Below are 144,179 nucleotides of genomic sequence, written 5' to 3'. Positions count from 1 at the left end.
CTAAAATGTCCTGTTGTGCCTCTCCTGCTCCAAGTCGGCCCGTTTTACGTCCTGCCCCTCCTACAACGTAAGCGAAACTGAATCATTTGTGTTTTAGTTTTATGTGTTAAATGACTAGAAAAACTGAGTGTAAATTATTCTCCTTGGCAGTTAGCCAACTGTTGTTCCTTTATAAAATTTAAAACTGTTGAACGTAGTGAACATATTGAAAGGCAATCTTATCTTTAATCCGTGTGTATCCGATTATGAGAATAGTGAAAATTTTATTTCTACCTATGGATGTACTATCATTCAAACTTTTGCTCTATTCAGGGTACTTAGTATTTATCATTCCTGTACATTTGCCGTTAGTGAAAGACTTTTAAGTTTTATTTCGTCAAGTAAATATTATTTCCTTGTCTGAATCAAAGGGGACTGTATAACGACATATCAGTATTTTTTCTTGTTTTTCCTGGGCTACTAAAATTACTTTTACCAAGTATAATTATTATATTCTGAGTCGCTGAATGCATAGTTTTCCAAAATCTGGAGGAGGGGTTATAAATTACAACGTCTTTGTGAAGTAGTGTTTGTCATTTGTCTATCTTTGTTCTTTTATCACTTGCTTCGTTTGCTTTCCTCCTTCTAAATGTATTGGGAAATAAGTACCTATTTTACACCAGTAATGACTTTCGTTTTATTATTTCTTAACATTAATGTCTGTTTTATGTCATTAACAGATTACCAATTGTAAATACGGCAATAACCGGCCTAGGAGTAGTTTATGTAGCCGCCATTGCGACCATCTCACCGAGATGAACACGAATTATAATAACTGTTTAGAACCTGCACTTTATTTAATTAAAAGGTCGGACTGCCCAGTGCGAATTATAGTATCGCACTTGCTATGTTTCAAATTTTCACGGTCGCGAAAATACGAAGCCAGGCCAGTTGAGGACACCCAGTAATTGTCCATTGAAACAAATTAAATGAAAAATATTCTTGATCCACAAATGGAACGAAGTCAATCCACAATTGTGGATTACTTGGCACACAGCCGTCTTGCTATAGGAAAATAAAAAAAAAATACATTTTCCCTGTGTTCCCAGCTTCAGTAGTGGTACCCCACGTACGACGACAGTGTGCTATTATAAAGGAGTCAAAGACAATTTTGTGTAACATTTTTAATGACGCCATGTGTACGCGAATGATACATTGTGATTCGTTTTTGGACAGGTGTTTAGGGAAGGGAATGGATTACGGAATAGTAAATACAAGGAGCTGCTGTTTACGCCTTCATGACGAACAATTTTATAAGAAAGGCGATTAAGGTTGTTAATGCCCAACGACATTTGCTTGCAATATTTTTTATTTCGCTCTGGACAAGAAGTTGCCAGAGGTCGCCAAAATGAATGGTACACCGTGTATATAACGAACCGTATGTGCACGCTGTATTTATTTCACACATGAAGTCGTCGTTGTACGAAATTCCGGTAGAAACAGAAGAGGTGCAGTTCTGTAGGGCCCCACCTACTTACCTCATCGTACAACAGAATACAGCACGGATATCTAAGAAAAGGTGTAAAATTTTTGTTCACAGTTGTAATACGTGCAATGAGGCTGACCGTAACTTTCAACAGTTATGTTGTTGTTGCTATGAGTAGTAAGACGTTTATGTCAATAAACAAGAAAGAACCAATTCAGACCATAAGGCAGCCTCAAAGCACTCTTCTTATGATTCTCATAAATCCGCTTGATTTTAACTCTTGTTCCTTTAGGACGGATTATATTTGCAGTTCTGTTCCCCACGGCCAGACCGGAGACTTGGCTGAAGGCGATAATCATCACTAAAGTGTAAAATATCTTGTTATGCTGTAGAAGCATTCTACCTGGTGCTACTACCTCGTCGCCGTTTTCGGGAACTACTGGTGATGAAGCATCGTTATTGGCAAACTCTCTCCAATTGCAGAGTAGTGAGGTTGCAGTCCGAAAGTTTTCATCTAAGAAATAACAGTTTTTAAACCTAGGTAAGTGTTCATATTTAACTGAGGTAATAATTCCAACTACCGTGAACCCAACTGTAGTAAGTACATATTCAATATTATATTTGCTTTTATTGCAGAATACTTCGTAAGTGTGTATGAATGATCCAAAAATATCAGTAGCTGTAGGGGTAATAGCGGTAACTAATATGAGGCAATGCTGGTCAGTTTCTTTCCCGATTAGCATTACCACACCTTAACACATCATATCTGTCTGTGTTTCACATGTTTACAAATCGCGTTAGAACAGCTGATTAAACTGTGTGGACCTGGGAACAATTACAGCCGGATATGAGAACTGTTAATAAATCATCTCTTATTAGCAACTAAGGAGGACTTCAAAATACTAACGGTTGCGTTTCAAAGGTAATGTGGTCTTCTCTTAAAATGTAAGACCTATTTCACGCTCGCCGATATTCTACATCAATATTCGTACTTCGCAAGCCAAGACACGGTACAAGGGGGACAGTATCTAGATTGATCAGCCAGGATATTATGACTACCGACCTACTATCGACATAAACCCGTCCGGGAGATAACTAAAGTGGTTCAAATGGCTCTGAGCACTATGGGACTTAACTTCTAAGGTCATCAGTCCCCTAGAACTTAGAACTACTTAAACCTAACTAACCTAAGGACATCACACACACACATCCCCGAGGCAGGATTCGAACCTGCGATCGTAGCGGTCGCGCGATTCCAGACTGTAGCGCCTAGAACCGCTCGGCCACCCCGGCTTCCGGGGCGATAACTGCGTCGCCTAGAGAGGAATGACTACTAGTCAGACATATGCAAGATGCACGTAATCAGTGATTATGCTGTCCTCGCGTAGAATGGGAAACGCACGCGATCTATACGAGTTTGACCGAGGGAAGATTGTGATGGCCCAGAGGCTCGGCACGAGCATTTTGGAAACTACACGACCTGTCGGGTGTTCGAGGAGTGCTGTGGTGAGTGTATTCACCGCGTGAAGAAACGAATGTGAATCCACTTCCAGACGTCGTGGGGTTGGGCGGTCACTCCTTATTACAGACGTCGAACGTCGTAGGCTGGGCAGACTGGTAAAACTGGACAGGCGGCACACTGTGACGGATCTAACATCAGAATTTAATGCTGGGCAGAGTACAAGAGTGTTTGAAACGCCGTGCACCGAACACTCCTAACGCTGGGTTTCTGCAGCCGATGCCCCACGCATGTGCGAATGTTGAAACACTACGTCGCCAACTACGGCTCCAATGGGCACGTGACTATCGGCACTGTACGTTGGCGCCGTGGCAGAGCGTTGCATACTCTGAGGAATCCCGATACCTTCTTCACTATGCCGACGGGAGTGTGCGAATCTGTCGTCTTCCCGGGGAACAGCTTCTTGACACCTGTACTGTGGGGCGGAGACAAGCTGGCGGCGTCTTCATTATGCTCTGGGGAGCACTTACATGGGCATCTACGGGTCCAGTGTAGCTCGAGCAAAGCCCCTTCAGGGCCAAAGAGTATCGTACACTGGTTGCAGACCACGTACACAAGGCGCAAGGTCTAGGTCATCCTGTCACGGTTCGCGCGGCTCCTCCCGTCGGAGGTTTAGTCCTCTCTCGGGCATGGGTGTGTATGTTGTCTTTAGCGTAAATTAGTTTAAGTTAGAGTAAGTAGTGTGTAAGCTTAGGGACTGATGGCCTCAGCAGTTTGGTCTCATAAGATCTTACCACTACGTACACCCCTTCGTGACGATCACGTTTCCAGACGGCAAGGGCAGTTTTCAACAAGATAATGCACCACATCACAAGGCCAAGAGTGTGATGGATTGATTCGAGGAACACAGTGTCGAGTTCCAGTTGATGTGCTGGCTTCCAAACCTGCCAGATTGGAACCTGATCGAACACATCTGGGATGTGATTGAACGTGGCGTCAGAGCTCATCGCCCCCCTCCCCGGAATTTACGGGAATTAGGTCACTTGCGTGTGCAGATATAGTGCCAACTCCCTCCAGCGGCCTACCAAGGCCTTATTGTTTCCATACCACGACTCTTCGCCGCTGCTATGCGTACCGGCTGTTAGGTAGGTGGTCATAATATTTTGGCTGGTCAGTGCATACAAGCGTTGATTTCTTATACCTTGTCTTCGTTGTCCCTATGGGAGATGGCAGCAGACAATAGGACCGTTTTGTAGTCAGTCGCAGATATATCGGTTCTAAAACTTTCTCAATAGAGTTTCGCTAAAAGAACGCTGTCTTCCCTCCAGGGATTCCCAGCTGAGTTCACGCAGCATATCCATAATAGTCACGGGTTGATCGAACATACCGGTAAAAGATCAAACAACCATGAGATCTACTCTTTCAGTCCTGAAACATTAACAATGACCTCCAAATTGCCATTGATGATTCTACCAACATCTCATGTAGGCTTAATAATGCAATACCAATAGTAGTATTCTCACCATTGTTTGATTGCAGCAGAGTGTCAAGATCTAATCATCAGTTCGATCTGTTCACAACTACATCAATGAAGGAATAACTTAAAATAATAAAATAGAAAGCCGGCCAGAATGGCCGAGCGGTTCTAGGCGCTTGAGTCTGGGACCGCACGACCGCTACGGTCGCAGGTTCGAATTCTGCCTCGGGCATGGATGTGAGTGATGTCCGTAGGTTAGTTAGGCTTAAGTAGTTCTAAGTTCTAGGGAACTGATGACCTTAGAAGTTAAGTCCCATAGTGCTCAGAGCCATTTGAACCAATAAAATAGAAGAGGAAAAGAATAAAAAATAAACCAAGTGGAAGAAGTAAATCGAGCGTAAAATAGATGAACCTAAAATCAAAATTTAGAAGAGGTGTTAAGTGAACTTACCTTGAAGAATCAGTCTGGCTCAGATTCTGATTTTTGTGCGGGAGAAATGCCGTGTCGAACCAGGCGTATCTGACAGTGACGATTCAGAAGAAAATGGGGCAGTTTGTTTTTACTTTGAAGAGTTGGAATATGCGCAGAAATCTTATTTTGGCGCATGTTTTGCGGAATGTGGGCCCACCCAGTATATAGCCGATTTGACAGTGCTTGATGGTTACAGATGTGACTCATGCGATAGGACACAAAGAAATTATATCATAAATGCGCTCTTTCGGCTGAGGTCCACGTCAACGAAACTCTGTTGGGCGTAGTCGCAATGTCGTTGGTTTAATAGCACCATGACACAGTCACATGCACAGAAGAATTTCATTAAAATTAAATCTGATAGAAACCTTTTTCCTTACATAAAACTTGATGATTTAGTAATAATGATATTCTAGCCTACCATGTAAAATAAATAAAGTATGTTCATGGCATTAGCTAAGTAATGTAATGAACATGACGTTGAATGCTACTGAATGCCATTGCCCCAAGATGTGGCTTATGCTAGTCTACGCTCCACATTTATCAATTCTTTTTTACTGGTCTAATTAACAAGAAATATTTGAAAGTTCTGCTGTAACAACACGATTGCCGGCATTTGTGGCCGAGCGGTTCTAGGCGCTACGGTCGTAGGTTCGAATCCTGCCTCGGACATGGATGTGCGTGATGTCCTTAGGTTTAAGTAGTTAGATGTTAGGTTTAAGTAGTTCTACGTTCTAGGAGACTGATGATCTCACATGTTAATTCCCATAGTGCTCAGAGCCATAACAACACGATTCTTTACGTAAATGAAGTGGGATCATCAAAATATCTTTCCATTTATAAGAATGATATCGATGTTTCAGAAGTGACCACCACATCCGAGTCTTCCCTACTAACAGTTATTTTAATGAGAATGTTTCCTCTGACGTCACTGTCAATATCGCTTTGCGAATTTGTGTGACGTTCAGTGTTAACATCAAACTAATAAAAACTTTTGAAGAAATTAATAATTGCCTCTTACACATTTTTAGTACGGCACAACAGTTCCAAAGGTCAGTGTTGCTGCTTTGGGGAAGGGAACAGAAAGTTTAAACTAATGAATCCCTTCCCTTTTCAACAGACCGATGTTTCGAATGCTGCGAGATGATCTATCACAGAATTGTGGACTACTTGCTGTGTAAGGGAGGAATTAGTCAAAAATAAATAAAGATACAAAGGGCGTTCAAAAAGTTTTGCACAGTCGTCTCTAATTTTATTATTTTTTGCAGGAGGAGAATGAAATTTTTTGCGAACGTACTTGGAACATTTAGCTATGCATTGAACCTACTCAATGTAGCCTCCATCAGCTGTGACGCATCTGGCCCAAAGTTCTTTACATGGTGTAAATGCCCTTTGGTAAAATTCTGGGGATTGGCTTTTACGCCATCGCTTGACACAGGAAATAAGGTCTTTCTCTCTATCAAATGTTTTACCGCACAGGTGGGCCTTCAGACGACCAAAGAGGGGAAATCAGACGGAGCCAAGTCCGGACTGTAGGGAGGACGAGGAACAATTTTCTAACCAATTTTCCTGATTTTCTCCTGCGTCATAAGGACTGTATGTGGTTTGGCATTGCCATGGTGTAGTCTGATGAGCTGATCCTGAAGCTGTGTGGTCTGCGGGTCTTGATAGCACGTCGCAGCTTGTCCAATGACAAGCAGTAACGGTCCCGGTTAATTGTGGAGCCCGGTTCCAAAAAGTCAATGAAAATGACACCAAACTGATACCAGAAGGAAGAGGCCATGACCGTTTGGTCTGCTGTTTGTGGAAGTTTTGGTTTCTTCTTCCGAGGAGAACCCGGATGACGCCACTCCATGGATTGGGTTTTGCTCTCAGCTTCGGACAAAGACAACTATGTTTCGTCCTGAGTAATGACGCCGTCAAAACACTGTTTCCACTTTTCATTAAAGGTCTTCCTGAGACACTCGCACACATTCTTCCTCATCGTTTTCATCTCTCTTGTCAATAGTCGAGGCACCCAACGTGTACAGATTTTTCTGTACCCTAGTGACTGTACCAGTGATACCACGCTACCGAATGACAAACGAGTCATTTCAGCAAGCTGTCGTGTCGTCACACATCTGTCATTTTGGATGATTTGATCAATGGTCTCCTTATTCACATCACTCATTGCCGTCGACGGTCTACCGCATCGTGGGTTGTCCAGTAGAGAGAAATCACCTTCTTTAAACCACAAGAACCACCACTGGATACTGCTGCGATCCTCTGTGTCCTCCCCCATAAAGAGGGAGGAACTTCCTGTGAATCGGCGTGGCAGAGTCATCGCCGGTCTGCAAGAGGAACTCCGTCACCGAGCGTCGTCGCAACTTGACATCTACTTCAGGGTCCATTATGGCTCACCTGTCTATAAAGGAAAATTCTTTTATATACCAACTTATAACTAAATGTTCCAAGTATGTTCACAAAAAATTTCATGCTCCTCCTGCAAAAAATAAAAAACTTAGAGACGACTGTGCAACACTTTTTGAACGTCCTTTGTATAAGCCAGTTATTGCATGAAATCATTAAGTTAAACCAAGGTTAATGAAACTGAAATGACCGATTGGGAGTTGCATTCCCCTACCTCGTGTCAGATTTCGAAGGCCCTCGTCCAGGTGTTACCGTTGTGAGAAGCATAAGAAAAGTATCGCTCCATTATACTATCGGAAAAGACAATGTCGTGCTAACGTGCGAACAATGGTTGTGCACCCCGAGAATTGGCAAAATAGAACGTCACTGTGTGAAACGAAGCTTTGTTTCATTCCTACGTCCCAAACGCTCGGATTGATAGTAGAGTGCTGGTAAGGCTGTAGCATTCAGTGCGGTTTTATTCTGATTTTATATCTTATTTATGGACAATTATAAAAATTTTGCAGCAGACGTCTATCAGAACATTAAATGGAGAAAACCGTGATGGGCGATGTACGTTTTTTCACACTCTGTAATACTATGTGTGCCTCACTGGTTTTCTTTTTTAACTAATTTGTGCCTGATTTTATTCTGAGAAGCTCAGTAATGTTTGTGAATCTGTAAACGTAAATTTGATTCAAAAAGTACTTGAAGTGAAGTGATGTGAAGCTGGACAGCAACAAACTCTTTAGCGCGCATTCCCCGCAACAATGATGTTAACACTGAACGTCACACAGCTTCGCAAAGCGATATTGACAGTGACGTCAGAGGAAACATTCACATTAATTGTGAATCTTTGAGTATGGGCTCTAAACAGAAGGACAATTGATTTATTAAAAAAAAAAAAAAAAAGGAGAACTGTTAATGTGTAACTTGTGGGAAGAGGACGTGTTGCTAGGCCGTCGCTCAGAACGTATTGTTAACGTTTAATGTAAATTGATATTTTAGTGATAAAACCGAGCAAAATATGTGTAAGAGTTGCCAAAAATTTATGTATACAAATTTTCTGAAAGTGAAGAATAGAAATATCTTGTTTTTGGAAAAGGAGGTGTACTTCATTGTCGTCACCGTCTATCAATCGACAGAATTGTAAGTGTACAAAGTTCACTAAAATACAGGAAAAGAAATGCATTCTCTATAGTTTTCATTCAATAAGCAACAACCTCTCATAATTTATTAATTACAGTGAATGGACTATGTTCTTGTACAATAGTATGGTGCTGAACTCCACTGACCAATTTTGATGTAGCAGGACGTGTAGTTTGAAGGAAGTTTGTGAGTGAAGCAATCTCCTTTTCTCACGAAAAGCAGATTCCTGTTTTATCTTATTTACTTGCAACAGTGGCCCCTTAGGTATGAGAAGCTACGAAAACTTGGGCTCAAAGCTATCCGCAATACGGCCAATTAACTAAAAGAGTCGTATTTTAATCCTTAAAGAACAATAACTTCCTCCAAATTATAATACGTCGCCATCTGGTGCAGAAGCTGATCATTCAAGGAGGCAGCAACCAAAATGCAGGTACCAGTTACGACTTAAAGTAAAAATCTCTCTCTCTCCAAACACATACAGGGTGTTACAAAACGGTACGGCCAAACTTTCAGGAATCACTCCTCACACACAAAGAAAGAAAATATGTTATTTGGACATGTGTCCGGAAACGCTTACTTTCCATGTTAGAGTTCATTTTATTACTTCTCTTCAAATCACATTAATCATGGAATGCAAACACACAGCAACAGAACGTACCGGTGTGACTTCAAACACTTTGTTACAGGAAATGTTCAAAATGTCCTCCGTTAGCGAGGATACATGCATCCACCCTCCGTCGCATGGAATCCCTAATGCGCTGATGCTGCCCTAGAGAGTGGCGTATTGTATCAAAGCCGTCCACAATACGAGCACGAAGAGTCTCTACATTTGGTACCGGGGTTGCGTAGACAGGAGCTTTCAAATGCCCCCATAAATGAAAGTCAAAAGGGTTGAGGTCAGGAGAGCGTGGAGGCCATGGAATTGGTCCGCCTCTACCAATCCATCGGTCACCGAATCTGTTGTTGAGAAACGTACGAACACTTCGACTGAAATGTGCAGGAGCTCCATCGTGCATGAACCAAATGTTGTGTCGTACTTGTAAAGACACATGTTGTAGCAGCACAGGTAGAGTATCCCGTATGAAATCTTGGCGACGGCTCGAGGAAGTACAGTACATACTGACGAAACTAAAATGAGCTCTAACATGGAAATTAAGCGTTTCCGGACACATGTCCACATAACATCTTTTCTTTATTTGTGTGTGAGGAATGTTTCCTGAAAGTGTGGCCGTACCTTTTTGCAACACTCTGTATATAAATATTCATATTATTAAGATAAAAGTCATTTTATAATCTTATGAAATAGCTGTTGGGGCTAGCAATGCTGTCACAGCTTCTGCTAAAGATGTACCCTCGTCCCTTTATACGAGGGACGTTTCATAGTGATTTACACGTTACTTTTTTCCCATCATTCATGGTGCGCCATTTGACCCGCCATTACAGTTGCAAGTATGTAGTACACTGGCCTAGAAGCGTAACCCCTGCACAGAACACCCAGCTTTGAAACTACTCTCATTACGTGAACAATCAAGGACTGCGCTGGACAACGTAGTTCCTGTGGAAGGAGGGTGTAAACTCAGATCTTAAAACAATTGTTTTTCTTCTGAATGGTATTTAGTTCCCTATTTACTTTATCATTCTAAAATATCTCGTTTGTACGACGCTTGTGTCACATAATCAGTATAGCAGTGTGGAGTAGTCCGAAGTTGTCGGCTTCACTGTTCAATGTTGATCGCAGAGAAGGGCTTCAACAATGCGTAAAATCCCGAAGCGGCTGGAGCCGTTGCTTAGCATTCTTTCGGTGGAAGCTGTCGATAACGTCTTTTGTTCATCCGTAATCGTGTGCTCTGTAATAGCGGGGAAATTGAATAGTGTGCTATATTTTGTGAGTACTTAGTTTACACTACAAGAAAGGAACGATTGCGAAGTTCTTGAGGGACCTACCTACTTATCGACAGCTCGAGCTCTGGAAGAGAGAACGTCATCGCCTGAGGTATGAACTGGTGATTTTAGTCACACCGTTGTGAATTAACTAGGTAATTATAGTTAGCTTAAAGTGGGCGTTTTTATTTAAATACGCACGTAGAGGGGAAGTAATACAGATTCAGGCTTTGTGGTGGACATTAGGGTCGAGGGGAATTGGCGATACAAAACGTCAACTTTGACAATGTCGTAATGGTAATGACTGCCATGACGTCAGTCACTGGCACGTAGTTTTGACTGCATTTCTTTGTAGCGTTATTTGTTGACATATTTTCGATGGTTACGGTGAAAATAGTACATTTAATCTCTTCTGTGTATGAAAAAAAGAATTACTGTCGGGAGCTAACAATATTTCGTCAGTCTATCAGTTTTTGTTTCGTTTACGACAGATATAGTTTTTAATTGGCAGAGTTTGTCGTGTACCCTCTATAACTTTAATGATTTTTTAAAATAAATAGAGAAAAAGTTCTTTTTGTGGTAACTGTTTCGATTCACTATTGATACAAACATATTATTGTAACTGCGCGACACAGTTTCCACATAGTTCAAGTAGGTTTTTAGACATCAGTCTCGGTCTCCTTACAATACATGTTTTATATTTAGCGCTTACTGTTTATCGGCTTTCCCTCTACAGCTGATGTGATTTTTTTCGATACTACTTTTTAATTCCGATAAATTAACGTTCTTTATGTGACAACCTTTTCGGTTTACTACTAATATTTACGTATACTTGTATAGCTAAAGCGTATAGTTCGGTACTAGCTTCGACTTATTTACGATGAATGGCTTTTTTTTTTTGTTCGTACAATGTATCGAGGTATGCATACAGCTGTAGAGCTGTTTTATGTTATTCGATTTGGTTGCATTCTGAAAAATAGTTAAAGTTGATTTTGCGATAATCAGTTTCCGCTTGTCTTACGTAGCTGCAATGTACGACGGGTAAAAGCGCGATTAGGGTGTCGGCGGCTTTGTCCTGCGTGTTGAAGTCGGTAGCTCTATGCGCTGCAAATGATTTAAACGAGATGGCGGAACCACTGAGCAAATGTCGATAAATGTCGTCGTGATGTGGATTGTATGATATTTCTTGGCGGCATAATAGAATACATAGTGCGGAATGTTGTACTGTAAAACGGAATATTCGGTATAATTAGAATGAAATGAAAACCCTTAGCTGCTTACAGGCGTTGACATACGTCAACGGAGACAGATGAAAATGTGTGCCCCGACGGGGACTCGAATCTGGGATCTCCTGTTTACATGTCAGACGCTCTATCCGTCTTTTTTTTTTCCTTATTGCATTTCGTTCGTTGTGTTTGGTCGTTGCGGACGTCATATGGCATCTGTTCCAGTTCGTTGTTGATCCTTTCACTCAGTTTTTTTATTACAGAGGCCAACCAGCTCTCTGACCGAACACGCTGAGCTACCGTGCCGGCAGACTTAGGCTAAATTTACACTGCCCGTGATGCGATGCGATGCGATGCCGAGCCGAGCGGAGCGATGAAGCGCTGAAATTGCGTGACAATGGGCAGGCTTGGTTTAACAGTGACAACAGAGCGGTGCCCGTTTAGACTGCAGGCTGGGCCGAGCGATGCGATGCGGTGCGATGCGATGACTCCGCTGTAGTCGCAACCGAGTTTGCGTTTCGTGCGAGTATTTGGAGCGATTGCTTGTTTGCGCTTGCGTCTGAAGTAATTGCTTGCTTGCAATGGACATCGAAAGACTAATTAACAGTGTGCGTGAACGCTCCGTGTTGTGGGAGCAGAAAGATAAATATTACCACAATAGGGATTTTGTTCGTCAAGCATGGAATGAAATAGCTGAAGATTGTGGAACAAACAGTAAGTACAAAAAAGTAAAATAAATAGCTACAAGACTCCAAGAAATAAGTAACACAAACAACTTCGTTTATTTTCTAATTTTAATTGTGTATAGATACTATTACAGTATTTTGATAATAAAATGACGTTCACAATAGTTACAGTATTTGATAATTTCGACATGAAATATATTTGCGTTAATGACTGTTGACATAGTTTTTGAAGGCCTCTCTGACACTCCTCGCTCTTCTTGAAGCACTACTGTTTGCTCTGTCATTTTGGAATTTCACGTCTATATTTTCAGGCGAGGTACTGAAGAATAAATGGAAGAACCTACGTGACAGTTTTCGCTCTGAACTCAAAAAAACTCGTGCTGAACGTTCAGGAGACGAAGGTGGCATGCCGCATTTCCAATCCAATTGGCCGTGGTACGAGCTTATGACCTTCCTGACTGACATAATGACGCCACGTAAGACCAAGACTAATGTTCATCACAGTAAAAGAACAGCATCGCAACACGACGACGCACACGACGACGTACCATTTTCACCAGCTCTTACAGAGAGAGTGTTTCACCTGATGAAACCAACCAAGCCAGGTCTTCAAGAGTGTCTGTAAGTTCAGAGGGTAGTGTTTCGATGCCTCCTCCCTCACCCACCCTACACACAAACCAAAACAAGAGATCCAAGAAATCGACAAACTCTGAGTTGCTAAATATAGAGAAGCAAAAGTTGAAGCTAATTGAGCAACAAATGTCGAAATCAGAAACGCAAGATGACAGCTATCATTTTGTAGTGAGTTTGCTGCCAGCGATGCGAAAACTATCACCAGCAGCTCAGTTGAGAGCCAGGATAAAATTCAGCAAGTTCTTTTGAAAGAATTGGAACAATCAACCACTTCCACTACACATTCGTTGATGTCACCCTATGAACCAGAAAATCCAGTTGAAATCTTAATTGCCGGAAATCCGCAGAATATAATAGTCATTTCTGAAATTGAACCTGATGACATTGTTATTTCAAGCCACCAAGATTCTGAAAACTTTGATACTTAAGTGAGTGAACTGTGATGTATTTTACTTCTCATTGTCAACTATGTCAAAATTTATTAAAAGAAAGTTTGAATCTATCACAATTTGTAAATTTTTAATAATAAAATGATTGCTGTAAACTTAATATTGTGCTTACCTAATGGTGATCATAACTTTTTCAGGGGTAATAGCCATTCTGAAATTTGTGTTTTGCTTCTGTAATCTATTTGAAACAGATGACACTGTATAATAAAATGTCTCTGTACTCATCCTGAAGTAATTTATCCTCAGCATGTCTCAGGTCACTGTACAAATGATGAAATTCTCCTAAAGCCCTCCTCTCCTTGTTGATTTCATGCACCCATTCACGACTGCATTGAATTCTCAGAGCACTGTTTTCTAATAAAAAAGAATTTACTGGGTGGAGGAAACACGACATCGTGCCGAGACTGCTCAATTGCTGGCTAGATCGCGCGCGCGGTGTATCGTGTGCAATGTGAACGCTCTATCGTATTGCATCGCTTCGGCCATTATGCTTCGCATCGCGTCGCATCGCATCGCAGGCAGTGTAAACGTACACTTATCTCTGGCACGCCTCCCGCGAGACCCACATTCTCGGCCGAAAGAACAGATTCCATCTTCGTACATATTCTGTATAATTTGAACTGTGCCGTTAGATTCCTGAGTAATCGTAACATCGGAAATCCGGACATTTCGAAAATACGCCACAAAGTTTTCGAAATGATCACTGTGCTTTGCTACAGATGAGACCGTCACCACAGCCAGTTTTCTTACAGTCACATTTGTTTCTCCGCCAACTCATAAACAAACGATAATACTGGAATACGTAACAATATTCCTAGAAATTCCAAGAAACATACGGTACAAGAAATACGTTATAGAATACGAAAACCAGTAACCAATTTTATAATCCGTAATACTCAGATCAATAATCGTCAATCTCACGCTGTACATGCCGAAAACAGTAACCGATTCGTATCTCCTCGCGAAACAAGTCATTAGATTCAGCGATTCTCATTGGCTACTGCATGCTATCATCAGTTTGGCTACGACCAACAGAAAAGAATTGCCAGTAGCAGCACACAGGAATAGAGCAGCTGATACCGCAAGTGTGCTTTAACCGTATTTTCCGATACCAGTTATGATTTGTTTGCGAAAAGTAATTTTTTAGCGTGTACTGTGTGTCATGATGCCCACTGCAGTTGATCCATATTCACTAAGTCACTGGTCAATACCGATGGCTAGTATAGCGAGTTCCTCTTTATCCGACCTTTGAGGGAGATCGGAACGCGTAGTTCGATAAGCGGAGTATCAATTAAAGTAACCGTTTAGATTCACAATCCTAGTCAAGGTTTCAAATTTTCATGCAGTTGGACAAATCGGTTACGTGATTTGCTGACTTGCATCTTGAATATGTGACAGGCACGTGTACCGGATTCAGAGTGTCTCCTGCCACTCGAATACAGCTACGGTCTGTGATCTCGACAGCATGGTGAACCGTAATTTTGGCCATCCGTGGCGGACGGGCCGGTTTACAATCTGCAGCCAGATGTGCAGAACCGCGTCGATCAGATGTGGCGCCGGAGCTGAAACGTCGCTGTACGAATGTGACGTGTCGTTGCATCGCTAGCCTGTAAATCGCTTCGGGACACAACAACGTAGTTTGTGAATTCCTAAGGGACCAAACTGCTAAGGTCATCGGTCCCTAGACTTACACACTTCTTTAACTTATGCTAAGAAAAACAGACACAGCCATGCCCGAGGAAGGACTCGAACCTCCACCGGGAGGGGCCGCGCAGTCCGTGACATGGCGCCTAAAACCGCGCGGCTAGCAACGTAGTCAGGAAGTTTTCTCAATTCTCTCAGTGTTCGGCATCTTCCCACTGCTAACTGTATTTGTTATGACCTACGCGAAACCGTTCCACGTACATGGAAGTGGCGAGTGCAGGTGGTAGGAACGTCATGTTCGTCTTGTTGACTGGTATGAGAGGAAGAAATGAAATGATGAAGCGAACACCGCTGTGCTGCTTCCAGTTGTTGAATCGAATGTGTTCACTGTGGTAATTTTTGCTCATTTTCCGATTGCTTTCGTGACGTCCCCAAAGCTTGCCAAAGATAAGTAATGGATTATAAGATAAGAAAATTTTTTAAGAAGTCTTATGTTTCTATTAAAAAAACTGTTATGAACTTTTTCCAGTGAGACCGATCATTAGTTAAAAAAAATAACGTAGAAATGTGAAATAGTTTTACACTGCCGCATGTGGTCGGCCTGTTTGTAACGAGCTGTAGGCATGTATCACACGGCATGGCTCTGTGAGTTGTTCGCTTCTGACATCATGCTACGTGTGTCTGCCATGATCTGAAATCGTACAGACTGTGCGTGTGTTATTCTACAGTTCTCAATGAGCTGTCTTGCCAGCAAAAAAGTTGTCATTACTAAATAGTGTGGCTACCTGTGTCTACTATGGTATAGCAGGAGAAAGTCATGGTACTACCATAAACTGATTTTAGTTAACAATGCTTTACTGACGATTAGTTTTGATAAAAAGCACTTTTCTTAAGTCAACGTAAAAATACATTGCAATTAAAAAACGTCTTCTTACGATATTTTAAGGCATAATACATCATACAGAGTTAGCAGTTGTCCTGGTAAGTAGATTTCTCGTAGAGTTCGCACATTAATGTCAGTAAATTTGTTACAGGGAACCTGAAAAATGATGGCTGATATTCAAAAGTTGTCTGCTTAGAGTCTGTGTGCTACATATTATATTCCGACCTTCTGCTGTTGCTTTGTGCCTTCACGGCAAACATTACCCGCTGAAATACTTACGATTCGTCAACGAATACCATACACAGAGCACAATTAAGAGTCGGCTTCCAGCAACACCCAGCCGACCATACAGATTTAGGTTTCCCCAAATAGCTTAAGGGAAAAATCCAGGGTGAAGCTCTTGTAAATGAAAAAGCCGAGATTATTCCCCATCTTTCCCTCAGTACCAACATGCATTCCTTCTATAACGACTAAGTCGTAATCTTCTGGCGCCCCAGCTTCGACAGCAGCACGATGGGTATGTTGTTCAGTTTTGTGAAGTGGTCAAATTACTAACGTGTTGACAGTCGCATATTATAGCAAAAGGGTGATCGATGATCTCATTGACGATGCAGAAATCAGGATTACACACTGCTCAAAAGAATTAGCGGACCACCTACATCGACGTCCGCTATGTTTAATCTATTTTTATATTAGCTGTACCTGTGGTGTTATTGGATAGCCTGAGATCTCTGATTTCAATGTACACTACTGGCCATTAAAATTGCTACACCAAGAAGAAATGCAGATGATAAATGGGTATTCACTGGACAAATATATTAAAAAAATGGCTCTGTGCACTATGGGACTCAACTGCTGTGGTCATAAGTCCCCTAGAACTTAGAACTACTTAAACCTAACTAACCTAGGGACATCACACACATCCATGACCGAGGCAGGATTCGAACCTGCGACCGTAGCGGTCGTGCGGTTCCAGACTGTAGCGCCTTTAACCGCTCGGCCACTCCGGCCGGCGACAAATATATTGTACTAGAACTGATATGTGATTACATTTTCACGCAATTTGCGTGCATAGATTCTGAGAAATAAGTACCCAGGACAACCACCTCTGGCCATAATAACGACCTTGATACGCCTGGGCACTGAGTCAAACAGAGCTTGGATGGCGTGTAAAGGTACAGCTGCCCATGCAGCTTCATCACGATACCACAGTTCATCAAGAGTAGTGACTGGCGTATTGTGACGAGCCAGTTGCTCGGCCACCATTGACCAGACGTTTTCAATTGGTGAGAGATCTGGAGAATGTGCTGGCCAGGGTAGCAGTCGAACAATTTCTGTATCCAGAGAGGTCCGTACAGGACCTGCGACCTGCGGTCGTGCATTATCCTGTTGAAATATAGGGTTTCGCAGGGATGGAATGAAGGATAGAGCCACGGGTCGTAACAAATCTGAAATGTAACGTCCAATGTTCAAAGTGCCGTCAATGCGAACAAGAGGTGACCGAGACGTGTAACCAATAGCACCCCACACCATCACGCCAGGTGATACGCCAGTATGGCGATGACGAATACACGCTTCCAATGTGCGTTCACCGCGATGTCGCCAAACACGAATCCGACCATCATGATGCTGTAAACAGAACCTGGATTCATCCGAAAAAATAACGTTTCGCCATTCGTGCACCCAGGTTCGCCGTTGAGTGCGTTATCGCACCCGCCTCTGTTTGTGATGCAACCACAAGGATAACCACAGCCATGGTCTCCGAGTTGATAGTCCACGCTGCTGCAAACGTCGTCGAACTGTTTGTACAGATGGTTGTTGTCTTGCAAACGTCCCCATCTCTAGACTCAGGGATCGAGACGTGGCGGCATGATCCGTTAGGGCCATGCGGATAAGATGCCTGTCATCTCGACTGCTAGTGATACGAGGCCGTTGGGATCCAGCACGGCGTTCCGTATTACCCTCCTGAACCCAGCGATTCCATATTCCGCTAACACCCGTTGGATCTCGACCGACGCGAGCAGCAATGTCGCGATACGATAAGCCGCAGTCGCGATAGGCTACAATCCGACCTTCATCGAAGTCGGAAACGTGATGGTACGCATTTGTCCTCCTTACACGAGGCATCACAACAACGTTTCACCAGGCAACGCCGGTCACCTGCGTTTGTGTGTGAGAAATCGGTTGGAAACTTTCCTCATGTCAGCACGTTGTAGGTGTCGCCACCGGCGTTAACCTTGTGTGAATGCTCTGAAGAGCTAATTATTTGCATATCACATCATCTTCTTCCTGTCGGTTAAATTTCGCGTCTGTAGCACGTCATCTTCGTGGTGTAGCAATTTTAATGGCCAGTAGTGTATGTATCTGTTGGCTGTGTTATGCATTACAGTATCAGTTGACCCCTCAGAAGGAAGTGAGTATTAGTGTCCCAGTGTTCTGTAGTGAGGTACATAGACGGCAGTTAGTATCTGAGGACATTGTATTCAACTGAGCACATGCAGTGAGACGTCTTAATGCAGTGCAAATGGAAAGGGCAGTCTGTTTGATCCAACAGGGGCGGACTTTTCGTCGTCTTGCTGCAGACAGCAATATCTCGCCATATGTCGTCCATAGGTTGTTGACACGCTACACGGAGACAGATCAATACACAAGGAGAGTTGGGCGAGGCCGTCGACGCATTATAACCCCACCTGAAGACCTATAGGGTTGTCTATCTGAAGTTTCGGATGAGATTATCTCGAAAACTAAACATGGGTTAAAAATAGTGGGTAAGACAAGTTCGTAAGCTCAAAGGGGGACATCCCCCTTGGGTGGGGCGGGGTGCAACCTTTAAATCTTATATGGAAAAACCAATTTTTTTATTGTAGATACGGATTCTCCTTAAAAAAGTAATTAAGTGTTGTCTGAAACATTGTTTTAAACCATTGACAGAATTATCAGAGAAAGACGCATCAAATCGATAAAAAATGTGCACCAATTCTTTCGTTACATCAAATTAAGCTATTTTTGTACAAACTGTACTGTATCCTACTTTTAGCGTTACCCAGGAACAACGACATGGACGTAGTAGAATGATGTTCCCATGGGGTGCTTCATTGGTGTGAGTCCCCATGCCTCTCACACGTTGGGGTGCTTCATTAGTGTGAGTCCCCTTGCCTCTCACAATTTGTGGTGCTTAATTAATAAAATTAGCCACTAAGAAATTGTTCAAAATTATCCACATTTGCTTCAATGCGTAAAGTCAATCGTCTGCGAAAGTTGTCCACAGTCTTGAACAGCACTTCCCGTGGTGTGGCTGCACACGCTCTTCGAAAGCGTTTCTCCATATCGCTTCTGGTTGTGGGGTGTCTTTCATAAACAATATTTTTTAAATAACCCCACTAGAAAAAATCAGGAGATGTTAGGTCTGGTGAACGTGGAGGCCACTGAATTGGTCAGCCGCGTCCTATCCACCGACCAGAGTACCGCAAATTTAAAACTTTCCGCACATTTTTAGCATAATGGGGAGCTGCTCTCTCCTGTTGGAACCACATTCATTACCTAGTTTCTAAATCAACATCTTCCATTAGCCTTAACAAATCATCGCGGATAAGTTGTAAATAAGATCCTCCAGTAACATTTCGGTCAAAAAAAAAACAAAAACAAAAAAAGAACTGTCCTATTAAGTAACCGCTTAAAATTCCACACCAGACCATTAACGACCATTTGTGGTGATTGTCAACGGGTCTGTGCCAATGTGAATTGACAGGGAACCAATAATGACAATCATGACGGTTTAATTCGCCATTGTTTTTGAACGTGGCATCATCGGTGAACATAACGTATCTGAAAAAATCATTGTCACCTCATATCATTTCCAAGGCCCATTGGCAGAAATGCACGCCTATTTGCATATCTTTCGGCGTTAATGCCTGTGTCAGTGTGGTATGATCCGCATGATATTTATGTGCCTTCAAAATCCTCAAAACAGTTGATTTCGGTATTCCAGTTTGTCTCTGAATCGCACGATTACTAATTTGGGGATCCAGTTGAACACAGGCGAGAACGGTAGGGGTAGAGCGTCATTTTCATTGTATTCGCGATAACGAGGTGGACGGTGGATGTATCGATTTCGAGCTCGTTGAGTGGAATTTCGAATAATGTTTACGCTTGGGTGTCGTCTGTCTGGGTAACAACTGCGCAGCTGCAGCGTAGTTGTTATGGTATTCACCTAAAATTAACATCATATCAACAATCTCTGTAGGAGGACAGTGAGCCATGTTTCGCTAAAGAATAATTTACTTTCGTCAGTTGATGTTTATGGTTCACAATCTGAAAGTGAAGTGACGTCTTATCGTACTGCACCGACCTTTATACTGAGCCATAGTTCGCGGTTTGGCCACAGTACCGCCACAGTCGGGTCAGTAATGTAATTTTGAAGAGTTCCCTAACGTGATTTTAATAACATTCCGCCTCCCTCCATTAAAAACTATGGCGAGTCGGTTACATTTTGTAAAAAAAAAAGCTTGATGTGGCGTACCGACAGAATTGGTGCACATTTTGTATCAATTTGATGCGTCTTTCTCGGATCAATCGCAGTTCTTCCCCAATTTTAATTTTTCTCCATTTCAACGCCATCTGTCAATGGTTTAAAAAAATGTTACACAAAACTTGATTACTTTTTTTATGGAGAATCAGAATCTGCAATAAAAAATGGGTGTTTCCATTTGAGATTTAAAAATTGCCCCCTGCCCCACCCACTCACATGTAGAATCATTTGATGTCCGCCTTTGAGCTTACGAACTTGTCTTACCCACTATTTTTACCCGATGTATAGTTTCCGAGATAAACTCATCCGAATCTTCAGATGGACCACTCTGTATATCTGGCCGTCCCTGCATTGCGGCGTCGTATGGATATCGCCAGAGCACTGTAAGACGGTCTCAGAAGGGCTACTGGAGCCGTTGTGTCCGATCAGACTGTTAGCAACAAGCTACGACACAGTACATGACGACCCAAATGTTTTGTTCAAGTACCGCGCTTGATACGACATCTCGCAGCTCGCCTTCAGTTCCAGCCGTTCCCATGTCAACTGGCAACTTCTTGACTGGCGGAAACTGTTATTTACAAACGAGGCCGTATCCCCTCCGACGCAAGGTGATGGCCTCGTTCGTGCGTGGAGACGCCGTTGTAAGGGCTACTTGCCAAATGTTATCCAGGAAATCTTTTCAATTTTCTGTGTTGGTGCGGGCAGGCATCATTGTTGACATCCGTACGCATCTTGTCATTGTCGCCTTACCGCCAGCCAGTGATCCTGTTGGACAAAGCAGTGGCTTCTGCATACGATGGTGGTCCTGAATTCCTTACCGTTCACATAATGGGAGGTCCCAGTGTCGGGCATCACCAGGGATGTCTTGCGAAGCCTGGATATTGAAGTTATGGAAACTTAAGCTCCATAGATCATGTGTCGACATGCTTGGCAGATGTGTTCGTGGTCGCGCTGTTCCAGCACAGACAGTCCAAGAACTCCCAGGAATTCTGAAGGGCTCTCATTGAAGAATGAGATCAGATACCACAGGATGACTTTCGTAGGCTTTACGTTGCACGCTACGTAGGTGTCAGGCAGTGATAAACACTCATGGAGGGCATACGCGTAATTGAAGCTCTCAAAGTCCATTGAACAGCACCCAGTACGACGGGATGAATGACTGTTTCCACTTTGTTTTCGACACCTGTAGGACATTTCAATTCTTGTTATGTAAATGAACAAGGATATAATGAAGATTTAGTGTTCAGTTAATTTGTGAAAAATAAGGGAATAATTTTGTAACAGAGGCGTGTCACTACTACCAGTCACCTACAAGGTCCTCTAAAAGATACTGCTGAGTAGAACTGAAGGAATCCTAGATAGACAACTTGGAGAATACCAGGGTGGGTTCTAGAAAGGCCGCTCCCGTGCCGAACAAATTTTTAATTTCAAATCAGTAATCCGACACAGAAAGCTGAATGGCAAAAATATAGTGGTTTCTTTCACTGACTTAAACAAAGTCTTTGACTCGGTGGGTAGAGAGACCCTAGATAGGATCATTAGACTATTTGGGGTCAAATACAAGCTGGCAAACATTATCAGAGAAAACTTAACAGGCACATCTTCCAAAGTGAAGTTTATGGGAGAACTGTCCCATCCATTTGAAATCAAGACATGTGTATTATCACCAATACTATTTATCTGTGTCCTGGAGAAGCATGTGCGAATTTGGAATTCCGAGCTTGAAAATCAAGGGATTAGCCCGATCTGTCTAGGAAGAAAATCGGGAGGAATCAAAGTGAGCTGCTTGGCTATTGCTGATGATTCTGTAAGACTTTCAGAGAACTTAGGAGAAGCGGCCATACAGATCAACGTATTGGAAAGTATCGCTGGCAAGACAGGACTTAGGGGCCGGCCGGTGAGGCCGTGCGGTTCTAGGCGCTTCAGTCTGGAACCGCGTGACCACTACGGTCGCAGGTTCGAATCCTGCCTCGGGCATGGATGTGTGTGATGTCCTTAGGTTAGTCAGGTTTAAGTAGTTCTAAGTTCTAGGGGACTGATGACCACAGATGTTAAGTCCCATAGTGCTCAGAGCCTTTTGAACCATTTGAACAGGACTTAGGATCTTGAAAGAGAAGACCCAATTCACGACAAGTGTCAAACATGATCACAATTCCTTGAAGGAGAGATTGGACAGATTGAGAGGGTAAAAAGATTCAAGTACCCGGTGAAACTATACCAAACAACTGACTGAAAAAAGGTGCTGTGGGGGACCAGGTCTCAAAAATGGACAGAGCTTACGAATTAACTTTACACCAAAAAGTGCATGTCTTGGAATGCCAAAATAAAGCACTACATTGATGTGGTAAAAACAGAGTGCCTGTATGTCAGCGAATGCCTCTCACTGAATTACAAGTTGGAAAAGCTGGAGATACTAAAAAGAAGAATATTACGGAAAATCACTGGGCCAACCCAGGTTGAAACTGGCTGGAAACTTCGGAGCAATAGTGAAATCTACAAAAAGGTGGAGAAAATCTCGGAGACCTTGAAAAAGAGGAGGTTATCAGAATGAACAAAACCAGAATAACCAAAAGGTTATTCGACTACCTGTGGAAAAAGAAGACAACAACGACATGGATTAAGGAAGCTCGTAAAGTTCTGCAAATGTTCAGATGTTAAATATGGATACATTTCGGACCAAGATTCAAAATTTGGAAGGATTTCAAGTCTAAAGAACTGAGAAGAGTGGAAGAGCCTCGACGGATAAACAGAAACAACAGCACAGGGTCCATATGAAGGAGTAATGGAGAATGCAGCAGGATTTTAGAACATATATTGTGTTCGAACATTATGTATTACCTCGAAGGAAACGGTCTAGTGACACACAATCAACATGGGTTTAGAAAACACCGTTGTGAAACACAATTAGCTCTTTATTCACATGAAGTGCTGAGTGCTATTGACAAGGGATTTCAGATCGATTCCGTATTCCTGGATTTCCGGAAGGCTTTTGACACTGTACCACACAAGCGGATCGTAGTGAAATTGCGTGCTTATGGAATATCGTCTCAGTTATGTGACTGGATTTGCGATTTCCTGTCAGAGAGGTCACAGTTCGTAGTAATTGACGGAAAGTCATCGAGTAAAACAGAAGTGATTTCAGGCGTTCCCCAAGGTAGTGTCACAGGCCCTTTGCTGTTCCTTATCTATATAAACGATTTGGGAGACAATCTGAGCAGCCGTCTTCGGTTTTTTGCGGATGATGCTGTCGTTTATCGACTAATAAAGTCATCAGAAGATCAAAACAAACTGCAAAACCATTTTAAAAAAATATCTGGATCGTGCGAAAACTGTCAGTAGACCATAAATAATGAAAAGTGTGAGGTCATCCACATGAGTGCTAAAAGGAACTCATTAAACTTCGGTTACACGATAAATCAGTCTAATCTAAAAGCCGTAAATTCAACTAAATACCTAGGTATTACAATTACGAACAACTTAAATTGGAAAGAACACATAGAAAATGTTGTGGGGGAAGGCTAACCAAAGGCTGCGTTTTATTATCAGGACACTTAGAAAATGTAACAGACCAATTAAAGAGAGTGCCTACACTAAGCTTGTCCCTCCTCTTTTAGAATACTGCTGCGTGGTGTGGGATCCTTATCAGATAGGACTGACGGAGCACTTCGAAAAAGTTCAAAGAAAGGCAGCACGTTTTGTATTATCGCGAAATATGCAAGAGAGTCTCACAGGAATGATACAGGAATTAGGATGGACATCATTAAAAGAAAGGTGTTTTTCGTTGCGACGGAATCTTCTCACGAAATTCCAATCACCAGCTTTCTCCTCCGAATGCGAAAATATTTTGATGACACCGAACTACATAGGGCGGAACGATCGCCACGATAAAATAAGGAAAATCAGAACTCGTACGGAAAGATATAGGTGTTCCTTCTTTCCGCGCGCTGTACGAGATTGGAATAATAGAGAATTGTGAAGGTGGTTCGATGAACCCTCTGCCAGGCACTTGAATGTGATTTGCAGAGTATCCATGTAGATGTAGATGAAAGAGAAAACTTTAGACAAAGAAGAAATGAAATTGTAGTGTGATCCTAAGTGGTCAATTTGCAAATAAAAAAAAATCATTTTGTAACACACCCACTCCTCAATTCTTTCTCTGGAGTACGCAGACACCCAAAATCATGGTCCTCTAATTATTTTGAGCAGTGGTGATGTACACATTGATATACGCAGTTTAGTCGCATAAAATAAATATTTGAAACATGCCTCACTGAAATTGTGAACCTCTTTCCATCTGGCCGTAAGTTCAGTACCAACGTTCAAAGTGACTGCACGTTTTCGTTACTCATTATTATCTTCGAAAATAATTAGATGTATTACAATGTACGTTAGAATTCAACAAGGCCAATCGCAAAATGGATGCAGGTTTGTTTTAAGGAAGAAGAAGGGTCATAACTGCAATTCTAAATTTTTAAAAGTTTTATTTGTCTGCAATTTTGTTTTATTTCCTCTTTTCGAGGCGGAGGTGAATACCGCTTTTCGATAGGAGTATGAAAGACCTTGAGTGGAAATCCAACTTCGATGGTGTGTGCTCTACAGTTCGTAAGTTGTACTTTGACAAGATGTACACCAGTCCGACTTTGGTCTGCAGCAGCCCCAGCCTCATACCTGAAACACAAAGGTACAGAGGTGAAACGAACAGGCAGTGTCTTGGCAAACGTCCTATTACAACTGAAATATCAATATAATATGGTGGAACATGATATTACAAGATATGTGCGTCAAATGCCATGGTTTAACGATGGAACTGAAAACATAGTACACAACGAAAGCAACAACAACAAAAACCGCAGGTTTTCATACACGTGGTTTGCAAGTATTAGAATGTACTTTGGCGATATGGAATGCAATAATGAAAGCTGAATATCAAGGGTTCGACATAGAAAGACAGTAGAAACACCACAAAGAAGACCTTGTGAGTGATATTGACACTCGTAAATGCAATAGGTGCTGGCGAGTGTGGGCTGTAACTATCGTATGGCAGCGAAACTTGGTCGGTTTTCTAATGCGTTAATGCCGAACCGATTTGCGCTGAAAAAAAATTAGTGGACGTGGGGAAAGCACAATGTTGATTTTATTTACTATCCGCCGCTTACGCAATTTGTTCAGTGCGAGTATCTAAGATGTCGACGAGATGCAGCATCCCTAAAACGGGAGTGATCAACAGTTGCTCGCAGCATTTCCGGTGGAATGCTATCCATTGTTCCTGAATACTTGCCAACAGATCACGTAGAGATCGAACGTGGTTCTGGTAAACAAGTTCCATGAGATATTTCCAAAGCGAACATCGCATGGGTTCAGATCAGGTGTCATATAGTCCATGCTTCTGGAAAGCCTCTGGAGATAATACGTTCGCGGAAGGCTGCGTTAAGTAGATCTTTCACTGGCTGAAGGCGTGAGGTATTTCCCCATGTTGCGTGAAAACAGTGGTTTCCACAGAGTTGCGCTCTTCCAAAGAATGAAGAATGAGATCTCTGTAACATGTAGACGTCGTGGTACATCTGGCAGACCCTCTGGGTTATTCTCTTCCAAGGAAAACGAGTAGGGAATTAAGGTGCTTGTGGATCCACATCGAAAAGTCACATATGGCGAGTGCAATGGCTCTTCGTGCTCCAAAACACTGTTTAACAGCACCCCAAATTAGGCACTTCTGTATAGCTAATGTGCCCTGAAGTGTACAATGTTCCTCATTACTCCACAGAATATTGTCCGGCCACATGTCAACATCTTCGATCTGTGCCAGAAACCAAAGAGCAAACTCTGAACGTTGCAGGGAATCATAATGTTTCACTTGCTCCACCGTCTGGATCTTCTATGGGTATGACTGTAAAACAGACCGCAAAACTTTGCGTACTGTTGACCATGGGAGGGACGAATCTCGTGCCACTGCCCGCAGTACCAGTGCACCTGATGCATGGTCAGTTACAGCAACGGAAACCTCGTTAATAATTCCCACCCCGATGGGTCGCCTTCATTTTACTGGTGTCCACAACTCGTGGTCTAGTGGCTAGCGTTGCTGCGTCTGGACCACGGGGTCACGGGTTCGATTACTGGCCGGGTTGGTGATTTTTTTCTGCCCGAGGACTGGGTGTTTGTGTTGTCCTCATCGTTTCATCATCATTCAGCAAAAGTGACGTGACGAGACTGTGGGAAGGTTGGGAATTTGTACGGGCGCTGATAACCGCGCAGTTGAGTGCCCAACAAACCATATATCATCATTTTACTGGTGCCACACCAAGCTCACCGTTGTTTTCAGATTTCATAGATTTCGTTAACATCATCTTCAAACCATTTAATGATATCAGGCCTGTCTTCAGACCTTTCAGATAGCGATACTCTCTCAGTGAAGCCCTGTAACTGCTGCCGTTTACATAAAATATTTTCATTTACAAGGAACGGCTTCTCTTCTCGAGAGCCGTATTGTTGACTCATGACGTGGCTTGCTAAATAATAGCGTGGATGTCATATCGTGATACAAATATTGCATAGTGCCAGATTTACACCTGGTGGCCACAGTTGGAACCAATTTTTTTACAGTATAAATCGGTTCCGCATTAACGCATTAGCGTATGTGCCCCTGTTTCGCTGCCATACAAAAATTACAGGCTACACTGGAGCTCCGTGAGTACCAGCACTTTAATTATAGCCACCCTGCAGCATTCGTTGGTCTCTCATAACCTCATACTCTATGCTACGTTGAACTTGAAAGTTGGCTGTTACTTCACAGCTTTTGCATTTGTGTCTACTTCATCAATATTTCAATTACTTCGCGTACTAGTCGTTGCAGACTCTCTGGAAAAGATGCTATTCTGTATCTAGCATCAATAACGAACGGCTTGGTTCGCTATAGATTGTCGATTGTCTTTGCAGTGTACGGGAAGTGTAGCTTAGGTTTACAGACGAGCGAGCCAATCAGATCGCTACTTGTCGCGCCAGAAACGCTGGAGCTCGACCTGGAGTGGGCATTCTTGTCTGCCGTGGTGTAGTGAAAGAACTTTTTGCTGAACGTGTAGTTCGTGCTTAGCTAAATTCATGGTTCGCATCACAAATTTGGTGTAACTTTCATGTGTTGGACGTCTGTCTGCACGTGTCTTTGTGAGGCAAACGAAGATCTGAGGAAGATTAAAGCATAGGGTGGTCGATAGGTAAAAAGTAAATGGGCGGATAAACAAAGATTTAAAGCAAGTAATGCGAAATGGGAGAGAGGACAAATCTGTGAGGCTGCGTTACCTCCATCTCAGATGCAGCTCGCAGTTTTCACATGCAAAGGGTTGCATATAACAGATCAAACAGTTAGAGAATTACAAGAGAAAAAATCGTTACGTCTTTCATTTGAGCATGGCTTTGTTCATTCTCGAATTATGATTGATTTTTGATGGTGTGAAAGTTGATGGTGTAACCACAACCCGAACATATTGACACCGTAGCGATATCAAGAGGGGGGGGGGGGGGGGGGGGGGAACAACCATGTTATAGCGAAGGATTTAAACGCCACCCAACAGACCACCTATTACACTCAGTGTTGATGTGGAACCCCTCTGAAAATTCCGTGAAAACTGCTCTCTCGCAGGCAGACTATGAGCTGCACGATGTAAAATGGCTACGGATTAAGGAACATTAATCGACAGCCGCAAGTACGCTGGCAGACGGCAGCTAAGCAAGCAAGCCAAGCAAATTATCGATGTTATTTTCCGAGTAGTGCTAGGCGAGTCTTCTGGACAGCCAGAATAGGGACTGATAGTTAGGGAAAGTAGTAAATCAGGGCCTCGCTTACGTCGGCCAGCCCCCGCTTACCGAGGCAAAGGCACAGAATCAGGGCTAGAGATAGAACCCGCGAGTAGAATTTTGAACACAAGACAGAAAGGCCACGCAAAAACCCAACATGTCGAAGTAAACTGAAAGGCCAAGACAGAAACGGAAGCAAGACAAACAAACGGACACGGAACCACCAAACCTCATGACTCAACAGCCGGAAAATCACACGAACGAAAACACCGAAGACCAATACCAACACTCGCTCGCAAATGATACCACAGGGGAACCATACCAGCACACAAACCAAATTGCGGAAGAGCCGCACCAGCCCCCTCTTACTGAGGAAACGCTGGACCCCAGTCAACCCCTCATCAGCGTAATTATAAAAGGCAATGAACACGACGGTTACTTCACAAAAGTAAAATCGAGAAGGAAAAGTCATACGAGTGACACCTCGTCGGGTGAGAAAGAACCGCCAATCACCCATGCCCAGAAATACGCAGTGAGACTGACAAACCTTGAGAAAGAGGAAACTACAAAGTCTCTGTACACAAAACTAAAGCAAGTCTATCTCGGAGCGGAAATCTTGGACATCTAACTTAACAGAAACGGAAGCGCTGTCCTAGTAAGCCGAAATCCAAATCTCGAAGAACTCACAATCAAAAAGCTCAAAACACACTGTAGGCCCGAAATGAGAATACAGTCAATCAAGCTCTCCGAAATAAACCAAGAATCAACAAGACCAAAGTCTTTCTCACCAAGCCTAAGTGTCGTAACCACTAAAGTTGACTTCGATGTGACAGAAGGCGACGTAGAAGAGGCGCTCAGAGAAATAAATCTCAAATTCGAAAGAGTGGTCAGAATCCGTTCCAGGGCGACAGGAAACGCAATCGCAAAAATGCGAGTGATCACCCGTGACCAGGCAACGGTGGATTCGCTTCTAGCAAACAACCTCAAAATGCACTGCAAGGTCCACGAGGTAGAGACATCAAATCTCCCCCCTCTCCAACCAGCGCAATGCGCCAAGTGCCACAGTTATGAACACCTAACCAGCAACTGCAAAAAACCACCTGTCTGCAGCTGCACCGCAAAAGACTCCACACCCAAATGTCAAGGCTGCGGAGGAGAACACCTTGCAAACGACGTTAGATGTCCGCTGAGACCAAAGGAACCTGCATCATTTGAAACCACCGCCCCAGTCCGCTGCATCAACACCCCAGCTGAAAAAGAGGCAAATTCCGACGACGAGAAATACGTACAGATTAACGACCTCCTTAGAGCTGTCGCCACTGCTCTCATCAACATACTACCTGAGCGAAAGGGCAAAGTTGAAACAGCCATAAACGACATAGCCAAGAAATTCTTCAACAGAAAAATTGCAGTCACACAAAGCTGGAGCTCTTTGCACATACATATAAGTGACATGCCAACAGAATATCATTCCTCAATCGCGCCACCAAAGTTAACGCCCCAAAGACACGCCCAGTCGCAACCTCGTGAAACGACTCTGAAGATACCCCCTGCGCAATCAGACGAAAGTGCAGCACCGGCAGTCGCCCAAACAGGCGGAAAACAGTAGAAAAGCAACACAGTCCCCCCCCCCCCCCAAAAAAAAAAGACCCCACAGTTTCACCAGGGACAAATGGCTACCAAGGATGGAGAAGACACTACCGAAGGCTCCGTCATTGCCTTCGTTAACTCAAATGGGATAGGAACAAAAAAGAACCTCAATGAACACCTAATTGAAAGTGAAAACATCAGTCTGCTAGGAGTAGCAGAAACGAAGGCAACTGACATCCCAATAGACATCAAAAACTTCACCTGCCACAGGTTTGACAACCCGCAAACTGGAAGACACAGGAATGGAGGAGTAGCTGTTCTACACAACAAAGATTTCCCAGCCACTCGGATAGATATCCCAGAGACATTTGAAAACATACAGGCTGTTATACTCAGAATCCAAACAAAAAAATGGTTCAAATGGCTCTGAGCACTATGGGACTCAACTGCTGAGGTCATTAGTCCCCTAGAACTAGTTAAACCTAACTAACCTAAGGACATCACAAACATCCATGCCCGAGGCAGGATTCGAACCTGCGACCGTAGCGGTCATGCGGTACCAGACTGCAGCGTCTTTAACCGCACGGCCACTTCGGCCGGCCAGAACCCAAACAAAAACCAGAAAAACGGTCTATATAACAACAATGTACACCCCACCAAAAGCAAACATCAGAGAAGATTTCATCAGATACCTCGCAAGCCTAGGCACAAATATTATCATGGGCGATTTTAACGCACGTTCAACCATGTTCGGGGATACAGATACCAACATAAATGGCAGAACATTGGAAAAACTCTTTGAAACAAGTAACATCAAAAGAGTGGGCAATAGGCAACCAACCTTTATTAATCACAGAGGATCCTCCATCCCTGACCATATTCTTTTCACTACCTCAATTGAAAAACAAATAACCACCCATTGGGTTGGAAACAGTATAACAAGCGACCATCTTCCTATTCTAATAAGAACAACCTTATTCAATGCCACAAAGATTCACACAGACACAAAAATAATTTACGACATCAAAAACATGGACGTCAAAAAATACCAGCAAAGCCTAGAAACAAACATACCAGGAACTGAACCCATTATCACAGCAGATGAACTAAACGAATGTAACAAAATCGTAATAGCCGCAATAACACAAGCGGAAAGAGACACTGCACCTACAAAAAGGATTAAACCAGGCCTCGGCAGAATCCCAGAACATATACTAGCCACCATCAAATTAAAGAGAAGAACATACAGACAAATGAAACGAACTCAAGGAGACGAACATAGAATAGAATGGAACAGGCTTAACAATCTAGTCAAGAGGCAGCTGGCGGAAATCAGAGCCCAAAAATGGGAAAGAACGTGTCAATTCTTAGACGATAAACAATCAACAAGATTCTGGAACACCTTCAAACGAATTACTGGCGCTAAAACAAGAAACGACCCACCACTTGAAAACGAAGGAAATATAATCACAGACAGTCAGGAAAAAGCGGAAATTTTCAGAAAAGTCCTTATGGACACACATCAAATACCAGAAGACCCACTCTTCAACTTCTCTCACAAAAATGAAGTCGACAAACAAATAGAAAACATAATAGCGGCCCCAGAGGTACTCGATAAAGAACAGACCTCACTCCTTCAAGAAATAACAGACGAAGAAATAGAACTAGCGTTAAATAAAGGCAAAAACTCCGCCCCGGCCTGGACGGGATAACCAGACAACACTTAAGACTGGCACCAAAGAAAGCACTAGCCACATCACTCCACTGTCTTTTCAATGCTGCACTAAATCTTAGACAAATTCCGACACAATGGAAAACAGCAAAAATAATTATGATCCCTAAACCGGGGTAACCAGTCAACAAACCGACATCCTACAGGCCAATCACCTTATTACCCGTAATAGGAAAATGCTTCGAAAGCATCCTAGAAAACCGCCTACAACACCATACGGAGAAACAAAATATAATACCGAACATTCAAGCTGGCTTTAGGAAACAACACTCTACGATAGATCCAATCCTGAGGCTAGTCAACCATGTAACAAAAGCCATCAATAGATTAGACTGTGCATCAGCCCTCTATCTTGACATCGAAAGGGCATTCGATAGAGTGTGGCATAATGGCCTATTCCACAAGCTAATAGACTTTGGCGTACCCAGACAACTAGTCCAGCTTATCAAGACCATCCTAAACAATAGACTATCAGCAGTTTCAGTAGAAGGCAAATTTTCAAATACTTTCTCACCAGAAGCCGGTGTACCACAGGGGGCCATACTATCACCGCTGCTATACAGCATATACACAGCAGACATACCTCGCCCTAACCATTGGAATGAAGGCCTTGCACTATATGCTGATGACACAGTATATTGGTGTCACGAGAGAACAACGGAAGAACTGCAACTCACAAACACCACATACCTAAAAAGGCTAGAAGAATGGCTCAGCCAATGGCTAATTAAACCAAATGCCCTTAAAAGCCAGCTGGTGGTTTTCAGACACCGAAATTACACTCAAAACCGGCAACAAAAACCAGAAGATGTCAGACTACAGTTATGGGGACAAGAAATAAATGCAACAAAAAACGCAAACATTATGGACTCCACCCTCTCATGGAAACCACACATTGATAAGGTGATTACAAAAGCCAGGAGGAGAGAAGGACTGCTTAAGTTGATCAAAGGCAGATTAAACGGAGCCCCAAACGACACACTAGTATATACATATAAATCACTCATCAGACCAGTACTAGAATACTCAGGACCAGTATGGATAGCAAACGCATACCAAACCGATAGGATACTAGGTACAGAGAGGCGCATCCTAAGACTAGCCACAAGATCTGGCACCTATACAAGAAACAGTGAAGCCTATGACACAGCAAAAATCACAACGCTAAAAAGTCGACTTATCAAACTGGCAAGCAAGATTGGCCTGAACAGACTGCACTCCAGCACATTGATAACTGAGCTGCTACAAGAAAACATCATCACTTTCGACTTCCCCAAATATCAATATAAATATCCGACATACACCATAATACAATGCATTAGACACACACAAGAAGATTTTGACGAACTTAACTTACAGACAGGACCAGAAAATAATATTGGACACTTACTAGAATAAGACTAAATTAGAATTAAAGACGAGATCAAGAAGACAATCTAAACTGGAACCAACAATCCCAGGTGAAGTTTTAGAGGGGTTTCCCTTACCTGTAAGGCAAATGCCGGGATTATAAAACCACCTCCTCAGAGAGACAGAAAGAAAGAGCATATATAAAGCATATATAACATAAGGAAGTATGAATCAAATGAATCGATCATCATCTTGTCCCAAATTACAAATAAATATCCCACGGCTGAAAAGAGCAAAGCTCTAACACCAGCCCGCTCTCTCTGTGGTCACATTCAGAGGACTGGTCGTAATTGCGCATGCCGATGCAACGATTTGAAACGCTGTATGTTAGAGGTTATGGGATCTTGATGCTTTTGCTCGTTCTTCAGCACATGCGCTGGTTAAAGTCCATAAGCAGTGGCTAAAGCGGATAGCAACAACGCTACAAGGCGCTGGACAACACGTCGAGCATATCATGTAGCCCCTTTATGTTACCACCAGCATCTGCCTCGCTCTGTGCAGAGCGCTACGGAACACGAGAATAAATAAAGATATGCTCTAGAGATGGGCAAACTGAAACACGTAACTGTTTCGAAGCAAATGAAACAGTACAATGTAATGTTTCGATACGATGTTTCGAAACAGTGAAACAGTTTGTGTTTTCTAATCTAATAAACCTACACATTTTATCATCTTGAATGTCTACTCTATAAGTATGTCCATATAAACACAAATGAAATGTTCAAATGGCTCTGAGCACTATGGGACTTAACTTCTGTGGTCATCAGTCCCCTAGAACTTAGAACTACTTAAACCTAACTAACCTAAGGGCATCACACACATCCATGCCCGAGGCAGGATTCGAACCTGCGACCGTAGCAGTCGCGCGGTTCCGGACTGAGCGCCTTAACCGCGAGACCACCGCGGCCGGCTAAACACAAATGAGGTGCGAGAGCACTGATCATGTTGCAGGAAGTATGAAACTATCACTTAGGCGTCTTTCCGGCAGCAAATGCGCTGCTTTCGTGTCGTGTGACTTTCATACTTTTCAATTGGCTGAGGACAGCCATAGCTGAAGACAGAAGAACCACCACGAACGGAACTGGAGGTGGGAGCAAACTGCAGAAACAACGGATGTGCTACTGGGATTCCCACATTCCGTTAGTATGGGTAATATACCCATCCTGCTAATTTCCATGCACACAAAGGGAATCGTGGATAATAGGCACAGTCACTATAGACTCACAAATAACTCGAATCAACAACAAAATATAACAGAAAAAAATTTTGTCTTGCAAGGTGTTTCGAACCGTTACTATAAATTCACCATGCTTCCCAGCCCTTCCCGTTCACCATTACACTATCAGTGATATGTCAAACAGATTGCTTGCAATTATACCTACATTAAATTTATGTATATGTCTAATAACTGTCACTCTACGCCTTTTGTTATTCAAAATGTTGTAGGCTTACTTGCGTTTCTTAATATGATTACTGTACATGAACAGAGAAGCGTATGTTATAAAAAAAGTGTAATTTAACTGAATGATTTTCACATATTTATTATTTTGAATCTGAATAGTATGCGTTGTTTTATTGTTTGGTTAGTGTTTATAAAGCAGATGTTACGCCATTTCGGAATAGGACAGTCAGCTAGAAACGAAGCTTTATTATCGGATATCTTAAGCTTCATGCTATTGCTTGTCAAAAAGATTTCGACACTCTTGAAAGTGTTTCATGAAGTGGTGTGTTGTGTTTCAGTGCCTGTGCCGAGCCCGAATCTCGTCCGACACAGAGCGGAATGAAACATCACTGTTTCGATACAATTAGTCCGTTCCAAGCACAGATGGAATGAAACAGCCTTATTTTGAAACAACGATACAGTTTCTGTATCGAAACATAGAAACAGTTGCCAAGTCTAATATGCTCAAAAGAAAGCACCGCTATTTTTCTCTTGTAATTCCCTATCTTTTTGCAACTGGATGGCTATAATTATAATTAAAGTGCAGCTACTCACGGAGGTCCAGTGTGGGCTGGAATTATCGTATGGCAGCGTAATTTTGTAGATACGGTAATGCGCTACTGCTGCGTTACGCTGGAAAATAAATTACTTCTAGTTGTGGCCAGCAGGTGCAAAACTTGGGCTGTACATCGTTTGTATGGCGGTATGACGTCCACACTGTCATTTGACAAGACACAAAGTGAGTGAACAGTATGGCTATAGAGGAGAGAGACGGTGCACTGTTAGTGAAACTGTGTTGTGTGCATGGAGAGAGTATCCCCAACTGAAACGTCTGAGAAGAGACCCGATGTCATTAAATTGTTTACAGGAGATGATAATGAAATTCGAAAACCCGGGTGGGCTTGGTGCGTTACCTGGAAGAGGAAGACGTCCTGTTCCGGTGGAAGTTATCTACAAGGTTGCTGTTGCTGTAAACGACCATGCAGCAAGTGCCCTGGGTAGAGTGCAGCGGCTCTGCAGTGTCACGAGAATTGTCCATCCCATAGTCAACAGTACGGAAAGTTTTACGCTCTGTTCTACACTGGCAGCCATACTAGATCCAGTTCGACGAACGTCTTGTCTCCAGAGATTTTCCAGATGGATCGCCTGTAAGATCACCTGGTCTGAATCGACGTGAGTTTTGGCTCTGGGGATATCTGAAAGAACGCGTTTACTAGCTGCACGTTTGATCTCTACCTGATATGAAGGCCTGTAACCAGGGACACGTTGCTCAAATTTTATCGAAACTGCTGCGAGCAACTGTTGATCACGTCGTTTTACAATATTCATTCTGAACAAATTATCTTAATGGCGGTTAATAATAAAATCAACATTATGCCTTCCTCACTTGTTTGACCTTTTCTGCCCACGTCCCGTTCCTAATCCATTAATACGGAAACATTTCTATACGCCTTTCCTTTACTCACTGCGCTAGAATTCCGCCTGGTGGCCAAAACTGGAACTATTATTTTCCAGCGTGAATTGGTTCCACATTAACACATCAGAAAATTTAGCAAGTTTCGGTGCCGTACGATAATTACAGCCCACGGTACACCTGCGTCAGTAGCTGCACATAATTATAACCACCCAGTATATCACATGATAGCTTGTCCGTTTAATTACGAATCTCATCCAATATGGCGGCTTCCAAAATGGACGCCATGTAGTTAATATATCCCCACAGGATCTCTCCTCCCTCTTCCCCCACCCATCTTATGCTACTCGATTTTAAATCTCTGTTTATAAGTGTGCGTCAGCGCCTGCTGAACACCCTCTAGACTGGCACAGCTGAAAAACACTTTCGTCAATATAAGAGCTTTTACTGATATCAGATATTCACGTAGAACTGAGGAAGAGGTCCGTGTAATTGTATCTGGTGCACAGTATTTTGTCAAAGTAAAATGCTGAGCATCTGAAGTCCAGAGAAGACTAAACGGAAAGTATCTGAAATGTGCTGCTATCGAATAGACTGAAAAATTAAGTGCACCCACGAAACACGAAATTAAGTACTAGGAGGAATATTCGGGAATAGAAGTCTATGGTAGACATTTACCAGAGGACGGAACATATGTTATAGCCTACAGAAATAGTTAAGTTGGCACTTGAAAGAGCAGTAGAGAGGAAAAGTTGTGGGGGCAAGCCAAGACGAGAGGTTATACATCGTGCTGGATGCAATAGCTAAGCAGAGAAACAAAAATACTAGCACAAGACTGTAAATGTTAGAACACAGCGTCAAAACAGTCTAAATGAAGAATGATGACTTAAAAATCATTAAAAAAATTTAAAAACTGAAATACGCAATATAATGTTCCTCAATGCTCCTTTTGTATTTCGTTGTGAACTGGCATTTGGGTTTCTAAACCATGATCAGAAAACTTGAGACTGAGCAGACAGTCCATACAACATTAGAGAAAATTTCTACTTGGACAAACCTTGTTATTTCCAAAGACATGCAACTTTTTACTACCGTTCACCTATACAACAAATGCAAATTACAGTTCTTCAATTCTATAGGTGTACAAACCAAGAAATAATCTGCAATGATGTATTGAAAATTTTAGACTGTGAAAATACACTCACGTATCAACTTTTTGTGCTCGGAATGCTGTTGTCCACATCCCGTTCAATAGCAGAGATAAAATTTCACCGTTACAACGTTGTGGGGCTTACAGGATTTTCTGCAGGTTGTGTGCCAGTTATATGTGGGTCAGCCAGGTATGGTTATAACACTATCCTGACTTAACATGAAATGAGGTGGAGATGGGGAAAGAAAGATTCAACATTTGCCGAGCATGCCCTGATTCAATGTCATTTTTATGATATTGAATGTGATATCGCCCATGGAGCAAATAAAGGCGGAAGGCTGACGATAATTAAAACTCTAGCTATCAATAAACACCAATCATAGAATCCTGACTTAATCCTGCGTGATCAAATACAGTTCCACTATTCACCATTGCTACGGTTGAAGCTGCCACTTAACATTTTCCCCACCATTAGATAATATATTTGTTGTAAACAGTGTAGACATTCCCCACTCCGCACACTGCATTGACTCCTTCCTCACCTCCCCCTCCCCCCACCACTCTCTCTCTTCGCTTGTTCATCACTTTTATCAGTAGTTTTCTTCACCTAACATTGTAGTCCGCATCGGCACTCACTTGCTCACTTTGTGTATTCTTTTAGCCTTATATTCTTACGTTTTTAATCTTTGAGTGTAATCTATGTTATATTTCTTCATACCTTCTTCGTTTCTGTTGCAGTATCCTTAATGACAGTTTACCATTTTTTGTATCGGTGAGAGACCTTAAGAAATATCTGAACAACTAGGCTGGCACAAGATATTTACGTCAGTCAATCAATGGGTTTAGGGATTTACACTTACATCTTCAGTTCCTAAAATTACAGAATATTTCTTTCTTCATGCCCTTATAACATTGAAGCGTTATAATTTGTGTTTTTCGTATAGAAATGTAGTCGTGAAATGGTTACAGATCTTTCGAAAGAACAAGCTTTGCGCAAATAGTGGCTGTCCCTGATGTTGTGTGGACTGCCTGTTCAGTCTTCAGTATTCTGCTAATCCCCTGGAAGGCTGAAAGCCGGTTCACAACGCAATATAAAATAAACATTTTGCAACATCAGTAGTGTGTATTCCAATTTTTAATGTGTTTATGTTCCTTCTAAGTGTGAACGGATACATTTCATAATTAGAAAAAGAAACATAATTCATGATTAACCTGTGTCTGCGTTTGAGTTATTTATACTGACGAGCCAAAGAAACTGGTTCACCTGCCTAATATCGTGTAGCGCCCCTGCGTGCACGCAGAAGTGCTGCAACACGTGGCATGGTCTCGACTAATGCCTCAATTAGTGCTGGAGAAAATTGACATAATAAATCGTGCAGGGCTGTCCATAAATCAGTGACAGTACGAGGGGATGGAATCTCTTCTGAACAGCACATTGCAAGGCATCCCAGATATGCCCAATAATGTTCATGTCTTGGGAGTTAGGTGGCCAGCGGAAGTTGTTAAACGCAGAAGAGTGTTCCTGGAGCCACTCTGTAGCAATTCCGTATGTGTGGGGTGTCGCATTGCCCTGCTGGAATTGCCCAAGTCCGTCGGAATGCACAATGGACATGAATGAATGCAGGAGATCAGGCAGGATGCTTACGTACGTGTCACCAGACAAAGTTGTGTCTAGACGTGTCAGGGGTCCCATATCACTCGAACTGCACAGGCCCCACTCCATGCTTGAACAGGAACATTCTCCTGCCGACATGCAGGGACTATGGATTCTTGAGTTGTCATGAGTTGTCTCCATACACTTCGTCGTACATCAGCTCGATACAATTTGAAACGAGACTCGTCCGATCAGACAACATGTTTCCAGCCATCAATAGTCCAATGTCGGTGTTGACGTGCTCAGTCGAGGCGTAAAGCTATGTGTCGTGCAGTCATCAAGGGTACGTGAGTGGGCCTTCGGCTCTGATAGCTCTTATCGATGATGTTTCGTTGAATAGTTCGCACACTAACACTTGTTGATGTCCCAGCATTAAAATTTGCTGCAATTTGTGGAAAGGTTGCCCTTCTGTCACATTGAACGATTCTCTTCAGTCGTCGTTTGTCCCGTTCTTGCAGCATCTTTATCCGCCCACACCGATGTAGGGGATTTGATGTTTTACCGGGTTCCTGATATTCACGGTACACTCTTGGAATGGTCGTACGGGAAAATCCCCAATTCATCCCTACCTCGGAGGTGCTGTGTTCCATCGCTCGCGCTCCGACCACGTTCAAAGTCACTTAAATCTGGATGACCTGCCATTGTAGCAGCAGTAACCGATCTAACAACCGTGCCAGACACTTGTTGTCTTACACTTTGCGATCAAAAGTATCCGGACACCTGACTGAAACTCTCTTACAAGTTCGGTAATGCTGGAATTCAATATGGTGTTGGCCCACCCTTAGCCTTGATGGCAGCTTTCACTCTCGCAGGCATACGTTCAATCAGGTGTTGGAACGTTTCTTGGGGAATGGCAGCCCATTCTTCACGGAGTGCTGCACTGAGGAGAGGTATCGATGTCGGTCGGTGAGGCCTGGCACGACGTCAGCGTTCCAAAACATCCCAAAGGCGTTTTATAGGATTCAGATCAGGACTCCGTGCAAGCCAATCCATTACAGGGATGTTATTGTCGTGTAACCACTCTGCCACAGGCCGTGCATTATGAACAGGTGCACAATCGTGTTGAAAGTTGCAATCGCTATCGCCGAATTACTCTTCAACAGTGGGAAGCAAGAAGGTGCTTAAAACATCAACGTAGGCCTGCGCTGTCATAGTGCCGCCCAAAACAACAAGGGGTGCAAGCCTCTTCCATGAAAAACACGACCACACCATCCACCACTGCTTCCGAATTTTACTGTTGGCACTACAAACGCTGGCAGATGACGTTGACCGGGCATTCACCATACCCACACCCTGCCATCGGATCGCCACATTGTGTACCGTGATTTGTCACTCCACACAATGTTTTTTCACTGTTCCGTAGTTCAATGTTTGTGCTCCTTACACCAAGCGAAGCGTCGTTTGGTTATTTACCGGCATGATGTGTGGCTTACGAGCAACCGCTCGATCATGAAATCTAAATTTTCTGCACTCCCGCCTAACTGTTGTAATACTTGCAGTGGATCCTGATGCAGTTTGGAATTGCTCTGTGATGGTCTGGATAGATGTCTGCCTGTTACCCTTTCCAACTGTCGGCGGTCTCTGTCAGTGAACAGACGAGGTCGGCCTGTACTATTTTGTGCTGTACGTGTCCCTTCACGTTTCCACTTCATTATCACATCGGAAACAGTGGACCTAGGGATATTTAGGAGTGTGGAAGTCTCGATTATAGACGTATGACACGAGTGATACCCACCTGACCACGTTCGCAGTCCGTGAGTTCTGCGGTGGGCCCCATTCTGCTCTCACCCGATGTCTAATGACTACTGAGGTCGCTGATAGGGAGTACCTGGCAGTAGGTGGCAGCACAAAGCACTTAATATGAAAAACGTATGTTTTTGGGGGTGTCCGGATACTTTTGATTACATAGTGTATATAGGCGTTGCCGACCACAGCGCCGTATTCTGCCTGTTTACTTATCTCTGTATTTGAATACGCATGCCTACACCAGTTTCTTTGGCCCTTCGATGGTTATTGTCACCATTCTGCTGTGGGAAGAGATTGACGTAGTCCATGTTATATTAGGTCCTGAAAGGAAAATATAAGGGTTGTGGAGATCAACGTGTCAGTGAAGAACTGTACAGCTGAACAGAGAGTACTCACCTATGCATATGCGCGGTCCCTCTCCAAACGGCAGGTAGACATAGGGGTGCCTGCGGGCCTTCTCCTCCTCGGTGAACCTCTCGGGGTCGAAGCGCTCGGGGTCCGGGAAGTACTCGGGGTCCCGGTGCAGCCCCAGCGTCGACACCAGCACGGTGGAGCCCTTCTCCAGGACGAGATCGCTGCCCGGCACCTGGTAGTCCTTGTTGCACTCCCGGTTCAAGAAAGCCAGTGGCGGGTACTTTCTCAGTGTTTCTGAAAGTGAATGAAACATCAGTTAACTTTGTCGGCTAAGAATCACGGCTGACAAACATGGTAACAAAATACGCGAAATTCTCAAATCAGTCGAATACAAGTTACAACGCCATAAAGAAAGCAGCAAGATCCAGGCTCTAGCGTATACGAGCGCAACCAGGAAGCAACGAAAAGTAGCATTGGAATTGTGTTCGTACAGTGGCGGATAATTTTAATGACGCCTTCACTTATTACTAAGTGCTGTTTCCTCTCTCCATTGGCGCATGTGACAGTTACACTGGTAGCTGAAACATTATGACAACTGCCCGCCGCGACACCTGGTTGCGTTGCGGGCACGTGGCATGGTAGCAAAAGTACGTAAGCACAGCAGACACGGGTTCATCGTCGCAAAGATATGGGCTTTAAATGGGGAAATCAAATGACTTAAGCGACTTTTACAAAGGGCAGATTATTATTACGGAGAGCCTGTGAACGAGCATCTCGAAAACGTCGAAGCTGGTCGAATGTTCACGTGCTACTGTCGTAAGCACCTATGGAAAGAGACAAAATGGCAGTGAAGTTACCACTAGGCGCTAAATCGTTGGAAGTCTATGACTCTTCACAGAACGTGGTGTTCGGGTAAAAATGGTTCAAATAGCTCTAAGCACTATGGGACTTAACATCTGAGGTCCTCAGTCCCCTAGACATAGAACTACTTAAACCTAAGAAACCTAAGAGTATCACACACATCCATGCCCGAGGCAGGATTCGAACCCCCGACCGTAGCAGCAGCGCGGTTCCGAACTGAAGAGCCGGCCGGTGTGGCCGTGCGGTTCTAAGCGCTTCAGTTTGGAACCGCGTGACCGCTACGGTCGCAGGTTCTTATCCTGCCTCGGGCATGGATGTGTGTGATACTCTTAGGTTTCTTAGGTTTAAGTAGTTCTATGTCTAGGGGACTGAGGACCTCAGATGTTAAGTCCCATAGTGCTTAGAGCCATTTGAACCATTTTGAACCGGGCTGAAGCGTCTAGAACCACTCGGCCACAGCAGCAGGCGGGGTTCGGATACTCGTCATCTCTGTAAAGTAGGATATATGGCGATGTGTGCGATCTCTGCCGAAAGAGCACAATGCTGGTGCACGCACAGGTGTTTCGGAGCACGCCGTTCATCATACACTGTTGTACACGGAGCTTCGCAGCAGACCACGCCTACGTGTTCACATATTGACCCAACGAAGTCGTCAGTTACGATGGTAGTGGGCACAGGACCATCGGAATTCGACCGTCGATCAATGGAAACGTGTCGGATCTTCAGGTGAATAACATTTTTGCTACACTAGGTCGCTAGTTGTCTCCACAAACACCACCATCGACGTGGCTCGAAATGTGCAGCGCAGAACCGGCGCAGGTTGGTGGAGCAGTATTACGCGATGGGAGACATTTCCCTGCGCTTGCACGGGACCTGTGGAGTAATCGAAGACACGCTGACAGCTGCTAACCGCCTGCATCCCTTCATGCTTGATGTCTTCCCCGACGGCGATATCGTCTTTCAGCAGTATGATTGTCGTTGTCTAGGAGCCAGAACCGTGTTACTATGGTTTGATGAGCTCCTGTTGATGTCTCGGCGACCAAATTCGCCTGGTTTAAATCCTGTGGAACTCAAGTGGGTCGCTATCGGGCGCCATCACCGGGTACGCAAATCAGTGGCGCGTTATTTACACGAAGTGTATGATTTATGCGTAGACATCTAATGATATATACCTCCACAAACTTCAAACTTACCAACAAACTGTCGGATCCCTGGTACGCAGGATCAGTGATGCATTTCGTTCCAAAGACGGACAAACAAGCTATTAAGAAAGTGCATTTTGACCTTATCAGTATTTAATGATGATTGATCAAGCTGCAAAGTCATTCATTGGAGACCACTAAGGCTTCTTTTAATAGGCAATGAACAAATATTTTGGGATAATTTCCTTACGTTGCTTGGATAACTACCTATCATTACTTTAAACAATTCAAATATGAACGGTTCTAGAAAAATAGCCAAATATAATCCAACAAAGGTTATTCGTACACGTGACTGGAAAGCAGAAGCTGTTCCTTTCCAACCTATGGCAAGTTGTGTGTACGCGTCATGCATGATAAACACTGTAATATGTAATGGGTGGAAACTATTTTATCATAATATTCGGCTCAGAACCGTAGTTTGTCTTCTAATAAATGTGGTGTTCAGTTGAAAAACTCGATTTTTTTGAAAAGCCCATTTTCATTTAATATGAGAAAATCACACTAATTGGGGGATAATGAAAGCATGGTGGATTAGGAACAGACAATGAAGTGACTGACATAACGAAAAACAGCAGCCCACCGGCACCTGCACAGGTGGGCAGCCTCTAGTGTTGACTCCATGAAAATTACGATACCGGGCTCCCCACGGGGCTGTCAACTACTGTGCATTTAAACTGAGGCCTACCCTGTGGCCGAGCTGAGGCCAAGGAAGGCCCTCTGTCAGTGGGAGGCCGGCGATTTCTCGTGTTCGGATGAGTGCTTTCAGAAGACAACAATCTTACGGATTCCTAAAGAAACATGGCTTGCAGAAAATATAAGAGCTTAGCATTGGGCACTGTTTTTTACTCTCAGAGGACTTCTGATGCGAGGCTAGTTACTGGCCGAAAACACGCGACTGGAAAAAAAAATGTTTTTGATGTCACAGAGGCGAATCAGAAAGAGCAGCTTTTGGGAAGAAGAAGGGTGAATCGAAAAGTCATTGGTATTTTATCGCAGCGCGTTTTTCTTGGCCTCGTTATTGTGCATGAAGGAAGCTCGCCATTGGCCGTAAGAGTGTTCATACTTTGCGATTGCCGGCCATGTCCTGTTTGAAAGGAAGGAATAGCAGGCTGTACGGTTCAGCTAGAAGTCTTGAAGTTTTCTGAGAGACGGGATGTGTGCGCATTTTGTAGTGTTCGTTCGGAGTCAAAGCCGTTCCCATTTGGCGCGCATAGTGGCGGACTAGCGGGGTCCAGGGTCCGTGCTGACGTGAGCTGGACCCTCGTCCTGTACTGCAGAGCAACATGCAGTGTGCTTCAAGCGGACCGACACGTTATTAAGCTGGTGGTCGGATGTTTTGGCAATAACTGCATAAAGTACTTGCATCGCTCGAAAAGAACCAGAAGCTTGAAATGAGCTATTAGGGACAAAATAATAGACTAACATAATCAACAATGAATAAGCCTAGATGAAATGGCTTTAGGAAGATGAGGAACGCAGCCGAAGGAAACTGTTTGGGCAGCCTCTAATCCCGACTGCTACTTGTCCTGCACAAGACAACCAGCACATCACGTATGCTATACAGGGTGGTACAAAAAGGTACGGCCAAACTTTCAGGAAACATTCCTGACACACAAGGAAAGAAAATATGTTATGTGGACATGTGTCCGGAAACGCTTGCTTTCCATGTTAGAGCTCATTTTATTACTTCTCTTCAAATCACATTAATCATGGAATGGAAACACACAGCAACAGAACGTACCAGCGTGACTTCAAACACTTTGTTACAGGAAATGTTCAAAATGTCCTCCGTTAGCGAGGATACATGCATCCACCCTCCGTCGCATGGAATCCCTGGTCCGCTGATGCAGCCCTGGAGAATGGCGTATTGTATCACAGCCGTCCACAATACGAGCACGAAGAGTCTCTACATTTGATACCGGGGTTGCGTAGACAAGAGCTTTCAAATGCCCCCATAAATGAAAGTCAAGAGGGTTGAGGTCACGAGAGCGTGGAGGCCATGGGATTGGTCCGCCTCTACCAATCCATCGGTCACCGAATCTGTTGTTGAGAAGCGTACGAACACTTCGACTGAAATGTGCAGGAGCTCCATCGTGCATGAACCACATGTTGTGTCGTACTTGTAAAGGCACATGTTCTAGCAGCACAGGTAGAGTATCCCGTATGAAATCATGATAACGTGCTCGATTGAGCGTAGGTGGAAGAGCATGTGGCCTAATCAAGACATCACCAAAATGCCTGCCCAAACGTTCACAGAAAATCTGTGTTGATGACGTGATTGCATAACTGCGTGCGGATTCTCGTCAGCCCACACATGTTGATTGTGAAAATTTACAATTTGATCACGTTGGAATGAAGCCTCATCCGTAAAGAGAACATTTGCACTGAAATGAGGATTGACACATTGTTGGATGAACCATTCGCAGAAGTGTACCCGTGGAGCTGCTGATAGTACCTGCACACGCTGTACATGGTACGGAAACAACTGGTTCTCCCGTAGCACTCTCCATACAGGGACGTGGTCAACGTTACCTTGTACAGCAGCAACTTCTCTGACGCTGACATTAGGGTTATCGTCAACTGCACGAAGATTTGCCTCGTCCATTGCAGGTGTCCTCGTCGTTCTAGGTCTTCCCCAGTCACGAGTCATAGGCTGGAATATTCCGTGCTCCCTGAGACGCCGATCAGTTGCTTCGAACGTCTTCCTGTCGGGACACCTTCGTTCTGGAAATCTGTCTCGATACAAACGTACCCCGCCACGGCTATTGCCCCGTGCTAATCCATACATCAAATGGGCATCTGCCAACTCCGCATTTGTAAACATTGCACTGACTGCAAAACCACGTTGGTGATGAACACTAACTTGTTGACGCTACGTACTGATGTGCTTGATTCTAGTACTGTAGAGCAATGAGTCGCATGTCAACACAAGCACAGAAGTCAACATTACCTTCCTTCAATTGGGCCAACTGGCGGTGAATCGAGGAAGTACAGTACATACTGACGAAACTAAAATGAGCTCTAACATGGAAATTAAGCGTTTCCGGACACATGTCCACATAACATCTTTTCTTTATTTGTGTGTGAGGAATGTTTCCTGAAAGTTTGGCCGTACCTTTTTGTAACACCCTGTACAATCCGAGATGTCTCTTCTTCATGCAGCCCCACGAAGCAAAGTGTAATGGCCGGCGAGTTATGGTAGGGACTTCTTCGAAACTGACCACTGGTTTATTGGACAGTACACGCTCCTGACAAGTTGCCCATTGAACATGTCTGGAATGTCGTATCCCTGAATACCGACCACTGTTCCCGAGACGCCCTGTATAACTAACTTTTCAAAATTGTTATAAACTTCAGTGTTTTCGTGAAGTGTAACGTGTTTCCCTATGGGCTACAGGTGTACAGTTTGTGGTACTGGTTTTTATCCAGGTACGGACTGAAAACAGCAAAGTGAATGAAATAAACACGACATTCTGCAGACGAGGTGGAGCAACGGTTATGTCGTTCTAGCAACACGGGACAGATGTGGATCCGGAAATAGGTGAAGTTGTTCCCATTGACTCTGGTTATCTACTGTTTTACATCTATTGCTTCGAGGGCTCATAACTGCGCTGTCGTCTGCCCTGATTTAAACAACAACGACAACAACAACAATAACAACAGTTTGCAGAACTTACCTGACACAACTTTATCGAGGTATGTCATCTTAGCAATCGATTCGTAAGTGATGTCCCCTTCCTCTTTGAGCACTGAGTCTATTTCTTCTTGCAGTTTGTTCTGCAGGCTGATATTGTGAGCCAACTCAAAGAGAGTGAAACTTATTGTCGACGAAGAAGTTTCGAATCCAGCTGCGAAGAAGATGAACGCCTGTGCCGCCACTTCGTCCATTGTCAGTTCTGTAAGCAACATGGAAACACGGTAAGCAGACCAGAGCAAAGTGGCTCAATAAAATATCATCTCAGGAACAACACGTAAGCAAAATATGAAAAACTACGAAAGGGTACCATTTCATAACAGGACTAGCAACTCTTATCATAATGATATACTATCTCTTCATATAGACGCTTTTCTAAATAAAACATTTGCTGGGTTTTCGACTACTTCCAACTCTGCACCATTAATATGCAGTTATACTGCTAATCCAACCTTCCTACCATCTTCTATCCATTGCTTGGCTGGTGCGTCTCACATGTTATTGATAACTGATTTAAAGTTATTACTATTTGAATTCCGTACTCGTCAGTTAATAAAATACACGGCTCGTTCCGTAAGTAATGCGACGAAATTCATAAAAAAATAATTTATTGAATATATTCGGCCGCGCGGGATTAGCCATGCCGTCTAAGGCGCTGCAGTCATGGACTGTGCGGCTGATCCCGGCGTAGATTCGAGTCCTCCCTCGGGCATGGGTGTGTGTGTTTGTCGTTAGGATAATTTAGGTTAAGTAGTGTGTAAGCTTAGGGACTGATGACCTTAGCAGTTAAGTCCCATAAGCTATCACACACATTTGAAAATTTTTTTTAATATATTCGTACAAATAATCAAAAATTATCAAAATAAAATCCTCTTGCGACGATACACTTCTGGAGGCGGTGTTTCCATGCCTGGAAGGCATCCTGGAATGCCTTTTCCGGAATGTCCTTTAGAGCTGATGTAACATGTGCCTGGATGCTTTCAATCGTGTCCCAATGTTTTCCTTTCATGACTCCTTTTAACCGAGGAAACAAAAAAACGTCAGCGGTAGCCAGGTCAGGACTGTAGGTAGGCTGGGGAACCAATGGGGTCTTGGTCCTGGCCAGGAAGTCGTTCACAATGAAGGCGCTGTGCCTTGGGGCGTTGTCGTGGCGAACTTTCCTCGTGTCCTTGATGTCGCTTCGGCAGCGCGAGACCCTCCTTTTCAGTATTTTGAGTTACTTCCAAGTAGAAAGCTGAGTTCACTGTAGTCCCGGTAGGTACGAATTCATGGTGGACAAAGCCTCTGACGTCAAAGAAGACAATGAGCATGGTTATGATCCTGGACTTGCTCATGCGTGCCTTCTTGGGATGGGGCGACGATGAGGCGTGCCACCCTGAACTCTGCCTTTTTGTCTCAGGGTCGTACTCAAAAATCCACGACTCATCACCAGTGATAACTGAGTTTAAATAATGAGGATCATTTTCACACGTTTCCAACACTTCTCGGCACCAAAGCACTCGCATAGGCTTGTGTTCGGCGATCAACGCTTTTGGGGCGAGTTCGGCACACACCTTTCTCATATTCAAATCTTCAGTCACAATGCGGAAAACGGTTGTTTTTGACATGTTTAGAGTTTTTGCTATCAATTGAAGGCTCAGCCATCCGTCAGAGTTCAAACAATCGCGCGCACGCGTCACGTTTTCGTCGACTCGTGCGGTTGGTGGCCGTCCACTGCGAGGTTTGTCGGTGATCTCCTCTCGGCTCTCCATGAACGACTTGTGCCACCGGAAAACTTGTGATTTGGACAAGCAATCAGTCTCAAAAGTATGCTGCAGTAATGAAAACGCTTCGGTGGCGGACTTCCCAAGTTTAACACAAAATTTGATAGCGTACCATTGCTCTACAGAATTATCCATTGTGCCGTGTTACATAAACTCAAAACGGGGTTGACGGAAACGCACATGCTGACTCTGTGGCAGCTCGCAGCCGAATGAGACAAAGAGCGTTTTGAAGCTGATACCCCCCTCCACTTTGCCCTGCCGGTTACTACACGCTGTGGTGTACCGATGTGTCAGAAAAAATTGGTCGCATTACTTATGGAACGCACTCTGTATTTAATCAGTGATTGCCAGAAATGAACCATCTACTTTTGTACTAATTCCTTCTCTTTCCTAATGGTTTTTGCGTGTAACATTCCCTGTAGTTTAGCTGGGTACGTGATGAGCTAGGTTGCGCATAGAAGCCCAGGCCAGTGAGTTGGTGTCCGGCAGAACCCCTCTGGGAATTGTGGATCGCGTTTCGGAGGAAAGAGGGAGGGTATGAGGTGAAGTGATCACCTCTGGCAGGTGGTGCACGATGGACCAGCCATAGACACCAGGGAATCACGTCTTGCAGTTTTATGTGTAATGCGGCCTGCGCAGTATGGGGTCCAGGTCCACATTCGTATAAAACAGGGTGACGAACACCTGCACTCAAGCATAATCTTTGTTTCCAACATACACTCATGAACCAAAACATAATGACCACAGCCTACCGCGAGGTTTAATGCCTCCTGGAAGTGTTGCGAGAACGTGATGCAGTAAGGAAAGAGTGTAAGCGGAAGATAGGCGACCGGGCAGTCATTATAGCGAAGATACGGGCCGCAAATGCGGAAATCCACTCATATTAACGGTTTCAACAAAGGGCACATTGTTGTGGCCGAGCGACAGGAAACAAGAATCTCTGAAACGGCGGATCTAGTCGCCTTTTGGCGTACTACTGTCGTGAGAACCTATGGAAAGCGGATCAATGTTGGTGAAATATCCAGTGGGCCGTATGGTATTGGACGACCACATCTCAGCACAAAACGTACGAGGTCGGAGAATCGCCCAGTATGTAATCCGGGATAGGCAGCGACATGTGACAGATCTGAGGAAAGAGTACAACGATGGTGCAAGCACAAGCGTTTCGGAGCACACTGTTCAAGGGCCATTGTTGAACATGGAACTCCACATCACCGGATCCCTGCGTGTTCCTGCGCTGACTCAACTGGTGTTGATAAGCGTTGTTCATGAAGTTAGGTAGGAATTGTAATATCTAGGGAACATAAATAGTGTTATGTGTGAAATATGTTACAAGCAGTTAGTGGCTATTACTTACTATAGCACAGTGTAGCTGTATTAGGAAACAGGTGGGGTAATCATGTGTGTGTCCACAGCTGCTGTACATTTCCTAAAACGAAGAATTTACCTGCATCGGCGGCTCCTTTAATTTCGAAGTAAACACTTTATTTCGTTATTATCAAATAACTGTTTTCAAACTCTTGGGCATTATCACGCTTCATGGGAAGAAGCATTGTTTCCAGAATGAATTTTCACTCTACAACGCAGTTAACGCTAATATGAAACTTCCTGGCAGACTAAATCTGTGTATCAGGCTGGCAACTGGAACCTGGGACCTTTACCTTTTGTGGGAGAATGTTCTATCGTCTGCGATACCCAGACAGAATTCACGAACTCCCATCACAGATTTACTTCCGTCATTTCTCCGGAATCTTCTTTCATGCAGCAGTGCTGGTACCTCAAGGTATGCAGGAAAATGTATTTGGAATTTGGGAGGTCAGAAAGAGCTACTGGCGGTAGCAGTTCTGAGTAGGGGGTAAGGGGGGGGGGAGGTAAGGATGTTAGGGTGGTCGTGACTCTCGCGTGCTTAACTCGGACGGTAGATCAGTCTGCCACAAAAAAAGAAAAAGGTTTTTGGTTCGTGTCTCAGTCTGGGATTCAGTTTTAATCTGCAAGAAAGTTACAAGTCAGCACATACTTCGCAGCAAAGTGGAAATTGATTCTAGATTAACGCCTAGCAGTGACTGAGCCATTTCTCGGCAGTATCCTTTTTTCCAGGAGTGCTAGTCCTGCTAGATGTGAAGGAGAACTTGTGTGGAGTTAGGATGGTAGAGGACCCACACAGCGGTGTGTGAGGAAGCAACATACGATGGAGCGGTTAGTAACAGTTCCGCACAACCACTGCACATACGGTCACAGCTGTCTCAGATATGAAGTTCACATGTTAGCCGGAAAATAAGCAGCCAATATGCCTGTTTTGTCACCAGATCAGCAAACATAGCACAATAAGATGTACTAGTGTAACTATTGAACTGGAAACACACACGGCATGATGAAATTGACACAGGTCCTCCTTCTTTTTAAGACACTGATGACGCGTGTGTGTTTCCGGTTCAGTAGATTAGTGAGGAAAGGCATAGCATTCCATCTCAAATAGGATTGTGCTTAGTTATGCATGTTTGTGCTGAAATCGATCTCCGAGTTTTAACTATAATTATTAATAATATTGTTAAGTGTGTGCACATTTTCTGATATAACTGAAAACTCACTGCTGACGTCTGCGGTGCCATTCAGTTCACCATCGTCCCCCTTGTCAACGTCAACGTATCCTTTGTTTTTCAGCTGAATGAGAAGTTCCAAAAAGTCTTTTCTGCTTACGTTTTTCTCCTCTCTATAATTTACCGTCTCCCGAACCATCCGTCTGAAATAGTGACTAATAGCTGCCGCTCCACCTTTGAACCTACAAGAGAAAAATAATTATTGATTAAAATAGTGATGATTTTGAAGACAGATTCACCTTTTGCAAGGCGAAACTATGGATGAAGCTATTTAGCTATTCTGTCTTAAGCTGAAATAATATATTACGTGACACAAAAACAAAAGCAATTAGTCAAATTTTGTACATTGTCTGCCGAAGAGTGAAAGACCCAGAGGACATCACACGTCTATGAAACATCGGTCTTGTACTCACCATCGGTGTGGAGGTCAGTTATTAGAATTGCAATTCTCTGTGACATGTAGAACGGCCATCGGACTGAATTAGTGTGGTTTGTGTTTAGTGTTGCTACCAGACCCTGCAGAGTATACGGAGGGCGTGAGCAGCGTCAGGTACTGAGTGATCATGGTGCAGGACACGGAGGTGCCACGTGGTCGTTCGAGACGGCGTAATCGGCATGTGAAAGACTTTGAAAGTGGACTCATTGTTATTTATTTATTTATTGTTCCGTGGGACCCAATTAAGGAGAAGTCTCCAAGGTCATGGAACGAGTCAATACATGAAATTATAACACGATAGTAGAAACAGATAAAATGAAATACAAGTAACGTATTCAGGCGACAATTCGTAAGTTTAAATAAAGAAAATCAACAATGTAACACTGGAATTTGCTTAATTTTTCAGCTCTTCCAGGAGCTCCTCGACAGAATAGAAGGAGTGAGCCATGAGGAAACTCTTCAGGTTAGACTTAAAAGCGTTTGGGCTACTGCTAAGATTTTTGAGTTCTTGCGGTAGCTTATTGAAAATGGATGCAGCAGAATAGTGCACTCCTTTCTGCACAAGAGTCAAGGAAGTGGATTCCACATGCAGATTTGATTTCTGCCTAGTATTAACCGAGTGAAAGCTGCTAACTCTTGGGAATAAGCTAATACTGCTAACAACAAACGACATTAGAGAAAATATATACTGTGAGGGCAATGTCAGAATTCCCAGACTATTGAATAGGGGTCGACAAGAGGTTCTCGAACTTACACCACATATAGCTCGAACAGCCCGTTTTTTAGCCAAAAACACCCTTTTTGAATCAGAAGAATTACCCTAAAAAATAATACCATATGACATAAGCGTATGAAAATATGAGATGTAGACTACTTTTCGTGTTGAACTGTCACTTATTTCAGATACTGTTCTAATGGTAAATAAAGCAGCATTTAGTTTCTGAACAAGATCCTGAACATGGGCTTTCCACAACAGCTTACTACCTATCCGAACGCCTAGGAACTTGAACAGTCCCGTCTCGCTTATAATATGCCCATTCTGTCTGATCAAAATATCAGTTCTTGTTGAATGTGAGTTAGAAACTGTAAAAACTGAGTCTTACTGTGATTTAGCATCAAATTATTCTCCACAAGCCACGAACTTATTTCATGAACTACGTTAGTTGATAATGTTTCAATATTACACACAAGATCCTTCGCTACCAAGCTGGTGTCATCAGCAAACAGAAGTATTTTTTAATCACCTGTAATACTAGAAGGCATATCATTTATATAAATAAGAAAGAGCAGTGGCCCCAGCACTGACCCTTGGGGAACGCCCCACTTAACAGTGCTCCATTGGGACTGAACATCACTGCCACTCTCAATATTGCGGAGAATTACTTTCTGCTTTCTGTTCTTAAAGAGGCGAACCTATTGTAAGCTACTCCCCTTACTCCATAATGGTCCAACTTCTGCAGTAATATCTTGTGGTCAACACAGTCAAAAGCCTTCGTTAAATGAAAGAAAACACCTAGCGTTCGCAACCTTTTATTTAATCCATCCAAAACCTCACAGAGAAAAGAGAATATAGCATTTTCAGTTGTTAAACCATTTCTAAAATCAAACTGTACATTTGACAGCAAATTATTTGAATTTAAGTGCTCCAGTAACCTTGTATATACAACCTTCTCGATAACTTTAGCAAACACTGATGGCATAGAAATAGGTCTATAATTGTCAACATTATCCCTGTCTCCCTTTTTATAAAGTGGCTTCACTACCGAGTACTTTAATCGTGGGTTTCCGTTTGGCTGGTCTATCGAATCGTGCAGTATCCATATTTGTGGTACATTCCAGTGTGATAGTGGCCTGATGTTCGACTGCATGCTAAAGCGAGACCAATCGTACTCCTCATCAAGTTTCTAATGGACCACGTCTCACCACCACAATGGAGGACCGCTGTATTGTGCACCTAAACAACGTAATCCTTCGCATCTGCGCCTGCCACCTGAGAACAAGTAAAGGACTGCCAGCGACATTCTTTGCCATCCCGTACCGTTTGTTGCAGACCAGCAGCATACGGCCCAGGGAATTACGGTTCTACGCATAGGCTGCCGTTAACACTATCGGGTGCGTTAGGAGTGGTGCCGTGATAGGGAAATGTGGACGGCTGGTGGATGACGTCGAACTGTGTTCAGCGATGAATCTTCGTTCTGCTCTGCTGTGGATGACCATTGCCGGCGAATATGGTGACGAGAGGTCTCATAGTTCCAACAATTTCGAGAGACACAGCGTTGTTTACTCTGGCGTCGTGGTGTGGGCAGCCATCGGCTATGGTATCAGGACACGGCTTGTAGTGACCGTGGGACTTTTGACGGCACAACAGTACGTCACAGACGTTCTCCGTCCTCGCGTGTTAACTCTAATACGACAGTAACCCGCTGGCATTTTTCAACAAGGCAATGCTCGTCAATACATGGCGTGAGTCTCTGCGAACTATCAGCAAGGTGCTGAGGCACTCTTGTAGCAAGCAAGATCCCCAGATTTTTCCCCTATATAACTTACGTGGAACCAGATCGGACGTTAAATGACAAGTAGTTCACTTTGAGAAGATTTATCAGCCCACGGTTTGTAAACATTGCTTCATCTGTAAACAACTTCTTGCATCGAAGCTCCGCATTTCCTTGCGGTTTTTGTGAATTCCATTTGGAGAATAATAATTTTGAATGTCACTGCTATTGAACCGTTGATGGAGCAATATGTGGAAAGGGTGAAATGCGTTGAGGTCTAGTATGGCAAAACATTCCTTTTCTTGATGCCACTCTCACTTTTAAGTTGCCTCTTAGTGACATATACGAGGGTAATCCCAAAAGTAAGGTCTCCTATTTTTTATGAGTACACAGACCCGTTTATTTCTACAATGGTTTACATTAGTTTATACCTTGAACATTTAGCTATTATTAGACATAGTCACCATTTCTGTCGATGCATTTTTGTAGCTGCTGTGGCAGTTTTTGTATGCCCATGTCATACCAGCTCGCCATAATATAATTGTTGTCTGGTACAGACTATCGACATACGCAAAGATGCACACTCTTTCACAGAGTTTCACACACAAGTTGCCTCGTAATTGTGACTTACTTAGTTTCGCAATCGAATAAAGATCTTTCACACAAATATGTCGAACGAAATATTGTAGAAGTTTTGCATCCTTATTATGCAGACATGGAAACTCTATCTGACCAAAGCAATGTAGACGCTGGTTTGATGTAAAATAATTGCCACTAGAACAGGAACTACCTTGCAGGTCAATCAGTTATGCACATGCACAGGTCGCATTAAACTGAAAGGGCAAACGGTGTCAATTCAGAAAGAAGTTACCTTGCAGTGTTTTACTGTGGGCAGTGTGCAGTCAAGTCCACTTAAAATGCGAAGTGTGCACACCATTCCGGATGTTCTAATTTTCGTTCCTGCACTCCTTTTTCCTTCATCAATTCAACAACACCGAGTCTTAAATCGAAAAATCGTTCCAGGTATTCCCCTTGAACTAACCGACATACTCTACAGTAATAGTCCATAATCGTGATTGACTTCCATTGAAAATTGTTGCATCTGACAATGGAATAAATGGTGCGGCCTCAGGAGTTTTACTCTTCGTACCGCCAATTTCTTCAAGTGCTCCTTGCCTGCAAAATTATCACAAAGTACTTCTTGATGTACAGAACAGTGAATCCCGCCTGTCGGTAGTTGTAATTTTTAGCTTTGTCATTGTCATCTAAGTATTGAAATTCTCTCTGCATGGTACTGAAGTGTCGTTTTATAGGAAATAAGCAGTACCCATCGGTTACGCGAACTGAGAATGCTCACGCCTCTCTACTGTCAGTCCCATTAATTATAAAGCATTGTGATGATGGATCGCTAGATTACCTCTTTTTACACAAACAGCCCACTGGACTTGTGAACATTCTTATACCAGAAAGAAATAGCGAAGGATAAACAAAGCTGACAAAACGATTCTGCCGAACTCACAGAGTTGCACCGACCGAAAAGTGCTGCACCGCAATGCTAAGTGAAAAGCAGCGCTGCTTCGGGTACTTCCGAAAAGGACCGAGCAAAACCGAGTGACAGGCCGGACCTTGGCATACCCGCAGCCCGCACAAACTGCACGCGTGAAGTTTAGCATGCCGTGTCTGGCCCTGATTTAAACCAAGACTCACAATACTCAGATCATCTGAACACTGTAACTTTCAGCCACTCTCTGACAGCTGTTACATTCAACTTTCTACAACTCGTCCTGACTAAGCACACACACACACACACACACACACACACACACACACAGAAACAGAGATATGAAGAGAGCATAAATCATCAGACGTTAGTTTCCGGCATGTACACTACTGGCCATTAAAATTGCTACACCACGAAGATGACGTGCTACAGACGCGAAATTTAACCGACAGGAAGAGGATGCTGTGATATGCAAATGATGAGCTTTTCAAAGCATTCACACAAGGTTGGCGCCGGTGGCGACACCTAAAACGTGCTGACATGAGGAAAGTTTCCAACTGATTTCTCATACACAAACAGTAGTTGACTGGCGTTGCCTGGTGAAACGTTCTTGTGATACCTCGTGTAAGTAGGAGAAATGCGTACCATCACGTTTCCGACTTTGATAAAGGTCGGATTGTAGCCTATCGCGATTGCGGTTTATCGTATCACGACATTGCTCCTCGCGTTGGTCAAGATCCAATGTCTGTTAGCAGAATATGGAATTGGTGGGTTCAGGAGGGTAATACGGAACGGCGTGTTGGATCCCAACGGCCTCGTATCACTTAGAGTCGAGATGACAGGCATCTTATCCGCATGACGGCTGTAACGGATCGAGCAGCCACGTCTTGATCCCTGAGCCAACAGATGGGGACGTTTGCAAGACAACAACCATCTGCACGAACAGATCGACGACGTTTGCAGTAGCATGGACTATCAGCTCGGAGACCGTGGCTGCGGTTACCCTTGACGCTGCGTCACATACAGGAGCGCCTGCGATGGTGTACTCAACGACGAATCTGGGTGCACGAGTGGCAAAACGTAATTTTTTCGGATGAATCGAGGTTCTGTTTACAGCATCGTGATGGTCGCATCCGTGTTTGGCGGCATCGCGGTGAACGCACATTGGAAGCATGTATGCGTCATCGCCATACTGGCGTATCACCCGGCGCGATGATATGGGGTGCTATTGGTTACACGTCTCGGTCACCTCTTGTTCGCATTGGCGGCACTTTGAACAGTGGACGTTACATTTCAGATGTATTACGACCCGTGGCTCTACCCTTCATTCGATCCCTGTGGAACTCTACATTTCAGCAGGATAATGCACGACCGCATGTTGCAGGTTCTGTACGGGCCTTCCTGGATACAGAAAATGTTCGACTGCTGCCATGGCCAGCACATTCTGCAGATCTCTCACCAAGTGAAAACGTCTGGTCAATGGTAGCCAAGCAACTGGCTCGTCATAATACGCCAGTCACTACTCTTGATGAACTGTGGTATCGTGTTGAAGCTGCATGGGCAGCTGTACCTGTACACACCATCTAAGCTCTGTTTGACTCAATGCCCAGGCGTATCAAGGCCGTTATTACGGCCAGAGGGGGTTGTTCTGGGTACTGATTTCTCAGGATCTATGCACCCAAATTGCGTGAAAATGTAATCACATGTCAGTTCTAGTATAATAAATTTGTCCAATGAACACCCGATTATCATGTGGATTTCTTCTTGGTGTAGCAATTTTAATGGCCAGTAGTGTACTTTAAATCACACTTGCCAGTAAAATATCTGCAGCTAGTGACAAGAATAATAGTGCTGCACAACAGTTAGCGCAAGGAACATGGAAATTGTGAAGAAAAAATTTCGTAACGTGTAAACGTGTTTATGTTTCATATCTAAAGCTATAGAGCGACCTCCAGCATGTCTCCAGATGAAAGGACACGCAGATGACAGCAAAAAACGCGAATGACTGTAAGGGATGACTCATTTACGTAAAAAAATAAGCCGTGAACTATCTATACTACACAAATATCGCACACGAATACAAAACTGTGTCATTCTAGATGCTTAAAAGTGAAGGCGAAATGCATCTGGAACAAATAAAATAGACTGGAGCAAGAAACAGGCGTTTTTTATGTGCAGAACGAATATTTATGAGCTATCTGCGGATGATGGCCTGGAAAACAAACTTGTCATTGAAATCAGAAGTGGATTTGGAAGAAGGAAGTCGGCTTCAGAATGAGATTCTCACTCTGCACCGGAGTGTGCGCTGATATGAAACTTCCTGGCAGATTAAAACTGTGTGCCGGACCGAGACTCGAACTCGGGACCTTTGCCTTTCGCGGGCAAGTGCTCCACCAACTGAACTACCCAAGCACGACTCACGCCCCGCCCTCACAGCTTTACTTCCGCCAGTACCTCGTCTCCTACCTTCCTAACTTTACAGAAGCTCTCCTGCGAACCTTGCAAAACTAGCACTCCTGAAAGAAAGGATATTGCGGAGACTTGGCCTAGCCACAGCGTGGGGATGTTTCCAGAATGAGATTTTCACTCTGCAGCGGAGTGTGCGCTGATATGAAACTTCCTGGCAGATTAAAACTGTCTGCCGGATCGAGACTCGAACTCGGGACCTTTGCCTTTCGCGGGCAAGTGCAAGACGTCTTGTCTGTGAAACACCAGGCAACGGGCGGGTCTACACGATATTCAATCACTGATGATCCCCCAAGGGAACCGACAGGCTATATAGGAAATGTGATCGCGGACATGCATTAGTGCAGCGCCGGCCACGGCGTGCCAAACTTCACGCGTGAAGCGTGTGCGGGCTGCGGGTTCAGCGAGGCTCGGCCTGTCACTCGGATTTGCTCGGTCGCTCTAGGAAGTATCCGGAACATCGCGGACATTTCATTTAGCACTGCGGTGCGGCATTTTGCGGTCAGCACAACGCTCTGATTTCGGCAGAAATGTGGTGTCGACGCTGTTTACCCTTCGCTATTTCTTGGTGGTTTAAGGGCGCACTCAGGTCAAGTGGCTGTTTGTGCAAAAACAGCTAGTCTAGCGGTCCATCATGACAATCCTTTAAAAATGAATGGAAATGACAGAAGAGAGGGATGAGCATTCTCAGTTTTTATGGACAATGGGTACTGTATATTTGCTATGAAACGAAATACAGAAAGAATTAGTTGGTGATGAAAGGGCTATCTATTACAACGGTCGACAGATGAGATTCGTCGTTCTGTTCATGAAGAAGGACTTTGTGCTAAATTTGCAGGCATGGAGCACTTGAAGAAATTAGTGGTAGTAAAATTCCTGAAGTGGCACTCATTATTCCATTGTCAGATGCAACAGCTTTCAATGGAAATTAATGAAGGCTGTGGAGACTTCATATGTTACTATAGAGTATGTTAGTTAAGTCAAGGGGCATGCCTGAAACGATTTTTCGATTTAAAACTCGCTATTGGTGTACTTATGAAGGAAAAAAAGATCGCAGAAACGAATATTTGAACATCCGGAATGAATTGGAAAATTCACGTGGTAATTAGACTAGACTGCAGACTGACCACGGTAATACATTGCAAGGTAATATCCTTCTGAAATTACGCTGAAATGAACACCATTAGCTGTTTACAGGCGTTGACATACGTCAACGGGGACAGATGAAAATGTGTGTCCCGACCGGGACTCGAACCCGGGATCTCCTGCTTACATGGCAGACGCTCTATCCATCTGCCCCACATTTTCTTTTTTTTCTTTAATTCATTTTGTTCGATATTGTTCGTTGCGTTTGGTCTGGGCGGACGTCACAAGACGTCCGTTCAAGGTGATCGTTGATCCTGTGACTCAGTTTTTTTATTACAGAGAGCACGCAACCTTCTGACCGAACACGCTGAGATACCGCGCCGGCTGAGCCACCGAACACACAGAGGATAGCGCGACTGCAGGGATTTATCTCTGGCACGCCTCCCGCGAAACCCACATTCTCAACGTATTGGCCCGCACTACATTCGTAGTGCCCCCGCCCATTATACTCATTACTCGCGGCGCGTTGCCGATTCCCGTAAGAGTTCGGGCACTGTTTGTGCATTCGCTCAGAAGAAGAAGATGGTCAAGTGGCCGGTGAGCCTTAACTATATATTTACTAAGATGGTATCTGTTCTTTCGTGCATGTCCTAAAGGACAGATACCATCTTAGTATAAATATCCATCTGATTTGATTGGTATGCATTTAAAAAGAAAATCGCGTGTTCGGAGGGGCACATTCTGAGGCGGGCAATCCAGTCTCCAAAGTTACTGACATTAAAGAAAACGCGGGATTCGAAGAATTCTTTTAGCCTTGAAAGAATTTCAGGCTTCTAAGAATTTTTAGTGTATTGCAGCCCCTTCAGCAACTGTGAAAGACTAATATTTTGAAGGATCAGCCTCAGTTGCGCATATTTTCTGGTTTCTACCAGGTTCCGGCTAAATTAATCTAGCCTTCTTCAGAAGCATAAAATTACTGTAACATGCCAGAGTAAGGCACAGTCAACATATAGTACCGTGATACCATGTTCAATTAAAACTACTTGACTGAAGTCCAGTCCCAGCATCACTTCACCACGGGGTCGGTTGGCAGCGGCAACTACGTTGGCACTGACCGTTGCGCGCGGAATTGCACTGAGCACACAGCAACTCTTGCGCGTGCGCATACGGAGAGTCAAGGCTGTGTATTATTGGCTGTCTGTATATCACGTGTTGGGGTCTGATAACCGTAATTGTAAACAAACCAAGCATAATGTAGATGACGTCCCTATGTGTATTAACTATACGCAAATTGCATTAAATGGAAAGAAATTTACTTGGTTGGGTATATAAAGTTTAAGGATAACCTTTGCGACTTCAAGCACATATAGTCATCGTGTGAAGTATCAAAAATGGTTCAAATGGCTCTGAGCAGTATGGGACTTAACATCTATGGTCATCAGTCCCCTAGAACTTAGAACTGCTTAAACCTAACTAACCTAAGGACAGCACACAACACCCAGCCATCACGTGGCAGAGAAAATCCCTGACCCCGCCGGGAATCGAACCGGGGAACCCGGGCGTGGGAAGCGAGAACGCTACCGCACGACCACGAGATGCGGGCTGTAAAGCATCCCCACCCCACATACCTAACAGCGAGCACTTACTTGTCTCACTTATTTAAAACCTCTATCATTAACTACAATTTAATTAGGGTGGAACTGGATGTACAACGCCCCTGTCATCACACTTAACTAGTACTGACCGACATAGGTCACGCATATTAATTAAAGTGTGGCGGAGGGTACAACATCTCCGTCATCACGCTTACGTGCTATTGACCGACATAGGTGAAGTGTACTAACATATTATCTACAATGTACCTTTGACGGGAATCTTCTTCCACAGGTAACAATGTAAGTAAGGCGACATGGCGCGTAACGTTATAGAATCATAGAAAGGAGAAGTATTTAAAGCAGCTAAGTTCTACTTACTTTGCTGCATAATTGTTAAATTCAACTATAATGGCGTCCAAACTCTCGTGAAAGAGTAGTGGGCCAAATTTAAATTTAAAGAGAAGCGCGAGGCGTGATGTCTGAACATGGTATGCGGCAACCTGTTACATCGACCACCACATTTCTCTCCAAGGTACATTGTAGATTATATGTTAGTACACTTGACCTATGTCGGTCAATAGCACGTAAGCGTGATGACGGAGATGTTGTACCCTCCGCCACACTTTAATTAATATGCGTGACCTAGTACTAGTTAAGTGTGATGACAGGGGCGTTGTGCGCCCAGTTACACCCTAATTAAATTGTAGTTAATGATTGAGGTTTTAAACAAGTGAGACAAGTAAGGTGCTCGGTATTAGGCATGTTTAGTGGGGATACTTTACACGATAACCATATGTGCTTAAAGTCGTAAAGATTAACCTTAAACTTTGTACACCCAACCAAGCAAATTTCCTACCATTTAATGCAATTTGCGTATACACACATAGGGACTTCATCTACATAATCCTTAGTTTGCTTACAATTACGGTTATCAGGCCCCAACACGTGATATACAGACAGCCAATCACATACAGCCTTGACTCTCCGTATGCGCACGCGCACGAGTTGCTATGTGCTCAGTGCAATTCCGCGTGCAACGGTCAGTGCCAACGTAGTTGCCGCTGCCAACCAACCACGTCGTGAAATGATGCCGGGGTTGCACTTCAGTTCAGTAGTTTTAATTCGACATGGGACCATGGTACTATAGGTTTTAATTGTAATGTTGACTGTGCCTCACTCTGGCATGTTACAGTAATTTTATGCTTTTGGAGAAGGCTAGATTAATTTAGCCGAAACCTGATAAAGACCAGAAAATTTGCGAAACTAAGGCTGATCCTTCAAAATATTAATTTCAGGGATGATTTCCTAAACGTTTCGAGGACACTGCCAGTATTACATCTGTTTTCAAGCTGCTTTCGAGACCGTCTGCCGATCCAGCTGAAAGCGCCCCTATGCGTGTGAAGATGTAACTGTTTGATCTGCAAGATAATTCCTGTTTTACAGACAAATATCTTTAACATTAAAACTGCCTAGGGCGTCAACGTCGGTTTCCTCAGGTAGAGTTTCCACGTCTCCATAATGAGGCTCCAAAAGTGTTAACAATATTTCGACGAAAATTCGTGCATTTGATTTTTGATGATTTTAGAAGCAACATTTATAAAAATATATGTTACCATTTTCAAAAAATATTTTGTACACATTTGTGTACACTGGGTCACAATCAACACTGAAATCATAGCAGACAAAACTAATTTATTTAAACATCACACATATATTTGAAATCATTTACAAACAAAAGAAATGCAAAATTCACCATAGTTTTGATTAAAAATGAAATGAGTCAGGAATAATGTTCATTATGTGGTTCTAATTGACATGAAATGAACGGAAACAATTTTTTTTTCCTTTGACAAATAAAGGTGTACGTTACATTTTTCACATTTTTTCTTGAAAGCCCCTTGCATCCCGGAAATTTGCACCTGATAGGCAGAGCACCACTTTCTTGAAGAGGCAAATGTTGTGTTCCATCATACTGAATCTCTTCAGGAGGCCTAGTTTCTCCTTGTCATCTTTGAACAGATGTATCTGGGGGTGAGGCAGATCGTCGGCCTCGTTTTCTATTTGAGGTATCCATCCCACTTAACACTAGAACATCAGCCAGCTTCATATGGAAGTGTAGGAGATCCATTATTTTCTTCGTTCGTAGACCAACTGCATTGGCATTTTTCCTGTATTCGAGCCAGCTCTGTACCACAGCAAAATCTACAGCATGAAAAATTGCTCAAAGTGTCCATTTCTTTGACTTTATACAAATTCTGTAGTATGACATCAATTGATCAAAAAGATCAACTCCGCCCATGCCATGGTTGTAGAATTTTACAATCTCTGGTCTATCGATAGTAACATAGTTACTTTCTTTTTTGTCCCAGCGTTCAACTTTGTCAACTTCTCCTTTTCCAATAAAATTAGAGCCTAGAACAACTGTTTTGTTGTCAACCCATTTTACCAGTGTTATGTCATCTGTGCTACAAATTTCTTCTGGAAATCCTCTTTCCTTCTTCATTTCCTCCTTATCTGGTATTAGAGGGGGATTTGCAAAACGATTAGCTCTGACAGTTCCAGCAGCACAAATTTTTTCTTGTTTCAACGCTTGGAAAAGCTTGTATGAAGAAAAGAAATTCTCAAAATATCTTATGCCCCATTTGGTTTATTATTCTCTGCGCTAATTGTAAAACTACTGTTGGACCTTGGCCAAATTTCTTCAACAAAGATGTCTGAAATTCAGTCGATTCTCCCTGATACAGAATAAAATCATAGGCTTGTCCACTCTTACCACATAACATGTACATTTTGATACCCCACGGAGAAGACTTTCCCTTCGCATACTGTTTTACTGACAGCTTCCCTGTGAATGGGATCATTGCCTCATCAACAGCAAGCTCTTCCTCCACAGATAACTCCAGGCATCTGTTACAGATGGCAGTATATACAGGCCAAACTTTATAGAACTTGTCTTTATTGTCTGCTGGTATAGCCATGTTATTAACAAGATGTAAATTTCTTCTAAGTTGGAAGAATCTTTTCTGGGCATACTCTCCAAGAATAATTGCATTTTCAATGTTGTATCCCAATACATTCGGACTCTAGGAAATTTTACAGTTTCCATAATTATATGAAGCCCAAAGAAGATTTGGAGTTCCACTGTTATAGTTTGTTTGAAATTGCTAATTGTTCCACTCTGCAACGCATATAGGTTTGTCATATCAGCCATAGTACTGAACAGATCATCGGTAATGTACTTGCTGAAATAAGTTGAAGGAGAAAGTATTTCCTGTTCTTGAATACATTGTTCGCATTCGTAATATGAATCCAGTATAGAGAGAGAACGATGACGCCACTTGATGTCCTTTTTTTCAGACAAAATGTATTTTACATCACTGAGCTCATTGTTGGTAAGTGGATCACTGTCTTGAATATCACTATCGTTGTTATCATTGTCACTGCACACATCACTTTCATTATTTGCAGTTGACTCATCATTGATATCTCCCCTGTTTACTTTATCAGCCCCCACTCTCGCCTCCTTCTCTCTTGAAGTACAGTAGGATTCTTCATCAGGAACTGATTCTTCATCTGATGATAAATCGAAATCTGATACCTCTCCATTCAGCAGCATCACTAAAATTGCATCTGCATCTCGCTCAATGTTGAAATACTGTTTCTTCGACATGATGAACAGAACTGAAATATTCACAAATAATAATATCAGTAGTGGTATTTCCCCAAAATAATAATTGACAGTAGACCTAACGACATTGTCATCAACTGGAGCTTCAATGCTATGTCTATTTTCCTAATTGTTGCTCGTAACAATACCTAGTAATACAACTTACTTCATATGTTTTGAATAAATCCCAGTCAAAACTCATACAATCGTCAGGATAAAAAAAAACTGTCCCAACAAGCACTTCATGTGAAGGAAACACAAGATACTCAATGTTATCTAAAACATTGTTCTTGAGTCCTCATGGCTACAATTGTGCACACAGAAAAACATCGCTTCTTTTTGTTGACTAAAACAAATGATTTTGAAATATTGATTGTTGTAATAAATAAATCAAACATTCTTCAATGTTCATGCAAAACAACAATACTGGTACTCAAATATACTGTGGGTTATAGCTTACCAAAGACTGCCAGGTACTTTCAAGGCCACAAACTGCTCTGCACTGCTACATTAATCTGTTGATATGTTTATAGCGCTGTATAACAGATGGCAGCACTTGTGCACGGTGAAAGGAATGAACATTCACAAATGTGTACATCAGCTCCCAATTGAGGAAAAATGTTTCTATTGCTGTTAAGACGTCGTGAAAATTAATGTACACAATTGTAACCACAGAGTCTGAAAGGGTTAAACTATATAGGTCACGATCAGATGGCAACTTTAGTGTGAAACACTGTAAAATTGTTGAATAATACTGGAAATTTGTTTTATTTTTTATCTGTGCTGTTGAGAAACGTGAAATATAGCACCCAAGTCGCATGCTGTGCAACTGCACCGCCATTCAAATGCGACGCATCCTCAGTTTCCTCCTTTTCCCCCTCCACAGCGGTGTGGGAAGCGTGCCGTCCAGGGTGAGCGCCGTGCCACTCGCCCCGAGTTCGTCAGCCGAATTCTTGGCCACCCCTTCAATGGTGGAAGGAGACGGCGAGGAGATAACAGTCGGTTGTACCCCTCCTTATGGTTTATTACTGTCACAATAATCACGTATCGATGTGGTTACTGTTTAATGAGGTCATCTGTGTAGAAACACCAACCTTAGCAGGTTCATTATTTCCGGGTTGAGGAAGCTCATGACGACGGCCAAGTAGCCGGGCACGGAGGGCTCGAACACTTTGCGGCCCCACTGGCGGAACTCGTTGTCGGGGTGGCGCTGGCTGTCGACCTCGATGCCGAAGGCGACGGAGGCGATGATGTCGGTGGTGAAGCGCGCCGCCAGTTCGCGGATCTCCACCACCCCGGCGCGCGCCGCCGGCTCCTGCAGCGCCTCCACCATCTGCTCGCCGCAGACCTGCAGCGTCTGTCCGCACCGACCAGAGAGTTCAGCTGCCGAACTGGACTTCCCGCCAACACACTTACTAGTTATACAATGAAGGCTTTCACGACCGGATGGTACTGTTGTTGATAATTCTTCCGGGTTATATGGCCGTGGTCCATGGAATTTTTCTATTCCTAACGTTTCGTCCAATACTACGTTGGACATCTTCAGAGGTATGGCTGCCGACTCAGCAGGACCAGCCATACCTCTGAAGATGTCCAACGTAGTATTGGACGAAACGTTAGGAATAGAAAAATTCCATGGACCACGGCCATATAACCCGGAAGAATTATCAGCAACAACACATACTGGTTACTAAAGTTAAAATCTTCTCGGGTGTTGGGCCGCGTCATGTTTCCTCTAAAATAGTCGACGTTTCGGGCCCTCTGCTTGGATCTTCTTCAGTATCTTCCGGTACCCACTATTACTAGAATACTGTCAGACCAGTGTCGCGTTCTCTTATAAAGGGAAGTTTTACCTCTGGAGCAAAAAAGAGACACCGGTCTCTGACAGTGTTCTAGCAATAATGCATACCGCAAGATACTAAAGAAGATCTTGAAGTGTTAGTCACTTAAATATGTTACCTAGACAAACGTATTCCCGAAATTTCGTTACTTTGCATTAATTATTTTTGATGTTTTCTCGTCAATGTAGTTAAATTTGAAGGAGTGGAGTGCTTGTCTCAGGAAGGCGTCAAACGGATGTTTTTTTCGTTTTTTAACATATTTCGCTAAAATTTTATTCTTTTACAAAATACTTTCATGCCTAGACCACTTTTACATAAAGAAATTAAAATTATGTGCTTTATGAAAATGCGGAATAGGAACTAAAATTTTTGTAATAACTTAATAAATTTTAATAAACTAAACTTCCTGGCAGATTAAAACTGTGTGCCGGACCGAGACGCGAACTCGGGACCTTTGTCTTACGCAGGCAAGTACGCTACCACCACTTATTTTCTTTTTAAAAAAATCTCATTTTGCTCGCTTTTGTTCGTTGCATCTGCTCGGGGCGGACGTCGTAAGACACCCGTTTAAGTTCGTTGTTGATCGATTAACTCAGTTTTTTTGTTTTTGTGTTTTTTTTTTATTTTATCACAGAGGGCAGCTAACCCTCTGACCGAACACGCTGAGCTACCGTGCCGGCGAACTGAGCTACCCAAGCACAACTCACGCCCTGTCCTCACAGCTTTACTTCTGCCAGTACCTCGTCTCCTACCTTCTAAACTTTACAGAAGCTCTCCTCCGAACCTTGCAGAACTAGCACTCCTGAAAGAAAGGATATTGCGGAGACATGGCTTAGCCACAGCCTGAGGGATGTTTCTAGAATGAAATTTTCACTCTACAGCGGAGTGTGCGCTGATATGAAACTTCCTGGCTGTGGCTAAGCCATGTCTCCGCAATATCCTTTCTTTCAGGAGTGCTACTTCTGCAAGGTTCGCAGGAGAGCTCCTGTAAAGTTTGGAAGGTAGGAGATGAGGTAGTGGCAGAAGTAAAACTGTGAGGACACTGTGTGGGTCGTGCTTGGGTAGCTCAGTTGGTACATGGTATAGTGTTGTCAACAACATTATTAGTACCAATGAAAAACTGTATTCAATAGGACTACAAGCAACCAATGTGTGCCAAAAATGTCACAATTTGGACTCCTTAAAGCATCGCTTCATCTGTAATGGATACAAGAATATTTGGAATGACATTGTATTGCAAGCCGCTTTTCTCAAACGGACCGATGGAAGAGAAATCACACTAAACGATATACTCTTCCCAGAAGAAATTTCCTTTCCACCACAAAAAAACAATGTTGTCTTGTGGCTATTCGGAAATATTGTCTATTATGTTGTTAACAACAAAGGCAATGACAATCTACAAGAATATCGAGAATATATGAAAGACGAATACTTCAAAATATACCGCAACAAAGACCATAAAAAGAAGTGTGGAAATATGATGCAAATTTTGTTTCAGAAACAAGGCATCGGTTAATACCTAAATAATATGAAAACGATCGAACAAGATAGACTGCCAAAGTAGGGGATTGCTGCTGAGGGTGAAGTACGGTGGGGACTTCGTGTGCCCCGGGACCGATACGGTAGCCGTGAAGGCCTCAACAGAACCCCGAAAAAGCATGTTTTCCCAAGAAGTAACAGGAGTCATGCCACAGCACAAGAATAGTAGGGAAAAACTATTCTCATGCAAAAGACGTGCATCACTGAAGAAGTTTAATTTCCTATCTTACTTTTTACTTTGCTTCTCTCTCACTTTTGTTTAAATTCTAATGGAAGAATATTTTCCGTTCCTTAACGCAGTCAATAGTATTATAGAGAGAGTTATTTTCACCGTAATCAATTCGGATTACAATTTACAATTTTCTAACATTGTCTTCAAGATGCAATTCAGTTTCATAACCCATCCCATTAAAAACAACAACAACAAAAAATAAAGTGAGGCATTGAAGCTCGCCGAAGAAGGCGCATGAAGAAGAGCGAATGGAAGGGCTAGAAGGGGAGATGGGAGGCCCTAATATAAAAAATATAAAAAAATAAAAAATAAATAAAAGTTGGTTGCGAACTTGCCCTCGAAAGACAAAGGTCCCGAGTTCGAGTCTCGGTCCGGCACACAGTTTTAACCTGCCAGGAACTTTCATATCAGCGCACACTCCGCTGTAGAGTGAATATTTCATTCTTTAATAAACTAACTAATGAGTGCTTTCTCTTTTCCTGACGATCTCACGCATTACCAGATATATTTTGCGTTTATATCTGGTGGATATGGATGTTACGGTATTCTGTTTGGCTACAGCGATCTTGTGGTCACCAACGACGCTGGTCATGACGTTCTCTGTTTCCTTAGGACTGTTTGTCGCTGAGAGGCTGCGGCGGCACTGTTTATCGCTCCGCACCAGGTCTAATATGTTATCACAACCATACACGCTTCGTCTGGGCTCCTGAACTATTTGCTCAAAATAATTATCGCATAAAACAATTTCGGACGATCGGTGAAAGGAACTAATTATTAATATAATCTGGCTGTCGTGTCTGGGCTCCTGAACTATTTGCTTAAAATAATTATCGCATTAAACAATTTCGGACGATCGGTGAAAGGAACTAATTATTAATATAATCTGGCTGTCGTATATAACCTCTACCGATACTAGCTCACAGTAGGTAGCCTGTCTACTTCAGTTTGAAAGAAAGTTTCAGTTCCAATTTCAGTGATATACCTAGTGAAAGGTTCACGTACACATGTTTTTGATTTGAGGGGCTATGTAAGTAGGCTGTTTAGATTTTTATGTTTGTAACGCCACGTAGCGCCCGTTGTGAAAATCACTGACAGTGCTGTGTGCAGTCTGTGGCTGGTTTGCGATGTTGGAATATTTGCTATTGTAGTGTTGGGCAGTTGGATGTGAACAGCGCGTAGCGTTGCGCAGTTGGAGGTGAGCCGCCAGCAGTGGTGGATGCGGGGACAGAGATGCCAGAGTTTTGAGAGCGGACGATATGGACGTGTGTCCGTCAGAAAGAGTAAATTTGTAAGACTGGATATCATGAACTGATATTTGGAACATTATTAATGTAAATACATTGTTTGTTCTCCATCAAAATCCTTCAGTTTCTGACTATGCCTATCAGTAGTTAGTGCCTTCAGTAGTTTGAATCTTTTATTTAGCTGGCAGTATTGGCGCTCGCTGTGTTGCAGTAGTTCGAGTAACGAAGATTTTTGTGAGGTGATTCATGAAAGGTATAGGTTATTGTTAGTCCGGGCCATTCTTTTGTAGGGATTATTGAAAGTCAGATTGCGTTGCGCTAAAAATATTGTGTGTCAGTTTAGTGTTGATCAGAATAAGTAAAGAGAGAAATGTCTGAGTATGTTCAGTTTTGCTCAACTGTTTGAAAATCAAATACATTTACATCTACATTTATACTCCGCAAGCTACCCAATGGTGTGTGGCGGAGGGCACTTTACGTGCCACTGTCATTACCTCCCTTTCCTGTTCCAGTCGCGTATGGTTCGCTTGAAGAACGACTGTCTGAAAGCCTCCGTGCGCGCTCTAATCTCTCTGATTTTACATTCGTGATCTCCTCGGGAGGTATAAGTAGGGGGAAGCAATATATTCGATACCTCATCCAGAAACGCACCCTCTCGAAACCTGACGAGCAAGCTACACCGCGATGCAGAGCGCCTCTCTTGCAGAGTCTGCCACTTGAGTTTATTAAACATCTCCGTAACGCTATCACGGTTACCAAATAACCCTGTGACGAAACGCGCCGCTCTTCTTTGGATCTTCTCTATCTCCTCAGTCAATCCGATCTGGTACAGATCCCACACTGATGAGCAATACTCAAGTATAGGTCGAACGAGTGTTTTGTAAGCCACCTCCTTTGTTGATGGACTACATTTTCTAAGCACTCTGCCAATGAATCTCAACCTGGTACCCGCCTTACCAACAATTAATTTTATATGATCATTCCACTTCAAATCGTTCCGCACGCATACTCCCAGATATTTTACAGAAGTAACTGCTACCAGTGTTTGTTCCGCTATCATATAATCATACAATAAAGGATCCTTCTTTCTGTGTATTCGCAATACATAACATTTGTCTATGTTAAGGGACAGTTGCCACTCCCTGCACCAAGTTTCTATCCGCTGCAGATCTTCCTGCATTTCGCTACAATTTTCTAATGCTGCAACTTCTCTGTATACTACAGCAACATCCGCGAAAAGCCGCATGGAACTTCCGACACTATCTACTAGGTCATTTATATATATTTTGAAAAGCAATGGTCCCATAACACTCCCCTGTGGCACGCCAGAGGTTACTTTAACGTCTGTAGACGTCTCTCCATTGATAACAACATGCTGTGTTCTGTTTGCTAAAAACTCTTCAATCCAGCCACACAGTTTGTCTGATATTCCGTTGGCTCTTACTTTGTTTATCAGGCGACAGTGCGGAACTGTATCGAACGCCTTCCGGAAGTCAAGAAAAATAGCATCTACCTGGGAGCCTGTATCTAATATTTTCTGGGTCTCATGAACAAATGAAGCGAGTTGGGTCTCACACGATCGCTGTTTCCGGAATCCATGTTGATCCCTACATGGTAGATTCTGGGTTTCCAAAAACGACATGATACTCGAGCAAAAAACATGTTCTAAAATTCTATAACAGATCGACGTCAGAGATATAGATCTATAGTTTTGCGCATCTGCTCGACGACCCTTCTTGAAGACTGGGACTACCTGTGCTCTTTTCCAATCATTTGGAACCCTCCGTTCCTCTAGAGACTTGCGGTACACGGCTGTTAGAAGGGGGGCAAGTTCTTTCGCGTACTCTGTGAAGAATCGAATTGGTATCCCGTCAGGTCCAGTGGACTTTCCTCTGTTGAGTGATTCCAGTTGCTTTTCTATTCCTTGGACACTTATTTCGATGTCAGCCATTTTTTCGTTTGTGCGAGGATTTAGAGAAGGAACTGCAGTGCGGTCTTCCTCTGTGAAACAGCTTTGGAAAAAGGTGTTTAGTATTTCAGCTTTACGCGTGTCATCCTCTGTTTCAATGCCATCATCATTCCGGAGTGTCTGGATATGCTGTTTCGAGCCACTTACTGATTTAACGTAAGACCAGAACTTCCTAGGATTTTCTGTCAAGTCGGTACATAGAATTTTACTTTCGAATTCACTGAACGCTTCACGCATAGCCCTCCTTACGCTAACTTTGACATCGTTTAGCTTCTGTTTGTCTGAGAGGTTTTGGCTGCGTTTAAACTTGGAGTGAAGCTCTCTTTGCTTTCGCAGTAGTTTCCTAACTTTGTTGTTGTACCACGGTGGGTTTTTCCCGTCCCTCACAGTTTTACTCAGCACGTACCTGTCTAAAACGCATTTTACGATTGCCTTGAACTTTTTCCATAAACACTCAACATTGTCAGTGTCGGAACAGAAATTTTCGTTTTGATCTGTTAGGTAGTCTGAAATCTGCCTTCTATTACTCTTGCTAAACAGATAAACCTTCCTTCCTTCCTTTTTTTTATTCCTATTAACTCCCATATTCATGGATGCTGCAACGGCCTTATGATCACTGATTCCCTGTTCTGCACATACAGAGTCGAAAAGTTCGGGTCTGTTTGTTATCAGTAGGTCCAAGATGTTATCTCCACGAGTCGGTTCTCTGTTTAATTGCTCGAGGTAATTTTCCGATAGTGCACTCAGTATAATGTCACTCGATGCTCTGTCCCTACCACCCGTCCTAAACATCTGAGTGTGCCAGTCTATATCTGGTAAATTGAAATCTCCACCTAAGACTATAGCATGCTGAGAAAATTTATGTGAAATGTATTCCAAATTTTCTCTCAGTTGTTCTGCCACTAGTGCTGCTGAGTCGGGAGGTCGGTAAAAGGAGCCAATTATTAACCTAGCTCGGTTGTTGAGTGTAGAGGTTTACCAGCACTGTCATTCTTAATTTTTCTAAGGGGGTATTTCAACATGAATGGGAAGCAGTGGTTGAGAGTGGAGTGGGACAGCGTTGTTGCCTATCCCTAACGTTATTCAGTCTCTGCACTGAGCAAGCAGGGAGTGAGACATGGTTGTAACCTATCGCCAATGTTATTCAAATGGCTCTGAGCACCATGGGACTTAACTTCTGAGGTCATCAGTCCCCTAGAACTTAGAACTACTTAAACCTAACTAACCTAAGGACATCACACACATCCATGCCCGAAGCAGGATTCGAACCTGCGACCGTAGCGGTCGCGCGGTTCCAGGCTGTAGCGCCTAGAACCGCTCGGCCACCCTTGCCGGCCTGTTGGCCCTTGGTCTAAAAAATGGCTCTGAGCACAATGGGACATAACGTCTGAGGTCATCAGTCCCCTAGAACTTAGAACTACTTAAACCTAACTAACCTAAGGACATCACACACAACGATGCCCGAGGCAGGATTCGAACCTGCGACCGTGGCGGTCGCGTGGTTCCCGACTGTAGCGCCTAGAACCGCTCGGACACCCCGCCAATGTTATGCAATCTATACAGTGAGTAAACAGTAAAATAAATCAAAGAAATATTTGGAGTAGGGATTAAAGACCAAGGAGAAAAATCAAAAACTTTGAGTTTTGCCAATAACATTGCAATTCTGTCAAAAACAGCAAAGGATATCGTAGAGCAGTTGAATGGAATGGACAGTGTCGTGAAAGGAGGACATAAGATGAACACCAGGAAAAGCAAATCAAGGATAGTGGAATGTAGATGAGTTCAATAAGGGGGTTCTGAGAGAATTAGATTAGGAAACGAGGTACTTCAAGTAGTATATGAGTTTTGTTATTTGGGCAGCAAAATAACTGATGATGGCCGAAGCAAAGAGGATATGAAATGTAGACTGGGAATGTCAAGGAAAGCGTTTCTAAAGAAGAGAAATTTGTTGACGTCGAATGTAGATTTAAGTGTTAGGAAGTCTTTTCTGAAAGTGTTTATATGGAGTGTAGTCATGTATGAAAGTGAAGCGTGGGCGATATAGAATTTAGACAAGAAGAGAATAGAACGTTTTGAAATATGATACTACAGAAGAATGCTGAAAGCTGGATATGTACATCATGCAACTAATGAGGAGGTACTGACTAGAACTGGGAAAAAAGACATTTGTAGCACAACAGGACTAGAAGAAGATATCGGTTGGTAGGACACCTTCTGAGACATCAAGCGATCACGAATTTTGGTACTGAAGATAAGTGTGGGGGCTAAAGGTCGTAGATGAATACAGTAAGCAGGTTCAGAAGACTGTTGGTTGCGGTAGTTATTTGGAGATGAAGACACTTGCACTGGATAGAATAGCATGGAGATCTGCATGAAACCAGTTTTTGGACTGGAGACCGCAACACGAACATTGACTTTTTACAAGTAACCCCCTTCCTAATAAAGCCTAGACCATGCAGGTATTCCACTTTCTCCTTGAAGTTTGCTGTTTCCATATTGCTTTTCCGAATTAATGTTTTATGTTACAACTGTTCGTAGTAGCCTTTTGATAAATCCATCCATATTATAAAAATGGATATTGTATATATTTTCCACATCACCTACTAAACTATGGTCCAGTTTCAACCAAACTCGGTACATTTATCTCTGTATGGATATCATCGCTTTGGGGGAAAGGAGACCTACCTGTCGACGGAGTGGTGGTGGGGGTAAACACGCACAGTAGCCCGCGATGTGCGTATACCCATAATTTAATCATTCACTATTTGAGAATTAGAGCGCTAGAGACTTGCAACAAACTTTGTACTTAACTGAAACCTTTTCGAACCTTTTTCTCACTGACAACAGCCACAAAATGATGAGAGGGGAAAAGTTTATTGCTTACTACATTTTCGCTCTTCACGCTGCAAATCTACCGCATGACGCATGACTTTTCAATACATTGCTTTTTTAGTGCTCACTGTATTGACGACTGATTTTGCAGATAATATTTTCGTATACCACAGAATTTACTATAGTTCCGGAGATATGACGTTATAAACACTGAGATGCGTCAAAAAGTGCTGCGTCAAGCAAGATGTTTAAATTTAGTACTTCATTGCTACAAACTCTATTCGCAACAATTTTCACAAACAGCACCCACATCTGCTGCTGAATGGACCTACAAAGATATGTCATTGCATGACTCATAGTTCAGAAAATATGACGTCAGAACCAAGATGCATCAAAACTGCCGCATAATACATGGTGTTTTAATTCATTACTTCTTTACTACTAACTCTATTCACAACAAATTTCTCAGACAGTATCCACATACGCCACTGAATGTATCCTTAAAACTATATAACTGAACGAGACATAAGTCAGGAGATATGACGTCGTGGGTACGGAGATGAGTGGAAAACTGCGGCATCTTGCATATCGTTTTAATTTATTCGCAACACATTTTGCAAACAGTAGGTACATTTGCCACTGAATGTAGCTGCAAAATTGTATCTTTTTACAGCACGTAGTTCAGGAGATAGTCATAAACGTCGAGCTCCATGGACATGAAACTGCAGGGCGAAATTGGCCAGAGATACAGGTAAAATATGTGTGCAAATACCTATGCTGTATTTTAAACATATATGTGTAATACATTCGACATGTATGTACGTGGGCAAAGTCATGGATAAGAAGGTAATTATAAACCCCTGGAACGATTTCAACCAATTACATGTAACATATTAGTTACAATCTGGAAAGAAATGGAGGAGATGGACTGAGACAGGGGGAGGAAAAGATAGGCAGACAGAGGGAGGGAGGATGAGGTGAACAGTTAGAGGGGAAGAGGAAATGGACAGAGAAAGAGAAGAGGACTATCTGGGCAGAGGGTGGGGAGAGGGGAGATTGATAGAAAAGGGAAAGACGAGAAGACGGAGAGGGGGAGGAGAGGACGAACAGAGAGAGGGTGAGGAGGAGATGGACAGAGTGAGAGTGGTGTAGACTGACAGAAAGGGAGGGTAGAGATGGACAGGGAGGGCCAGGAGGAGATGGACAGAGGGTGAGGTTGGAAGACGTGAACAGAGAGAGAGAGGGTGGGGTACGTGGACAGAGAGGGGTGAAAGAGGAGACGGTCAAAGAGAGGTGAAACGAGGAGATGGAAAACTAGAATAGATACATGCCTGGGAAACGCCAATATTCAGCTAGTGTAGAGGTAATAGTACATTCCGCCAATGGAAGCTATTGGTTACGAATGACGATAGTATTTTCTCTTCTGATTTCATATTCAGTTATGCGCAACTTCGGCGAAATAAAGTGAGTCATTACTCACAATTATCCAACCAATCTTGTAGTTCTTACAATCTTATAATTCATCGCTTTACAAAACTGTTCAAATGAGTTGGATGCTACGTAATTACTCGCTACCGTTAGGCAAGAAATCCGAAAATCGTGTCCCTCCTCGCGTTTTGACCGGTGACACTTGGCCATTGTTGAACGTAGCCGTGAGACAATGCCCCTGCGGTAAAAAAAAATGTGCTCAGGTCCGATAGTTCCAGAGAACCAGAGAGGAGAGAAGGGTGCCATTTACTGCGCCAAACCTCTGACTGTAGTAGTACCCCTTACAAACGTTGCCGGTAAACATTTCAAAGAAGAGAAGACTAGAAAATATGGAATACTGTGCTATAGAAGAATGCTGAAAATCAGATGTGTAAATTGAATGACAAATGAGGAGGTACTGAGTCGAATTGAGGAAAGAGAAATGTATGGCATAACTTTACCATTAGAGGTGGTCGACTGATACGACACTTCCTGAAGCATCAAGGACTCGTCAGTGTGGTAATGGAGAGAAGTGTGTGGGATATAAATTGCAGAGGGAAACTGAGGTTCCAATAGATGTAGGCTGCAGAAGATATACAGAGATAAAGAGGTTTGCGCAGACCAGTCTTTGGGCTGAAGATCACAAGAACAACACTCGTAATTACGTTTTGTCTCTAGTAAGTTACCTGTTCCTTTTGTCTATTTTCCTTCCTCTCGTAATTACTCTCAGAATCCTCCATTTTTCTTTATTCGCCGAGTCACATTCGGTTTTTGAATTGCCTCCCATTATTCTGACGTGACCAGAACAGAATGAGGAATGCCAGTAATGGCTGTTGACCTGTTTTATGCTAACAGTTTTACTCTCTCTCTTAGCAGTCAGAGACCTCAGTTCATTCAGAACTGCCACCTCCGTAATGAATTACACTGTACTGGCACTACTTTCAGCTTACCTTGAACATGCCCTTCAACTTGCCGGACGTGAACGTAGGCGTCAGCTTGACTCTCAGTTGCCTCCACTTGTGCCCTCCCAGGAGAAACAGGTTGTAGTTGAGAGGCTCTTCATCGTCGATGAAGAATCCTCTGTCTACGAAGGTTGAACTATCCTTCACGAGTATGTGGCGTATCAGGTCTGGATCTCGTACCAGAAGGTGTGGCCGGCGGAAGGAATAGAACCCAATAAAGCGTCCTCCTGGAAAAAGAAAAACGCAGAAAAGGCAAGTGAGTGAGAGCATTGGAAGAACAGCTTACGCACTAAATTAAACATGTACAAATGTGTGACTGCTACTACGCGATTCTGTGCTGATTAAACTTAAGGAAAACGTAATAAATTGAACATAATACATTTAATGAGTGATATTTGTATTACGCTATGTTTCGTAAGTCTATAAAGGTCTCAAGAAGGCAGCGTCACGGTATTTCTGATTATATTTTTCGGTCTGTTCATCTCCTCTCTCTCTCTCTCTCTCTCTCTCCCCCCCCCCCCCCCTTCACCCATTTAGCATAATGCACTTCCTCCAGTGATTCTTCAGTCGTCAGCTTCCATGGTCAGAGGTGGACCAACGCGTTATTGACTTGCTCATTTTCTGAAGCTCTTTGTCTTGAATAAATCGTCCAATTTTCTGAAATTTTAATCATTTGTTTGTCTGTTCATGTACATCAGATCTACCGATTTCTGTCCCATCCGGATATTCTTTCGTGGTGCGTATGTGTCTCAAGTGTGTATTTCAGCAACGGTTCTAAGAGCCGTCGATGTTTCATGGAAAATCCTCCTTGACTTCAGTCGTTGCGGGTGCGGTTCGTGTCCATACACAGGATAGGTTCTCTCCTGCTGCGCTATCTTCCTTTGCTTATTCGCAGCTACACTTTGTGATCAAAAGTATCCGCACACCTGGGTGAAAATGAATTACAAGTTCGTGGCGCCCTCCATCGGTAACGCTGGAATTCAATATGGTGTTGGCCCACACTTAGCTTTGATAACAGCTTCCACTCTCTCAGGTATACATCCAATCAGGTGCTGGAAGGAATGGGGAATGGCAGTCAATTCTTCACGGAGTGCTGCACTGAGAAGAGGTAACCATGTCGGTCGGTGAGGCCTGGCACGAATTCGGCGTTCGAAACATCCCAAAGGTGTTCTATAAGATTCAGGTCAGGACTCTGTGCAGGCCAGTCCATTACAGGGATGTTATTATCGTGTAACCACTCCGCCACAGGTCGTGCATTATGAAGTGGTACTCGATCGAAAGATGCTATCGCCATCCCCGAATTGCTCTTCAATAGTGGGAAGCAAGAAAGTTCTTAAAACATCAATGTATGCCTGTGCTGCGATAGTGCCACGAAAAACGACAAGGAGTGCAAGTCCCCTCCATGAAAAACACGACCACACCATAACACCACCGCCTCCGAATTTTACTGTTGTCACTACACGCGTTGGCAGATGACGTTCACCAGGCAGTCACCGTACCCACACCCTGCCACCGGTTCGCCGCCTTGTGTACCGTGATTCGTCACTCCACACAAAGTTTTCCCACTGTTAAATCGTCTGATGTTTACGCTCCTTACACCAAGCGATGCGTCGTTTGGCATTTATCGACGTGATGTCACTGAAAGCTACGTTCACGTGTTAGGCGTATCTTGAAATATACCAACAAGACATGCCGCTACAGGCTAGCAACGTGCCATTACAGAAGTCCGTAGAGTTGCACTTTGACTAACTTGCTGTGATCCTGCCAGTTTCCGTACAATATCGTTCCTTGTGGAGACTTTTCACTTTCAGCCAATGCAGTGCCTCTTGGAAGTGAGAGATCTATCAGGTACCACTCCTAGAGATGTGTGGGCCTCACAGTGTTCCAGTTAGACACTTGATGACACTTTTCATTTATCACTTCTTATTTCTAGTTTTTGTTCTTGTTGGCAGCGACCGTTATCGTAACCCTTGCCGCTTCACCACAACCATTTCTACATCAGAGGTTGCTCTCTCTGTTCTGCCTCTGCCGACGCTGTGTTGATGCCCCTCCCCAGTGGTTTACCTTCCTTACGTCCCCCGTTCCGATTTCCACCGATTAACCACATGCTTCAGATGATGTGCCTGTAACTACAACACTCTTCTAAACAGTTTCTTTCCTGAAAGACGATTTTTCTTATCAAACTTGCAAATAAAAACGGGGTTGAGTTCAGAGTGGATTTATTTGCATATATTATAGCTTTACTTATTGAGAAGTTAGTAGAACTATGAGATGACTTTGAAATGGGATCACCTTACACGATGTAGGGCAGGAAGTTGTTGATGTGTTGGTGTTTCCTTTATAATTAAACAAGAGTGACTTTCGTCATCGCGCCGATAAGCAAACGTTACCGCGAGGCGAGATCTGTCACGAATTGCCTACCTGGTAACTGTTTGTACAAGTCGTAAGCCCAGTCTGGAAGAGTCTGCTGGCCCAGCAAGCACTTCTGCACGTTTCCGAACGGGATGCTTGGCTCCACATAGGGCACTCCCTTGTTTTTCCAGTATTTGTAAGCACGGTCGAACCACAAGTAGAGAGTGAAAGAGGCCACCGAGAGAACGACGAACAGTTCTGTCATCCAGGAGTCGAAGTAGAGACCCATCTTCAGTCTGGAACACAAATAAAGAAACGGCGTTATCATTCCATGCGATTAATGTATAATTTCAACATTCAGTAAGGAGTAATTAGCAGAGCGCTTATGAAACGTGTAAAGTAAAAGAGCGGTACAGTGCGTAAACGAAAACTGTTTACAACATAGCATAGTGTTGCAGGGAAATGCAGTGCGAACGAATTCACGAAATACTTGCGGTCGATCAAGCCCGGAAACAAACCTCAAACTGGCCTACAAGCGCCACGTAAGCCACATAGAGTGCGCACTGCATGACTACTACAGACAGTGTCTTCTAGCTCTCTTATGCCACCGGCTTAATCAGATGTTTCGTTACAACTTAAATGAAACTTTCTCGTGAGGGTAATGAAATAAAAAACTAATTACGTTTACAATTGGACCTAAATTGTTAGAAGCATAGTAGTTTAGTACTAGGAAGGCCAAACAACAAATGGATGTAATTTTATGCTGTGAAAATTCACCATATTTTGAGGTAACATTTCCACAAACGTCAGTTTTACATTGTGTAGGTTCAAGAAGAATAAATTGTTAACAGTCAAGGACGATTCTAGCGAGGAAAAAAAAAATGAAGCCGTGTTATCACGTAAGCATAGTAACTTACGTGGCTTTTGTAGGCCGATTTGAGGCTGTTGCCAAAGAGTATTCTACATCAATCCATTCGTCTCTACTTCACCTACACGACTGTGGTACGCTGTTAACAGTTATCATTTACGCCGTGTATAAGCAGAAAATAATAAAAATTCGTTAAATTTCGTTACAGGATGAATCACTCAAATTTAGAGTTTATCAGTTTAAATAAGTTTCTAGGATTATAATTTACGAACAACTTAAACTGGATCTGTTGCATTGAAAATATTGCGGGGAAGGCGAACTAAAGACTGTGTATAAACGGCAGAACACTTAGCAGTTCGATAAATCTACTAAAGACACTGCCTAGTCTTCGTTTTTCTGTCATCTGCTGTAGTATTGCTGCACGGTGTAAGATTCTTACCAGATACGGTGGACGGAGGATACCGAAACAGTTCAGTGAAGTGTAGCTCTTTATGTAATAGAGGAGAGTGTGTCACAGAGTTGATAAGCGAGTTCAGCTGGCAATTATGAAAACAAAGGCATTTTTCGTTGCGCCGAGATCTCATAGAAATTTCTGTTACCAGCTTTCACCTCAGAATGCCAAAATACTTCATAGAGTTCCACCTACGTAGTGGAAAGCCGGCCGCGGTGGCCGAGCTGTTCTAGGCGCTTCAGTCCGGAACCACGCGGCTGTTACGGTAGCAGGTTCTAAATTCCGCCTCGGGCATGGATGTGTGTGACGTCCTTAGGTTAGTTAGGTTTACGTAGTTCTAAGACTAGGGGACTGATGACCTCAGATGTTAAGTCCCATAGTGCTTAGAACCATCTGAACGCCGGCCGGTGTGGCCTAGCGGTTCTAGGCGCTACAGTCTGGAACCGCGCGACCGCTACGGTCGCAGGTTCGAATCCTGCCTCGGGCATGGATGTGTGTGATGTCCTTAGGTTAGTTAGGTTGAAGTAGCTCTAAGTTCTAGGGGACTGATGGGCTCAGATGTTAAGTCCCATAGTGCTCAGAGTAATTTTTTTTTTTTTTTGAACCATCTGAACCATTTTGAGCGTAGTGGAAAACGATCATCTTGATAAGGCAAGATATATCAGTGTTGGGACGGATGGCTGTACTGTACGTGCTCAAAGTGGAGAGTAGACGGTGCACACCTGTCCAAAGATTAATACATCAAAGAAGGAGAAACGCTGCGAACCGGAATGTTTGTGACGAAGAGGCAGTAACGGTATGAAAAGAAGCGCATCCGAAATGTCTGTGCTGTAATCGTAGCCTCGATTGTCTGCAATGCATTTTCATAGATAAGATAAAATTCAGCGAGATTTAGTAGATTACACGTAGTTATCGCTGTTGGTACTCGTCTAAAGGCAATCTGAAATAAAAAAAAGAACTCTTCTCCCGCTCTCTGTGGACAACAGTGAAGTGCACGGCAGAGGGTACTTCCCATTGTACGAGTTATTAGGGCTTCTTTACGGTCCATTCACGTATGGAGCCTGGGAGTAATGATCATTTAAATGCCTCTGCTTGCTGTAATTAATCTGATCTTAATTGGAAAGATTTTTCCTATCCTTCGCGCAAGGAGGCGCCTTTCCTTCGCAAAGTATGAGAACAATGTGCGCAAGTTAAGTGTAGGTGATTGTAATGGGGGTGTGCGTAGTGCAGTGTCATGTTCGTGTTAGAGGTGATGTCAGAAGGGAGAAGGTGAAACCTGATGCTGGCACATAGCCTATCCCTCTCGAAAAGCAATATGCGGGCCGCGCCGATCTTAATGTTCTCAATCGATGGACGGATCACCATTAGCAGCGTCACATGCCTTTACTTCTGAGCGACTCCGGACAGGTTTGGTATTTAAACCAGTACCTTGTCGCAGAGTCTGCTGATCAGAAACTTTACACCGCCACCTCCCGTCCTGCTGCAGGCCAGATACTGGCAGTGGAAATTTCTTCCACCACCAGGATTCGAACCAGCTTACCTCTGGGTCGAGGAGCGCTACCGCACAGGCGTGCATTAGCGACTTTTTCTTTTGTTCCCCAGCTCCCACCGGATCCTACTTCCGCCAATCGCCATCTGAAGCTTCCGAGTCGTTTTCTCGCAAATTAATGAAGGGGGGACTCCATTTAAATAGCTTCCTCGGAGGGTCAATCAAATTCCGTGAGTTGTCTTCAAGTGTGCCTTCTCGTACTCGGAACGCAGCAATGGGCAGAATGATCCTCGAATAATGTGCCTGAATAATTCGCTAGTCGTGTCCGGTACAGCACATGGCGCTGGAGGGCCTCGTGAGTCGTCGTTAGGTAGAAACACGAGTCGAGATTGTTTTGGGCGCAGCTTGTGAAACGTAATACACCGCCTTGCCCCGACGTCGGCCACGGAGGCAGGTGCGCAAGTGGTGATGCTTCGCTGCTTCTGGGACTCCACGGTGTCTCTTGGCCGCCTGAACATGGTAGAGTTCGCAGCAGTATGTGTTTTGCTCCCGCTGCAATGTTGATGAACGTGGTCTTCAGGTTTGGATTAGCTTGTGATTGTCCAGCTTTTGGTTTCTTCTATAAGGGCTGCCTGCACAGTAAGAGATGCGGCTATCTTGTTGTGACTTTCCGCTGAATTTTTCGGTCCAGCGTATGTTTCTTCATCTTCTGCGATTGCTGAATCTGCTTTTAGAAGGTACGGGCATCGTCCAGAAACGGTCTTGCAGGCGTGGGACTTCCACGATATCGTGGAGGGGTCCAGATGGAAAACCTGTTAGTAGGTGCAGAGCCAGACGGAGAACGCGATTCTGCAGAGATTGGAGTTTCTTCATGTGATCTTCTGCTGCCTTCCCCCAGACGACGGCGGCATACTTGATGACGAGGCGGAAGAGCGCCTTGTACAGTGAGACGCCGACACGTGGAGGAAGCTTCAAAAAGGGATACAGCTTGTGTAAAGTATTGGATCCCTCTTCCTGGTTGTGCAGATGCCAAGTAAGTCGATGATGTCTCCAGGGAACAGGTGTGCCACCGAAGCTGACAGGTGGCAAATCTGCTGGGATGACACGTCGTGTGACCATCAGAAATTGTCTTCGCGCACATGAACCTTTTGTTGCAGTAATCCTATAATATCATTTCTGAAGGATCGTATTGTATAAATGCAAACAGCAAGCGATCAACAATAATGTAGTGTCATCATAAATACGTCTCATGTATAAAAAGAGGAATACACATAACATAAAATGTTTGTTTAGTTTCAAACAGGTTATTGTTAGGTGTTGCGACCGACTTTTCTTTGATAATCGATCATGACATAATATCACGTTCACGATGGAACACATTCGAAATCAGCAACTACGTATTTACTTTACTTACTTGGTTCAAGTGGCTCTGAGCACTATGGAACTCAACTTCTGAGGTCTTCAGTCCCCTAGAACGTAGAACTACTAAAACCTAACTAACCTAAGGACATCACACACATCCATGCCCGAGGCAGGATTCGAACCTGCGACCGTAGCGGTCCCGCGGTTCCGGACTGTAGCGCCTAGAACCGCTCGGCCACTCCGGCCGGCTTACTTTACCTACAAATAAAGAGTCTACAACTTCTCGATATTAGTCCGCGATTACAACGATCCTGAGTAATTCAGTCTGCGTTGTTTAAGGAGTGTTTTATTGCGCTATTGCGCATCGCATGTTTCAGCTTTTCACATATTTGCACACTGCAACTACGAAAAAAGGCAATAGAAACATTATATCTGCTAAGCAGCTAATTACAGGAAAATACTGCATACCTATCTTACAGCTTCCAATGTTCGGTCGTCATATGCAGTAAATCATGCGCTGAAACAGTCTCTCTGTTTTCCGTTCGGCTCTGTAATCTACACGGACAAATGTGGGAGCCGAGAGGCAGCGCTAGTGCGGAATGACTTTTCGTTCCTTTTCTTGTCAAATAGAAGTAAAAATAAGAGGGAGCTAAAGAGGCAGTATATGTATCATATTCCTCGATAAGACTTTTTTAACCTCATGGCGCCATCTCCTTGTTTATCTACATAGGCGGCTATCAGTGCTACAGTAAGATAACCGACCCCGTGAAGAAACAAGTGGCGCATTAAAAATTAACAGAGATAGAGCCTGCTGGTAACATACACAATGTAGTATAAAAATAAACGGCATTGGAAGGATTTACAGGAGGGAACTGAAAAATCGGCTGGATCTTGCATATCAGTAACTAGTGTATGCACCAAAGTTGTGTTACCTCAAACTCTTGATTTTCTTGGATTATCGAGGTTCTGATGTTCAAATGTCGAAAGCAATGATGAGGATACGATAACTGGGAGTGAAACAAAATAATTCCTTTTAACAGAATGGAAATATGAAAACGCTCGTCTGTCGTGGGAACAGTATGTCAATGGAGAGTCGTGCTGTTGTTATTTATGAGGGACTGTAGCTGCGGAATAGGAGAGCCACGCTGTAGCACAACACTCGCATTAATCAAATGCAGCGCAACAGCAGCCAGTGTGGTGAGTTTAATTCAGTTTCTTGTGTTTGTATTCTTTTCCGCGAAAACTCTAGTTAATTCTAGGTGAAAATATACGACGTCATCGTACGTCGCACCAGGGGCGATTGCAGAAGTCGGTTGATATAAGATGAACATCAACAAAATCAAAACGAGGACAATGGAATGTAGTCGAATTAAATCAGGTGATGCTAAGAGAATTAGATTAGGAAATCAGACACTTAAAGTAGTAGATGGGTTTTGTTATTTGAGGAGCAAAGTAGCTGATGATGGTCGAAGTAGAGAGCACATAAAATGTAGGCTAACAATGGCAAGGAAATCGTATTTTCTGAAAGTATTTGTATTGAGTGTAGCCATATATGGAAATGAAACATGGACGATAAATACACTCCTGGAAATGGAAAAAAGAACACATTGACACCGGTGTGTCAGACCCACCATACTTGCTCCGGACACTGCGAGAGGGCTGTACAAGCAATGATCACACGCACAGCACAGCGGACACACCAGGAACCGCGGTGTTGGCCGTCGAATGGCGCTAGCTGCGCAGCATTTGTGCACCGCCGCCGTTAGTGTCAGCCAGTTTGCCGTGGCATACGGAGCTCCATCGCAGTCTTTAACACTGGTAGCATACCGCGACAGCGTGGACGTGAACCGTATGTGCAGTTGACGGACTGTGAGCGAGGCCGTATAGTGGGCATGCGGAAGGCCGGGTGGACGTACCGCCGAATTGCTCAGCACGTAGGGCGTGAGGTCTCCACAGTACATCGATGTTGTCGCCAGTGGTCGGCGGAAGGTGCACGTGCCCGTCGACCTGGGACCGGACCGCAGCGACGCACGGATGCACGCCAAGACCGTAGGATCCTACGCAGTGCCGTAGGGGACCGCACCGCCACTTCCCAGCAAATTAGGGACACTGTTGCTCCTGGGGTATCTGCGAGGACCATTCGCAACCGTCTCCATGAAGCTGGGCTACGGTCCCGCACACCGTTAGGCCGTCTTCCGCTCACGCCCCAACATCGTGCAGCCCGCCTCCAGTGGTGTCGCGACAGGAGTGAATGGAGGGACGAATGGAGACGTGTCGTCTTCAGCGATGAGAGTCGCTTCTGCCTTGGTGCCAATGATGGTCGTATGCGTGTTTGGCGCCGTGCAGGTGAGCGCCACAATCAGGACTGCATACGACCGAGGCACACAGGGCCAACACCCGGCATCATGGTGTGGGGAGCGATCTCCTACACTGGCCGTACACCACTGGTGATCGTCGAGGGGACACTGAATAGTGCACGGTACATCCAAACCGTCATCGAACCCATCGTTCTACCATTCCTAGACCGGCAAGGGAACTTGCTGTTCCAATAGGACAATGCACGTCCGCATGTATCCCGTGCCACCCAACGTGCTCTACAAGGTGTAAGTCAACTACCCTGGCCAGCAAGATCTCCGGATCTGTCCCCCATTGAGCATGTTTGGGACTGGATGAAGCGTCGTCTCACGCGGTCTGCACGTCCAGCACGAACGCTGGTCCAACTGAGGCGCCAGGTGGAAATGGCATGGCAAGCCGTTCCACAGGACTACATCCAGCATCTCTACGATCGTCTCCATGGGAGAATAGCAGCCTGCATTGCTGCGAAAGGTGGATATACACTGTACTAGTGCCGACATTGTGCATGCTCTGTTGCCTGTGTCTATGTGCCTGTGGTTCTGTCAGTGTGATCATGTGATGTATCTGACCCCAGGAATGTGTCAATAAAGTTTCCGCTTCCTGGGACAATGAATTCACGGTGTTCTTATTTCAATTTCCAGGAGTGTAGTTTAGACAAGAAGAGAATAGAAGTTTTCGAAATGTGGTGCTACAGAAGAATACTGAAGATTAGATTGGTAGATCATGTAACTAATGAGGAGGTACTGAATAGAATTGAGGAGAAGAGGAATTTGTGGCACAACTTGACTAGAAAAAGGGATCGGTTGGTAGGAAACGTTCTGAGGCGTCAAGAGATCACCAGTTTAGTATGGGAGGGCAGCGTGGAGGGTAAAAATCGTAGAGGGAGACCAAGAGATGAATACACTAACCAGACTCTGGAAGATGTAGGTTGCAGTAGGTACTTGGAGATGAAGAAGCTTGCACAGGATAGAGAAGAATGGAGAGCTGCACCAAACCACTTTCTGGACTGAAGACCACGATAACAATGATTCTTCTGATACTTGTCTAGTATCTCTGGTAAGTGCGACAAAGACTAAAATATCGTCTTCAGTAACGATAAGCAAGAATCGCAATGACACTGAAAGAAGTTGCCAGTGGTGATCTAGAACCACTTTCAGCGTTAGTAGAAGTATAAAGGGTCATTCAGAACATTATGATCAGCTACCTAATAGCCGGTATGTCCATCTTTGGCACGGATACTGGCAGCGAAGCACCATGCCATGGAAGGAATGAAGCCTTGGGCGGTCGCTAGAGGGAACTGGCACGATATCTCCTGATTCCTGTAAATTCTGGTAAGGGGGTCGATGAGCTCTGACGCCACATTGTATCACATACCAGATGTGTTCGATTGGATTCAGATTTGGAGGGATGAGGGGCGAGCACATCAACTCGAACTCGCCGCTGTGTTCCTCGAACCACGAACCTCTTCATCACACTCCTGGCGCATTATCTTGTTGAAAAATGCCACTGCCGTCGGGAAACAAGATTGTTATGAAGGGGTGTACGTGGTCTGCAACCAGTATACGATACTCCTTGTCCGTCATGGTGCCTTGCACGAGCTCCACTGCACCCACTGATGCCCGCCTGAATGTTCCCCACAGTATATTGGGGGCCGAACCGCACAGTAACCCTGGGTTCGGTGTAGGGCGGCGGTGGGGTGAGTGGCCTGCTGTAGCCTGTCGTGGGGTTGTGAACCACCGAGGGCTACGGCGGAGACGGAGCCTATCCGTCGTTTCTAGGTCCCCAGTTCAGTACAATACAATACCATTGTAACTTAGACCAAGTTTCTTCGTTCTAAAACTCTCACGAGATTTTCGCAACAGTATGAGTATTTCCCGCGGAAGCATCAAGAGTAGATGCAGTTATATTAATTAATGAAGTTCTGTCGATGGGAAGACAGTACAAAAAATGCACTGTGCCACTTTGACATAATCTAGACCATCCGACATAATAATCCATAAATAACATTTGATGACGAGATTAAATACGTCGAAAGCGGTCAACTGAAAGCAGAGAAAACAAAAATATTGTAACAGTAGCCACGGATCGATTAATTCCACAAGACATACTTTTCTTTGTAAAGTATATTGAAATATTATTTCCTGGTAGCTAAACATCATTATTTCTGTGAAACGTAATTTCCTCCCGTGGATTTCAGAGAGCCGATGAATGGTTAACCGCAACAAGACGAAATCAAGATGGTTTAGGATTCAGTAAATTCAACAATTTAAAGTTCTTAAGATTGAGGGTAGATTGACGGTGTATTTACTTTGCTGACTCTAACTCTATTATGTCGTATGGTGTTTTGGGTCAACTCTGCTTTAATCGACGGTCGGAGTGGCCGAGCGGTTCTAGGCGCTTCAGTCTGGAGCCGCGCGACCGCTACGGTCGCAGGTTCGAATCCTGCCTCGGGCATGGATGTGTGTGATGTCCTTAGGTTAGTTAGGTTTAAGTAGTTCTAAGTTCTAGGGGGCTGATGACCTCAGAAGTTAAGTCCCATAGTGCTCAGAGCCATTTTTCTGCTTTAATCAAGAATATTCGTAGTCCAGGGAAGGGCGGCCGCATTGATGTGGCTCGTCATTTCACGAACTTCTTGTAGGTCGCTGCTCAGGTGTATAAGAATTCTATCTTTGCCGTCCCTGTACATAATTATAATCCATCATGGGCTTTGTTGCTGACAATATCGACTCATTCAGAATAAACTGCAACATTCATTCAGTAAACGCTAGACGGGAAAACGGGTACATACTTGAACAAGATTTCCTATGCACTACTTAACAGGTTTCAGTTTCTGTAGATTTTTAGCTAACACAAAAAATTGATAAATCATAAAAATTCAAATGACGTGAATAGGTTTCCGTGTACTACAGAGTCTTCTGTACTGTACAGCAGTCCGTGTTTAATTATTCTTTAAGGTGGACGTTCATGAAATTTACCGAAAATGTCAATTTTCAGTTTATTTTTTATTTATTTGTAGAATTCATGGACAATAAGTTCTCAAAGTTTCAGTGATGAAACCACATGCAAAGTGCCTGAAAAATAGTGAAGAATGGGTCGCGACCTTCCTGCCACGCCCACTTTTTGAAGCAAAATTTCATTATTAGCTCGGTGAACAACGGTTCCGTCGGTTACTTTGAAGCAAACTTTCACGGGATGCATCTAGAAGGCTGAAATATGTACCCTTTTATTTTATAGATCGTCTGTAACTGTTCCGTGTCTTAGAAAGAATGACAAACCAGCTACTTCGTTTATGAAGAAGCAATTCTTGTTTTGCTACATTTTCATCTGCTATAGCTGTTAGAACTGCAACTTATGATGTAGTTCTTGTATTTAATGATGGGTTGGTGTGGAGGGGGAAGGTATTAGAGAGAATGGGCTTCAAGATAGGAAATTTCACTCAAGATATCTTGAGAGAAATAGATTTACAGTCCCTCTCTGCAGCTGAAAAGTCATTTCAAGACCTGGTAAAGGAAAGAAATCAGAAAAAAAGAAACCAGAGCAGATATCTTGAAGGAGGAGAGAACCCTGAGTACAAATTTGAGGCCTTCTGGAGAGGTGACATGAGTAAAAACGATAGATTGAACTGTAAGTTGCATTCCCTGAAAATTATATTTTTTAAAGTTAATGTACCTTTTCCTCAAAATCTAAGAAGGCTAAAAGTATGAAATTTTTTACACCTTACAATGCCAATAAATGTTGCCTCAAGAGTAGATTTGAAAATCTGGAGTGTAAGATGAGACATCGGGCAAAGTTCTTGGAATTTTGCATGACTTTTATACGCTGAAGAGCCAAAGAAACTGGCAGACCAACCTAATATGCTGTAGGACCACCCGAGCACGCAGAAGTGCCGAAACACGACGTGGCGTGGTCTCGACCAAAGTGTGAAGTAGTGGTGGAGCGAACTGACACCATGAATCCTGCAGGGCTGTCCGTAAATCCGCAAGAGTACGAGGGGATGAAGATCTCTTCTGAACAGCACGTTGCAAGGCATTCCAAATGTGCTCAATATTGTACATGTCTGGGACGTTTGGTGGCCAGCGAAAGTTTTTAAACTCAGAAGAGTGTTACTGGAGCCACTCTGTAGTAATTATGGACGTGTGGGGTGTCGAAATGTTCTGCTGGAATTGCCCAAGTCCGTCGGAATGCACAATGGATATTAATGGATGCAGGTGATCAAACAGAATGCTTACGTACGTGTTACCTGTCGGAGCTGTATCTAGACGTATGAGGGGGTCCCTTATCACTCCAACTGCACACGCCCCATACCATTACAGCGCCTCTAACAGCTTGAATATTCCCCTGCTGACATGCACGGTCCACGGATTCATGAGGTTGTCTCCATACCAGTACACGTCCATCCGCTCGATACAGTTTGAAACGAGACTCGTCCTACTAGGCAACATGTTTCCAGTCATTTACAGTTCATTGTCGGTGTTGATGGACCCTTGCGAGGCGTAAAGCTTTGTGCTTTGTGTCGTGCTGTCATCAAGGTTACAAGAGTGAGCCTTCGCCTCCGAAAGCCCATATCGATGATGCTTCGTTGAATGCTTCGCACACTGACTCTTGTTGATGGCCCAGCATTGAAATATGCAGGAATTTGCGGAAGGGTTGCACTTCTGACACGTTCAACGATTCTCTTCAGTCGTAGTTGGTCCCGTTCTTGCACGATCTTTTTCCGGCCGCAGCGATGTCGGAGATTTGATGTTTTACCGGATTCCTGATATTCACGGTACACTCGTGAAATGGTCATATGTAAAAATCCCCACTTTATCGCTACCTCGGAGATGCTGTGTCCCATGGCTCGTGCGCCAACTGTAACACCACGTTCAAACCCACTTATATCTTGATAACCCGCCATTGTAGCAGCAGTAACCGATCTAACAACTGCGCCAGACACCTGCTGTCTCTTGTAGGCGTCGCCGACCGCAGCGACGTATTCTGTTTGCATATCTCCGTATTTGAATACGCATGCCTATGACAGTTGTTTGGCGCTTCAGTGTATTATACTTACAGAATTAAATTTATAAATTATTAAAACTGTCATATTCATATACTCGAAAAACTCATGGGGAAAGCCTACTGTATCCAAAGAGGTTAAACAGAGAAAATGTAGTAGAAACCTCTTGAATAATTTCTGAGAGAAAAGTATATATATTACTATTTGAAAATAAAACTTTAAAATTCCATGAAAAATGTATATATGTATAATCCAAGGAAGTTAACAATAAACGCGTTAATTTCATATAAAGAATGGCACAGAATTTATTGCCTCATATCGAAAATTGTGGATTTGCTGCATCTTTTGAAAAGTGTGTATTTTTCAAGAACGTTCTCCCTTCATGCTTTTGTTTATAAATTATGTAATTAGCATTCTGTAAACTATGTACTGGCACGTTTCATGACCAACTCGCATGGTTCCAAGGAGCCTGGGAAATAAATAAACTCTAACAGTAGCATTCTGTAATACAAAATTTTCTCATGCTTTCACACACGCATCACAATGAGCATTAACTAAATTCTTTATAAAGGAAAAAATGCAGTTCGACACATGAAAATATTCTTATTCGGCATAATATCTTCACCCATTTGTGATGCAATCTCTGCCTAAACATAGTAATCTTCTAAGAAATTTGATCTCCGATTAAAGAACTTGTATGAACAAAACATTGAACTGCGTGTGCGGAAGCGTCGAGCTGCAGGTGTCTGCCACGCCATGTTTCAGACGAAAGCGTCATTGAAAGAATGGGTTAGGTGAAGAAGGACGCAAGGTCAGGTAAAATGAGGACGAAGACGTTGTTTGGAAAGATAATGAGAAATGTCAAAAATGAAATTAAATATTGCTTGCCGGCCGGAGTGGCCGAGCGGTTCTAGGCGCTACAGTCTGGAACCGCGCGACCGCTACGGTCGCAGGTTAGAATCCTGCCTCGGGCATGGATGTGTGTGATGTCATTAGGTTAGTTAGGTTCAAGTAGTTCTAAGTTCTAGGGGACTGATGACCTCAGAATTTAAGTCCCATAATGCTCAGAGCCATTTGAACTATTTGAATATTCCTTAGTAGAATGAAAACGTATGCGTACACGGTCGTACACCGTTAATTTATCCGAGAGGGTGGAAAACATATTGGAATGTGCTGACAGATTTGGCCGCAGGGAAACTTAAGAGCTCTAGATTCCCGTTCAGGCATCCGGCACGTAGATTACTACCTCGATACTCGGTACATAGTGGAAATGCTGTTCATATAATCGGAGGTGGGTATGAAAGTAGAAGGTGTCAGGATATAGACATGAGGGGCAGCAGCAGGAAGGTCACGTGCTGTGCATTTACGAAGGAGACAAGTGATAGCGTGCACGTACTCACTGGAAGCTGTGCAGATTCCGGACCCGTACGCCAACTGCCAGCGCCGGAGCGCGGCTGTGCAATTTAAAGTGCACGCGGTGACGAAATCCACCATGACGCGGCACGAGCAGATATCGCCTGTTTTCCTCTCTGCCACTGTCTTCTCAGAGTGTTCCCACAGCAGCCGACAGTAATCAGTCTTATACAACGCCATGTCAAAGTTAAGTATTCCACTGGTAATCTTCTACGATTTATCATCCGTCCATCATTTCTTCGACGAGGTGAGTGCTGGACACCGCACTGAATCATGAAAGACCCAGAGACTTCCACCAAATTCGTCTTTTCCTCTCCTCCCTTTGATTAACTACACTACTGGCCATTAAAATTGCTACACCACGAAGATGATGTGCTACAGACGCGAAATTTAACTGACAGAAAGAAGATGCTGTGATATGCAAATGATTAACTTTTCAGAGCATTCACACAAGGTTGGCGCCGGTGGCGACACTTTCAACGTGCTGACATGAGGAAAGTTTCCAACCGATTTCTCATACACAAGCACCAGTTGACCGGCGTTGCCTGCTGAAACGTTGTTGCGATGCCTCGTGTAAGGAGGAGAAATGCGTACCATCACGTTTCCGACTTTGATACATGCCGGATTGTACCCTATCGCGATTGCGGTTTACCGTATAGCGATATTGCTGCTCGCGTTGGTCGACATCCAATGACTGTTAGCAGAATATGAAATCGGTGGGTTCAGGAGGGTAATACGGAACGCCGTGCTGGATCCCAACGGCCTCGTATCACTTAGAGTCGAGATGACAGGCATCTTATCTGCATGACGGCTGTAACGGGTCGTGCAGCCACGTCTCGATCCCTGAGTCAACAAATCGGGACGTTTGCAGGACAACAGCCATCTGCACGAACAGTTCGACGACGTTTGCAGCAGTCTGCACTATCAGCTCGGAGACCATGGCTGCGGTTACCCTTGACACTGTATCACAGACAGGAGCGCCTGCGATGGTGTACTCAATGACGAACCTGGGTGCACGAATGGCAAAACTTCATTTTTTCGGATGAATCCAGGTTCTGTTTACAGTATCATGATGGTCGCATCCGTGTTTGGCGACATCGCGGTGAACGCACATTGGAAGCGTGTATTCGTCATCGCCTTACTGGTGTATTACCCGGCGTGATGGTATGGGGTGTCATTGGTTACACGTCCCGGTCACCTCTTGTTCGCATTCACGGCACTTTGAACGTTGGACGTTACATTCCAGATGTGTTACGACCCGTGGCTCTACCCTTAATTCGATCCCTGCGAAACCCTACATTTCAGCAGGATAATGCACGACCGCATGTTGTAGGTCCTGTACGGGCCTTTCTGGATACAGAAAATGTTCGACTGCTGCCCTGGCCAGCACATTCTTCAAATCTCTCACTAATTGAAAACGTCTGGTCAATGGTGGCCGAGCAACTGGCTCGTCACAATACGCCAGTCACTACTCTTGTTCAACTGTGGTATCGTATTGAAGCTGCATGGGCAGCTGTACCTGTACACGCCATCGAAGCTCTGTTTGACTCAATGCCCAGGCGTATCAAGGCCGTTATTACGGCCAAAGGTGGTTGTTCTGGGTACTGATTTCTGAGGATTTATGCACCCAAATTGCGTGAAAATGTAATCACATGTCAGTTCTAGTATAATATATTTGTCCAATGAATACCCGTTTATCATCTGCATTTCTTATTGGTGCAGCAATTTTAATGGCCAGTAGTGTATGTCAATCAGGGAGTACGTTTTATCTTCCACAGCAACATTTTTTTCTTTTGCATTATTTGTTCTGTCCACTATGCTCCTCGTTTAAATGCAGACATACGCAACTGTTATGTAGTTGCTTAAATGGCAATTCCAGAAGCACGAAAACAACTGGTTCCGTTAACTACGCACTCCCCAACGAATCGACGTTCGGTTCTTCTGAATGTAAAAGCATATGGCAAGTATATTTAAACAAGAAACTAGCAGAATGTCTTCAACCACATGTTATGATCTTTTCATACATTCTGCAGTCCTATCCGTATTTTTTCGAGTGATCTCACGACTAAAGTACGATTTTGAATTTTGTCTCATACACAATGATTTCTTGGTGAATGTCAATACATTTTTTGTCTTTTATAGTTGCTGAGAACTAAGTTCCTCAACTTTTCATAAGACATTGAACGTTGAGAATTATCTTCCATAACCACAGCTATACCCATACTCCACCGTTCTGTGCGCGGTGGAGGATACCATGTACATTCCTTTCCTGTTCCATTCGCAAACAGTGCGAGGGAAAAACTACTGTCTATATGCCTCCGTTGTTGTTGTTGTGGTCTTCTGTCCAGAGACTGGTTTGATGCAGCTCTCCATGCTACTCTATCCTGTGCAAGCTTCTTCATCTCCAAGTACGTGCTGCAACCCACATCCTTGTGAATCTCCTTAGTGTCTCTCTTGGCCTTACTCTACGATTTTTACCCTCCACGCTGCCCTCCAGTACTAAACTGGTGATCCCTTGATGCTTCAGAACATGTCCTACCAACCGATCCCTTCTTCTACTCAAGTTGTGCGACAAATTTCTTTTCTCCTCAATTCTATTCTGTACCTCCTATTAGTTACATGATGTACCAATCTAATCAACAGCATTCTTCTGTAGCACCACATTTCGAAAGCTTCTATTCTCTTCTTGTCTAAAAATTTATCGTCCATGTTTCACTTCCATACATGGCTACACTACTTTCAGAAAAGACTTCCTGACACTTAAAGCTATACTCGATGTTAACAAATTTCTCTTCTTCAGAAAAGCTTTCCTTGCCACTGGTAGTATACATTTTATATTCTCTCTACTTCAACCATCATCAGTTATTTTGCTCTCCAAACAGCAAAACTCATCTACTACTTTAAGTGTCCCATTTGCTAATCATCACCTGATTTAATTCCACTACATTCCATTATCCTCGTTTTGCTTTTGTTGATGTTCTTCTCATATCCTCTTGTCAAGACACTGTCCATTCCGTTCAACTGTTCTTCCAGGTCCTTCGCTGTCTCTGACAGAATTACAATGTTACCGGTAAACCTCAAAGATTTTATTTCTTCTCCATGTATTTTAATTCCTACTCTAAATTTTTCTTTTGTTTCCTTTACTGCTTACTCAGTATAGAGATTGAATAACATCGGGAATGGGTTAAAACCGCGTCTCATAGCTTTCTCAACCAGTGCCTGCCTTTCATGCCCCTCGACTCTTATAAGTGCCATCTGGTTTCTGTACAAACTGTAAATAGCCTTTTGCTCCCTGTATTTGACCCCTGTCACCTTCAGAAGTTGAAAGAGAGTATCCCAGTCAACACTATCAAAAGCTTTCTCTAAGTCTACTTGCTAGAGACGTAGGTTTGCCAGTCCTTAATCTATCTTCTAAGATAGGTCGTAGGATCAGTATTGCCTCACTTGTTCCTACATTTCTACGGACTCCAAACTAATTTCCCCGAGGTTTTTGCATTCGTCTATAAAGAACTCGTGTTAGTATTTTGTAGCCGTGACTTATTAAACTGATAGTTCGGTAATTTTCACACCTGTCAACAACTGCTTTCTTTGCGATTGGGATTATTATATTCTTCTTGATGCCTCATGGTATTTCGCCTGTCTCACACATCTTGGTCTCCAGATAGTAGAGTTTTGCCAGGGCTGGCTCTCCCAATGCTATCTGTAGCTCTAATGGAATGTTATCTACTCCCAGGGCTTTGTTTCGAGTTAGGTCTTTCAGTGCTCTGTCAAATTCTTCACACAGTATCATATCTCCCATTTCACCTTCATTTACTTCCTCTTCCATTTCCATAATATTGCCCTCAAGTACATCGCCCTTGTATGGACCCTCTATACACTCCATCCACCTTTCTACTTTCCCTTCTTTGCCTAAAACGGGTTTTCCGCATGAGACCTAAATTCTCGTATCTTATCTTCGTGGTTCTAACGCAAATTGTTCGTCGGTGGCACTCGTTCTGCCGTCATCTTCAAATGTCAGTGCTGTAAATTTTCTCAATTGTGTTCCTGGAAAAGAACGTCGCCTTCCCTTCAGGTATTCCAATTTGATTTCCCGTAGCACCTCCGAGATACTTGTATGTTGTTTGGACTTGTCGGTATCAAACGTTGCAGCCTGCCTCTGAATTGCTTCTACGTCTTCCTTTAACCCGACCTGGTGCGGATTCCAAACAGTCAAGCAGCGGTCAAGAAAGAGTCACATTTGTGTCCTATGCTGTCTCCTTTATATCTGAGCCATACGTTCCAAATATTGTCCCAGTAATCCGAAGTGAATCATTCACTTTCCCTACTACGATCCCTATATACTCGTTCCATTTCATACCACTGTGTCAAGCAGCAGGCTACTAACGCTGTATTCAATCATTAAGGGGTTTGTGTCTCGTATTCATCTGCATTAGCTTATATTTTTTTCATATTTAGAGCTAGCTGCCATTCATCACAGCATTAAAAAGTTTGTCTAAGTCACCTTGTATCCTCCCACAGTCACTCAACGATGGCACCTTCTCGTACACCACAGCGTTATCACAAACGGCCACAGATTGCTGCTCACCCTGTCCGCCAGATCGTTGATGTGTATAGAGAATAATAGTGGCCCTATCAGGCTTCCCTATGACAATTCTTATGAAACCCCTGTCTCCGATGAACAGTCGCCGTAGAGGAAACGTACTGGAGTCTATTCCTTAAGAAATCTTCGAGCCACTCATATATCTGAAAATCTATTCAGTATGCTCGTACCTTCGTCAACAGTCGGGAGTGGGTCACCGTATGATATTCTCTTCGGAACTCTGGGAATATGGAAGCCACCAGTTGACCTTCATTCATACACTACTGGCCATTAGAATTGCTACACCACGAAGATGACGTGCTACAGACGCGAAATATTCCGACAGGAAGAAGATGCTGTGAAATGCAAATGATTAGCTTTTCTGAGCATTCACACAAGGTTGGCGCCGGTGGCGACAACTACAACGTGCTGACATGAGGAAAGTTTCCAGCCGATTTCTCATACACAAACAGCAGTTGACCGGCGTTGCCTGGTAAAACGTTGCTGTGATGCCTCGTGTAAGGAGGAGAAATGCGTACCGTCACGTTTCTGCCTTTGATAAACGTCGGATTGTAGCCTATCGCGATTGCGGTTTATCGTATCGCTTGCTGCTCGCGTTGGTCAAGATCCAATGACTGTTAGCAGAATATGGAATCGGTGGGTTCAGGAGGGTAATACGGAACGCGGTGCTGGATCCCAACGGCCTCGTATCACTTAGAGTCGAGATGACAGGCATCTTATCCGCATGGCTGTAACGGATCGTGCAGCCATGTCTCGATCCCTGAGTCAACAGATAGGGACGTTTGCAAGACAACAACCATCTTCACGAACAGTTCGACAACGTTTGCAGCAGCATGGACTATCAGCTCGGAGACCCTGGCTGCCGTTACCCTTGACGCTGCATCACAGACAGGAGCGCCTGCGATGGTGTACCCCAACGACGAACCTGGGTGCACCAATGGCAGAACGTCATTTTTCGGATGAATCCAGGTTCTGTTCACAGCATCATGATGGTCGCATCCATGTTTGGCGACATCTCGGTGAACGCACATTGGAAGCGTGTATTCGTCATCGCCATAGTGGTGTATCACCCGGCGTGATGGTATGGGGCGCCATTGGTTACACGTCTCGGTCACCTCTTGTTCACATTGACGGCACTTTGAACAGTGTACGTTACATTTCAGATGTGTTACGACCCGTGGCTGTACCATTCATTCGATCGCTGCGAAACCCTACATTTCAGCAGGATAATGCACGACCCCATGTTGCAGGTCCTGTACGGGCCTTTCTGGATACAAAAAATATTCGACTGCTGCCCTGGACAGCACATTCACCAGATCTCTCACCAGCTGAAAACGTCTGGTCAATGGTGGCCGAGCAACTGTCTCGTCACAACACACCAGCCACTACTCTTGATGAACTGTGGTATCGTGTTGAAGCTATATGGGCAGCTGTACCTGTACACGCCATCCAAGCTCTGTTTGAGTCAATGCCCAGGCGTATCACGGCCGTTATTACGGCCAGAGATGGTTGTTCTGGGTACTGGTTTCTCAGGATCTATGCACCCAAATTGCGTGAAATTGTAATGACATGTCAGTTCTAGCAAAATATATTTGTCCACTGAATACCCGTTTATCATCTGCATTTCTTCTTGGTGTAGCAATTTTAATGGCCAGTAGTGTAGTCTTTTTCCGTCGCTCTATCTGTGTGTGGAACAGCAATGGAAACGACTGGTTGTGGTGTAGGGTGCTCTCCGCGACACACCATACGGCGGCTTGCGGAGTATCTATGTAGATGTGGACCAGGCGCGTGATGCCTGAAGATGTACATTACCGCGGCCGCAGAAACACTGTCCAAGTTGTTTCGTGCGAGGAGAAGGCACTAAGAGCTGTCTGAGGGAACAGAACTGTAGTTTGCCGCGAATTACTGATCAGTAACGGTAGCATTCGCTGTTATTTTGGGTCTGTGACTGACAGGGTACGAGATACCATCAGAGAGACTCAACAAAAACGCCTAACGACCACTTGTACACCTCCTTTCAAATACCTGTCCTTTGCAAAATGCGCTGTATTTTGTTTGAACATCGACTCGCTACTGTTGCACACACTTGCGAGAACTACTTCATCAATTATTGGTCATCCTTAAAACAATCTATGGATGACAGCAGCAAACAGTAACAATCGCTTTCCAACTAGTCGAGCGTGGTTTACGAAAAAGAGATTAGTGTTGTTTGCAGCAGCTTTACTACCTTCAAAAAGATTTTTAACTATTCTCTGATTCCATTTCTACTAAATAAAAAGTAACTGATCTCTCAGAATTGTATTTTCAGCTATGTATCATACTAGAGACATTGGGTCTTAGACTAGATTTCATTCACTGTTGAGAATCTGGAAGCCGGTACAGTTTTACTGTGTTAGTTGGAGCTACATCAATATTTTCTTGTGTTATGAAACAGGAAACACCATCACAGAGTAGTCCATAACCGGAAGCAGATGAACGGTATGCAAGAGAAGGGCGAAATAAAGGGAAGAAAATACACTGCGCAGAAAAGTATAACTTTTCCTAATCCCATAGTTGTCTCCCAATGCGACGCATAAGTTTCAAACTTAGTTCAACCCTGCCTACGGCCTTCCTCCATAGTGGTGCTAAAGCGTGGCGCCCTGTGACGTCATTCGCGGTCTCAGCGACGCGTCAGACCGCAAGGTGACGAAACATGCGAGAAAACGGAAAAACGGTCCTATTTCAGCAGTTGATGCCTATGTAAGTAGGTTGTTTATGTTTTCTTATTGGCAACGTTACGTAGAGCTCTGTATGAAAATCACTGGCTGTGCTGTGTGCAGTCTGTGGCTAGTTTGCATTTTTGTCTGCCATTGTAGTGTTGGGCAGCTGGATGTGAACAGCGCGTAGCGTTGCGCAGTTGGAGGTGAGCCGCCAGCAGTGGTGGATGTGGGGAGAGAAATGGCGGAGTTTTGAAATTTGTAAGACTGGATGTCATGAACTGCTATGTATATTATGATTTTTCAACACTATTAAGGTAAATACATTGTTTGTTCTCTATTACAATCTTTCATTTGCTAACTATGCCTATCAGTAGTTAGTGCCTTCAGTAGTTTGAATCTTTTATTTAGCTGGCAGTAGTGGCGCTCGCTGTATTGCAGTAGTTCGAGTAACGAAGATTTTTGTGAGGTAAGTGATTTGTGAAACCTATAGGTTAATGTTAGTCAGGGCCATTCTTTTGTAGGGATTATTGAAAGTCAGACTGCGTTGCGCTAAAAATACTGTGTGTCAGTTTAAGCACAGTCATGTATAATTTTTCCAAGGGGACGTTTCACATGTCGACCCTTAGCCGAGGATACCTCACTGGAATCTTCTGATTTTTTCTTGCAGTTTGTGTAATTAGTGTAGATTTTGTTTATTGCTAGCGCGTAATTGTAGAGAGAATCTCCTTTGTAGTTGCAGTCTTTCATTGTTGTACAGTAAAAAAGTTGTGGCATGCATGTAGATTTGCACCAAGTATTTCGCAGCTGCGCTTGCAATTAACGAGATATTATTTTCAGTGCTATGTTAATGTGTTTTCTTATTTTGCTCTTCAAATTGTGCTTTTCTGTGTTATCGTGTGAAATATTGTGTCAATAATGGCTTGTGAAAAACGTAATACTAGGCTCCAAAGTAAACTGAGAAATGACAGTGAAGACGAAAGCAGTGTGTTAGCGCCACCGTGTAATGAATTAACTAATGTTCATACTAGTAATTTGGTAATTGTGCATAGGGAAATGGAGCGGGCAGCAAATAATGGCGTGGACTGTGATACAATTAGTGAACAGGGAAGCATTATCGATCGATCTGTCAGCAATAGCTCACCTCAGGAATCCGAAATGACAGGACACAATCTCGCAAATACTGTAGATTCAGGTTTTGGGTCCTCACCATTTTCTCAAATAAGTCAAGACACATTTTCTGCTTGACAAAATGTAAATGTTGCCGGTGCAAATTCACTGCCGAAAAGCACTGAGGAACATGTTTCAGACACCAGTGCATTGCTATTACAATTAATACAACAAATGGGACAAACACATCAAAAGCTTCAAAAGTTAGAGACAATGGAACAAAATCTTCAAATGTTAGACACTATGGAACAAAATCAGAGACAAACACAGCAAAAGCTTTAAAAGTTAGTCGCAATGGAAGAAAATCTTCTGAAGTTAGACACCACACTTGAACAAACACGTGAAGGTTTAACTGATGAATTACTTAAAATCGAATCGAAATGTCAAAAAGTCTGTAATGACGTAAAAACACAAATTTGTGAGCATTTCCAACCTATTTTTTCGCGTCATGAAAATGCATTACAGAACCACGAAGCAGCCATAAAAGAACTGCGAACTATTGTTCATGAAAATCATGAGACCTTACAAACTAAAATTGACTCAGTTGCATCTACCAATTCGGTTACGCAACTTGCAAAAACTCAGGAAAACTTAAAGGACACAGTAGATACTCTGAAAATTGGTTCAGAAAGACACATGGAGGAAATTAGTTCATTATCAGAGAAAGTAGTTGAACTTTTGGATCAGCTAAATAATTTATCTACAAAGGTAGATAAATTATGGTAGATGATAATCTGAATGACACAAAACCGGTAGTCTTTAATGACACAGAAGAGTGTGAACAAATTAGGAAATTCAAACAAAATCAGAATCAAATTAATACGCAACACCAAAGAGAAATCCAGGAAGTACAAGATCAGCTGACACAGGTAATACAAGAATTACGTTTTTCAGAGGACACTCGCGCCCCAATACGGGAAGAGGGGCATAGAAATATGGAACAGCCACAAAATAATAACACAGCGCATTTCGGAAATTATGAAAGAAATTGGCAAGGTGCACCAAATTTTGAAATGGAACCGCCGAAACGACGTAACAATGACCGATATGCGACTCGCTGACATGATGGTTTTGACTATAAGCTGTTCATTACTACATTTAAATTTCAAACATTTAAGAATTCTGGCAACGACATTCATCCACAAGCGTGGCTCCATCAATTCTCTCATTGTTTTCCTCCCAACTGGTCATTAGAGCACAGATTAGAATTTATGTGTGGCTATTTGGAGAATGAACCAGCTGTAAGAATGCGATCGGTCATTCACGATTGTCACAGTGAAGGAGAACTTTACCATGCCTTCCTCTCAGCATATTGGTCTCAAGCTACACAAGACCGAGTAAAACATAGCACCATAATGATGAAACATTTCAAACAATCTGAATTTTCCAGTCTGAAATATTTTGAAGACATGTTGCACAGGAATCAGTACCTGTCAAACCCATACAGCCCCTCAGAACTCATCCGCATTTGCTTAATCAAATTACCTGAACATTTACGACATATTATTTTGGCAGGACGTTGCAAAGACGACATTGAAGCTTTTCAGGGACTGTTGCAAGAACTGGAAATTGACACTGACAATCGCAGAACGCGAAAACAGGAACACAACGATTACAGGTTACATCCGTCGCAATTTCGCGATGAAAGAAATAATAACTGGACACAGCAAGGCTATTCTCACAAAACAAATCGTGACCAAAACAGACACCACCCGCATGACAACCATTGGCAGAGTAGTAATAATTACAGGGAAAGATCACCTCTCCGCAGTAGTGACTATCACAGAGACAATCAGAGAAACAGACAATATGGGAACGAAAATAATTATTATCAAGGGAGTCAGAATAACTTCAGACGTAACGGTCCACCACGCAGTTACGATTCCGGGAGAAATTCTCCACCACATGACCGACAAACAAGAAAATATGTAAACTGCCGACAAAACAACAGACCTGAATTCCATCAGAACTGGCGAGCTTCAAACAAGGCAGGGCCTTCTCGACAAGGTGCATTTGCAGAGGTTAGGTCTCCTAATCCTAGTAACGACGCGCGCCAACAAAGAGACAGACAATGACTCACACCGCAAGCAGTCGCGTGCGCCGGCTGGCTCAGAGAAAAATAACATAGACGCCAACCTTGAGAAAAATTCCAGTGTTCTTTACCGACGTATACCACATGATAATTGTGTTGAAGTTGAAACTCTGCGTACTAGGAAGAGTAAAGGTTTACACTACATTTCACATGTAAAACCGTTTATTGAAAGATAATCTGCTTTTTAACTTTGTCTTTGCCATACAACTTTTCACTTCCCATTTCTAGTATGCATTGTCAGACTTAGAAAATGTTACCATGCAACAATGTTTGAAGTTAAATATCCAATCAAGAACCAAGAGAACTTATTTAAAGAGAAATTACGAATGCATTGTTATAGTGAACAGACGTTACAGTGTTATTGTGTGTGTAGATTCTTGCTTGTTAGTTGCATGATTACGTAATGACTATAAGGCTTACATACTTAGAACATATACTGGTACTGCTAATGAGATTTTAATGCAACATTTTGGTTTACTTGAAAATACATTCTGGATTTAAAGTGCTTTCTGTGAGATACCAGATGACACAGTGGTTAGTTTATGTGACAGCTACACGATTTTATCACGACGCTACTAATGAGTGACAATTTACAATGTTGCTTTTGCAGTGTTTCTGTTTTATATCTGCACAGTTTTTCTGTATTATTCTGGAAAGTAAAACATGTTTTAGTAGTAACTTTTGTGGTATAGCTACAATGAGACTGCCTTTTCCATAGCACAACAATACGTTACAGCACAGTTCTTTCTTCATCACGACAATAAGCGTAATAACTAAGATATCTATACGCAAAGCATTTCACTTTTGTTTATCATGAGGTAAGTACATTGGCTTCTGCAGAACTTAGCTTTCGGAGTACAATAACTACGACACTTCCACAGAGATTACCTTACAGCAAGACGCACATTTAGCACTACAGGACACGTATTTGAGTGATTAATTTTGTACTTAAATAATTTATTTTTAAAGATATTTGAAGTACAATCATACAAAGGTTTTCCGTGATACATTTCATTCCATTGCTGTAATCTGTAACACCTGAGGGTATAATTACATTAATCCTCAGGGGGGTACACGCTTACTTTGTGTACCACGTGTTTGGCAAGCACAAGGAGCCCTAGCTAATATGGTATTTGCTTATACAACTTTACACATCGGTAGCATATTTCTCTAACACACAAATTACACAGCTATCTGATCATTTAACTGAGAGATAAACATTTTTTTTACTACATCAGTGACACATGTTTACGCAATTACACAGTTGGGTAACTTCACACTTATGAAATTGTCTTTTGTCTGTACTTTGTGATCTGTTCATATTTTTTCAGAACCATTGTGATACTCTGAGAGCTTTGAATGATATATTTGGTAAGGGAGCATGATTTTAAAAGTACGTTTGAGGTAGATGACACTATTGAAATGAGCAGAGAATGTTTTTTAGGTTTTGACATTATTGCAAAAAAGCTACAACGTTTTTGACATTTGACTGAGGTGTTATGATGTTATTTTTATGACGACGATGTGTATTATGCTGTTGAGGTATGTTTATGATCAATAAGATGATGCTACCGTAAATGAGGAATTTGATTATGCTACGTATTTATTTCAATGAAATATTGAAGAAGTGTCGACGAATACGTATATGAATAATGAGTAGTGGTTAGGGACTCTGATTTGTGGAAAAGGATGTAGGAAACCAAGAACCGTACTTTAAGAGTTATGAAATGTGTGTAAATGTGTGAATGTATCACAATGCCGACGAAAACTTTTTGAACACTGTTATATTCATAGGATTTTGTTACTACACATTTGCAACGCAAATTCTCGACCTGTGAAATTTTTTATATGAGACTGTCACTGTAATGCAAACTGGTGTCGTAAATATTTCTGTAAAAAAGTTAAGTGACCACCTTCACGTAATGAGTGGTGGGCACCCAGCTGCACGACAGTCGCCTGGAAAAAAGCCATTAGTGTGTGCCTTTCAGAGGCTCAGGTGGAGAAAAAAAAGGGCCATTATCCTCACTATTGACATTCCTTTGTAGAAAGCATCGCAAATATGACACGCTCAAACTTGAAAACATATGATAACACTGTGGAGCTCTTAATTTATGATATTTTCTGAAATGCCTAATGAAAGGACGAGAAATATTTTTATGTCTATACACCTGATTATGATTACTGTCTTTCTAGCTGTGAGATTTTTTTACTACCTTATGAAATGCCATATGGCTAATTAATGATGTTTCATGCCTTCCTTTGTACATATTTGATCATTTTCTTTAATATCTAGTTTCTAGCTGCACTGCAGCATTGGTTATTATAAAATTTAATAGATGTACTAATATCACTATTTTCTGTCTATAGACCCAGTAAAGAATACGTTTATGATGTACTTTCTTAGAAAAGAGAGCACAAATAGACATTTCCCTTCACAGGAATTGCATAAATAACTTTTTAATGACTTGGTAACTTTCTTCCAGAGTAAGTTTTTGTGACGCATCACTCTAGTGTTGAGATGTGACATAGGTATTAAACATGACCATTTTTACTGTAAAATTTTTTCTACTTGAGCTTTGTCATGTTTAGATATAAGTTATTACATTTACTGCTGCTTGCTTTGCCAATTTGCATTTTCTTCGTCTTGCTGTTTGTGTTAACTGTTTTGTGTTCCTGCATTGCCTCGTCCCTTAGTTTAGCATCTGAGCTCAGTAGATTTAAGTTAGCTTAAGAGGGGGTAGGCTATATAAGAGAACGAGCGTTGATGAATTGGAAGAAATGCATTGAGAAGCTATAAGAAAATGGTTTGGCCAAAAAAGTACTTTGAAAGAGGATATGAACAAAAAAGTAGGGTTTAGGAACAACAAGTTAAGGTAGGATTTTCTTGGAAATAAATGATGAGGTAAGATAATGGAAAATAAATAATGAGGTAATAAATATGTGAACATGTAAATACAGAAAACATGCTTGGATTGGATTTTTTTGGCGGACACAAACGTTGAAAAAAGATGAAAGATCTGTGGAATGAAGCTTTCGGTTGGACTGCAGTACCAAATGTTACCCTGAAAACGAACCCTGTCTTTCCTTTTGTATTATTCCGCTATGTGTTTATGTATCCTTGTGTATTTGTCTTTTTCCTGTCTGTATGTGTTTAGCTAATAAGATTTATGTTGTAGAATTTTTCTGATAATATGTTATTTACCTTGTAAAGATGCTTAGGCATTATTTATTCTGTTTTGTTTTAATGATCATGTGTGAAATTAATGTTTCAAGAACTATTCTCATTATTTTATATATTTACTTATGTCATAATTCCTGTAACACTGATGTATATGTCTATTTCTATTCTTTTGTAAAGCCTATATTACTACAAATGTTATCTGTACTATTATGTTCTTTAATTATGTATTTTGTACCATTGTAATTGTATTCTTATGTTATAAAATTGTAATTGACACCAGTTCATCATATTATTAACTTGTAAGTTCCATTTCACTGCACACGTTTCTGTTGGTCATAGTATATGGACAATATGTGAGAAGTAAGGACTGTTAGTGTTTGCACATGCGTTAATAATTCAGCAAGGGACTGGTTAACAGCATTGCTGATTCTAAGGACAATTCCATTAACTTTGTGAGTACACAAGTGGTGGGTTATGGACTTGCTATATTCTCCGCAAGACTCTTCGATGGTGATTGTGCACCTGCACAGTTGCAGCAGATGGCTGCTGGCCATCTCTACAAGGACTATAGTGGGTCTACACCTTTGATGATCCATCAATACCATTATTTCTACAAGGACTGCAGTGGATCTGCACCTTTGGTGGCCCACCAATACCGTAATCTCTACCAGGACTACAGTGGGTCTACTCTGTGATGACCTACCTACCAATATTCTTCAAAACTTCGAATGACTCTGCTGTGGGTTTGCTCTGTTGTGGCCCATTACCTGTCTGCATGTCGAGAGTCAGCACTGTCTTTCCGTTGGAAGGACAACACTACTTCTTCAAGACTGCATGGAAATCCACTACTTCCGTGTGCATTTTCTTTTACTGCTCAGACTTTGAGAAAAACACTGCAATTTTACTGTGATGAATGATCAGGACTGTCTTTACGGACTGTGAGAAAATTTTAGCTTTTGACCAACATTGTATCAATAAGTGTGTGCATTTGATATCTTTGTTATTGTAATTATGAAAAATTTTATCAAATCATTATTGGCCACTGCCCAATTTGTAAAATTTTTTGTGGGGAGCATGGGGGCTATGTAAGTAGGCTGTTTATGTTTTCTTATTGGCAACGTTACGTAGAGCTCTGTATGAAAATCACTGGCTGTGCTGTGTGCTGTGTGCAGTCTGTATTGTTGTCTGCCATTGTAGTGTTGGGCAGCTGGATGTGAACAGCGCGTAGCGTTGCGCAGTTGGAGGTGAGCCGCCAGCAGTGGTGGATGTGGGAAGAGAGATGGCGGAGTTTTGAAATTTGTAAGACTGGATGTCATGAACTGCTATGTATGTTATGACTTTTCAACACTATTAAGGTAAATACATTGTTTGTTCTCTATTGAAGTCTTTCATTTGCTAACTATGCGTATCAGTAGTTAGTGCCTTCAGTAGTTTGAATCTTTTATTTAGCTGGCAGTAGTGGCGCTCGCTGTATTGCAGTAGTTCGAGTAACGAAGATTTTTGTGAGATAAGTGATTTGTGAAAGGTATAGGTTAATGTTAGTCAGGGCCATTCTTTTGTAGGGATTATTGAAAGTCAGATTGCGTTGCGCTAAAAATACTGTATGTCAGTTTAAGCACAGTCTTGTATAATTTTTCTAAGGGGACGTTTCATCTGAAGTGGGTTAATAGTGTCAAAGTGGCACCAAATTTCACCACAATTCCGCCCAGCGCTATCGTGGACGCATGACACAATGCGAAGGACGTCACATCCCCTCTCACCCTCATTGCTCCCCTTCTATTCACACCTCTGCGACACCCCACGCTGAAATCACGCCGTTTTCTTATGGGTGGGCGAGGAAAACATTTCAGAGACACCGTCGCTCAGAATCGACATGAAAAAGCTCCCAGGATGTGCAAAATGGGCGTCAATGAAACCATCCCTCCACCTGCTATGATTGTTTCCACACGGCTCGCGGTCGAAAACGGTAGTTGGCTGTCGATGAGCCAGCCCTTCTCAACGTGTCCATTTGGAGAGTAATACGACCTCATTTTTTGCTCCGGTAAACATGGTGGAACAACTTGGAACAATTCAAGACCATTTGACGAAAACTGCACGTGACCAAAAGCAGCAAAGGGTGTTCATGCTTTTTCAGACCCCCTGTTTGTGGCTCCCTTGTCGTGTGATGACAGAGGAGTGCAATATTGACATGTGCATAAATAAAACAGCAAAGAGGCCCTCTAAGACCCCCCCCCCCTCCCAGTTCAGCAAAAGCCATGGTCCCACCCATGCACCATTATTGAGCATATTCAGAACGTACTGTCAAAGGCTTCGACATCCATTCAGCTGAGTGGTGCCTTGTAGTTGCTCTAGCGCTTGAGTGCAGGAAGCTCATCTGACACCCCTTACCTGGGGTTGTTTGCACTCAGGCCCTTCGGCCAGGAACAGGAACTGGAGTAGAATTGTCTTTTTGTCTTTAGTGATCCCGTTTCGAACTAAGGTCTCATAACCAGTGCAGACGTCTGGAGACGCCCTGGAGAAAGGTGGTATACCGACCTGACTGCCGCCTGCCATTCGCTCCGAGAACCAGGAGCATAGCAGGATCCCTTTGGTTGTCATCCGCGGCACCATTGTAGCACAGCGGTGCGTCGACGATATTCTAGGCCTCGTTTTGTTCCCCTTCACGGCAAGCCATCCTGGGCTTACATTTCAGCAAGATAACGCCCGCCCGCACACGACGACATTGCGTCTAAGGCGTTCAGCCTGACCGAGTTGCCTCCAAACACGTCACCGACGATTGTCTGATTGACGACATATGCGACACTCATCGGTGAAGAGAACGTGATGCCAATCCTGAGCGGTCCATTCGGCATGTTTTAGGGCCCATCTGTACCGCGCTGCATGGTGCCGTCGTTGCAAAGATTGACCTCGACATGGACGTCGGGAATGAAGCTGCGCATCATACAGCCTATTGCGCACAGTTTTTAGTCGTAAAACGACGTCCTGTGTCTGCACGAAAAGCATTATTCAACATGGTGGCGTTCCTGTCAGAGTTCCTCCGAGCCATAATCCGTAGGTAGCTTTCATCCAGTGCAGTAGTAGCCCTTGGGCGGCCTGAGGGAGGCGTATCATCGACTCGACAGTTCCTGTCTCTCTGCATCTCCTCCATGTCTGAACAACATCGCTTTGGTTCCCTCCGAGACGCCTGGACATTTCCCTTGTCGAGAGCCCTTCCTGGCACAAAGTAACAATGCGGACGCGATCGAACCGCGGTATTGGCCATCCAGGCGTGGTTGAACTACAGACAACACGAGCCGTGTAGCTCCTCCTGGTGGAATGACTGGAACTGATCGACTGTCGGACCCCCTCCGTCTAACAGGCGCTGCTCATGCATGGTTGTTTACATTTTTGGGCGGATTTAGTGACATCTCTGAACAGTCAAAGGGACTGTTCTGTGATACAATATCCTAAGTCAACTTCTATCTTCAGGGGTTCTGGAAACCAGGGTGATGAAAAACTTTTTTAGATGTGTGTGTATAAATTTTATATCTAAAACGTACAAAAGTGACCTAACCACATTTTCTCCAGCTTTAAGTGTCAGAATGCAGAGAGTTTTCAGTATAGAACTGCGGATATGATCGTGTGTGCGCTGCCTGGTGGGAGAATGGTGAACTTTGCTGTAGGAACATGAAAACTTGATGCCTATTCTTTCTCGCCACACGTGTACTTTTAAGCCCAGGTACAGTACTATATTCTCGTAACCCCATCTCTCATGTTTCTGAAAATTGATACATTTGTCGTAATTAATGAAAGAATTATTGAAATTAAAAAGTTTCTGTTGCGAGAAAATTCTCACGGGAAATGCGAAGTTATAAATATTGGCCTTGCTCATTGATACTAGGAGTCAGTGTTTAGCCTTTGACCTGTAGAGATAGTATGCCAATAATTTTCTGATACTTGAGAGATACTAAACCACTCGTTCGAAGATATCTGCCTTTTGTCTGACTTTTTGTGGAGGAAGTGTCATGAACAGCTTATCTGATTTTAATATCTCACGGGAGAGGCGACGTTAAACAATGAGCATCGAGGAGAGAGGAAGTTAAATAAAACATATTTTGTTTGTATCTATTTCTTCCCAGTGGATAAAAAATTAGCTAAGACTTTTGAATGTTTACACCTAAAACGCATTTTCTTTGTTTGATGTTTAACTTCGTTGCATACTGGTAGAGTAAGTTGTGAAGATTGAGCCCATGGTGTGATTTCACTATGCAAGGAAAAGTTGTGGCCTGTTATTGCACGGCAGTTGCCAGTTATAGTGGCCCACGTACACTGGTAAGTCAATACATTATGACCACTGCCCATCGCGACATTGGGTGCCGCCCGGTTGCCTTGCGGGCACGTGAAGCAGTGACAAAAGTATGTAAGCGGAGCAGACGAGCATATCGGCTGCAAAGGGGGCGAATGCATTGAGATAAGCGACTCTGACAAAGGGCACATTATTATTACGCAATTATCTGTGAAAGAATATCTCGAAAACGGCGAAGCTGGACGAACGTTCACGTGCTACTGCCATGAGAGTGTATGGGAAGAGGTAGGAGTACAGTGAAACTACCATTAGGTGCTAAATGGTTGGACATGCACGCCTCTTCACAGACCGCAGTGGTCAGATGCTTGTCTTCTGTGTAAAACAGGGTAGATGGAGATATGTGGTATCTCTACCGAAGGACCACAATGCTGGTGCACGCTCAAGTGTTTCAGAGCACGCCGTTCATCGGACGATATTGAACATGAAGTTCCGGAGCAGCACAGGGCCATCGAAATTCGACAGTCTATCATGGGAACGTGTCGGCTCTTCAGATGCATCATATTTTTGCTACTCTAGGTCGATGGTCGTCTCCACAAACGCCTTCATCGAGGTGAACTGTGACTCGAAATGTGCAGCGCACCACAGACGCAGGCTGGTCAAAAATGGGTCAAATGGCTCTGAGCACTATGGGACTTAGAAGAAGGTCATCAGTCCCCTAGAACTTAGAACTACTTAAACCTAACTAACCTAAGGACATCACACACATCCATGCCCGAGGCAGGATTCGAACCTGCGACCGTAGCGGTCGCGCGGTTCCAGACTGTAGCGCCTAGAACCGCTCGGGCAGGCTGGTGAGAGCAGTAATATGCTATGGGAGACATTTCTTGCGTTTGCATTGGACCTGTGGTAGTAATACGAGACACCCTGACGCTTCATGTTTCATGTCTTCCCCGAAGTCGAAGTCATCTTTCAGCAGTATAATTGTCCGTTTCTAGGACCCAGAATCGTGCTACAGTGGTTTGAGGAGCGGTGTAGTGAACTCTTGTTGATGTCTCGGCGACCAAATACAGCAGATGTAAATCCTACGGATCCCATGTCGGTCGCTATCGGGCGCCATCACCGCGTACAAAAATTGACCTGTACGTAGGCACCTACTGCCACATACCTCCACATGGAAAAAATGGAAATGAGCGTGTGGCACCGTTGGTCAGGAGGCCCCATCCGGGGAAGTTCGGTCGCCAAGTGCAAGTAAAGTCGACGCCACATTGGACGACTTCCGCGCCGGTGATGACGATGAAATAATGATGAGGACAGCACAACACACAGTCCCCGAGTGGAGAAAATCTCCAACCTGGCCGGGAATCGAACCCGGGCCAGCGTGCGTGGGAGGCGACCACGTTACCATCCAGCTAAGCAGGCGGACTTGCCTCCATAAAGTTACCAACAAACTGTCGGATCCCTGATGCGCAGAATCGGTGATGTATTTCGTTGTAAAGACGGACAAACAAGCTATTAAGCAGGTGGTCGTAATGTTTTGGCTCATTAGTGCAGAATGAGCGTGTTTCTCTTCGGTCGTGGGAACGGTGGCGGTGATCAAACGGACCTGAGAAACGCGGTCCAGGACTGTGTGGTTCCAGCTGCGACCTCGAGTCGCGGGGGGCGAGCACACAGCGAGCACACGTGGAACGCAACCGGGACCGAGTGGCGTCTGGCTGCTGTCCAGGACAGCGACTCTGGACTTGTGAGACGGTGCTGAACACGTGGTTCATGAACAGATGCGTCGGCGTGAAACTTCGGAACAAAAACTGACATTGCAGGCGTGCCAGCGTAACGTGGAACGACATGGTGGTGCAACTAACTCACCAGAACAAGTATCGTAGGACCGACGACCGCGCATCTTCCGTGGTGCATGTGGTAGCTTCGTTCAAAAAAAAAAAAAAAAAAAAAAAAAAAAACGCCAGCACAACCACCAGCTGCGGCTGCCCAATGTCATCGCCCGCGTAACCTTAGGGAGCTTTCAAAAGGACAAAGCCACTATAAAGATGACCTCATAGAAACCTGAAGCGGGTCTCCTTACCCGGCAACAAAATCCGCCCTGAGACCAACCCATCCTTTCACAGTTACCACAACTTTCCTTTTTATCTCCTCGTTGGGACTACCCTCACTGCCACATCTCTTCCTTCCATTACAATAGCTTGGTTTGGCGTCCTCTCCGCCATTATTTGCACTCGATTCAGAGTAAGTCCTCAATTATTTGTTTGGACATATTCTAGTTCGGGCCTTCCCCTACAAATTATATTCTCTACAGCTCCTTCTGCTACCACGGAAGATATTTAATGATGCCTTAAGACATATCTATCACCATGTGCCTTCTTCTTGCAGTGTTTCCCATATCGATGGCAGGCAATAAAAACCTAGTACCTCCATTTTGCTAAATTTTACAGGAGAAGCAGAAATGGTTTCTTAAATAATGTATAAAGTGATACAGATAAAGTTGCTACATGTGTAACTGTATAAGAATCCTAGTTGTGGATAGACTAGAGAAATTCATCCACTTTCAAATCTCTCTTTGACAATGGAGTTACGAATTACTTGAATTAAGTGTTTTCACAGACATATGGAGTCACGACGTTTTCATTGCCTACCATCGATATATCCCTGTCTTCCCTGATTGTGTGAAAGACCTCCGCATCCCTTTTCAGTGTTCCTAATTTTCTACATCTTTCTATAGCGCCACGTGTCAAACGCTGTTTCGGTTTTCACACAGCCAGTGGTTCACTTCCATATAATACTGTGCTTCAGAGGTACAGTGCATTCCTTCCTCAGATTGGTAGGCACGTCCTCCAATGGTTTCAGAAATTTCGAACGAATCTTATCCATCCTCCCTCTTTTACTTGATCACCAGTCTTTCAAGGCTGTATTAAAGTCTGGCTGTAGTACTGGATCACCTATTACTCAATTACTGATGTATCTTTGAACGAAAGTGGGCTTGAGATCGCTCAAGTTTTCTCGACGTGGTTCACCAGGGCTGTACTTCCGGTGAAAAACCCAGCTGTTTCCAAGAATCGTTCGTCTACCTCATTCTGACCCAGAAGTGGGGACAGAGACGGAATGGACTACTGGACAGAACGATCTCGATCGTCTAATTTTGTCTAGAGGCGCTAGAGTGCTCTGAGATTGGCTAGTGTTTAAAAAACCAATGTCGTTTGTGGTTTAGTAAGGTTACAACTGTTGTTGCGCGCGAGTTGTGTAGTCTGCGAAAGTGAGCGAATTCGTTGTTCTGCTATAACACTCCGGACCGTCTCGAACTATGATAAGTCTCCCATATTTATTTCTTCACGATCACGGTTTAGTCCACTTAAATCAGCATGTTCTTGGGAAAAAAATTGTTTACGGTGGATACTGAATATTTTCTCAACAGATACGCGTTTGGGGTGGAATGGTCGACTGTTATAGTCCGTTCCTCCCTGGTCGCCTTTCATTATTCATTTGACGAATTCTTCCGCAAGTACACGTAGCGCCTGAAGAAGGCGGCCGGGTTGTCGTCGAAGAGCTGTGGATAAAATGGATGTGGCGTCAGCGTTAGACACCACGCTAGAGGTTGCGATAGTCGATAGCGGTCCAGCACTTACAGCCTCTCTGGACTCGCTGGCGCTTGCAGCGCCGCCGTATGGCACGGACAGAGGCTGGCAGATCGCACCGGCCCAGTCAGCGACAGGTCGTGAGCGAAGTCAGATTAGAATAGCCTTCAGCTCGCTAGGTTCGCAGCCTCTAGTTCCTGCATGTGTTACACACGTAATACCAGAATTGTGTTATCTTGCTTGTTGTACAATCCAGTTAATGTTTGTTAATGAGTCATTTGTATTCAAGAAAGATAGTTGTTATTAGTTATGTTCCTGGAGTGCAGTAGCAGAACAAAGTTAAGTAAAAGTTATTGACTAAAGTATTCCAGAACTAATTATTATAGAATGTTCCAGGTTGCCGGCCGGGGTGGCCGAGCGGTTCTTGGCGCTACAGGTTGGAACCGCGCGACCGCTACGGTCGCAGGTTCGAATCCTGCCTCGGGCATGGATGTGTTGATGTCCTTAGGTTAGTTAGGTTTAATTAGTTCTAAGTTCTAGGGGACTGATTGTAAGTAGACTGTTTAGGTTTTTATATTGGTAACACCACGTTGCGCTCGGTATGAAAATCACTGGCTGTGCTGTGTGCAGTCTGTGACTGGTTTGCATTGTTGTTTGCTATTGTAGTGTTGGGCAGCTGGATGTGAACAGCGCGTAGCGTTGCGCAGTTGGAGGTGAGCCGCGAGCAGTGGTGGATGCGGGGAGAGAGATGGCAGAGTTTTGAGAGCGGATGATCTGGACGTGTGTCCATCAGAGACAGCAAATTTGTAAGACTGGATGTCATGAACTGATATATATATATATATATATATATATATATATATATATATATATATATATATATATATATATATATTATGTCTTTTGAACACTATTAAGGTAAATACATTGTTTGTTCTTTATCAAAATCTTTCATTTGCTAACTATGCCTAACAGTAGTTAGTGACTTCAGTAGTTAGAATCTTTTATTTAGCTGGCAGAATTGGCGCTCGCTGTATTGCAGTAGTTTGAGTAACGAAGATTTTTGTGAGGTAAGTGATTTATGAAAGGTATAGGCCATTCTTTCGTAGGGATTATTAAAAGTCAGATTGCGTTGCGCTAAAAATATTGTGTCTCAGTTTAGTGTTGATCAGAATAAGTAAAGAGAATAATGTCTGAGTACGTTCAGTTTTGCTCAGCTGTTTCAAAATCAAATAGCGTTAGAGTTTTATCAGCACAGTCATTCATAAATTTTTCTAAGGGGACGTTTCATATGTCGAACCCTAGCTGAGGATACTTCACTGGAATCTTCTGATTTTTTCTTGTAATTTGTGTAATTTGTGTAGCTTTTGTTTATTGCTAGCGCGTAATTGTAGAGAGAATCTCCTTTGTAGTTCTAGTCTTTCATTGTTGTACAGTAAAACAGTTGTGGCATGCATGTAGATTTGCACCAAGTATTTCGCAGCTGCGCTTGCGATTAACTAGATATTATTTTCAGTGCTATGTTAATGTGTTTTCTTATTTTTGCTCTTCGAATTGTGCTTTTCTGTGTTATCGTGTGAAATATTGTGACAATTATGGCGTGTGAAAAACGTAATACTAGGCTCCAAAGTAAACTGAGAAATAACAGTGAAGAAGAAAGCAGTGTGTTAGCGCCACCTTGTAATGAATTAACTAATGTTCAACATAGTAATTTGGTAATTGTGCATAGGGAAATGGAGCGGGCGGCAAATAATGGTCTAGACAGGGAAACAATTAGTGAACAGGGAAGCATTATCGATCGATCGGTCTGCAACAGCTCACCTCAGGAATCGGGAATGACAGGACACAATCTTGCAAATACTGCAGATTCAGGTTTTGGGTCCTCACCGTTTTCTCAAATAAGTCAAGACACATTTTCTGCTTTTCAAAATGTGAATGTTGCCGGTGCAAATCCACTGCCAAAAAGCATAGAGAAACAGATTCCAGACACTAATACATTATTATTGCAATTAATGCAACAAATGAAACAAAATCAGAGACAAACACAGCAAAAGTTAGACACAATGGAACACAAATCAGAGACAAACACAGCAACAGCTTCAAAAGTTAGACTCAATGGAACAAACGCTTGAACAAACACGTGAAGGTTTAACTGCTGAGTTACTTAAAATCGAATCGAAATGTCAAAAAGTCTGTAATGACGTAAAAACACAAATTTGTGAGCAATTTCAACCTATTTTTTCACGTCATGAACATGCATTAAAGAATCACAAAGCAGCCATAAAACAACTGCAAACTATTGTTCATGAAAATCACGGCACCTTGCAAGCTAAAATTGACTCAGATGCATCTACCGATTCGGTTACGCAACTTGCAAAAACTCAGGGAAACTTAAAGGACACAGCAGATATGATTTCAACACAAATGGACACACTGAAACTTGGTGCAGAAAAACACACTGAGGAAATCAGTTCACTATCAGAGAAAGTAGCCGAACTTTCGGATCAGTCCACTAACTTATCTACAAAGGTAGATGATGATCTGAATGACACAAGACCTGTAGCCTTCACTGACACAGAAGAGTGTGAACAAATTAGAAAATTCAAACAAAATCAAAATCAAATCAATACACAGTACAAAAGAGAAATCCGGGAAGTACAAGATCACTTGACACAGGTAATACAAGAATTACATATTTCAGAGGACACTCGCGCTCCGGAAGAGGCACATAGAAATACGGAACAGCCACAAAATAATAACACAAGGCACTTCGGAAGTTATGAAAGAAATTGGCAAGGTACACCGAATTTTGAGATGGAACCGCCGAAAAGAAGTAACAATGACCGATGTGCGAATCGCCGACATGATGACTTTGACTACAAGCTATTCATTACTACACAAAATTCAAAACATTTAAGAATTCTGGCAACGACATTCATCCACAAGCATGGCTCCATCAATTCTCTCATTGTTTCCCTCGCTACTGGTCATTAGAGCACAGATTAGAATTTATGTGTGGCTACTTAGGGAATGAACCAGCTGCAAGAATGCGATCGATCATTCACGATTGTCACAGTGAAGGAGAATTTTATCATGTCTTCCTCTCAGCATATTGGTCTCAAGCTACTGAAGACCGAGTAAAACATAGCATTATAATGATGAAACATTTCGAACAATCTGAATTTTTCAGCCTTGTCAAATATTTTGAAGACATGTTGCACAAGAATCAGTACCTGTCAAACCCATACAGCCCCTCAGAACTAATCCGCATTTGCTTAATCAAATTGCCTGAACATTTACGACATATTATTTTGGCAGGACGTTGCAAAGACGACATTGAAGCTTTTCAGGGACTGTTACAAGAGTTGGAAATTGACACTGACAATCGCGGAACGCGAAAACAGGAGCACAACAATTACAGGTCACATCCGTCAGAATTGCGCGATGACAGAAATAACAGCTGGACACGACAAGGCTATTCTTACAACGCAAATCGTGACCAAAACAGACACCACCCGTATGACAACTATTGGCAGAATAACAGTTACAGAGAAAGATCGCATTTTCGTAGTAATGAATATGACAGAGATAACCGTAGATACAAACAATATGGGAACCAAAACAATTATTCTCAAGGGAGACAGAATAACTTCAGACGCAACAGTTCAGCGCGCAGTTACGATTCAGGGAGAAATTCTCCACCACGTGACCAACAAGAAAGAAATTATGGTATCTACCGACATGACGACAGACTATATAATCATAACGACAGATCTGCATTTCATCAGAACTGGCGTGATTCAAACAGGGCAGGGCTTTCTCGTCAGGGTCAATTTGTAGAAGTTAGGTCAGCTAATCCTAATAACGACGCGCGCCAACGAAGAGACAGACAATGACCCGCACCGCAGGCAGCCACGTGCGCCGGCTGGCTCAGCGAAAAATAACATAGACGCTAACCTTGAGAAAAATTTTAGCATTCCTTACCGACGTATGCAACATGATAATTGCTTTGAAGTTGAAACTCTGCGTACTAGGAAGAGTAAAGGATTGCACCACAATTCACATGTAAAACCGTTTATTGAGAGATAATCTGTTTTTTTAACTTAGTCTTTGATATAACATTTTTCACTTCACGTTACTAGTACTGTTTGACACACTTAGAAACTGTTAACATGCAACTATGTTTTAAAATTAACTATCCAGTCTAGAATCTAGGGAACATATTTAGATAGTAATTACGAATGCATTGTTATAGTGAACAGACGACACAGTGTTATTGTGTGTTTACATTCTTGCTTGTTAGTTGAACCATTATGTAATGATTATAAGACTTACAAACTTAGAACATATACCAGTACTGCTAATGAGATTTTACTGCAACATTCTGGTTTACTTGAAAATACATTATGGATTTAAAGTGCTTTCTGAGAGATACCAGATGACACAGTGGTTAGTTTATTTGACAGCTACACGACTATATCACGATGCTACTAATGTGTGACACAGTTTGCATTGTTGCTTTTGCGGTGTATCTGTTTTATATCTGCACAGTTTTACTGAATTCTTCTGGAAAGGAAAACATGTTTTAGTAGTAACTTTTGTGGTATAGCTACAATGAGACAGCCTTTTCTGTAGCACAACAATACGTTACAGTACAGTACTTACTTCATCATGGCAATAAGAGTAACAACTATGGTATCTATACACATAGCAATTCACTTTGTTTATTACGAGGTACGTACACTGACTTCCACAGAACTTTGCTTACAGACGACGACAATTACGACACTTGGCACGTTTTTTACGCTTAAGTAATGACAGAGATTATCTTACAACAAGACGCACAGTTTAGCGCTACACTACACGTATTTGAGTGATTGATTTTGTACTTAAAACATTTATGTTTAAATATTATTGAATTACAGTGATACATTTCATTCCATTGCTGTAATCTGTAACACCTGAGGGTGTAATCACATTAATCCTCAGGGGGGTACACGCTTACTTTGTGTACCATGTGTTTGGCAAGCACAAGGAGCCCTAGCTAATATGATATTTGCTTATACAACTTTACACATCGGTACCATATTTCTTTAACACAGAATTACACAGCTATCTGATTATTTAACTGTGTGAACTGTTCATATTTTTTCGGAACCATTGTGATACTATGAGAGCTTTGAATGTCATATTTGGTATGGGATCATGATTTTTAAAGTACGTTTGAGGTAAATGACACTATTGAAATCAGCAGAGACTTCTTTTTAGGTTTTGAAATTATTGCAGAAGGCTACGACGTTTTTGAGATTTGACTGAGATGTTATGATGTTATTATTACGATGACGATGTGTATTATGCTGTTAAGGTATGTTTATGATCAATAAGCTGATGCTATATAAGGAATTTATTATGATGAAATATTGAAGAAGTGTCGACGAATATGTATATGTGTAATAAGGTAAGGAATAATGAGCAGTGGATAGGGACTCTGATTTGTGAAAAAGTATGTTGGAAACCAAGAATCGTACTTTAAGAGTTATGAAATGCATGTAAATGGGTGAATGTATCACAATGAAGACGAAAATTTTTTGGACTCTGTTATGGGATTTTGTTTCTACACATTTGTAACGCAAATTCTCGACCTGTGAAATTTTTTTATGACACTGTCACTGTATTGCAAACTGGTGTCGTAAATATTTCGGTAAGAAAGCTAAGTAACATTGACGTAATGCGTTGTGGACGCCTGGCTGTGCCAGTCGCCTGAATAAAGAAAGCCATTAGGTGGAGAAAAAAAAAGAGGCCATTATCCTCGATATTGATATTTCTTTGTAGAAAGCATCGCAAATAGGACACGCTCAAACTTGAAAACATATTATTACACTGTGGAGCTCTTAATTTATGATATTTACTAAAATGCCTAATGAAATGATGAGAAACATTTTTACATGTATTGTCTTTCTAGTTGAGAGATTTTTTTTACTGTCTTTGGAGACGCCATTTGCCTAGTGAATGACGTTTCACGCATAGATGTACTAATATAGATATTTTATGCCTACAGATCCAGTAAATAATAATTTTATGATCTGCTTCCAAAACAATGAGGGAGCACAAAAAGACATTTCCCTTCACAGGAATGGCATACATAATTTTTGTCAATGACTGGGTAACGTGTTTCGTAGAGTAAGTCAAGGTGATGCATCACTCTAGTGTTAAGATGTGACATAGGTATTAGACATGGCCATCTTTACTGTGATATTTTTTCTGCTTGAGCTTTGTCATGTTTAGATATAAGTTATAGCATTTGCTGCTGCTGTTTCCCAGGCATAGTGCTACTGAATTTCACTTTGTATTACTCTGTTGTGCCAGTTTTACTACTGATTTATTTTTCTTGTTGCTGCACATTGTCTCATATTAGTTGTAATGTTGCAGTTGCTTTGCCAATTTGCATTTCTTTGGCCATGGCTGTTTGAGTTAAATTGTTTTGTGCTGCTGCATTGCCTCATCCCTTAGTTTAGCATCTGAGCTCAGTAGATTTAAGTTAGCTTAAGAGGGGGTAGGCTATATAAGAGAATGAGTTGTGATGAATTGGAAGAAATGCATTGACAAGGTATAAAAAAAGTTGAAATAAGAGGAAACATCTATGAAATGAAGTTTTGGGTTGGACTGCAGTACCAAATGTCACACTGAAAACAAACCCTGTCCTGTCCTTTTGTGTTATTCCACAATGTCTCTGTGTACCTTGTGTATTTGTGTTCTTCCTGTCTTTATGTGTTTATCTGATAAGACTCGTGTTGTAGAATTTTTCGAATACTCAGACGAGGAATACTGTCATCCTCAAATATAATTTGCATTTATAATATGTTATTTACTTTGTAAAGATATTTAGACATTATTTATTCTGTTATGTTTTAATGCTCACTTGTGAAGTTGATGTTTCGAAGGTTATTCGGACCTTTTATGTATTTACTTATGTCATAATTCCTGTAACACTGATGTATATGTTATTTCGATTCTTTTGTAAAGCCCGTATTACCACAAATGTTATCTGTATTGTTATGTTCTTTAACGATGTATTTTGTACCTTTGTAATTGTATTTTTATGTTGTAAATTTATAATTGTAATTGACACCAGTTCATCAAATTAAGTAACTTGTAAGCATTTCTATTGGTCATAGTATATGTACAATGTGTGAAAAAAAAGAGGACTGTTAATGTTTGGACGTGTGTTAACAATTCAGCAAGGGACTGACCAACAGCATTGCTGGTTCTAAGGTCAACTCCAAAAACTTTGTGAGTGCACAAGTGGTGGTTATGGACTTGCTATATTGTCCGCAAGACTCTTCGATGGTGATTGGGCACCTGCACAGTCGCAACAGATGGCTGCTGGCCATCTCTACAAGGACGGAAGTGGGTCTGCACCTTTGATGACCCACCAATACCATTATTTCTTCAAGGACTGCAGTGGGTGTGCACCTCTGGTGGCCCACCAATATCATAATCTCTACCAGGAATACAGTGGGTGTACTCTGTGACGACCTACCTACCAATATTCTTCAAAACTTCAACTGATTCTGCTGTGGGTTTGGTCTGTTGTGGCCCATTACCTGTCTGAATGTCAAAAGTCAGCATTGTCTTTCCGTTGGAAGGACAACACTACTTCTTCAAGACTGAATGGAAATCCACTACATCCGTGTGCATTTTCTTTTGTAGCTCAGTATTTGAGAAAAAAACACTGCAATTTTACTGTGATGAATGATCAGGACTATCTTTATTTACTGTGAGAAAATCTTTGCTTTTGACCAACATTGTATCAATAAGTGTGTGCATTTGAGATCTTTGTTATTGTAATTATGACAAATTTCTTCAAATCTGTATTGGCCACTGCCGAAAACAATTTGTAAAATGTTTTGTGGGGAGAATGGGGGCTATGTAAGTAGGCTGTTTAGGTTTTTATATTGGGAACGCCACGTAGCGCTCGGTATGAAAATCACTGGCTGTGCTGTGTGCAGTCTGTGGCTGGTTTGCATTGTTGTTTGCTATTGTAGTGTTGGGCAGCTGGATGTGAACAGCGCGTAGCATTGCGCAGTTGGAGGTGAGCCGTCAGCAGTGGTGGATGTGTGGAGAGAGATGGCGGAGTTTTGAGAGCGGGTGATCTGGACGTGTGTCCATCAGAGACAATAAATTTGTAAGACTGGATGTCATGAACTGATATATGTATTATGACTTTTGAACACTATTAAGGTAAATACATTGTTTGTTCTTTATCAAAATCTTTCATTTGCTAACTACGCCTAACAGTAGTTAGTGACTTCAGTAGTTAGAAACTTTTATTTAGGTGGCAGTAGTGGCGGTCGCTGTATTGCAGTAGTTTGAGTAACGAAGATTTTTGTGAGGTAAGTGATTTATGAAAGGTATAGGTTATTGTTAGTCAGGACAATTCTTTTGTAGGGATTATTAAAAGTCGGATCGCGTTACGCTAAAAATATTGTGTGTCAGTTTAGTGTTGATCAGAATAAGTAAAGAGAGTAATGTCAATTTTTTTCCAGATTCCTACTACCACCCCACTCTTGCTAGCCTCTATCATCCCACTGCAAATCCCAGGGATACTGATCGAAAAGCATTCTGCATTTGTGTGAGTTCATGACATGCTGCCATCGACCTTTACATCAATGGAAAATTTGAGAGGTCACCTACTATTCACTTCTCATTTTCCATCCGTCCCTACTCCTTATCTCTCCAAAATTTGGCCCTACATCATCAGGAGCCGTATCAATCGCCTACGAGAGAAACCAGTTTTATTGTACCTTCACCAAAATATCGACTTGTACGTTTTGAGAAAAACTGGAATAAATATGTCCGATTTTAACTTGTAAGCCACATGTAACCCTAAATATTTTTAACTATTTTTTTAATTACTTCCGTATACGAGTATCTGCCTGAAGAGCTGATGTATTTGTTGTCGCTGACATCCGTTTTGCGCGAGGGGGATTAAAAAAAATTACAGAAAACAGAATTCTAAAGCGTTCGCGTTCAGTTGCTCACACTTATCATCGAAATATGCCACGTCTCGGATTTATGCACTAAGTTGATTGTCACTTTTTGTGTGGTACGCTGGTGCGTATAACAACCCTATCTACGAATTCGCGACCTTTTCCATTCCATTCCGGCAACTGCAGAACTGTTGGGCTTCGGCCATTCCGCGCTGTACCGTGTCTGTGCTGTCGCTTTTTTTTTTTTCAGACGAATAAACTCTGCCCTGACGACAGGAAATCTTAGGGTGATAAACGCTGCCTCTGGTGTCTGCCATGTCGCTTGATACGCGTCGACGTCGATGTGGCGTCGTACTGGGATGCCGTTTACTTCTGGGTTAAAACTTCCGTACTTCACTGTTGAAGGGTGTTTATAAGTATTTAATAGTGTTAACCGCCCCTCATACGGTAGCTGACGTATTTAATGACTTTCTCTCTTAGATTGTCGAGATTGCAGAGTGTATTCCTCGCCGCTATCCGACCGGCTTACCGGAGGTACACTTTATTTTAGCTCGTCGCTAAGGCATTGAGGAAGAGATGAACAACGGATTACTGCACCAGGAATACTGCAAATGCCACAATTAGCACGAAAACAGGTGATGTGTGCCCAGGACTTTGCCAGCCTTCCACGAATTCCGTTGTGTAACACTACTGCCTCGCGCTGCATTTTCGGCCGGCGTATCGTTCGCGGAATGTCTGCGATGTGGTTGGTCGTTCGCCACTGCCCGCCATCAGCGGCAGTGGCCTTTGCCACTCGAATGGCAGTAGTGTGACGTGGACATTTCCACTCTGTACGCCTCCTCGTTCGCGGTTGGTAGTCTCATTATATTTAACAATTAAGAAATAATCGCAAAGAAAGTAATGTGTTTTGTGTATTCATAATCAGTCGACGTTACGTAGTCTATATATGATGCGGTGAGTTTGAAAAATATCGTTAAAAATAAGTCAAAAATTATTAAATAGTAATGTTTTGCTTTGTTTTTCGCAGTTAGTTTTAATACACTACTGGCCATTAAAATTGCTACACCACGAAGATGACGTGCTACAAACGCGAGATTTAACCGACAGGAAGAAGATGCTGTGATATGCAAATGATTGACTTTTCAGAGCATTCACACAAGGTTGGCGCCGGTGGCGACACCTACAACCTGCTGACATGAGGAAAGTTTCCAACCGATTTCTCATACACAAACAGCAGTTGACCGGCGTTGCCTGGTGAAACGTTATTGTGATGCCTCGTGTAAGGAGAAGAAATGCGTACCATCACGTTTCCGACTTTGATAAAGATCGGATTGTAGACTATCGCGATTGCGGTTTATCGTATTGCGACATTGCTCCTCGCGTTGGTCAAGATCCAATGTCTGTTAGCAGAATATGGAATTGGTGGGTTCAGGAGGGTAATACGGAACGGCGTGCTGGATCCCAACGGCCTCGTATCACTAGCAGTCGAGATGACAGGCATCTTATCCGCATGGCTGTAACGGATCGTGCAGCCAAGTCTCGATCGCTAAGTCTACAGATGGGGACCTTTTGCAAGACAACAACCATCTGTACGAACAGTTCGACGACGTTTGCAGCAGCATGGGCTATCAGCTCGGAGACCATGTCTGCGGTTACCCTTGACGCTGCATCACAGACAGGAGCGCCTGCGATGGTGTACTCAACGACGAACCTGGCCGCACGAACGGCAAAACGTCATTTTTTCGGATGAATGCAGATTCTGTTTAGAGCATCATGATGGTCGCATCCGTGTTTGGCGACATCGCGGTGAACGCACATTGGAAGCGTGTATTCGTAATCGCCATACTGGCGTATCACCCGGCGTGATGGTATGGGGTGCCATTGGTTACACGTCTCGGTCACCTCTTGTTCGCATTGACGGCGCTTTGAACAGTGGACGTTACATTTCAGATGCGTTACCACCCGTGGCTGTACCCTTCATTCGATCCCTGCGAAATCCTACATTTCAGCAGGATAATGCACGACCGCATGTTGCAGGTCCTGTTCGGGCCTTTCTGGATACAGAAAATGTTCGACAGCTGCCCTGCCCAGCACATTCTCCAGATCTCTCACCAATTAAATACGTCTAGTCAATGGTGGCCGAGCAACTGGTTCGTCACAATACGCCAGTCACTACTCTTGATAAACTGTGGTATCATGTTGAAGCTGCATGGGCAGCTGTACCTTTACACGCCATCCAAGCTCTGTTTGACTCAATGCCCAGGGTTATCAAGGCCGTTATTACGGCCAGAGGTGGTTGTAATGGGTACTGATTTCTCAGGATCTATGCACCCAAATTGCATGAAAATGTAATCTCATGTCACTTCTAGTATAATATATTTGTCCAATGAATATCCGTTTATCATCTGAATTTCTTATTGGTGTAGCAATTTTAATGGCCAGTAGTGTATAAAACCTGTAAACGGCAACGGCACGTATTTAGAGACTTTTTCCGACATCTATCCACTGAAACCAAGATGGCAGGGCATTTAAGAATCTATGCAGATTGTTTCCTTGTACTTACCACGAATTTGCGTATTTCATACCCTCTGCCTGCCGACGCTGACCCGAGGCAGGAGAATTACTATTACTGCGACATTCTTGTGAAACTTTATCGAAGTCTTCTTTCCTCTTTATTTGTGACTGATAAGCATATTGGAAATAACATACAGAAATAAGCCGTACTATTGGTCAACAACATAAATCATCAACAACATAAACGATACCTACAGGATGGTAATTGCATTGATTTACTTCAGTTTGTTGCTAAAACTACTGCCCATCGTACGGTTATTCAGAATCACAACAAAATCATCTTTTATATTTCGCTTACTATGACGCGAATATTAAAAGCTTAATAACTACACACCGTTTCAGGCTTCCCACTGTTTCACGGCCGGGGTGGCCGAGCGGTTCTAGCCGCTACAATCTGGAACCGCGCGACCGCTACGGTCGCAGGTTCGAATCCTGCCTCGGCCATGGATGTGTGTGATGTCCTGAGGTTAGTTAGGTTTAAGTAGGTCTAAGTTCTAGGGGACTGATGACCTCAGACGTTAAGTCCCATAGTGCTCAGAGCCAATTGAACCATTTACCCGATGTTTCAAGCAACCCAATTAACGGTACTATTTTTCCGTCGTATTCAAAAGAAGAGAAAAAACCACCAAACAGCCACATTCTGTTACAAAGTCTAAAGACAAACCTTTTATGCAGTAAGCGTGAAATAGTACACCGATAAGGCAGAACATTATGGGCACCTACATAATATCCGGTACATCCAACTTTGGCACAGATAACAACGGCGACGCGTTGTAGCATGGAAACAATAAGGCCTTGGTAGGTCTTTGGAGGGAGCTGGCAACACATCTACACACAAGAAACAATAAGGCCTTGGTAGGTCGTTGGAGGGAGCTGGCAACACATCTACACACACAGCTCATCTAATTCCCGTAAATTCTGGGGAGGGGGGCCATGAGATCTGACGCCATGTCCAAACATGTGCCAGATGTGTTCGATGGGGTTCAGATTTGCTGTGTGTTTGTGCAGGAGGGGGGGAGGGGGGCAGCACGTCAATTGGAATACGCCACTGTGTTCCTTGAACCACTCCATCACACTCCTGACATTGTGACATGGCGCGTTATCTTGTTGGAAAATGCCACTGCCATCGTGAAACACGATCGACATGAATGGGTACCTCACACGAGCTCCACTGGACCCATGGAAGCCCACGTGAATGTTCCCCAGGGCATAGTGGTGTAATGGAGCTGGCGCCAGCTTCTCTCTGTCCCACAGTACAGGTATCAGGGAGCTGTTCTCCTGGAAGATAACGGATTCGCGCCCTGCCACTGGCATGATAAAGAAGGTACCGGGATTCATCAGATGATAGAACGCTCTGCCACTGCAGCAGTGTCTAGTGTCCATGGTCACGTGCCCATTTCAGTTGCAGCTGCTGATGTCATGGTGTTAACATCGTAACATGCGTAGATCGCAGGCTGCAGAGGTCCATAGTTAGGAGTGTTCGGTGCACTGTGTGTTCAGCCACACTTGTATTCTGCCCAGCATTAAATTCTGACGTTGGTTCCGCCACAGTTCGCCGCCTGTCCTGTTTTACCAGTCTATCCATTCCGCGACGTCCGACATCTGTGCTGAAGGGTGGCAGCCCCAACGACGTCTACGTGGGTTCACCTTGGTTTCTCCACGTGTTGAAGTCACTCACCACAGCATTCCTCGAACATCCGAGAAGTCGTGCAGTTCACGAAACGTTCGTGCCGACCTCTGGGCCATCACACTCTGCCCTCGGTCAAACTTAGGTAGATGCCGCGCCTTCCCCATTCTACACATGGACAGCACACTCACTGATACTACATCCATTGTGCGTTTGTCTGACTAGCAGTGATTCCTTGCCAGATGACGCTGTCAGCTCCTAGACTGGTTTATATCGATAGTAGGTCAGTGGCCACAATGTTCTGGGTGGTTAGTGTATAATACGCAGATATGCACTATCTCGTGCATACGGTCACCTAAAGGGACATTTTTCGGCACTGCCTCCGTTTTCATATGCTTTCTCATAACACGTATAGAAAATTTCACGACTCTTGCAGTAGCAGGCAGAGGATGTAAAATCCGCAAATTCATTGTCAGTATATGAAAACAATCTGTGCAGTGTTTTAAATACTCTACCATCCTGGTCCAGATCGGTAAATGTCGGTGAAAGTCTCTAGATCTGTGGCGTTGCGATTTACATGTTTCTCTTTAAACTGAGTGTGAGAATTAAAGCAAAACGTCACATATTAATCATTTTATGACTGTCATTGTTAAAGGATTTTTTCAAACTCACCACAGTCTATACAGCCTACGTAGTATCGAGGGTTTTGAACACACCAAACACTTTAGTCTCTCCATGAATTTCTTATTTCAAGTATATTATAAAAAAGTATGTAAGTATGTGTGTATATGTCTGTGTGTATTCCACATCTCCTCTTAAACCACTGGACCGATTCCAACATAACTTGATTCACGTATCCCTTACCGTCGGTCAACAATCGCTGGAAGATAAAAGCTACCTACCTATCATAGTGCAGGAGACGTGAGATGCGTGAAAAACAGCCGCGTCATGAATGACGTCCCAATTTATTACTTATGTGTTTCTAACTCTATTCGCTATAAATTTCGCAGGGAGCATCCACACATGTTGCGAAATGCATCTACAAAATTATATCATGGTACCACACACGGTTCAGGAGATATGACGTAATGAACACTGAAATGCATAAAAAAACTGTCGCATTATGCATGACGTTTAAATTTAGTACTTCGCAGCTACTAACTCAATTTGCAACATATTTCGTAGACAGTATCCGCATATGCCGCCCAATGTCTCTGCATTAATTTATCACTTTATAACAGTAGTTTAGGACATATGAAGTCATAAACACTGCGATGCGTGAAAAATGCCAAATGTTGCATGAAGTTTTAATACATTTATTAATTACTACCAAGCCACTCCTCCAGGCGAGTCAGCTTAAAGAAATCCCTGACACATGTCAGTGCTTTTGACAGATTTCAACTGCAAAGCGCCAACGTCTGTAGGCGAAAACAATTTCCGTCTATAGAGCTACGAAGAGGCGTTGCCATTGAGACATTTACAAAATCGCGTTGCAGACACGCCAAGCAGCTGCGCCCAGTATATGCAAACTGTCTGGGGTACTGCAGTTATAGATTTGTACACATGCATATTTTCTTTGTAGGAATTTTGCACGATGTCAAAGTTGTTTTCACGAATACATGGAAATGAAAGTTTTTCCATATTACACTACAAACACAGTTCAATTATTGTTTTCGTTTCTAACAAAAAAAAAAACTGGCCGATGACGCGCACAGAGTGGAAATATCCATGTGACGTTATTGCTACTGGAGTCGTAACATACACTGCCCCTATCAACTGCTGTTGCTTTGAGGAGATGTAGACACAGCGCATGGAGCTTGTGTCGTGTGCAAATGTGCGAGACGCAGAAGACGCGAGAGTGCTAGAGAAGATGACTCACTCTTTTAGGTCAGCGTGAACAGAAATCATCTCATTCTATTCTGTTTAGGGCGGAAGGCGAGAATGAGAAACCCTACCGGCTACACGTGCTCGGTTACAGTGGCAGTAAGACGTTATAAGAGCAAACACGAGGTGCAAACATCACAGTGTTGACACACGACACTGAAGGGCCAACATAACAAAGCGTTCCAGGAAGAGAGAACAGATATGGCCAGTCACGCTGACTGTTATTGCTTTCAAACAAAAGCTCATGATGAGATTCACGCGTCTCGATTATGGACACTTGACTGATTTATCGTGTACACTGTCGCAATACCGCCCCCATATCTATCAGTTTTCTGAAGAGATTATAGATATGAACCAGACTATGTTCTGTCACACGTGTCACTGAGCGATTTGCAGTTTTCAGCGAAAGATGCGTAGGCACGGAAGAAATATACGTACTACAGTGTGGCGACGGGCAAACCGAGAACCTACAAGTGCTAGTCCTCCATTCCAGTTCATTCCCCTTGACAACCTACGTCTGTTTTCGGTTTTTTCGCTTTGTAGTGTCAAATATTTATTCACACAAAAGCTTATGGCCCTGCTGCTGGGCCAACCGCCGGTAATGTGACATCTGGCGAAGCTGTGTATCATTATGGTAAAGTTGATCGTATTGCGCAGAGAAGGGTTTAAAATGTATTTCGGACCTACTGGGGGCTGTGGGTTCGCATCCCATAAAGTGACTTGAAATTTTCATTTTCAAATAATTGTAGAAATGACTGATCATTATTTTTATTGAATTAATCAGTATAATGTACTTTTTAAATTTATAATCGTTTGCGGCGTGATTTTAATGAGTGAATTATCTTTTTTTATTTGCTCTCATATTTTTTCTATCACTGTGTTTTCATTTGAACCCTTTGTCCACGTGATTTTAATTATTTTGATGTAGTAACTTTCTTTTTAATTTCTCGTGTTTTATCATTCTGTACTTTTGTCCATGTTATTACAGTCATCTATTAGCTTGAATTTCGTATTACTATAAATGTCTATTTGCGTTTTTTCGTCCATACTGCAACAAGAATTTATGTTTTAAATGTCTGTATTACGATTACCATTGTAAAGCTCTCAGTTATCAGACGTATGTACGTTAGTTTCCGTTGATCAAAACGAGAAGAAATTTTAGTGTCCTGCACATACTAAAAAAGAAGTGCAATACACCAGTTGTGCGGATTCTGACTAGTAAGCAGACAGTTGACCATCACAGGTTGTATTCAAAATGGCCACCGGCAGCGGCAATACACGCTCCTACTCCAGTATGGAACGACTGCGCTAGCATTTCAGTGTTGATGTCCTAACAGGCTGCAGTAAAGCGTCATTGCATATCACAGCGTGATATGCTAAGATCCACACAGAAAAAAAACCCGCAGGCGTCAAATCCAGGGGACGGGCCGGCCAAGGTACAGGATCTATACTTCCAGTCACACGATTTGCAAAAAAATTCTTGAAGACTTGCTGTGGTACTTCGTACACTATGGGCAGGACAGACACCACAGGTTCCTCCTAGTCTGCAGAGCAACGCCTTCCATCATCCGTGCAAGATGGTCTATTAGGAAGCTGCGATACTTGTGCGCGTTCAGTGTTCCATCTATGAAAAACTGGTGCTGCTGGTTTACTATCCCACACCACACGTTTACATTCCATGAACGGTGACGGCATTCCTCACGAAGCCAAAGGGGATTGTCAGCATGCCAATAGTACATGTTTGGGCTGTTCACTTGGACATGATTGGTAAATATGGTTTCATCACTGAACAGGATACATGATACACCTGGAGCATCCTATCTTAATGCACATCTACAGACGTTAACACGATTCTCATAATCGTTTCTACACAGTTCTTGATGAAGAGAGATGTAACATGAATGGAACGTAAATAGACGGAAAATGCGTAGTACATTTGATTGAATCATGCCACTTCCTCGTGCGGTTGAGCGGGAGCTAACGTGCCGATCAACGGCAACAGCAGCAAGAACTTCAATTTGTCCCTCTTCTGTCGCCACTTGTTTGCTTCTGTTACCTTGTCTAGCTGTTATTCTAGCCCTTTCGCATACTGATTTCTTCTTCTTCTTCTTTTTTTGCTACTGCCTGCAACCTGCTTTGTGCACAGGGTCGGCAGGGTTAAGTACGGAATTGGCATGGTTAATTTTAAGGGATGGCCGGATGCCCTTCCTGCCGCCACCCCATACACCCCGGGACGGAAGTAGTGTACCCCAGCTGTCGGCGTCTAGTGTAAATCGTGAAATAGTGTGAATGTGTTTCAAATGTCTGCGAGTCGGGTAACTGAGGCGGGACCAGCCCAGTATTCACCTATCAGGATGTGGAAAACCGCCTAAAAACCACATCCAGGCTGGCCGGCACACCGGCCGTCGTCGTTAATCCGCCTGGCGGATTCGATCCGGGGCCGGCGCGCCTACCCGTGTCCAGGAAGCAGCTCGTTAGCGCTCTCGGCTACCCTGGCGGGTTTTCGCGTAACTGATTTAAGAGGCTGATAAAAAGCTGCCGAGATGGTTGACGTCTATTAGGATGTCTTTCAGAATACACCGTAAAAGAACGAACTGCAATCTACCTGCACTCGCCATACACCATGAGCGTGTCAGCTTTTTCTGCAGTGGTAAATCCCATCGTCCACTCACGACCTAGGGCTTGGACTGTCACACACTAAGTGACTCGCACGTCGCATTGAGCTCAAGGAACACAACATCGCACTGTAAGTAAACACAACAACATGATACATAGCAACTATCCAGGTTGAATGGCACCATGAAGTGTCGGTGCGAAAACTTTTCGAAATATGATATCTCGTACACGACACGCACTAGAAACCTGCAACAAACTCCAATCACGTTGTTATTTATCCTACCTTTAGTTTGTTAATGTAAATAGGTAACCATTTCCGTGGCTAGGTAAAGTTTTCAGCCCTCCTCAACTGATAAAAAGCCATCGTCAAGACGATGGTTTTTTTTACCAATTGAGGAAGGCTGCAAACTTTACCTGGCCACGCTAATTGTCACTCTAAGGCAGGGGTCTCCAAACTACGGCCCGCGGGCATAAACCGGCCCGCGAGGGCCGGCAAACCGGCCCGCTTTAGCTGGCCGGACATCCCCGGTATCCGGCCCGCCAAATATTTGAGGTGGTACCTATACTGCCAACAACTGAGTTTCAAGGCCTATAGCGACCAATACACCGCTACATTGTCGGAGCTCTATCTTTACAAAGCGGAAGGTCATGGTTAAACTCGTGGCTATCCACAATAAACAGGCCATTCACCGTGCGATAGGGGGAAAATAAGGTTAACAGACTAGTTTGGCGAAAACACTTTAAGTAAAAAAATTATTTGCATTTTATTCTACTCACGAGCCTGGTGCAAGTCTTTCAAGTGGACGCCACTTCGGCGACTAGCGTTAATAATCAATCATTATGGAAAATGCTTCTTAAGCGAAGTTTCACTTTCTTTTGATTACGTTGTAAAATACACATAGCAACTAAATCGTGTTCTTTAAAGGCAATTCAAAGAAAATACAATACTTGGTGTACATAATGATATTGGATATTTTAGTTGTAACTAATGTATAAAAATAACTGTGATTAATTTATGTCTTGAAAACTCACAGCGCTAGAGAATTCACGTAAAGAAATTTAACATCTTAGTGATAATTAGTGACTTTTATGTAGCTGTAACTTTCCTGTCATGTTTATCTCCAGTTGTGGATCAAGTTTACTGGTACAGATAATCATCAGCCACTTCAAATGCTCATCACTTAATTTCGATCTGTAAATACTTTTTGCATGTTTCATTTTGGAGAAAGTTTTTTCAACAAATAAGTAGTGCCAAAAGCGGAAAAAAAGCCACGGGCAAATTTATGTAAATTTGGAAACTATGTGGATGGAAGACACTTATAAAATTCCAGTAATGTTGACTTTGAATGTTTTTCTTTAAAAAAGTCGCTACATTGCAAATCAATAATTTCAAACTGAAGTTCTATGGGTAACGCTTCTATATCGACGTCAAAGGGATTTTGAAATATCTTGATATCGTTTGAATATGCATCGATATCTGAAAAACGTGATTCAAAATTAATTTTTAAGGCGCCCAAAGCTTCAATTGCGAAAGTTGCAGGAAACGGAATCTCAGTTTGCTGACTGAATGTTTTGGCATGTATTAAAATGCGTGAAGCATACTTTGTTCAACTGAGATTGAAACAAAGCAATCTTTTGTCGAAAGGACTTAACATGCGTGTATAAATCAGACAGAAGCTGGTTTTCACCTTGCAATTTTAAATTGAGGTCATTCATATGGTTTAGTGAAGTCTGTATAAAATGCTAGCTTCCATAACCAGTCACCGTTCCATAACTCAGCCCGAGGGCGATTCCTTTCGTTCAAAAAAATTTCAATTACTGTTCCGAGTTAAAAAAAAAAAAAAAAACGCGTCAGAACATTACCGCAGCTAAGCCAGCGCACTGCAGTATGATATGCCAAGTCGCTTTCCTCAATATCTTCAAGAAACTCGCGGAACTGGCGATGACTGAGTGCAAGGGATTTGATACAATTAACATCTGAAATAACTGGCTTTAAAACTTCTGACGTATCTAAATGTTTTCCACACAAAGACTATTGGTAAATAATACAATGCACTACTAATGGTTTTGAGCCACCGTCATTTTCTACGCACTTAGGAAGCAGAGCAACAACAGCTTGATTTTTCCCACACATGTTTTTGCCACCATCAGTTGTAATACATTTTAATTTCTTCCTCAGAAGATTGTTTTTTCTGAACTGCCCTTTCAACTCCTTCAAAAATATCTTCGCCAGTGGTCGTCCCGTGAATACTGTGAGCATCAAGGAGCTCTTCATACACTCCATAATTTCTGTCAATCCCTCGGATAAAAAGCAGTACTTGAGCAGTATCTGATACATCTGTTGACTCATCCACGGCCAAAGATAACCAATCTAAGTCTTGATTTTTTGTCACGCAGTTGTGCTGATATATTTTGTGCAATGTCATCTATTCTTCGAGTCACAGTGTTTGCCGACAAACTTATGTTTTTAAATAAGCTAACTTTTTCTGGACACATTTCTTCTTCTGTTGCAATAATGCAGTTCTTAATTAATTCACCGTCGGTAAATGGCTTACACTGTTTCGCTACTAAACGAGCCACACGAAAACTAGCACGAGTTGCTGCATGTTTTTCGGCGTTTACTTCCTTAAACAGCGACTGCTGGGTTTTTACCTGGCGTTTCAGAGACTCATACATTTCTAATCGTTCGCATCCTGTAAACTTGGAGTAGTTCTGAGAGTGCTTAGTCTCATAATGACGTTATATATTGCATTCTTTGAAGACTGATATTGCTTCATTGCAAATAATACACATTGGTTTGTTGCTTGACTCCACCACGAAATATTGACATCCCCACTGCTCTTTAAAAATTCTGCATTCACTGTCAACCTTTCTTTTCTTTTCCATTTTTGTACAGAACTTCACAAAAGATTGTAACCCGGAAATAAAATTGTGCTATTTAATACTAATAAAACTAGGGAGTAGTCTGCCTAAACAAAATGCAATGAATTTATTTTTAAGGTACTTTAATTCCTAAATTAAATACTCACAATTACACTGTAGTTCCACTAAAAAATACGGTGCAAAAAATACTCAAGTCGTGCTATACGTACTTCGACTTTCAGATTTTCCTAGTCTCTTCGAATTCAAACTTTTGAATTGTCCCACACTTCGTCGTCTCACCTACTAGTACAGCGCATAAAACACTAAAAAACTCGTGAGACACTCGCAACATAGACACAATCACGCTACAGAACTATCAAATATATGCTCTGGCTCTGCTACTCGCTACAAGACTACATAACTAAACTTGTTGTTGCGCCATTTGAAATAACAATGCGATGACATACTCTACCTCTGTTACGTCTTGCAGTAATTGTGTTGCTAACAATGATTTTGAGATTACGTTAACTTTGCAGGACGCTTTCGTGAAGAATGTGCAGTGACATACTTTTTTGTTGGTGAAATTCGCCAGAATAAAATACGCCAGAAGTTCGGTCAGGTACGTCCACCAATCAAAATTATGTAATCAAAGAAAAATCGTAGTTCGTTTCAGTGCTTGCAATTCCCACAACCTTAGATTTTTGCGATTTCATCTTACCTTTAGCCTTACATTACGGTGATCATGGAGTGCTAGGGTGCTTTAATCCCACTAGGTAGATCTTGGCCCTTATGACTTCGTGGAGGAGTCAAAGTGGCCCGTGGACTAAGAAGTTTGGAGACCCTTGCTCTGAGGCATTCTGTGACCTACGACATAGCATTTATATTTGCACCAGAAGAAGCAATTGAAAGTTGCGAAAGCAGTTGCGTTGATTCATAAGTGACCTGAACAAATACAGCCACAGCGGACTATTGGAAATTTTATTCAGTTTCATTTAAATACAATACTGCCCATTAAAACCGCTACACCAAGAAGAAATGCAGATGATGAACGGGTATTCATTGGACAAATATATTAAACTAGAACTGACATGTGATTACATTTTCACGCAATTTGGGTGCATAGATCCTGAGAAATCAGTAACCAGAACAGCCACCTCTGGCCGTAATAACGGCCTTGATACACCTGGGCATTGAGTCAAACAGAGCTTGCATGTCGTGTACAGGTACAGCTGCCCATGCAGCTTCAACATGATACCACAGTTCATCAAGAGTAGTGACTGGCGTATTGTGACGAGCCAGTTGCTCGGACACCATTGACCAGACTTTTTCAGTTGATGAGAGATTTGGAGAATGTGCTGGTCAGGGCAGCAGTCGAACATTTTCTGTATCCAGAAGGGCCCGTACACTATCTGCAACATACGGTCGTGCATTATTCTGCTGAAAAGAAGGGTTTCGCAGGGATTGAATGAAAGGGAAAAGCCACGGGTCGTAACACATCTGAAATGTAACGTCCACTGTTGAAAGTGGCGTCAACGCGAACAAGAGGTGACCGAGACGTGTAACCAATGGCACCCCATACCATCACGCATCCAATGTGCGTTCACCGCGCTGTCGCCAAACATGGATGCGACCATCATGATGCTGTAAACAGAACCTGGATTCATCCGAAAAAATGACGTTTTGCCATTCGTGCACCCAGGTTCGTCGGTGAGTACACCATCGCGGGCGCTCCTGTCTGTGATGCAGCGTCAAGGGTGACTGCAGCCATGGTCTCCGAGCTGATAGTCCATGCTGCTGCAAACGTCGTCGAACTGTTCGTGCAGATGGTTGTTGTCTTGCAAACGTCCCCATCTGTTGACTCAGGGATCGGGACGTGGCTGCACGATCCGTTACAGCCATGCGGATAAGATGCCTGTCATCTCGACTGCTAGTGAAACGAGGCCGTTGAGATCCAGCACGGCGTTCCGTATTGCCCTCCTGAACCCAGCGATTACATATTCTGCTGACAGTCATTGGATCTCGACCAACGCGAGCAGCAATGTCGCGATACGATAAACCGCAATCGCGATGGGCTACAATCCGACCTTTATCAAAGTCGGAAAGGTGATGGTACGCATTTTTTCTCCTTACACGAGGCATCACAACAATGTTTCACCAGGCAACGCCGGTCAACTGCTGTTTCTATATGTGAAATCGGTTCGAAACTTTCCTCATGTCAGCACGTTGTAGGTGTCGCCGCCGGCGCCAACCTTGTGTGAATGCTCTGAATAGCTGATCATTTGCATATCACAGCATCTTCTTCCTGTCGGTTAAATTTCGCATCTGTAGCACGTCATCTTCGTGGTGTAGTAATTTTAATGGCAGTAGTGTATTTTTAGCGTGTTGCTGGTCACGCAGCTGCAGCGCCAAGACGAGTTAAGTTATCTGCTGCGTACACGAGCGTTGCAGCATAGTTGTTCGGAGACGTTAGAGAATATTTTAAAACTCGCAGTCAGATACTTCAGAACTGGTTTCTTCATGATTTGCAGGAAGGCTAATTAATTTCTGCTTTTTGTTCCAAGTCAGAGTACTGTTATTGACAGAGAAGGAATTTCACACGTTTCCGTATATCTTTCAGCAGAACAAATAATAATTACAATTATATTCTTGTTTACTAAAACTGACAACTTTCGCCTGTCGACCTGTCTGCCAGGATTTCGTTTCGTTGGATGATTTCGCAGTTAGAGGTGCTGCCTCTTGCTATTGCATCTACAAAATATTATGGAATCGTAGTTGATCAGTAGTTGCTGCATAGCATCTTTTATACTTGCGCGCTGTTTCACAGTAATAAATTTTTTTTATTTCAGCCAGTTTCTGGTTAAGAATTTGTTTATTTGTTTGGTACAGTGACGTTAACAGTTTTACGTTAAGATATTTGTTTTGCATTTTGTGTTATTTTCTTTATTACTACAACGACAATGAAAACTAGAGCAGGAATGGACAAGACTGTAGAAGTTGCTCCAAACGAAGTTTCAGAAAATTTGAGGTGTAGTGTAGAACATTCGTCTCAGGATAATGAAGTCAGGAAAGTTTCAGACAATACTGTGAATAATTAGAGTGGAGGATGTTATTTTCCAGTCATGAACTACAGGAAACTAAACGCATTTCAGTAGGGCAAAATACTGTGACTCAATCCGATTTTTTAATGAGAGATCCAGGTATGGCTCCTGCTCCTACAGAGCAAAATAATTTTTTCTTCCCCTCTTTCAGTGATAATATTACTCTCGCAACCTGTTGATATTAGAAAATTCAGTAATGAAGGTAGAAAATCTAATAAAGAACTTCGTGGACAGATCTTAGAATCCAGAAGCAAACAGGAACAAAATTTCAAGCTACAGGAAGAGACTTGCAGATTGTTACCGGATGACATAAATGATGCCATTCACACCTTTACGGAACTGCTGCAAAATGTATTTCTAAAGCATTCGTAAAGAATTTTCTGAAAGAAATAGGACATGTAGACAAAGTAATTTCTGATAATGGCCCACAATTTCGTTCTAATACATGACTAAAAATTTTGAGACGTAGAAAAATTAATATTTATATCACGTTTCATGTCAACTTGTAACCCTTCAGACCGCGTTAAGAAAGAATTAGATAAATTGTGGAGGTCGTATAACTATCGTCAACACAGAAACCTATCGGATTGTCAAAATATCATTAACGAACTACCGAATGATTCTACAACTTTGCCTCCATTCTTTGTACTAAGGAATAAACCACCACCAGAACGTATAAAACGTTTAGTAGCGTTCCTTACGCAACGGCGTTTAAGACACAGTGGAATAATTTAGCATTGGAAAACATCAAGAAAGATGCAGAGAAAAGGTAGAAGCTACAGAACCCACGAGTGAACATCAAGAGTTTGCAGGTACGTCAGAAAGTGTTGCTCTAATCGCATCGTTTATCTCATAAAGGATAATCTTTAAGTGGCAAGTTTTTCTTGTGTAGTAGCAAGTTTTTCTTGGTGTATGGAGGTCCTTTTCGCATATTGTGAATCGCACATGCAACTACTGTGGAACTTGAAACCATACGCATACATAAATCATGAGGTCTTCATCATGTATCGAACATCAAGGTGTACAAAGTATTGCACCCTAGAGAGTTTACTGTTCTTTGGTAAACATATGCAGTGACGAGCATGGGTCCCCAGCTGTTGCAGTGCATTTTCTTACCTTGCTTTTCAGCACTGTTTCATGCTCTTCAACTAATATGTGTATCTGTTAATGTATGTCTTACTGTCAATCTAATTAATAGGGAATTTTAATGAATAGGGATGATCTATGATTTGTGTTGTGTGAAGAAAAGTGCTTTCAATTTGCTAAGCATAGTCTGACAAGGTGATAATACAGTGGAATTAGAATATTTTTTTCTTTACCTCAATCTTTGCACTATAACAATACGGAATGTTAAGCCATTTGTGAACAATTTTTATAAAGTTGGCATTATTTTGAGTTTACTGGTGAAGTAACTGTTCGAAATGTAATACTGTTGTGTTATTTCATAACTTTGAAACTTTGCCTTTGAGATCTTGCAATAGCAGAGTAGAATTGGTTTTGAGATCATCAGATAATATTTTTTTTCTGCAGGAGGATAGTTTGCACATATAATGAAGATTCTTGTGTCTTGTGATAACCTGAGATGCGCATTTTGCTTTACCTTTACCATCCAGAATACTGTGTTATTTTTGAAGAAAGTGCATGGGTAGTAGCTTAACTAGGAACATTTCTGACTGATGCTTGTTATGTTACTTAGAAAGTATCTTGAAGAGTAATAATTTCAGAGATGGATGCATACACATGATAAATCTGGGGGATACTGTGCGATATAGATATGCAATATGACGAGGAATTTGCTTTACTATTGCTATGTGAGGCTTATGACATTAATATGGTGCAACTATGGTATATTATGATGTAATTATGGTATGTTACGTCAAGTGAATTATGATTTGTCGGATATTATGCTGAAATGAAATTTGTTGTTCTGAAGAAGACATATGAGGCATTACATATTATTTAAGGAGGACGCATTTTTTTATTTTATTTTGTTTCTCAGCTATTTATGGAACAAGACAAGGTAAGGAATATACGAGGTGCATTCAGGTTCTAAGGCCTCCGATTTTTTTTCTAATTAACTACTCACCCGAAATCGATGAAACTGGCGTTACTTCTCGACGTAATCGCCCTGCAGACGTACACATTTTTCACAACGCTGACGCCATGATTCTATGGCAGCGGCAAAGACTTCTTTAGGAGTCTGTTTTGACCACTGGAAAATCGCTGAGGCAATAGCAGCACGGCTGGTGAATGTGCGACCACGGAGAGTGTCTTTCATTGTTGGAAAAAGCCAAAAGTCACTAGGTGCCAGGTGAGGTGAGTAGGGAGCATGAGGAATCACTTTAAAGTTGTTATCACGAAGAAACTGCTGCGTAAAGTTAGCTCGATGTGCGGGTGCGCTGTCTTGGTGAAACAGCACACGCGCAGCCCTTCCCGGACTTTTTTGTTGCAGTGCAGGAAGGAATTTGTTCTTCAAAACATTTTCGTAGGATGCACCTGTTACCGTAGTGCCCTTTGGAACGCAATGGGTAAGGATTACGCCCTCGCTGTCCCAGAACATGAACACCATCATTTTTTCAGCACTGGCGGTTACCCGAAATTTTTTTGGTGGCGGTGAATCTGTGTGCTTCCATTGAGCTGACTGGCGCTTTGTTTCTGGATTGAAAAATGGCATCCACGTCTCATCCATTGTCATAACCGACGAAAAGAAAGTCCCAAGTCCCATTCATGCTGTCGTTGCGCGTCATCATTGCTTGGCAACATGCCACACGGGCAGCCATGTGGTCGTCCGTCAGCATTCGTGGCACCCACCTGGATGACACTTTTCGCATTTTCAGGTCGTCATGCAGGATTGTGTGCACGGAACCCACAGAAATGCCAACTCTGGAGGCGATCTGTTCAACAGTCATTCGGCAATCCCCCAAAACAATTCTCTCCACTTTCTCGATCATGTCGTCAGACCGGCTTGTGCGAGCCCGAGGTTGTTTCAGTTTGTTGTCACACGATGTTCTGCCTTCATTACACTGTCGCACCCACGAACGCACTTTCGACACATGCATAACTCCATCACCACATGTCTCCTTCAACTGTCGATGAATTTCAATTGGTTTCACACCACGCAAATTCAGAAAACGAATGATTGCACTCTGTTCAAGTGAGGAAAACGTCGCCATTTTAAGTATTTAAAACAGTTCTCATTCTCGCCGCTGGCGGTAAAATTCCATTTGCCGTACAGTGCTGCCATCTCTGGGACGTATTGAGAATGAATGCGGCCTAATTTTAAAACAATGCGCATGTTTCTATCTCTTTCCAGTCCGGAAAAAAAAAATCGGAGGCCTTAGAACTTGAATGCACCTCGTAAACTCTAAACGAACAGCCCACAGCTGTATTAGATACGTGGAGGTTCTGCTTGTGCACACATTATTCGAAGGTAGAGTCACAGTGATATTTTCAAAAGAGATTTGTTTTGTCATGAAAGGACTTCTGAGAGGACAGTACTACAGAAGTTTTCTTGTGACTGACGTGGTGTATTATGACACGTAAGAGCTATAGATGATGGAAAGAACACGATTTGCAGTTTGAGATACCAATCATAACTGTTATATACATTGAAAACTCCAGGGAACACGAAAATCAACTTGTATGAAACACCAGTGCTTGCAGATGACATGTATTTGGAGATAAGTGTGCATATGTGAATGTGCCTGTCAAGTAATAAGCATGAATGGTTTTACAATGATTGTTTTCTCTACTGCTGAATTATGTGATGTATGTGTGAAACGAATTTTCTAGCTTTGCGAAGTTGTGGAATGAAAGTGTCTCAGTGAAAAATTTTGTTTCTGTACTTATTACTGTTTACACTTGCTATACTTTATTTTTTGTGTGTGACATGATCCTAATTGAATTTTTCTCTGTTGCAGAAGTAATAAAAGAAACGCAGAACTGTATGCACTTGTATGAACTAAAACATATTTTCAAATCGGAGTGTAACGTACATAGTCTGCGCGTTACATTATAGTAATGCAAATGTTGCAGCGGTCTGGTACAGAGAACTAGACGTTCCAGAAGTACCCAGTCGTGTTAAAGACATTTATGCATGAACTGTATATAAATATGTTATGCATTTTGACAACTTTTTTCAGCTTGTGGTATTTCTACGCCTTGATACAAGTTGATCTGCTACAGTTTTTATGCATGTTATAAATAATTGTTTAAAATAAGTTACTTCAATACCTTAGTATCTTTAAACAATTTTATTTCAGAATTTCTCTTATGTTTCTGCTACAGCAGTGCTGCAGTGCCGACTATCATATTAAGTTAATGACTGTAAGATGATGACTTTTTTCTCTCATTATTAAACAATACTCAACCTCAAGAAAAGTTACTTGCTTAATTTTCGGTTAATAAACCATTTCTTTCAGCTACTACGGAACAGTATGAGGATAAATCTTTTTTGTGTTACATCTTAGAGTAAGTTATGTCGTTATTAGTTGTTTTATAAGATATGCCTTTTGAATGCTGTATTTATCTTGTTGTGATTAACTGCATACAGTCATGCAATTCTGACTCCACACACAGACAAGTTGACATTTGACATCTGACGATAGTGACATCTCGTGCTGGTACTTATTATTATCTATGTGATGATCGTCATGTAAACAGTATCATGACTTTTTTTTAAAAAAATTAAATAAATATGTTGTTATAATTACAAAGTACTTGTGGTAATGACTGACCCAATTCTCAATGATTGAATGTACAATAAGGTATGAGAACTAAACTGTCTAAAATTACATTCTTTACTAATTTATGTTGACTGGAGCTCAACTCCCTTATGATATATAAGACGTAATGGCATGTGCACTCACATGTAACTTTCTTAAACATCTGCCACAGAAATAGGTTTTATATGAACTTCATATTTCGAATGTTTACGTGTAACATTACTGTGTATGTGAATGCATCTTCGAGGAATCCTAATTTTCTATTGTATGATAATTTAAATCACATGTAATTACTACATATGTATCAACTCTGGGATCTATGATTAATTGTAAGATTTTTTAAAAATATGTCGTCATTAATGTCTTGGCACAAATCTGTATATCATTCCATGATGTTATATGTCACACATTTTGCATGTTCTAGATCTAGACACATACTTCATGGTACGCTTTTTTTTTGTGGTTTTAGGGCGCAAAACTTCTATGGTCATTAGCGCCCAGCCCGTGATGTAGGAAACAGGAAAAAAACGAAATTTAAAACCAGCAGCAATGGGAACAAAGTCATAAAATTTGAGAAACTAAAGGCAGAAGGAATGCTTAAAAATCCACCATAGAAAGGGGTTTGTTGTCCCCAAAAAAAAATTTCAAATGACTGACGTCATTTCACTGTCACTAATAAACTGGAGAACGCGGTCGGCTGAGCGCGTGTCATCTGCTAAAATCGACGATAGATCAGGCGATAGCTGTAGACGGGAGCGTAACGGATTAAAATAGGGTCATTCAATTAAAAGGTGTCTGACTGTCCACAGCTGAGAGCAGTGGGGACAGAGTGGGGGAGGATCACCGCTTAAAAGATGTCGATGGCTAAAAAGACAGTGCCCTATCCGGAGTCTAGCTAAAATTACCTCCTCCCGACGACGCGTTCGGGAGGAAGAGGTCCAAGCGCAAGGAAGGGCTTTCACTTCCCGCAATTTATTATGGGGAAGTGTTGACCAATGCGCATGCCATAAATGAGCAACTTGGCGACATAAACCGCTCCGTAGATCGGTAATGGGAAGCGACTGAATAGCTGGCCGAGGAAGAGAGACTGCAGCCTTGGCCGCTATATCGGCCGCCTCATTCCCACAGATACCAGCGTGTCCCGGGAGCCAGAGGAACGCCACCGAGACGCCCCCCAGGTGGAGCAAGCGCAGACAGTCCTGAATCCGGTGGACCAGAGGGTGCACAGGGTAAAGAGCTTGGAGACTTAGGAGAGAGTTGAGAGAATCTGAGTAGATTACGTACTGTATCCGCTGATGGCGGCGGATGTAGTGGACAGCCTGGAGAACAGCGTAAAGCTCCGCAGTATAAACCGAACACTGGTCGGGAAGCCGAAAGTGATTTGGGGTGTCGCCAACAATATAGGCACTCCCTGCACCTAACGATGTTTTCTAGCCGTCGGTGTAAATAAATGTGGCGTCCGTCATTTGTGCACATAGAGCAGCAAATGCCCGACGGTAAACAAGTGTAGGGGTACCATCCTTGGGAAATTGACATAGGTCTCGGAGCAAGTCGATCCGGGGACGGAGCCAAGGCGGTGCTGTACCCCAAGTTCTCAAGAAGGTTTTAGGAAAGCGGAAGGAAAGAGAATGGAGCAGGTGACGGAAGCGGACTCCCGGGGGTAGTAGGGAGGAGGAGCGGCTTGCATACCCTACATCAAAGGAGGCGTCGAAAAAAAGGTCATGGGCTGGATTAGCAGGCATGGAAGACAGATGGCTAGCGTAACGACTCAGAAGGACTGCCCGCCGATTGGACAGCGGAGGTTCAGCAGTCTCAGCATAAAGGCTTTCCACAGGGCTGGTGTAAAAAGCTCCAGACACTAAACGTAATCCACGGTGGTGGATAGAGTCGAGACGCCGAAGAATAGACGGCCGAGCAGAGGAGTAGACTATGCTTCCATAATCCAATTTCGAGCGCACTAAGGCGCGATAGAGGCGGAGAAGGGCCACTCGGTCCGCTCCCCAGGAGGTACCATTCAGGACACGGAGGGTGTTAAGGGAACGCAGACAGCGAGCCGAAAGATAGGAAACGTGGGAGGACCAGCACAGTTTTCTGTCAAACATAAGACCCAAGAATTTAGCGACGTCGGAAAACGGAAGGTTGACAGGACCTAGATGTAAGGAGGGCGGAAGAAACTCCTTACGTCGCCAAAAATTAACACAAACGGTCTTACTGGGTGAGAAACGGAAGCCGGTTTCGATGCTCCACGAGTGGAGGCGATCGAGACATCCTTGAAGACGTCTTTCAAGAAGGCTGGTCCGTTGAGAGCTGTAGTAGATCGCAAAATCGTCCACAAAGAGGGAGCCCGAGACATCAGGAAGGAGACAATCCATAATTGGATTAATGGCGATGGCAAACAGTACAACACTCAGCACGGAGCCCTGGGGTACCCCGATTTCTTGGGAGAAAGTACGGGAGAGAGTAGTGTTCACCCGCACCCTAAATGTGCGCTCTGTCATAAATTCGCGAAGAAAAAGGGGCAGCCGGCCCCGAAAGCCCCAAGAGAACAGTGTGCGGAGGATGCCTGTCCTCCAACAGGTATCGTATGCTCTCTCCAGATCAAAAAATATTGCTACCGTTTGGCGTTTCCGGAGAAAATTGTTCATGATATAAGTGGAGAGAGCAACAAGATGGTCAACTGCAGAACGATGCTTTCGGAATCCGCATTGGGCTGGTGTTAAAAGACGGCGGGATTCCAGCCACCAAGCTAAACGGTAATTAACCATACTCTCCAAAACCTTACAGACACTACTCGTGAGAGAAATGGGGCGATAACTAGAGGGGAGATGTTTGTCCTTTCCAGGTTTCGGAA

General features: G+C 43.0%; 1 protein-coding gene across 2 annotated transcripts; it reads right to left on the bottom strand.

The window, feature by feature from the left end:
* Nucleotides 1–24,804: 24,804 nt before the first annotated feature.
* LOC124616163 (cytochrome P450 6k1-like) lies at nucleotides 24,805–91,436 on the bottom strand. Of its 2 annotated transcripts, none has more exons than XM_047144443.1 (8): nucleotides 91,332–91,436; nucleotides 78,484–78,710; nucleotides 76,051–76,289; nucleotides 65,071–65,333; nucleotides 50,725–50,915; nucleotides 46,357–46,575; nucleotides 40,659–40,910; nucleotides 24,805–25,008 (listed from the first exon to the last, which is right to left on the bottom strand). In XM_047144443.1, the coding sequence occupies exons 1-8, from the start codon at nucleotides 91,427–91,429 to the stop codon at nucleotides 24,842–24,844; spliced, it is 1,656 nt and encodes a 551-aa protein (XP_047000399.1). In that variant the 5' UTR covers nucleotides 91,430–91,436; the 3' UTR covers nucleotides 24,805–24,841. The 2 variants fall into 2 exon arrangements, with proteins under 2 accessions (XP_047000399.1, XP_047000400.1); XM_047144444.1 differs by having other exon boundaries at nucleotides 91,336–91,412.
* Nucleotides 91,437–144,179: the final 52,743 nt, after the last annotated feature.

The sequence above is a fragment of the Schistocerca americana genome, chromosome 5 (assembly GCF_021461395.2).
Source record: "Schistocerca americana isolate TAMUIC-IGC-003095 chromosome 5, iqSchAmer2.1, whole genome shotgun sequence".
Lineage (NCBI taxonomy): Eukaryota > Metazoa > Arthropoda > Insecta > Orthoptera > Acrididae > Schistocerca > Schistocerca americana.
This window is presented reverse-complemented; position numbering and strand designations above follow the sequence as displayed.

What these genes read in the sequence shown, in the direction of transcription:
- LOC124616163 (XM_047144443.1), bottom strand. Translation starts at nt 91,429, where the DNA reads ATGGTGGATTTCGTCACCGCGTGCACTTTAAATTGCACAGCCGCGCTC. An exon ending in ATCTGCACAGCTTCCAGTGA is followed by an intron (nt 78,711 to 91,331) that starts GTACGTGCACGC and finishes TTTGTGTTCCAG; the next exon opens with ACTGAAGATGGGTCTCTACT. An exon ending in CCTCGATAAAGTTGTGTCAG is followed by an intron (nt 40,911 to 46,356) that starts GTAAGTTCTGCA and finishes ATTCACTTTCAG; the next exon opens with AAACACTGAGAAAGTACCCG.